This window comes from Meles meles, chromosome 18, assembly GCF_922984935.1.
Source record: "Meles meles chromosome 18, mMelMel3.1 paternal haplotype, whole genome shotgun sequence".
In the NCBI taxonomy this organism is placed as follows: Eukaryota; Metazoa; Chordata; class Mammalia; order Carnivora; family Mustelidae; genus Meles; species Meles meles.
In genome coordinates, this window is record NC_060083.1 from 5,524,054 (window position 1) to 5,668,232 (window position 144,179).

At 42.7% G+C, this 144,179-nt stretch overlaps 1 pseudogene; it reads left to right on the forward strand.

Annotated features, from left to right (window-relative positions):
- Nucleotides 1-259: 259 nt before the first annotated feature.
- Nucleotides 260-97,341, forward strand: LOC123929352 (annotated as a pseudogene).
- Nucleotides 97,342-144,179: the final 46,838 nt, after the last annotated feature.

Sequence of the window (144,179 nt, forward strand, 5' to 3'; positions counted from 1 at the left end):
CACCCGAAGCCCAGGGATTAAGTGATTTGCCAGGGTTCACACAGTTTATAAACCGTGGACCTGATTTGAACCCAGGAAGTCCAGGTCCAGAGTCTTTGCTGTTCCTAGGAACACCATCATGAGATTCTTGACAGCTCCTCTTCTAGGTGAGGGTTTGGGGCTTGGACACATGACCCTGAGATCAAGCCCTGAGCTGACATCAAGAGTCAGACGCCCAATGGACTGAGCCACCCAGGGACCACTCGGAGAAAATTCAAAAATGTTTCAAAATCTTGTAGAAGATCTTGATATCAGGGAGGTAAAAAAAAAAAAAAAAAAGGTGAAAGGCATTTTTGCAGATACTGGGCTTGACAGCTGCAAGGAGTTGCAAGGACCTTAAAGGCTTTGATGCAGGAGAGAAGTACTTTTTTTTTTTTTTTTTTAAACACATCATGGAGAGAGATTTCTCTTGGAGAACCTTCTGGAAAGAAAGATCTCGAACAAAGCCATACTGCTGTAGGCTCTATAAATACTCCACAAAATGCTTACTTCATTCAGAAATCATTTTCATCATTACCATGAAGATGACATCGATCAGGAGCTAGTGACCCCTTGCCTAAACTGTGTATTTTCTTCTCAATCCCAAATTATGGGAAGGCACTTCAGAATGTTCCATGCACCTGTTTGGAAAGTCCAGAACTACCCAGTGAATATTTTGGGTGCAACTAAGTCTTCGAGAAGGATCTGATAAGTTTTACATGCTTAAAATTTAACTTTTCAAACACGCTGCATGAAGAAACATGCGCTGGTAGCCCATTGTCACGACTTAATTCACTCCTCCTTTGGCCAGCACCGGAGGAAATGGGCAAGCAATGAAAAATCAAGGACAGCTTTTCTACTGAGAAGATGCTACCACATGACCAGTATTATTATAAAAAATGCAATGCCAATGCCACAGCCGGGATGCTTTTATGTATCCTATTTTGACATCAGATCTACACAGGGATTTGGAGAATAAACTTAGATCCATGGTTTCAGGACATATTAAGACGACTGGACTTGTGAGGCAAATGCATGTTGCTCCAAAGCCAGCGGTATGTTGGGCTGTACCAGCAAACGGCAGCGCTCTGGACGTTGCAGCCACATCCCTACATCTCACAGCTGAGCCAGACCATGGTCCAGCCAGTGACTGTGGCCTGGGGCACTGATAGAAGCCTCACTACTTCTCTGCCTGCCGTGGCGCAGTCCCATGTGACTCTAGTCTCCAGTCCTCTGCCTCCCTCCGCTCCCCAGCCTGTCTTTCCTTCTCACAGAGTCCCACTTGCTCAGTCAGCGACTCCTCCCATGTTGCCCTTGAGTCAGCCAGTCGGACCTCTAAATGTCTGTTAGAACCGGCGTCCTCCCCATAAACCAGATTGTAGGGGCGGCCAGGCCAGCTAGATGGAGATGGCCAATCAGCGGGGCATGCATATATTTACTGAGGTGAATTGCAATCCCATTGGCCATCTGTGCGTGGGCCAGGCTCAACCACCTCTATAAAGGCTGGTCTGTGAGGTTTTGGCGGGGGGGGGGGGGGGGGGGGTAGCAGGAGGAGTTAAAGTAGCCAGTAGAAGGAGCCATTAGAGGAGCCATTGGGAGCTGTTAGGGTAGTAGTAGGAGTGGTAGTGTCAGGGTTGTGGAGAGTAACAGCGCCTTTTTCGTCACTGGGAGCATCGGGAGCAGCATTGCTGGAAGCCTCGCTGCCCCGAGCAGCGGCGCTGCCGTGAGCAGCCTCCCCACCCCAAGCAGCGGTGCCGCTGGGAGCAGCCTCGTCAGGAGCCGGTGGCGCGGCCTCGTCAGGAGTGGCCTCGTTGGCAGCGGCGCCACCGCTCGCGCTGTCACGAGTCCGGGGAGCGCCCTCGCCACCCTGAGCAGCGGTGCCGCCGGGAGCAGCCTCATTGACAGCGACCTTGTCATGAGCGGCCTCGTCAGGAGAGGCCTCGTCCCGGGGAGCGGCCTGTGGTACAGTGAGGGTGAGGCAGGGAGCCTCCAGGAGGGACCCCAGGGCAAGGAGGTGGTGGCCCCCAGCAAGGCTCAGGCACCTACCGGTCAGTTTGATTTCTAATACATGGGGCTCAGGCACCTACCGGTCAGTTGGTTTCTAATGCATGGCGCGAAATGAAGCTTTGCTTGATTTTCGCTTTGTGTCAGTCTCATTCCTTTGATCACGGACCCTAACATTGGGGGCTCGTCTGGGATCAAATGACGAGAACTGAGCCAGCATCGGAATTTCGGAAAAAAGCCTCTATTGAGATCTTGTCTGTCTGTCTGGTTGCGGAGCTCCAGGGTATAGCCCGCCGGGGAGAAGCTGGGTGTGGCCATGCTCCCCAGGGCTGGAGTGGATGCGGGGACACCCCATCCCTCTGCTGGTAGATCGACCCTGGGCGGTTGGGGGGTTTGAGTCCCCCTAGACGTACGGGGGGTTCGAGTCCCCCTAGACAGTTGTGAGGATTGAGTCCCCCTAGGCGGTCGGGGGGTTCAAGTCCCCCTAGACGGTCGGGGGTTTCGAGTCCCCCTAGACATATGGGGGGTTTGAGTCCCCCTAGACATATGGGAGGTTCGAGTCCCCCTAGACAGTCTGGGGGTAAAGAAATCCCCACCAGTGGCAGGTTCTGGGTAAGAATTGTTGGGCCTGCAGTTGTCTTTGCCTGGTTCTTTTGTTTGTTGTGTGGTTTGTTGTGTTTGCAGGGGACCAAGAAAGTCCCCACCAGCAGCAGGCTCTGGATTGGGATCGCTGGGCCTGTGGTTGTCTCTGCCTTGTTTTTTTATTGTCTGTTGTGTTATTTGTTGTATTTGGAGAAATGGGACAAGCAGGGAGTAAGGGACCTGTGACGCCTCTAGGACTTGTTCTTGAACATTTCAAGGATTTCCAAGGTAAAGCCACTCAGTCAGGTGACAAGGTTTACCTGGGAAAACTAAAAACACCCTGTCCATTAGAGTGGCCCACTTTCTCCACAGGGTGGCTGCCAGAAGGAACATTTGCCTTAGCTCAGATCTATTCTACCCTGAGTGAGGTCTTCGATCTATATCGAGACCAAATACCATACATTGTGGCCTGGTGATATCTGATAGAAGATCCACCGTCATGGCTCAAGTCCCACCTTCCCCCTGCTAATGAAACCATCTCTCTCCCTCTAAGGCAGGTCAGAGCACCAAAACCAGAACAGACAGATGAGGGGGAGCCAGGGAAGAAGACCGTCCTACCTCCATCGGATGTGGAGGATGTGGAATTTCCCCCCCCCCCATTATCTGTCCCCTAAATCTGACTCTTGGTCCCGAGATGCCTTTACCAGTCCATCTCATACGCGGTCAGGGTCTACCTATGGCACCAACAAGCAGAGAGAGTGCCCTGATCCTTTCCCTTTCCTCTATCCCCCTCATCCTCCCTTTACCTCACCAGTACTGTCTGCGCCAATGCTGCCTCTCCGTGAGGTTGCTCTACCGGATAGGAGAGGGCGCCCCCACCTAGGCTATATCCCTTTCTCCTCTTCCGACATCTACAACTGGAAGATCCAACACAAATCCTTTTCTGTCTACCCTCAGAATTTAATTAGTCTCTTGGAGACTGTTTTTCTTACCCACCAACCTACCTGGGTGGATATTCAACAGCTCCTTATGGCTCTCTTTAACGCGGAAGAGAGGGATCACATCATGCGAGAAACCCATAAGGTAATAAGCGAGAGACTTGGTAAGGACCTTGATCCCCGCCGAATGGAAGACTACTGCCCAAGGGAACCCCCTTACTGGGATCCAAATTCCGATGAAGGTAAGGAGAGCTTAGATTTCTACCGCCAGGCTCTACTGGGAGGCCTCTGTGCAGCTGCAAGAAGACCCATAAATTTATCTAAAATTAGTATGGTGACTCAAGGTAAGAATGAGTCTCCAGGAGCTTTCCTAGAAAGGCTAATTGAAGCCTATAAAATGTATAGCCCAATCGACCCTGAGGCACCCAAAAATCAGAGGGCAATGAATCTTGGGTTTGTTAGTCAGTCAGCCCCAGATATAAGGAGGAAACTTCAGAAAATCAAAGGATTTGAAGGGAAGAATCTGACTGAGTTAGTGGGAATAGCAGAAAAGGTGTTTAACAACAGGGATGCACAAGAGGATGAAAAACAGACAAAAAAACTGGTTAAGGTTTTAGCATTACATGAGGTGGGGAGGAAACAGGTTGGGGATAGTAAATGGAAGGAAAAGCCTAAGTGCAGAGAAGGTAGGTGGGAAGACTTAGATTCAGATCAGTGAGCTTACTGTAAGGGAAAAGGACATTGGGCCAGGGAGTGCCGCAGAAAGAAGACAGCAATGCTCGCCACCAGAGACGGAAGGGGCCATGGTTCGGAGCCCCTCCCCGAACCTCGGGTAAAAATTGAAGTGGAGGGGACATCAGTTGATTTTTTGGTGGACACGGGAGCCCAATTTTCATCATTACTTAAACCTATGGGAAAACTATCTGGAGAAGAAGTCTGGGTACAAGGAGCAAATGGCACAGAGAGACATAAATGGACAACAGAAAGGACTTTAAATTTGGCCTCGGGAGTAATTAAACATTGATTTTTCGTCCTCCCTAATTCCCCATATTACTTGATGGGAAGAGATCTCCTCCATAAGTTAAGAGCTGGCATTCAGTTCTCGGAAGGAGACATGACTGTAACCTTGAGACAACCCACTGTACAGGTGCTTATGTCAGTAGATGAATACCTCCTTTATGAGCCAGTCTCAAATCCAGAGGAGACAAAGGCGGGGAGCCTTCTCCAAATCCTACAAGTTGAGTTTCCCGAGGTCTGGGCAGAAGGGAAGCCCCCTGGCTTGGCCAAGGAACAACCTCCAGTGGTGGTACAATTAAAGGCGAGGGCTACGGCTATTCACGTTTGGCAGTACCCCCTTCCCCGGGAAGCAAAGGAAGGGATCAGAAAACATATTAACCGCCTCCGAGGAGATGGGATCCTAGTTCCTTGCAAATCTCCATGGAACACACCTTTGCTGCCCATCAAAAGGGCCGAGACTGGGGAGTACCGAACTGTCCAGGACTTGTGGGAAGTTAACAAACGGGTTGAAGATATCCACCCGACAGTGCCTAACCCCTATACCCTACTTTCCCTCCTGGGCCCCAAAAGAACTGTGTATACCGCCTTAGATCTCAAGAATGCATTTTTCTGCATATCTTTAGCAAGGGAATCTCAGACCCTTTTTGCTTTTGAGTGGTCCGACCCACAGAAAGGGTTTCAAGGCCAACTCACCTGGACAAGACTTCCCCAAGGATTCAAGAATTCACCCACCATTTTTGATGAGGCCCTACACGAGGATTTGTGTGAGTATAGAACCTCCAACCCAGGAGTCACTCTGTTACAGTATGTTGATGACTTGCTGATAGCCGCTGAGGACTATGAGTCATGCTTGCGGGGGACAAGAGCTCTCTTACAGACTCTGCAGGAAAAAGGGTATCGGGTGTCAGCAAAGAAAGCATAGCTCTGTCAGAACCATGCCACATATCTAGGCTTTGATCTTCACGAGGGAGTGCGTTCACTGTCTGAGTCCAGGAAACAGTGAAACAGGAAACAGGAAACGACCCAACAAGTGAGGGAGTTTCTTAGGACAGTGGGTTACTGTAGGCTGTGGATACCGCGGTTTGCAAAGATTGAACAACCTCTCTACGAACTGGCAAAAGGGGGCTCACTACGATAGAGTGGACAGCTGAGGCCGAAGGAGCATTTCGGGAATTACAAACAGCCCTACTGTGTGCCCCAGCATTGGCCAGCCCAGATGTTACCAAGCCCTTCCACTTGTATGTGGATGAAAAAGCAGGGGTGGCCAAAGGAGTTTTAACTCACACCCTGGGGCCTTGGCAAAGGCCAGTAGCCTATCTTAGCAAGAAACTAGATCCAATAGCAGCTGGGTTCCCCCCTTGTCTCCACATAATTGCTGCCACAGCCCTCCTGGTCAAGGATGCAAGTAAACTGACTTTGGGTCAAAATCTCATCATAACCACCACACACGCTATCGAGGGCCTTCTCCGGACTGCACCAGGCCAATGGATGACAAATGCCCGAGTGACGGGGTATCAGGCCCTCCTCCTCAATGAACCAAGAGTGACCTTCCGGCCCCCAGTGGTGCTAAATCCAGCCACGCTGCTGCCAGAGGAGCTGACTGACCACCCACATGACTGCGGGTGGTCATGTGGTCCTAACCCAAGTTGCAGGAATAAGGCCGGATCTCAGAGACATTTCCCTCCCGGATGCCGAGATGACTCTGTTCACAGATGGGAGTAGCTACATGGTCAATGGAAAGAGGTATGCAGGGGCTGCGGTAGTTTCTCCTGAGCAGAAACTCTGGACAGCAGCCCTGCCACATGGAACTTCGGCACAAAAAGCGGAACTGATTGCACTCACTAAGGCACTGCAGATGGCCAAAGATAAAACCGCCGACATCTATATGGACAGCAGGTACAGCTTTGTTACTCTCCATATACACAGGGCTATTTATAAAGAAAGGGGCCTATTAACAGCAGAAGGAAAAGGAATTAAAAACAGAGGAGAAATATTGGCTCTCCTCCAAGCCATTTGGGACCCAAAAGAGGTGGCCGTTATGCATTGCCCGGGACACCAAAAGGGGACTGATCTGATTTCAAAAGGAAACCAATTAGCAGATCAAGCCGTGAAGCAAGCAGTCCGAGAAACAGTGCAAGAACTGGTTACACTCCTGGCTCCAGCCCTACCAGAAAAACTGAACTATTTGAAGAAGATTTAAAGTATTTACAGAAATGGGTTAAATTGGACTATGAAGGGGATTGGGCTAAGACTGAAGCAGGAAAAATAATTCTTCCTCAAAAACTGGGCAAAGAGTTAGTAGACCAGATACATCAGGATACTCATTTGGGGATACGCAACTCAAGGAACTTATAGGCAAGCAGTTCCAGGTTTCTAAATTAGGGCATATGGTTCAGGATGTAGTTGATAGATGTGCTCAATGCTAGGCAGTTAATGTGGGAAGAACTAAAATGGGAAGAGGGAAAAGAGAAAGAGGTAAGGAACCAGGAATTTATTGGGAAATAGATTTTACAGAAATGAAACCTGGAAAATATGGGCACAAGTACATGTTAGTTTTTGTAGATCCCTTTTCGGGTTGGGTAGAGGATTTTCCCGCCAAACATGAGACGGCAGGAGTGGTAGCCAAAAAGCTACTAGAAGAAATAATTTCTAGGTTTGGGATGCCTCTAGCAATTGGGTCAGACAATGGCCCTGCATCTGTGAGTTCAGTCTCACAGGCATTGGCCAACACCGTGGGCACTAACTGGAAACTGCATTGTGCCTACCGGCCCCAGAGTTCCAGGCAAGTAGAGAGAATGAACTGGACTCTTACAGAGACCTTGACAAAACTAATTCTTGAGACTGGCGGTGGATGGGCAGATCTCCTTCCTTTCGCCCTCCTCAGGGCATGATGTACACCCTATTTAAGCAAGGTGACCCCATTTGAAATAATGTTTGGGAGACCCCCACCCCCCCCCCCCCGTCCTTGACTACAAGAGTTGCCCTAGCAGATACGACTGATCAATCTGTACTCCAGTCACTGCAGGCATTACAGTCTGTCTTAAAAAAAGCCCACTCAGGGATCCAGACTGCCCACACTGGGACGGAGACGGAGGTGAAACCACATCCTTACCAACCCGGGGACTTGGTTTGGATACGTCGCTATCAAGTGGGAAACTTGGAGCCTCAATGGAAGGGACCATTTACTGTTATCTTGACCACCCCCACAGCAGTAAAAGTAGAAGGCATTAGGGTCTGGATTCATGTGGGTCTTGTCAAACGAGCCGAGGATGAGGACGCCCCCCAGAGAAGGAAGCTGCAGCCACAGACCCCGCTGACCATGGACTGAAGCTAAGACTAAAAATACTGTGAGTTTATTGTTGCTCCTATTTTTACCTGTTTATGAAAAGTATAGATGGGAAATTAGATGAACAGAATTAGGAAAAAAAATGGAAAAGGTTATACAAAGTGCTGAATGGCGAACTCCTCAGCGGACTGTGCACTACTGTTACTTTTTGGCCCCAGTATTACATGCTCAATGTAGCCCCCTTACAAGAGGAGTGCATAGAACTGGCTGAAAGGTCAAGGATTTGACTAATATCCAAAGAAAAGGGGGGAATGTAGGGGCGGGCCAGGCCAGCTAGATGGAGACGGCCAATCAGTGGGGCGTGCATATATTTACTGAGGGGAGTTGCAATCCCACTGGCCACCTGTGTGTGGGCCGGGCTCAACCACCTCTATAAAGGCTGGTCTGTGAGGTTTGGGGGAGGGGGGGGTAGCAGGAGGAGTTAGAGTAGCCATTAGGGGAGCCATTGGGAGCCGTTAGGGTAGTGGTAGGAGTGCTAGTGTCAGGGTTGTGGAGAGTGACAGCGCCCTTTTCATCATTGGGAGTGTCAGGAGTGGCAGCGCTGGGAGCGGCCTCATCAGGAGCGGCCTCCTTGACAGCTGCGCCGCCGCCACTCGCACTGTCACGAGTCCGGGGAGCGCCTTCGCCGCCCCGAGAAGCAGCGCCACCGGGAGCAGCGTCAGGAGCCGGCGGCGCGGCCTCGTCAGGAGCAGCCTCGTCCCAGGGAGCGGCCTGTGGTACAGCGAGGGTGAGGCAGGGAGCCTCCAGGAGGGACCCCAGGGCAAGGAGGCGTGGCCCCCAGCAAGGCTCTGGCACCTACCGGTCAGTGTGGTTTCTGATGCATGGCGCGAAATAAAGCTTTGCTTGATTTTCGCTTTGTGTCAGTCTCATTCCTTTGATTACGGACCCCAACACAGACCATCCGCCCAGCACCCTTTATCCCTTAGCCAGCCTGTTGGGCCTGGAGATCTTGCCGTGGACAGACCTGCCCAGGCCTGGCGTCCTTATCTGTCCACCTGTCACTCCTGGGGGTTCTTCAGGGGGTCTCAGCAGGGGTGATTTCCAAGAGTCGGACAGTCATATCAGGAGTCCTTCTTGCTGGGGTTGTCCCTTTGGGATAGACAGCGACTTCTGGGGTCCCTCCTGCAGGCCAGGCGGTCCCACCTGGGCTCCCTTCTCCCAACCAGCCAGTCTCAGCAGGTGCTGCTCTCCCTACGAATCAGGGTATTAATTCCGGTGTTCTTCAGCTTCGTCAGCCTGTCATGTCAGGAGTGCTCCCCGCAGGCCGGCCAGTGACACCTGGCAGCCCTTCAAACCCCACATTCCTCCCGTCAGGCTCTATTCTCAGACAACTCACGCTGATGGGGAAACAGGTGAATGGGACTCCCCCATCCACGCTTGCCCCAGTGTCTCTGACATTGCCTGTGCCTCCAGGAGGCCTTGCCACTGGCCCTCCTGCCCCAGATGCCCATCCAGCTCCTGCCTGCCATCTCCTCCAGCGGCGGTAAATGCCACTAGGAATGGGTTTGCTCAGGCCTCTCCATCAGCAGCAGAAGTGAACCAGGTGCTCAAACAGGCAGAGCAGTGGAAAACCTGTCTGGTTTGCAACGAGCTCTTCCCTTCCAGCATCTCCCAGGTTGCTATGGAGGTAGCTTATAAGCACAGCGAATCCAAATCTGCTGGAAACTTGGAGCCCAAAAACCTGGCAGCATGTGCCGCATGTGTAAAGTGGACAAGTGAAAAAACAGTTCTGTGTCTTTCTTGTAAATGCTTAATGTTCCAGGAAGAAGAGCTTATCTATCACTTGCAAATGGCCTGGGGTGCGTGTTCTGTTCATGCACTTTCGTGACATTAAAGGCCTTTCAGAGCACAACAGGGCTATGCCCCGAGGGAAGAGGAAACTACCTGTGGATTACAGGAACAAAGGTTTTCAGTTGGATCTCCATGCTAACGGCAACCTGATGTTTCCCCCATCCTGATTTCATTGCCACATTGCCAGAGAACAAGCTTGGGGAGCAGGAAGTCTACTTGGCAATACTGGCTGGCAGACATTCCAAGGGCAGAGGGAGCCCCAGCAAACAAGCACTGACTTGCCCCTTTTGCTTTGGCACTTGGTGAGGACCGAGGCGTGTGAGTTGCATTTGAAGGCGAGGCACCACAGCATGCCAACAGCCCATACAATTCTGAAATTTCTGGTGTTCAAGTGTATCCCCAGCTGTGGAGTCTACACTGGCCATGGGACCGTGCCATCAGCCTGCTGCGCTACAGAAGGGCTCCAAAGGACAGCGGCTCAGACCTCTGGATACAACCTGATTTTACTAAGAACAGCGACGTGTCCTTAGTGAAGGGTGAGGTGATCGATGACTCCAAATCTTCTGTGAAGAGAAAAGCTGCCTGATGGCCACTGCGAGGCAGAAGACCAGAGGGCTGGAGGAGTGACCTCTCGTCATGAACAGCAATGCAATGCAGCCCCGGCTCCCAAAAAGGCGGCAAGTGTGGTGACTTTGAAAAGACCAGGGAATGAAATCAAGCCAGAGGGGCCGCTTGTTAATGATGTTTTTCAGATTTTCAGATCCAGATTAAACCCTAAAATAATATGAAGACCACTATTATGAGGGAAAAAAAGCAATGTCTTAGAGATGACTTCCACAAGAGGCCATATCCTAGTGAAAAGGAAATAGAGAACTTCTTCCTTCACTCTTGAGGGTGTGGAAAATTGAGTCTTCATTTGTTCTTTTTTTTAAAACAGAAGCTCTATTTGCATGAAAGCAATAAAAAAAAAAAATCCCAAGCCTTCCTTACTTTTTGAGGCTTTGATATGTCTGAACTTAGACATGTTAAACAGGTTGAACTCTTGAGTATGAGCCGCAAAACTTGTAAAAGAAACAGATCAGGAATTTTAAGGTACTAAATAATTAGTGTTTTCCTTTTCAATTGAGATTGAAAAAAAATGTCATTTTCTTCACTGTATGTTGAACTCATCGATTTCAGTGGTCTTTATGCTGCATTTTGGATTTCGTTCAGGTGCTCAGGAAAGCTTCTATATAAAAGAAGCAAATAGTTCTTTCAGATTTATTGTGTCCTGAAGTTTTATTTTGTAACAAGTATTTTCAGTTCTTCCCTGTCCCTTGGATCCTTCATGCAAAGTAAATAAATAAATAAAGTTTTAAAAAAGCACTTTTGAATCAGCTTATGTGGATTCACAGCAAATCTTAACACTATAGTTATTTGTTTTATATTAATTTATTAAGGAATAACTGACATTTTTTCATATTGAAGTTTTTTTTAAGATTTGTTTATTTATTTATTTTAGATAAAAAGAGGAGGAGGGAGAGGGACAAGCAGACTCTACACTGAGCACGGAGCCCAACACGGGGCTCGATCTCATGACCCTGAGATCTCGACCTGAGTGGAAACCAAAAGTCAGACGCTTAACTGACTGCACCCACCAGAGTCCCCATACTGAGGTTTACTAAGAATAGGATGCATTTTTGTTTACTGAGGTGACTTTCAGGGTTTTCCATTGAGTTTGAAAGTAAACTTTATATCAATCATTTATGCTCTTTCTAAAGAGATATTTTTCCATTCCATTTCCCACATGGTTATTTATGGGGATGCTATCAATTTTTTACTGTTAACTTAAAAATTGGTCAGAATTTTCTGAATATTTTGATATTTTCATGTAATTCTCTTGGGCTTTCCAAGGGTAAAATTCTCATCTATTAAAAAATACGTAATTTTGCCTGTTCTTTTTCGTTTTACTCTTCATGTCCATGCACTAGTTAATGCAGCCAGAATGGTGGTGACTAACAAGGAGACTGAGGTCGTTGTTTCATTCCTGGCCTCATTCTCACTTCTAATTTGTTACCTGTCAGCATGAAGCTGATTAGGTTCTCAGGGGTTTTTTGTTTTTTGTTTTTGGGGTTTTTTTTGCATTTAAGGAAATATGCATCCATTCTTGACTTAACATGAGTGAATGTCAAAAGTTATTAAAGACATTGAGGGTACCTTCTTCTTTGTCCTAATAATATCAGTGGATGTCCTACTATTTACATCTTTCACTGAGTTTCTAATACTGAGCCCTCTCATCCTGAGAATGAGCATCATTGATTAGAGGGCTAGAATCTAATTTCTACTCGGAACAGCCCAGATGTCTATCCACAGATGAACGGATAAAGATGTGGTATGCACGTGCAAACACACACATGCATGTGCACACGCACACCACGCACACACATACATACACACACAATGGAATATTACTCAGCCATAAAAAAGAATGAAATCTTGCCATCTGCAATGACATGGATGGGAGTACAGGCTACTCTATTTAATTTTAGATTTTTATGCTAATATTCATTTGTGATTGTTTATCTCTTTTTTGAGTTGTACTTTTCAGGTTTTAGAATTATACTTACGGATTTCTTTTTTTAATTTTTATTTATTTTTTTGTACTTACGAATTCTTATGAAGTCTTTATCTAATAAATACTCCCTCCTACATAGGTGCTCTGAAAGAAACAATTTTATCTGGTCCTTAAAGATTTTTTTTTTTTTTGTCCTTAAAGATTTAATAGTACATATCTATAATACTGTCTGGGTAGTTTTTTAATACTAGCAATTGGTCTATTAAACTCCCTTTGTCTTCTCAGTTATATATTTTTTTATATTGCTAGAAAAGTATCTGTTAGGCGCAGGTATTCACATTAATGTTCAGAAGACAAAATATTACCTTATACATATTTTAGGAGTTTTCCTTATATGTCATTTTTACCATATTTTATTTTTAAAAAAAAAAGACATTTATTTGATTTACTTTTTGAATTTACCAACTTCCCATATCCTAACTTATTAACTATATTTTCTCCTTACCAATTCATTTTTCTATGTGGATATGTAGTTGCACCATTTGTTGAAAATCTTTTTCTTTCCTCTTTAATAGCTTTGGTTCCTTTGTCCAAATTAATTGAGTACAGCTCAATGTAGTACCACGTTTATTTTTGCTTTAGTTGCCTTGCTTTTTGGTATGAAATACAAAAAATTATTACCAAGACCGATGTCCAGGAGATTACTCCTTATGTTTTCTTTAGGACTTTTACTCATGCAGATCTTAAATCCAAGTCTTTAAACCATTTTGAGTTGATTTTTGTGTATGGTGTCAGACAGGCATCTGGCTTTTCATTCTTTCGTATGGAGCTGTCCAGTTTTCCCAACACCACTTATTGAAGAGACTATCTTTCCTCCATTGTATATTCCTGGCTGCTCTGTCATTATTCAAACTTAAAAAGCTTTTGCACAGCAAATGAAACCGTCACAAGATCAACAACAACCTATGGAATGGGAGAAGATTATCTGCAAACCTCATATCCTATAAGAGGTCATTATCCAAAATATTTATCCAAAATATACAAAAGCTCATATAGTTTGGTAACAGAAAAAACAAAAACCAAACACACCCCCCAAAAAAACCCAATTTTAAAAATGAGCAAAAGACTTACATAGACATTGTTTCAAAGAATACATACATATGACCAACAGGTACACGAAAAAGTGCTCAATATCACTACTCATTTGGGAAATGTGACCAAAACCACAATGAGATATCACCTCACGCGTGTTCGGTTGGCCACTATCAAAAATGTAAGAGACAACAAATGCTGGTCAGGATGTGGAGAAAAGAGAACTCTTGTACTCTGTTGGTGGGAAAGTAAACTGGTATATCCACTATGGAAAAAAAGTATGGAATTTCCCTTAAAATTTAAAAAAAAAATGTACCATATGATCCAGGAATCCTACTTCTATATTAAAAGGAAACAAAATCAGTATCTCAAGGATACATCTCTAGTCTCCTTACATAATTATTCACAAGAATCAAGGTCTAGAAACAACCTATGGGTGTACTGATGGCTATAAGATGAGTAAGTTCTGAGGACCCAAAGTATAACATGGTGATTAGAGTTGTTAACACTGAATTGTAATCATTGAAATTGGCTGAGATAGAACCTAGGTGTTCTCACCAAAAGAAGGAAGTATGTGAGCTTACAAACACATTAACTAGATGGGAGAAACTCCTCCACAATGCAAAACATGTATCAAACCATCACACTGTACAGTTTAAAGATCTTAAAATTCTGTTTGTTGATTATACTTCAGTGATGTTGAAAACGATCAGGTGACTGTGTAAGTGTTTCCATTGCTGCATTCTATCTTGTTCCACCCATTGATTGTTCTATGCCCATGTTAATACCACTGTATCTTGATTCCTGTAGCTTTATAGTAAGTTTTCACATTATACAGAATAAGTATTCCAACACTTTTCTTCTTCAAAATTGCTTTTGGCTATACAAAGTCCTTTGCATTTTAAAATCAGCTTATCAATTTCTATTTTTAAAAAAAGCCTAGGGCAACCCATCTGGGACCCCTCTCACTCTGGAGGGCTCCTTTTCTTTCTTTTCTGTTCTTACCTTCATTTAATAAACTTTCACCTCCAAAAAAAAAAAGTCTAACTGTGAGACCTGTAACCATAAAAATCCCAGAAGAGAGCACAGGCAGTAATTTCTCTGATGTTTGGCCACAGCAGTATTTTTCCAGATTTGTCTGTTGAGGTGAGGGGGAAAAAAAGCAAAAATAAACTACTGGGACTACATCAAAATAAAAAGCTTCTGCACAGCAAAGGAAACAATCAAAAAAAAAAAAAAAGCAAATGACATATGTGATAAAGAGCTAGTATCCAAAATATATAAGGAGTTTAAACAGCTTGAAACCAAAACCCCCCAAACTATCCAATTAACAAATGGGCAGAAGACATGAACAGACATTTCTCCAAAGAAGACATACAGATGGCCAGCAGACACAAGAAAAGATGCTCAGTATCACTCATCATCAGGGAAATGCAAATCAGAACTATAATGAGAAAGAACACACTGATGGTCACCAGATGGGAGGTGGGTGGGGCATGGATGAATAGGTGATGGGAATTAAGGAGGGCACTTGCGATGAGCACTGGAGGATGTATGGAAGTGTCAAATCACTATATTTTACACCAGAATCTAATATTACACTTCATGTTAACTAAAATTAAAATAAAAACGTAAGACAAAAAACTACAATGAGATATCATCTCACACCTGTCAGAATGGCTGAAATCAAAAACACAAGAAACATCTAGTGTTGGTGAGGATATGAATAGAAAGGAATCCTTGTGTACTGTTGGGGAATGCAAACTAGTGCAGCTACTCTGGAAAAACAGTATGGAGGTTCCTCAAAAAAATTAAAAATGGAATTATTATATGATCTGGTAATTCCACTACGGGGTATTTACCTAAAGACCATGAAAACACTAAAGTGAAAAGATATATGCACCCCTATGTTTCCTGCAACATTATTTACAGTAGCCAAATTATGGGAGCAGTCCAAGTGTCCATCAACAGATGAATGGATAAAGAAGATGTGGTCTATATACACAATGGAATATTACACAGTCATAAAAAAGAATGAATTCTTGCCATTTGCAACCACATGGATGGACCTAGAGGGTATACTGCTATGTGAAGTAAGTCAGCCAAAGAAAGATGAATACCACATGATTTCACTCGTATGTGGAATTTAAGAAATAGAACACATGAACAAAGGAAGAAAAGAGAGACAAACCAAAAAAATAGACTTTTAACTATAGAGAACAAACAGACGCTGACCAGAGGGGAGGCAGAGAGGGAAGGGGAAATGAAGATGAAGGGGATAAAAAGTACACTTAACATGAGCACTGAGTCATATACAGAAATGCTGAATGACTCTAATGTTCACCTGAAATTAACATTAACACTGTATGTTAACTGTACCAGAATTAAGAAAAAGAAGACACTGCTAAGACGTTTCCTGGGATATTAAATGGATTCCCATATCAAGTTGGGAAGAACTGACATTTTAACAATAATAAGTTTTCCAAACTATGAACATGGCAACTATCTGCATTTTATGAGCTCATATTTTCAAAGATGTTTTGTAGATTTCAGTATATATATTTTGTATGCTTTTCATTAAATTTATCACCACACGTTTTTGATGCTATCATGAATGGCTTTTTAAAATTTCATTTGCCATCTGTTCATTATTGGTTAACAGACAGACAATTGATTTTTTAAAAATATTTTTTATGTTTTTTGACAGAGAGAGAGACAGCTAGAGAGGGAACACAAGCAGGGGGAGTAGAAGAGGGAGAAGCAGGCTTCTTGCTGAGCAGGGAGCCAAATGCAGGGCTCGATCCCAGGACCCTGGGATCATGACCTGAGCTGAAAGCAGATGCTTAACGAATGAGTCACCCAGGCACATCCAGACAACTGATTTTTATATACTGACCATGTATGTATCTTGCCAACTTGTTATTTAACTGCTCTTGTGGTTTTTTGTAGATTCCTTTGGGTTTTCTATATATATAATTATATTATCTGAAAATCAAAATAGTCTCATATCTTCTTTTCCAAATACTTAGGTCTTTCAGTTCTTGTCATATGTAATTGCACTAATGTTGAACAGAAGTGGATATCCTCCTTGTGTTGCCAGTCCCAACGGAAAAGCAGTCAGTATTTCACCCTTAAATATAACTTGAGCTCAGGACCGCTGGGTGGCTCATTCGGTAAAATGTCTGCCTTTGGCTCAGGTCATGATCTCAGGGTCCTGGGATCGAGTCCCATTTGGTCTCCCTGCTCAGTGGGGAGTCTGCTTCTCCCTCTCCTGCTGTTCCCCCTGCTTGTGTTCTCTCTCAAATAAATAAAATCTTAAAAAAAAAAACAAACCACACAACTGTTTTGTGTTTAAGCTTGAAGAGAAACCATGAACGGTATCAGTCCACTCTAAAACTTGATGATAGCAGATAATGAGGAAAGACATCATTTAGACTTATCAAAATCTTCAGGTTGATTGTGCTTTGCTTGTGTTTCCAAGACTTCTGCTCAAAAGAATGTGCCTGATAAAAGCCATACTCAACATGGATTTTGTTTCTAGGTATCTGTATTTAAAATTTACCTAAACACAAGAACATATGAGGATGTGGACATATGAAGTGTACCATAAACCAAGCTGGGAGTGAGATACACAATGGCCAGAAAACCTCAACAATCAGGTGGGGGTAATGTAGGAGTATGAAGAATTTTAATACAAAGCTTTTTAAGAACCAGCAGAAACTTTAACAGTGCTGCAGCTGGGAAAGGTCTGTCATGGTAATTATGAAAAGCACCTGAAGTATGTTAGGAAACAAGTCTCATTTATAAAACATACCAGGGTCCCTGCTTTTCTGCTTCCTGTGCTTGAGAACATGTTTGCAAACTGTTTGTTAACCTATGCCACATTTGTAGTTCTGATCAAGAAGGGTAATATCAGAAAAGAAATAAAGAGGGTGTTAAAGATATTTAACCATTGCTTAGCCCAGATGAAGAAGCAGAGAAGGGTAATAGTTGGACAGATTTGAGGAGAAGATGCAGAAAATGATCTCCATGGCAAGCACCAGAGAAAGAATGCTATTGGCATTATTAGGAAATATGGCCAAGTGAGAAAGAAGGAGAGGGAAAGAACTAGAAACAATTCTAAAGGTGGATTAAGAACATTCCCAAACCTACTTCTCCGCCAAACCCAAGTCCCCAGAAATGGCAGACATCATATTCGCAAACAGTTCATTAAAGGAAAAGACAAAAGACTGATGGTCAAAAACTTTGAGAAATCCTTGAAAGATGAATTGAGGACTGAAGAGGGAAATCAGAGGCAAATATAAACAGGAGAGGGCAGCTGCCAAGAGACAGAGCGGCTCCTCACTTAGGGATGGTAAGCACTTGGAGCATGAGCAGCTCTGGGGCAATAGGGTATGGTGGGTTGGATTATGGTTTTCAGGGCAATGAGTAGGTTGGCTGTCCACCCATCATCACCAACTGCTCACCATATTGGAGCAGAAAATACAGACATGTGGGTTAAAAAGCAGGAAATCATAAACACACAGATGAACACAGAGCCAGGAATCACCAGCTCCAGTGAAAAGGTAGCACCAAATCCAAAAATGGATGAGGAAAGATCTAGCAGAGCAAACACAACAGGACTTTAAAATGAATCTCTCTCATATCATCAGTGAGATGCAAAGAGACATTTCATCTGTTCACGGTAGCAAGTAAAAAAATATCTCCAAAATTTGAATGTTCGGTATTCAGAGTTAAAAACTAAAAAGAGAGTCTGAATGGACATAGCTGAAAGTGGGCTGGAAGAATAAGCCAAGAAATTCTTCTGAATACAGTACAAGAGAAAAAGATGGAAGAATGCGGGGAAAGGGGAGGCGGATGCAGAGGATGAGGTCATGTGGATTGGTGGGCTAAAGCGTAAGCATGGAGTCTGTCTGTCCGGGTGGAATTCCAGTTACGTGTGGTCTTGGGCAGCCTGTCGAACCTCTTACACCTCAGTTTGCTCATCCAGGAAGTAGCGATAATAATGCCCACCCAATAGGGTTGCTGTGAAAGTTAAATGAGTTAAAACACATAAATCACATAGAACAAGACCTGGCACATAGTAAGTGCTGTTCGTTAGAAGGAGAAAATGGAGGGAGGAGGCACAGAGTGTGAAATAAAATGCAAAGGAGAGGGGAAAAAAATTCCAATAACTAAAGGAAAATGCAAGGCCCTGGCTTGAAGCTCCTACCAAGTCCCAAGAAAGTAAATAAAAGCAGACTTAACAACTGGAATATAACAGTAAAATTTCAGTACAGTAAAGTGAAAGAAAAAATCTTAAGGTTTTTGAGAAAAATAATTTTTTCTTTTTTGATTTTTTTTTAAGAGAGTGAGTACATGCACATGACGGATGGAGGGGCAAAGGGAGAGAATATCTTTAAGCAAACCTCACACCCAGCACAGAGCCTGACATAGGGCTCGATCTCCCAACCCTGAGATCATGACCTGAGTGGAAATCAAGAGTTGATGCTTAACCAACTAAGCCACCCAGGTGCCCCAAGACAAATAAGTTATTTATAAAAGTATGAAGGGGTGCCTGGGTGGCTCAGTCAGCAGAGTCCATTGACTCTTGAACTCATATCAGGTCTTGATCTCAGTATCATGAGTTTGGGCCCCATGTTGAGCTCCACACTGGGCATGAAGCCTACTTAAAAAAAAAAAAGTATGAAAATCAGATCAAGATTAGAGTTCTCTTTAAAATCCATGAATGCAAAAAAATATATATATTAACATTCTGGGGGAAAATAGTTTTGAAGTTAGAGTTCTACACCAAAATGAACTATTATAGGAAATACGAAGACAAAATAAAGATATTTTTAGGTGTTTATACCTTGGTTTTAGGTGTATATATATTTGTTTTATAACCTCATATCACATGAAAGTCTATTCTGAAGGTATTGCCAGCTGATTCTAGTAAGAAGAAAACCAAATATAGGAGGACGATAGTTATTCAGAAACAAAACAAAACAAAAAATCCAAAATAGACAGTCAAGAAACCAATACAACCTATTGGTAGGTTTATTTGTGTTAATTGTTTAAAAAAAATTAATAGCTTGGTAGAAGAAAACCAAAGTACAAGGTAGGGAAAAATGAAAAACAGAATTGATTTTGCCCTATGTTAGGGGGAAAATAACTACAGCTCAAACTTACTGAATGTTTTCTATGCACCAGACATTGTTCTTATCCCTTTACATGTCTAAGAGAAGTTTTATATTTTTCTTCACCTTGTATATGTGGAAACTGCAGAAGGGAAATATTGAGTAACATACTCAAGGTCACACAGTCAATGGCAAAGCCAAAGTTTGAACCCAGCATGTCTGGGTCTGGAGTTTATGCTCTGAAGTGCTGCGCTCTACTGATCGCAAGGACCCAGGCACCGATCAACTCTAAAAAGTGTTGGAAGATGTTAATTCTTATAACATGTCATGCTTATCAAGCTCACATGAGAAAGTAAAGTGACTAACTAAAGGGCAACTAAAATGGAGAAAATCCATTCAATCCTTCAAAAGCAGAAAAAGGAGTAAAGAAATGTAGGGCAGAACAGTAAATAAAACAATAAAATTTGGAAAGAAACTCAAGCATATCAATAATTGTAATACATGTGATTGAGAAGTTCCATATTTAAAGATTTAAAAATTGAGCTATGTATATAAATAAAATACATAAGATATAACTTACATATTTGCATTTAAAAAAACCAGCATACTGGGGTGCCTGGGTGTCCTAGTTGGCTCAGTGTCAGACTCTTGGTTTCAGCTCAGGTTGTGGTTTCAGTGTCATAGGATTGAGCCCTGCATTAAGCTCCATGCCCGGCACAGAGTCTACTTGAGGTTTTTTCCCTCTCCCTCTCTGCTGCCCCTCCCTCTGCTCACACACTCACTCTCTCTCTCTAAAATGGATAAATGAATCTTTTTTTTTTAATAAACATATAATGTATTTTTATCCCCAGGGGTACAGGTATGTGAATTCCAGGTTTACACACTTCACAGCACTCACCATAGCACATACCCTCCCCAATGTCCATAACCCCCTCCCCCTCTCCCAAACCCACCTCCCCCCAGCAACCCCCAGTTTGTTTTGTGAGATTAGGAGTCATATATGGTTTGTCTCCCTCCCAATCCCATCTGGTTTCATTTATTCTTCTCCTATCCCCCTAACCCCCCATGTTGCATCTCCACGTCCTCATATCAGGGAGATCATATGGTAGCTGTCTTTCTCCAATTGACTTATTTCACTAAGCATGATACCCTCTAGTTGCATCCACATCGTCGCAAATGACAAGATTTCATTTCTTTTGATGGCTGCATAGTATTCCATTGTATATATATACCACATCTTCTTTATAAAATGGATAAATGAATCTTAAACACACACACACACCCCCCAATGAGAAAGAGAAAATATATTGAAAAATAAAGATTAATAAAACAGTTCATCTGTTTCCATCACAGGTATACAAGAAATATGATTTGATAATTCACAGAAGAAAATATCCAAGTGGCCACTAAACAAGTGAAAACAAAAACTTCAACTCTACAACTTGTACAGTACTAGTTAGAACACAAAGGAGAGACTGCTGGACATCCTTCAGATTTATAAAAACTCAGAAGTCAGATAGTATCAAATATATAGCTAGGATGTGAAGAAATTGGCTCCATCACACATTGCTGGTATGAATATAAATGGATAGAACCACTTCGAGAACAGGAAGTACTATCCCACAAAATGAAGCTATGCATATACTGAAACCCAGAAATTCCACTTCAAAAATTATTCCCTACAGTAATTCTTAGGGCACGTGGGTGGCTCAGTGGGTTAAAAATTTTTCCCCACAGTATTTCTTATACATGTGTATAAAGATGTCTATCAGAGAATAATTCACAACACTAAAGAAAAACCTGAAAGAAACTGTACATCCATAAGAAAATAGGCAAGAGGCACCTGGGTGGCTCAGTGGGTTAAAGCCTCTGCCTTTGACTCGGGTCATGATCCCAGAGTCCTGGGATCGAGCCCCGTGTCAGGCTCTCTGCTTGGCAGGGAGCCTGCTTCCCTCCCACCCCCCCACCCCCGCCGTCTGCCTTTCTGCTTATCTCTGTCTGTCAAATAAATAAATAAAATATTTTTTAAAAAGAGATGACAGGCAAATAAATTCTGTGAAATTCATACAACAGACTAACACAGAGCACTTAAACCTAATGAACTATAGTTACAGATAATGGTGAACTTAAATGACAAACTCATGCTTCAAAATGACTGGTATGGTTCCATTTATTTAAAAACACATGAAAAAGAATGATGGCAGCTCCTTGGTAGTGTAGGCAGCCCCAAATGCTCGTCCCCCTGCAGAAAAACTGAAAAATTAGCAGTTGTCAGAAACAACTTCATAAAATGCTAGAAAATGGTCAGAGTTGTGCAGTAACCAAGTGAATACAGAATCAAGACAAGACAGGAGGGTTTGGTGGAAATTTTGATTTTACTTCCACTTGCCCTATGCTCCACCCAGGTCAGCAGCCATCCTGAAGACAGCAGCCAATGTTCCCAGGGTGGGAAGATGGTCCCTGGTTATGGGGGCGGCAAAACAAACCTTTTCCAAAAATCATTGTGTAGGTATGTTTTAATCTGTCTGGAGGCTGCCCAATTGACATGAGGTGCTCATTTCTGTTTTGCCTAATTTGGAGCTCATGCAGGCTGGAAAAGTGGTGGGCATTGCTTATAAATATTTCAAGGTAGACAACCTGCAGATGCCTGATGCAAATTATTATAATTGAGACATAAAATAGACCACCTAAGGCCTAGGAGGAAAAGCCAGGGAGAGAGAATTTCCTTGGGTCATTAGGGCAATCAAAAGCACTCATGTTAGGGGGAATGTGGAAAGCCATGCACCTGTAAAAAGCATGCTCAGAAAAGACCTGAGAAGATCTTAAACTTTACCTTGGGCCTCAACACCCGTTCATGTCAGAAACACTCAGAACTAGAAATAAGAGAAAATTTCCTTAACATGATAAATGCATTTATGAAAAATCCATAGCTAATCTCACAGTCAGTGTGAAATAACCAAAGCTTTTCCTCTAAAGTCAGAAACAAAACGAGTGTGTCAAGTATCATCACTGCTGTTTAACACTGTACTAGAAGAGCAATTAAGCAAGAAAAAGAAATAAAAGGCATCCAAAATGCAAAGGAATTAAACTACTTCTATCCAGAGAAGATGCAATCCTATATATAAGAAAGTCCCCCAAAATTCACACATTAAAAAAAAAACCTACTAGAGGTACTAATTACTAAACAAATTCAGAAAAGTTAAAGGGTGCATGATCAACACAAAAATCAGCTGGATTTCTACATAGTAGCAATGAACAATCCAAAAAGGAAATTATAAAATCAACTTCATTTACTATATAACATCCAAAAGAATAAAATACCTGGGAATAAATTTAACCAAGGTAGTGAAAAATTTGTAGACTGAAAACTATAGAACATTGCTGAAAGGAATTAAAGGAGACCTAAATAAATGGAAAGACATCCCACATTCATGGACTTGAAGACATTGCTAAAAGTGCGATGCTACACAAAGAGATCTCAGATGCGAGGTAGGTACTATGAAAATGTAAATGGATTTTTTTTTTTTGTTTAGAATGGAAAAGCTAATCCTCAAATTCCCATGGAATTGCAAGGGGCCCTGAAGAACCAAAACAATCTTGAAAAAGAATAACAAAGTAGGAGGACTTACACCTTCCAATGTCAAAACTCATTACAAATCTCAAGTAATGAAAACAGTGTGGTGCTGGCATAACGATAGACATATGGACCAACACAACAGAACTGAAGTCCAGAAATAAACCCATACATCTACTGCCAATGATATCCCACACGGATGCCAAGACCATTCGATGAAGAAAAAAGGGTCTCTTCAACAATTGGTGCTGACGGTTGGTATGAAGTTGGACCTATACCTCATACCATCCCTCACACCACACATAAAAATTAACTCAAAATGGGTCATGAGCTAATGTAAGAACTAAAACCATAGAATCCTTGGAAGAAAACATAAGATAAATCTTCATGACCTTATCTTTGGCAAAGGATTCTAACATATGATACCAAAACCAGGAGCTACAGTAAGAAACAGACTGGACTTCACCAAAATTACAAACTTTTGTTTATTAAAGGACATTATAAGAAAGTGAAAAGATAACCCACAAAATGGGAAGAAGTATTTGCAAATCACACATCAGATAAGGATCCAGAATCTAGAATACATAAAGAGCTCTCACACTCTTATACTTCAACAACAAAAATATGAATGACCCAATGGGCAAAGGACTTGAATTGACATTTCTCCAAAAATATACAAATGGCCAAGAAGCACATGAAAAGACGCTCAACCTAATAAGTCATTAGGGAAACTCAAATCAAAACCTCAATGAGGTACTGAGTGACAGATATTAGGACGGCAGTAATAGTAATTGGTGAGATGTGGGGAAACTGGGGGGTGGGCTATAGAAAATACTGCAGCCATTCGGCCCAAGAACTTGGTAGTTCCTCAAAAAGTTAAACAGTGAATCACCATATGACCCAGTAATTCCACTTCAGGTATATATCCAATAGAATCGCAAACAGGTACATTAAACTGTTTTTTTTTTTTTTAAAGATGTTTTAATTTATTTATTTGACAGACAGAGATCACAAGCAGGCAGAGAGGCAGGCAGAGAGAGGAAGGGAAGCAGAATCCCTGCTTTGCAGAGAGCCCGATGCGGGGCTCCATCCCAGAACTCTGGGATCATGACGAGCCGAAGGCAGAGGCCTCAACCCACTGAGCCACATTCAAACTAGATGTGTCATTGTCACATTTTCACTTCAGGGCAGTTAAAGTTAAGCAGATACTATATTTAAATAAAATTATATCTTCCTTAATGATAACAGAGCAACAAGAAACATTTTTTTTTTTGAGTTTTCATTTATTTATTGAAGTAATCTTCACACCCTCACAGGGGGCGCAAACTCGTGACCCTGAGATCAAGGGTGGCACTTTCTCCTGACTAAGCCAGTAAGGCACCCCAGCAAGAAGAAACATTCTATGCAATTATGGTGATAGGACGGAAGGGAGCTCGTCACTGGGATTCACATAGTCTGAGATTTAGTTCAACATTTCCCCTGCACTACACGATTTCGAAAACAGCCACAACAGAAGAGTCTAACCTTCACTGAAGTTCCCAGTTGCATGACCTGGTCTTTTTCAGATATTTAAAGCACAGAAGTGAAAGGCTCCCTCGCTATTTGTTATCTGCTCAGTTTTAACCAATATACATTGCATCTACTTTAAAAAGACGGGTGGGGTTCGCTGAGGAAGCCTTGATAGTTTGTGATAGAGAGCCAAAAGAGTAAATATTTATCTTCCAAAAGGTTCCGACTTCAGGTATTGGTTAAACAATGAGATTCTTGAACTGGAATGTCTTATATTATGGAAAAACCATTCACTCCCACCTGGTAAATTCTGCCAGGCCAGTGGTGGCATCCAAGTGAGTAGGTCCAGAGACCAGTTTCCAATAAACAGGGACTCTGTACAACAGAACACGGGGCAAACAGCAATCAGAACAGGGCTATAGGAGAGGGCCCGGAGCCAGACCTCCCCACCAGTGCTGTAAGGAAATTCCCCCATAAATTCTGTGTATTAAGTATTAGGGGGATATTCATTAGAAGGAAGTTGCACGTTGTTGCCCACATGGGAAATGCAGAAAACGTGATTAATATTTCATAATTTCTCAAGCTTCATGGTGAAGTGTGAATAAACTGTGCGTTAATCAGCCTTGTTCCTCAAATCTGAAAATGTGAAACTGAATTAGTGAGTTTACTGCAGGGCTACATCTCTAATCATGGGACTATAAAAAGGGCAAGGTAATTTCAGGTTCTCTGACACAGAGACGGTGATCTACTTAGAACGGAAGCAATTACAGAAACAATTCCCGAGCTGCAGACGTATGTGCCATGTCAGTAAGAAGAAACACCCAGGTGAGTCTGAATCCAGAGACAGAGGTGTAGAAGTGCTTTGCTTAGAAATAAAATTATTTTCCTAAGCATTTATTCCTTGCTATACCTCAAGGTACTCTCAATAGGGACAATTTAACTGCCTAAACCTATCTGATGTGATTGTGGACAGCTTTGTTTTATTCTCATTTTCCTTCCATGTAATCTTTTCTCTATTATTTTTCACAGAATCACCCAAGGGTACTATGGCTGGATTGTTGAGTAAGTGTGTGTTAGATTTCTGGAAATGCCAAACTCTTTCATTCTTTTCCAGAGTGGTTGAACCACATTATATTCCTACTGGCAATGTTTTAATGATTTCCCTATAATCGTAACTGTCTAATGTGATATATCCTTATTCCATTACCATTTCCAAATAGCACAGCTGAACGTAGCCTGCTTATCAGTCTGGGTTTTTGTTTTTCCTTTACATTATAATATTTTTTGTGTGAGGTAAGCATTTTCTAAAGGTTGAATCCCAGACAGGTCAAAGAACTGTTTTTACTTCCTTCTTTCTCTGCTCATTAGGATGTACAGTGGCTTTAAGATGGCCCCAGGGAAGAGTCATGCCCTAGAGAACAGGGCCACTGAATGCCAGCTAGAGAGACTGCATCTCCGCTGGCCCCACTCTGGTCTTGTCTCGGCCGCACTGCTTACCTTTGGATACTGAATATATTTTCCAACACTTAGATCTGGTGTCAGGTCAGAAATTACTTATCCTGTGTCTGGTTCTGCACTGAATTTTTGCAAATTCCCACACTGCCCCTTTTTACAAAGGAAGCTGTTATGAACATTCATGCACGAGTTCCTGAGTGAACCTAAGTTTTCATTTGCCTGGGGGTGAATGTCCAGGACTGTGATTGCTGGGCTGTATGGGAAATGCATGTGAACTCTGATAAGAAACTGCCAAACTCTTTCCCATAGCGGCTGTGTCATCCTAACATTCCCACCAGCAGAGTGTGGGAGATCCCGCCTCTGCACGTTCTTGCCTGCCTTTTCTGTTATCACTCCTTTCTCTTGTAGCTGTTGAAATAGGTGTGCCGGGATGGTCTGTCGTGGTTTGAAGCTGTGTTTCCCTAATGCCCGGGGATGTCGTGTGCTTGTGTGTTATCTGTACGTGACCTTCGCTGGAGGGTCTGTTCATATCTGTATCCGTCTATCCGGGGCATTGTAAGATACCACAAACTGAGTAGCTTCGACAATGGGAATTTATTTTTATTTTTTTCACAATTCTGGAGGCTAGAGGTCCAAGATCAAGGTATTAGCAGGTTTGGCCTCTCCTGAGGCCTCCCTGCATATCTTGCAGAAGGCTCTCTCCTTGTGGCATCCTCACGCCATCTTCCTCTGTGGGCACACACGTCTGAGGTCTGTGTGTCCAAATTTCCTCTTCGCATAAGGACACCAGACTGAAGCAGACCCACAGTGATAGCCTCATTGTATCTCAGCCACCACTTTAAAGGATCTTTCTCCAAATACAATCTGAGGTATGGGAAGGGGGTCAGGATTTCAACATTTGAATTTTGAGGGGACAGGGTTCAGCCCACGAACAATGTCTTCATCCCCTCCTTTTAAATTCAATTGTTTATTTGTTTTACTGTTGCGTTTAAGAGTTCTTTATACATTTGGGATAAAAGGCCTTTCTTAGATATATCATTCGCTGATATTTTGCCTGTAGCTTGTTTAGCCTCTTGGCCGGGTCTTTCTCTGACCCGAAGCTTTAAATTTGGATGAAATTTACCAAGTTTTTCTTTTATGATTGGTACAGGGCCATGTCCAAGAACTCTTCGCCTTAAGTTTGGCTTTATTATTTTATCCTTTATTATTTCAAAATTTGCTATAAGAAACACATACATTTAGTGATTTACTGCATTTGTTGAAAAAAAAATCCTGTAAATATATTTCCTATATGAAATCCCAGGTGAAGGATGCCTTTTAGAACAGCGCTTCTCCAATTTTAGTGTGCATATAAAACACCTGAGATCTTTTCAAAATGCAGATTCCATTCCAGCAGGTCTGGGATCAGCTAGATTTTTTTTTATTTCTAACATGCTTCCCATTCATGCTGAGGCTGCTGATCTAAGGACCACATTTTGAGCAACAAACTTTTAGAATTCAAAGTTCTTTTTACATCTGATGATAGCAAGTAGGTAATTAATTGTGTCTTCTTTTTCAGAAGGGAAATTCCAAGTGTAACTATAACCCACAGTTGGTTTGGCATTTGTGTGTCCTTATTTCCACCATTCTAATTTGCTATTTTGTTTTCTAGTTTTCATTTCAGTAACTGTGTTCTTATAAGTTTTTTGAAATCTCTCTAGAACAAGATGAACTATAAACAAAAATAAATGATTAAACGTGAGAGATTTTCTTTGCCTGTGTAGTCAGGAATGAATCCCATTTTCCCCCTCAGTGTTTGAAATCAAGGCTCCCTAAAATACATTAAAAATGAAGAAATACCATTTTGTGCAGTATTAGGAATTTGGGGCACAAATAGCCCCTGTTTTCTTAAGCATCTAGGACTTTCATATTGATAATTACTTTTTCCTTGTTAAAAAACATTGGGTTCTTATCTGGTGATTCACAGACCTGTACCCCTGGGGCTAATAATACATTATATGCTTATAAAAAAAAATTATTTTAAAAAATTGGGTTCTGGTAGGCTAAGCTATGCTTCAGAAAGAACCTTAAACATAGTATTGATTAGTAAATATTTATAAACTGAACTACTTTTCACAAATCTCATATCCTTATTGTCAACAACAGAATTAAAAAATGTGTTAGGTTGGAACCATTAGGGACTGATTATGGAAATGTAAAATGGCACAGCTGCTATGAAAAGCACGATGGGGATTCATCAAAAAAATAACAGATTTATCATATAATCCAAGAATTCTACTTCTAGGTATATACTCAGAAGAACTGAAAGCAGGATCTACTGGTACACCCCTGTTATTTTTTTTAAAGGTTTATGTATTTTTAGAGCTCACGTGCACATGCACATGTATGAGAGAGAGGGGTGGAGAGGTAGGGGAGGGAGAAGGAAAGGGAGAGAGGGAATCTCAAGCAGACTCCCTGCCAAGAGTGGAGTCTGACACAGGGCTCCATCTCATGACCCTAGAATCATGACCTGAGCCAAAAATCGAAAGTCAGATGCTTAAAAGACTAAGCCACCCAGGCGCTTCACACCCATGTTCTAAGCAGCAGTCTTCACAATAGGCAAAAGGTCCAAACGATCCAAGTGTCCACTGATGGGTGATAAATGCGGTATATCAGTGCAATGGAATATTCTTCAGCCTTCAAAAATAAAGAAACTCTGACACAAGTTACAACACGCATGAACCTTGAGGACGTTACACTGAGCGAAAGAAGCCAGTCACAAAAGGCAAACACTGTATGATTCCACTTCTGTAGGTACTCAGGCTAGCCAGATTCATGGAAGGTAGAACGGTGGTTGCCGGGTGCTCAGGGCAGGAGGGGCCTGGAAGTTACTGTCTAATGGAGACAAAAGCGCCATTTTGCAGGATGAAGAGCGAGATGGATGGTGAAGGTTGCACAATGACACACCTGTAATTAATACACTCAACCGTACACTTAAAAGGGTAAATTTTATGTAATGTATACTTCACCATTTAAAAATGGGGGAAATGTAGTAGGTTTTCAGCTTTTTGACTAAATGGGATGGTCATCAGTCTCACAGAGACACCATGTCTCTTCCATGATGATTCTGCACCACTGTCCGCATTGCCTTGGCCACAGATTTCACAAGTGTATGTCAACAAGGATTTTACCTATTTCTTTATTCTTCAGTCATATGACTTTCCAATATAATGCTCTACCTGTCCTGGTCTCTTCCATTTGGTTTTGAATTGTTTAGAGATAAGAGCCACTGCTTGTTTTTCTTTTCTTTTCATATGTCAATCCCCAGCCTTTGGCCTAGTGAGTGCAGCTTGGTTGTTCTTTGTTATTTTTTTTTTTTTAAAACAATGATGGAATGAGTGTGCCTTTAAAAAACATAGAGGGCAACCATTTTGCCCTTCTGTTTGATCTGATTCTCATAAAAAGCATTATACTGTTAAATGAAATCAGTCTCGAGTATTTAAGATTGGCTTTAAAAACCACAAACATGTGGGGCGCCTGGGTGGCTCAGTGGGTTGGGCCTCTCCCTTCGGCTCGGGTCATGGTCCCGGGGTCCTGGGATCGAGCCCCACATCCGGCTCTCTGCTCCGCAGGGAGCCTGCTTCCTCCTCTCTCTCTGTCTGCTTCTCTGCCTACTTGTGATCTCTGTCTGTCAAAAGAATGAAATAAAAATCTTAAAAAAAAAACAAAAACCACAAGCATGTACCTTGATGTATTTCTCAATCTTCTGGAACAGACTGCCTCTTCCCACACAGTTTGCATGGGAATATCTAGGTATCTGGGATCAGTGATACCATGACCCCAACTGATTCCCATATTATATTCACACGCAATATACTGAACACAACCTCCACATTACTCTCACCCGAGAGACTGACTCTGCATTTTTATCTGAATGTTTCTTTTTTGTATAGAAAGCCCGTTCTTGAGTGATTTTGTCCATCTTAGAAAACGCTCTGTGAACGGGCCTTTACAGAACACTGTAAATGCTGGCAGAGATCCCCTATTCTGTTAGTAAGACCACCTCGCATCTTTTGGAAATGTTAAAGTCATTCAGTGGCAGTTCACTTCTGTGTAGTGGAACTGTGACACAGCACAGAGTTGTGTCCATTGTTCTACCTGGAAGCTCATCGTGGCAGGAAATGCCCTCCATATTCCTTCGCGACGTGACATTTATTAGCTCACACCTGATTCAGACGCTGCAGCTGAGGGACTGGGGAGTCTTGGCAGGTGATGTTCTTCCATGGCTTCTCGCTGACCCCTTCTTGTCCTGCCCAGATGGTTCATACACAACTCTCTCTGGGTAGGAGGCCCTGACCCACCCTTACTCCTCCCCCGACAAGTTTCCTTCCTTCTGCAGGGGATCCGTAGAGCAGGCGATGGAGGACCCTCATAGGTCCTGGAACTGCAGAGCATGGGGAAAGCCCCTGATGGCCTGTGCAGCTTCAAAGATATGGAATTCCACTTCAGGATGGCTCAAGGCAACTTTTAACATCAGTGTCCTTCTATGAATGGAAGGACGTTCCCTTTATTCCAAGCACTATCACTTTTATACCAAGTGAGTGGGATCCGACAAATGCCAAGCTTCAGTGATATGGTGAATATGCATACCTCCCTTAGTAGCTGCCACATTTCCCCGGGAAGTGTGAGTCTCTCCATAGGCAACAGAGTTTGTAGTTCCCCCTTCTCACAGCCCAAAGTTGAGCTAACTGAGGTCCCTTGGCAGTAAAGGACACCAAGAGTCTCATCAATGACCAAGAATGTCTGATTTTGCTCTGGCATGAAGCTTCTTTGGAACTAGCCGCCACTGAGAACAAAAAACTGGATTATACACAGTAAGTTAAAAGAGACCGTAAGTTTGGGAACTCACACTGGGAAAAACCATCTCAACCAGTATAGGGATATAAGCCAGCAAACCACCATTCAAAAGGGGACAATGACCCATCAAATTATGCAGAATCAGTTTCCAATGTAATTGTGGGATAGAAAGAAACAAACAGACCAAACAACAGTGAGAATGTTCCAGTATTCTGTCTGCTTCTCATTTGGAAGCAGAAGTTGCTCCTTTGGACTGAGGTTCTCAGACAAAGCAAATATGCAGCTAGGATCTTCAAAGGGGATACTCACAAATGGATGGACGTGAGCTTTTAAAATAAAGATGCAATGGCAATCTAAGGAACTTAGCAAACTCAACACCCAAAGAACAAACAATCCAATCAAGAAATGGGCAGAGGACATGAGCAGACATTTCTGCAAAGAAGACATCCAGATGGCCAACAGACATATGAAAAAGTGCTCCACGTCACTCGGCATCAGGGAAATACAAATCAAAACCACAATGAGATATCACCTCACACCAGTCAGAATGGCTAAAATTAACAAGTCAGGAAATGACAGATGCTGGCGAGGATGCGGAGAAAGGGGAACCCTCCTCACTGTTGGTGGGAATGAAAGCTGGTGCAACCACTCTGGAAAACAGCATGGAGGTTCCTCAAAATGTTGAAAATAGAACTACCCTATGACCCAGCAATTGCACTACTGGGTATTTACCCTAAAGATACAAACGTAGTGATCCGAAGGGGCACGTGTACCCGAATGTTTATAGCAGCAATGTCTACAATAGCCAAACTATGGAAAGAACCTAGATGTCCATCAACAGATGAATGGATAAAGAAGATGTGATATATATACACAATGGAATACTATGCAGCCATCAAAAGAAATGAAATCTTGCCATTTGCGACGACGTGGATGGAACTAGAGAGTATCATGCTTAGTGAAATAAGTCAATCGGAGAAAGACAACTATCATATGATCTCCCTGATATGAGGACGTGGAGATGCAACATGGGGGGTTAGGGGGATAGGAGAAGAATAAATGAAACAAGATGGGATGGGGAGGGAGACAAACCATAAATGACTCTTAATCTCACAAAACAAACTGGGGGTTGCTGGGGGGGAGGTGGGGTTGGGAGAGGGGGAGGGGGTTATGGACATTGGGGAGGGTATGTGCTATGGTGAGTGCTGTGAAGTGTGTAAACCTGGTGATTCACAGACCTGTACCCCTGGGGATAAAAATACATTATATGTTTATAAAAAAAAAAAAGAAAGAAAGGATGAATACCCAACTTTTGTAGCAACATGGACGGGACTGGAAGTGATTATGCTGAGCGAAATAAGTCAAGCAGAGAGAGTCAAGTATCATATGATTTCACTTATTTGTGGAGCATAACAAATGACATGGAGGACATTGGGAGATGGAGAGGAGAAGGAAGTTGAGGGAAATTGGAAGGGGAGATGAACCATAAGAGACTATAGACTCTGAAAAACAACCTGAGGGTTTTGAAGGGGCGGGGGTGAGAGGTTGGGGGAACCAGGTGGTGGGTAATAGGGAGGGCACGTATTGCATGGAGCACTGGGTGTTGTGCAAAAACAATGAATACTGTTACGCTGAAAAAATAAATAAATTTAAAGATAAAGATGCAATGGCAAGTTTGGCTCAAGCTGATGAATTAATCATGCAGGTAACAATTCGTACAGAAAATGTTAATTTTGATACAGTTTTAACCAATGTTCTGTAAATAACATTAATGATAAGTAACCACCAATATAATAAAACCTCTTCAGTGGTCTTCCGTTCCAGGGTAGCTTCTAGGTGAGGAACTCAAACAGAATAGGCCAAGGTCATGACACCATGAGGGTCAAAGTCAGAGTGAACTGAGAAGATAATCCTAGATGAATTTCAATTACCCACACTTACCCCTAAGCATTGAGTCTGTGAGGAAAAGGCAGCTTATAGAAATAAAATTATTTTAAGGTGGCAATTATCTAATTAGTAGAGCAGTGTCATGGGAGGGCATAGTAGAATGAGGCCTAGGGGTTTCTTTCAAATGATACACACATTTTAGAATGTTTGGACACAACTGAAAGAGTTGTAGGTAACAGAAGCCCAACTCAAACCAACTTCAGGAATTAAAAGTAAAGATAACAAGAGATAGGGATGAAGACATGGATGAAGCAAATATAATACAGATAATCCCGTGTACCTGGGAAGGATTTTGTTGTTGCTTACAGAATCGGAGGAAGGGGGCAAGGAACCAGGAATGAGATATTGCAACCCCAGACTCTACACCCAGAGAAGAGAGAGATGCTGGTTAAAGGGACAGATTTTGGAGCCAGAGTACCTGTCCCAGTTCCTGGTCCTGTACTTATTAACTGTGTGATCTTGGGCACTTCCTTAACCTGTCTGTGCCCCATTTCTTCATCTCTAAAATGGGGATACCAATAGCCACTACTCTAAGGATTATTAATCCTTAAGAATTAAGAATTCAATGTAGACTAACAGGGAATTATACTATTAATTCCCAAAGAGTTTCTCTTGCTCATAGTTTATGAAGAGTTCTCTCCTACAGAATAGATCGATCCACAAGAGGAGGGATTTGGTTTGCGAACCTCGGTATCCACAGTGGTTAGGACAGAGACTCACAAAACGGCCATGCTCAAAAATTCTTGGTGGGGTGAAATGATAAAGAAATGAAGCTGCCCAGGATTCTATAGCTGGTTAAGTGGTGGAGAGGTCCACCAAATTTGTAAGACCAGGACCCTGGGCCAGGCTTCTCACAACTATTTAACTAGAGGTCAGCATGTGGTCCTGCTTGGGGGAACTGCAATAGAAAAAGAGTTCAATGTGCTTTCTAGAGAAAGCCACTGCTCATGTCTAACTGCTGTGCCCGGGAGGGTAACACATGAAATACATGAACTATTGTCCCATCAGCACAGAACTTGTGTCTTTTAAGGGAGATCACTGACACGAAGGGATGGGACACCAGACAGAAAAGTTGAAATGGGGAGATGGGGAGGTGTGGCAGGGTAGGAAGAGCTCTGTGGAAAGACTGGCAAGGTCTCCCACATAGAGAGGTGGGGAAGGGCACAGGAAGAGAAGGAACCCTGAAGGTCTGCAGGAGAGGGAAAGGGGAGGCTGAGGAACAGGGCAGAAGGGAGAAGCCAGCGACTCTGGACTCTGCACCAGCCTCCTCCAGGGTTCCCTAACCCAGGACAACTCCCTGGGACTCAGAGCTCAATCCCCACAAGGGCTGAGCTCTGCACTTCGCTTTGGGTTTGAAACAGTGATGAGAGGACGTGATGATCTTGTTTGGCAGCACGTCTTGAGCACGGCTGAGCTGGAAGGAGCATCTGTTTTATGCCAAGTAGCACATTCTCTTGGCTTAGAGGGAGTCATTAGTGCAATGGCACTTGAGGCGAGGGGCGAGTGGGGAAGAAGGGCACGTGTTCCCAGTAAACTTTGTGCTGTGGATTAAGGCACTACAAGGAACGTGGGGGAACAGCAGGCCGTTTATAAATTGTAAAAATAAGCAGGTCAACCACATATGAGATAACAATCCCAACTTCTCTTTACACCACTTGCTCAAAGAATAAGAGCCCTGGGTTCACAACCAAAATTGTGATTAAGTCAAACTGGTATTAAAACCTCACTCAGAGGCACCTGGCTGGCGCAGTTGGAAGAGCCTGTGACTCTTGATCTTGGGGTTGTGAGTTCGAGCCCCATGATGGGTGTAGAAATTACTTAAAAATAAATTTTTAAGGGGCGCATGGGTGGCTCAGTGGGTTAAAGCCTCTGCCTTCAGCTCAGGTCATGATCCCAGGGTCATGGGATCGAGCCCCGCACTGGGCTCTCTGCTTAGTGGGGAACCTGCTTCCTCCTCTCTCTCTGCCTGCCTCTCTGCCTACCTGTGATCTCTGTCAAATAAATAAATAAAAATTTTTTTAAAATTTTAACAAAAAAAAAACCCTCACTCAGAGGAAAAATGTACACACATTTTCATTATACACCATGAGAATGTATATCTTCTCATTATATGTGTGTATATATCTATATTGTCTATGTTCTCCCTCTATATATGTTCTCTATTTACACATGTATATGTAGGATATATATGAGCACATAAGGATGTACATACGTATTTTCATTATGTATAATGAGAATATACACTTCATGTATATATATATTTTAATGAGATTTTAATAATACATTTATAATTTATAAATATTTATATTACATAACTATATAATGTATATGAATATTTAATATTATTCCTTATTAAATAGCAAATGTATACCTGCATTTGTTCTTACATATTGTACATATAATTTGAGTATTATATGTATAATGAAAAGAATGTGTGTCTGTCTGTCCCAAATATAATGCTTATATTATATATAAGATTTTATTTATTTATTTGAGAGAGAGAAAGAGAGAGCACACACAATGAAGGGGGAAGGGCCGAGGGAGAGAGAGAAGCAGACTCCCTGCCTGGCAAGTAGCCTCATACGGGGCTCAAGCCCAGGACCCCAGGATCATGACCTGAGCCGAAGGCAGATGCTTAACCAACTGAGCCACACGGATGCTCCCTCCTACAGTCAATTTTTCATGGCAGCCAAACCCATCTTTGAAAACATGTATCTAATAATGTGTACTCTTTTGCTCAAAATTCTCAACTGGCCTCCCACAACACTCATAATAAAACCCAGAATCTCCATCATGGCCTTTGGGACTGCATGTGATCTGCTCCTTGTCCAACAGCATCTCTGAATTATCTCCAGGTCATTCCCAGAACTTTCTGCTGTTCCTCGAACACTTCAAACGCATTTTTACTTCAGTCTTACAAGGTAGCACCTTCTACCTGGAATCCTTTCTTCTGAGGCCGACCCATGATTTCTCCCCTAAATCGATGCCAATCTCTGTTCTCACCTCAAAGAGGACTCCTTTACTACTCTATCCAACATAAGATGTTTACTTTCATTTTCTTTAGAATAGCTGTTACTACCTGATGTCCTATTACTGAATTTCCCCAGATTGAAAATATCATCACACATAAGGCACCATTAATTTACAAACCACTAATGAAGAACATTTCAAAAACCCAGTCCCATTGAAATGGAAGGTATGTCTCCATGGGAATCATGAAGGATGTAAGATTCCATTACAGCCTCATAATACTTGGAAATTTCTCATCAATATTAGAGGACTGGGTGCCTTTTTTGGCTTCTTACTGTTGTTTGGCATCTTGCTGTGTCTGTGTGTGGATATGTTCTTTCCTTAAGCCCCACAGAACCTGATGGTTGTTTGGCAAGAAAAGACGGAATCACATCCATTCCTCCAAGACAGAATATCTTTCTCTACTGACCAAATTTACACCCCACTCCTGGGACTTTGGATCCTGCACAGTAATATTTTGTTTCAAAGCCAAATCGTAATGTAATCTCTTCGAAGATGCTTAGAAGGTGACTAAATTCAACCCATGCAGCACCTGCAAACCAAACTATAACTGAACTGACAAGAGTGTAACAGTTTCAGCCAAGTTTGCACCCATGTAGGCAGCAATGATCGTGAGCACTGTCCCGACAACAGGGATATGTAAGGTTCATCTCGAGTTCAGAGAAGTTCGCAGGTGAAACAATCCTGGAATGAGCCAAATGCAGCCTGTCTCTTTCCGCCACTGGTAGTTACACTCTATGAGGACAAGGGCTTGTTTTCTCCCTCCAGTGCACCTCTGCATCCTGAGCAACTGAAACAGAGGCTGACACACAGTAGGTGCTCAATAAAAGCTTGTCGAGCAAATGAATGAATGACGACTTGGTGAACAAGTGCTGGAAACAGAGGAAATTTCCAGAGGCACTGGGAACTTTGAGGAGCGGCTATAAGAAGGTTGATGAATATGTATTGAAACAAAAGCCGATTTGACATGTATACTCCCACCACATTTATGAAGTACAAGGCCAGGCCATAGCAGAACTACTGGAAGTTACGTAACGCAGAGGGAGTGTGCTGAAGGCAAAGGGTAACCCGCGGGACAGCCAAGGGGCACATCTGGGATATATCGCCGATTCCTTGGCAGTGGAGGTGACCCTGAATGGGAAGCTCATAATGCTGTTTATCTCTCCTTATTCTTAACTCTGGCTGACATGCCAGACACACACACACACACACACACACACACACACAGCCCCCCCCAAAAGGATCAGTGTACTGTCAGGCTCTCGGCGAGAGAGACCATGGCTTGCAAAGATCAGGGTCTCCGTTCCAGGTAACTGCTAACCTACACAGCAAACACAACGAAGAAATTTGGGGGTAAGAGATGAAGTTTCCTGAGATGTGTCCTTCAACTTTGGAAACCTTCTCCCCCCCCCACCCCCCACCCGGGCTCTGGATCTCTGCATTTATTTGTAAGGTCAAAGCTGTCAGACACCTAGGGTGCCTGAGTGGTTCAGCTGGTTAAGCTTAGGTCATGATCCTGGAGTCCTGGGACTGAGCCCCACCATCGGGCCCCTACTTGGCAAGGATCTGCTTCCTGCTTCTCCCTCTGCCTGCTATTCTCTGTGCTTGTGCTCGTGCACGCTCTCGCTCTCTCTCTCATTCTATCTCAAATAAGTAAATAAAATCTTTGGGGAAAAAAAAACCATCAGGGGGCGCCTGGGTGGCTCAGTGGGTTAAAGCCTCTGCTTTCCGCTCAGGTCATGATCCCAGGGTCCTGGGATCGAGCCCTGCATCGGGCTCTCTGCTCAGCAGGGACCCTGCTTCCCTTCCTCTCTCTGTCTCTGCCTGTCTCTCTGTCTACCTGTGATCTCTGTCTGTCATACAAATAAATAAAATCTTAAAAAAAAAACAAACTATCAGACACCTAAACCCCCAAATGTCATAAACCTAAACCTTTCCTTTCTTCTTCTGTCCAGACCAGAACTATTTAACCAGAATTCCCATCAGCCTCTGAAAGATTCCATTTTAAAGTCCAATGTGGGATAAGCTCATGTTCCCTCCCGGCTCCCATCCTTTTAACAGTTTGACAAGAAAGGAAGCCACCAGATACATGAAAAGGGTACCAGAATCCAAGGAAGACGACTAATCTGGGTAATCAGAATAAATGCCTTCTCGTGAAACAACTAGCACCAGACACAGGACACAGTTTTAGAGGACATCTAGGCATGTTCCAACTAAGACTTAAAAGTTCACGAAGGTTCTGTTTTCAAAGGATATCTACATAACACCCCCTCCTGCATGGCATTTCTCAACGTCTTGCTAAAGTTGCAACAAGACTCAAGGAAAAAACTGCACAATAATGTTGATGAATTAAATGTATAGAGAATGTAATGCCATGATATGGGAGAACAGGGTTTATTATAAGACGGAGCGAGGCTGAGAAAAAAGCTATGCAGGTCTCACTTTATTATGACACAGCTTAGCTTTGCTTTATGAAACTGAGCCTGCCTCAGAAAAGGGTAACAGGTTTTTGGAGATCCCACCAACCGTGGCCCCTGACTCAGAGATGGAACAGCTCAACCAGCTAGATGGGGGGCCAGCTGGCCAGGGGCAGATCTGGATTGTCTTAGGGTTGGAAGTCATATACTTTTAGGATTCTCTTTAGATAAAAGAATGCAATACAAAAGAGATTTTATTTAGAATGAGAAAATAAATCACAACCACCTCTAAATTTAAAAAAAAAAAAAACACTGAGAAAAACTGAGAAATACAGCAAACATCATAAAATCCAAAATTGTGCATAAGTGTGTTTAATGGTCCACTTCCTAACATGATTATGTAGTATTTTCCCTCACTTCTTGCCTGTCTACCCTTTGATCACCTTTTTAAATAATGACAACTGAACGTTTTAGATTTCCAGGAACATTGATAATACCACAGAAATTGTTGGGACGACTGTATATTTGGGCTATCTATCTATCTATGGACAGTTGTCTATCGATAGATAGATAGATGTATTTTTTTAATGTATGTATTTTTTTTCACATTGTAAGATTTAGAAGAACTTTCCACAGACAAATTTTGGTTCCCTACATTTAAGTCTTCAGGGTGTAGGTGACGGGACGCATTCATGTCATGATAGAAGATAACCTCTGACCTTGAACCCCGCTGTCTCCATCGAGGGTGGCTTGGGACAGAGGGCAGGAGTTTCCTTAGAAGCTCGTCCTACACCCGAAGAGCTAGCAACAACTCAACTCATAGAAGGAATTCCAAAACACAGATAAATATAAGCCATCAAATTCAAACCAAATGAACTCCCCCTGGCCAGATCTTGAAATCTCTGAGGCCATACTATCACCATCCTACAGCAGAGGAAGTAGGAGAGATGAAAGGGCTGGTGCAAGCAAGGGCCTTAGGGCTTAAGACTGTAGGTTGAAATGAAAATATAACAAATAAAAAAGAGATGAAAAATGATATGCATAAGGTAAAGAGGGACTGATATAAAGCGGAGAGAAAAACTGGACAAAATCAAGGAGAATTAAAACCTATTCCTTCGACTAGTGTCCTCCTCTTTTTAGCTGAGGAACTATGCTGGCTGATCAGCATCTAAGATGACTAATTATGATCCAATGCCTATGGGTCCCAAGGAAGCCAGCACTTCCCAAGGAAGTCAAGGTGGTAGGTCTTTTTTATTTAAATAAGCTCCAAACATCACCAGGAGTAAAAAAATCTACATGTCCCATTGCAATGATTCTCTCTTGATACCTTCAAGTCTTCCTATATTCTCTATTACTGTGGCAGGATACAAAACCAATGCACAAAAATCAGTTGCATTTCTATATACCAACATAGTGACTGAAGAAAAAGAAATTAAGGAATCGATACATAGCACCAAAAACCGTAAGATAGCGAGGAATAAACCAGAAACCATACGATAGCACCAAAAACCGTAAGATAGGTAGGAATAAACCTAACCAGAGAAGTAAAAGATCTATACTCTAGAAACTACAGAACACTCATGAAGGAAATTGAGGAAGACACAAAGTGATGGAAAAACATTCCGTGCTCATGGACTAGAAGAATAAACATTGTGAAAATGTCTATGCTGCCCACCGCCATCTACGCTTCCAAGGCAACCCCTATCAAAATACCACTGACATTTTTCACAGAGCTGGAACAAACAATTCTCAAATTTGTATGGAACCAGAAAAGATTCCGAATCGCCAGGGGACAGTTGAAAAAGAAAACCAAAGCTGGGGGCTTCACAATGCCTGACTTCAAGCTAGATGACAAAGCTGTGGTCATCAAGACAGCATGGTATTGTCACTCTGATTTGAAATCTCAGGATGTCCTAGAGTAGGTGTCCTAGAGTAGTAGAAAGATGCACGAGCTTCTTTCTGGGTCACCTCTGGATATCCCCATCTGGCCCCCAGCTACCTTCCCACTTTGTAGCAATGACTTCTGTCTTCCTTCTTCCCTAGGTGGGAAAATGCTCTCTCCTTTTTCCCCAGGGCACAACTCATACAAAACTGTTTTGTGAATTACTTTCATGGAATGTTTGAGGCTACTGGAAGGTGATTCAAGCATAGAACAGGAAATAACCTAATACTGACATCAGACACTGTTGTTCTTGCTGGCTCTCCAAAGTCCACTGTCCCAGGGCACTTCTTACTGGGTAGTTTGGTTTCATGGCTTAGAGCACAGACCTCTGACCTGCATGCTCCTCCTGAGTAAGTAGGAGAAGAGAGATTGTGGTACCTTCACTTACCACTCAGTTAAATCTTAGACAAGTTACTTTAGCTGTCTATGCTTACTGACTCATTTGAGGAGGAAGGTAAGTGTACTCCCCCAAAAAAATAACAGAGTGGGCTGTGTAGAGAATTAAATGGGTTAATAAATATATAAAGTAGTGCCTAGCACCTAACATTAGCTCCCAGGACCTGATATCTTTTTCTTTGACCACCTAAGTATTCAGAGAGCTTTGTTGTTGATAATATTGAAAAAAATCAAAGGCTGATTATACGTTGATTCATGGAGGGTTTGTTAAAATGTTGAGGTACATTCATAAGCTAGAATACAATACTACTGTCAGAGTAACGATCAAGATATATTTACACAAAAACTAATCTGGTGTCAAGTGTTAAAAACAGATCACTAAGAAGTATATATAATGTGATCCCTTTTTACATAAATATATACATACATCATTTTGTGGGGAAAAGTCTACTGAGAGATACCAAAACATGTAATAGTGGTTTCCTCTAGGATTATGGTGTGGGATTTCCAGCAATATTTTTATGAAAGTGTGTGTATATATAATGTGTATATATATTTAGGTGTGTGTGCACATACAGAAAGATCAAAAATATATGATCAAGTAACATAAGTAAATAAAAAGCAAATAACTGCCAGAAAAAAATTACTGGCACTATACAGTACCAGCAATGGGTCATTATCTTCAATATATAAATAGTTCTTACAAATCAATATGAAAATACAACACCTCAAAACAAAAAGATATAAACAGGCAGTTCCTTTTCTTTTTTTTTTACATTTATTTGACAGACAGAGATCACAAGTAGACAGAGAGGCAGAGAGAGAGGGAAGCAGGCTCCTTCCTGAGCAGAGAGCCTGATGTGGGACTTGATCCCAGGACCCTGGGACCATGACCTGAGCCGAAAGCAGAGGCTTTAACCCACTGAGCCACCCAGGCGCCCCAAAAAGGCAGTTCTTAAAATAAGAAAAACATATAGCAAATTATTATTTCTAGAAAAAAGGTCAACTTCATCCGTCATCAAAAAAATACAGATCAGGGGCATCTGGATGGTTCAGTCAGTTAAGCATCTGTTCCACTCTTAATCTCAGCTCAGGTCTTGATCTCAGGGTCAAGAGTTCAAGCCTAACATTGGGCTCCACACTGGGCATGGAGCCTAAGTTAAAAAAAATACATAAGAGAGGAGTCAAGATGGCGGAGAAGTAGCAGGCTGAGACTACATCAGGTAGCAGGAGATCAGCTCGATAGCTTATCGAAACATTGCAAACACCTACAAATCCAACGGGAGATCGAAGAGAAGAAGAACAGCAATTCTAGAAACAGAAAATCAACCACTTTCTGAAAGGTAGGACTGGCGGAGAAGTGAATCTAAAACGACGGGAAGATAGACCACGGGGGGAGGGGCCGGCTCCCGGCAAGCGGCGGAGGAACGGAGCACAAAATCAGGACTTTTAAAAGTCTGTTCCACTGAGGGACATTGCTCCAGAGGCTAAACCAGGGTGAAGCCCACGCGGGGTCAGCGTGGCCCCAGGTCCCGCAGGGTCACAGAAGGATCGGGGGTGTCAGAGTGTCGCAGAGCTCTCAGGTATTAGAACAGAGAAGCCGGCTACAGAGACAGCCGAGGACTGAACTCTCAGCTCGGGGTTACCTTGAACTGGTCGCGGGCTGGGTGAGCTCAGAGCGTGGCTAGAGACTGGGGATACGGGAGTGACTGGGTGCTGTCCTCTGGGGGCGCACTGAGGAGTGGGGCCCTAGGCTCTCGGCTCCTCCGGGCAGGAGATTAGGAGGCCGCCATTTTCATTCCCGTCCTCCGGAACTCTATGGAAAGCGTTCAGGGAACAGAAGCTCCCAAAAGCGAACCCGAGCCGATTACTTAGTCCGGCCCCGGTAAGGGCGGTGCAATCCCGCCTCCGGCAAAGACACTTGAGAGTCACTACAACAGGCCCCTCCCCCAGAAGATCAACAAAATATCCAGCCAGGACGAAGTTCATCTATCAAGGAAAGCAGGTTCAATTCCTAAGACAGCAGCGCAATTCCAGAGGAGGAGAAAGCAAAGCACGGAACTCCTGGCTTTCTCCCCATGATTCTTTAGTCTTGCGGCTAATTCAATTTCTTTTTTCTTTTTTCAATTTTTTTTCTTTTTTTCTTTTTTCTTCTTCTGCTAAATTTTTTAAAACTTTTACCCTTTTCTTTTTTAACGTTTTTTGACTAGTTTATCTAAATATATATATTTTTTCTTTCTTTTTTGTATTTTTTTCTTTATTTGTTTTTTTTTTTTAATTTTTTTTCTTTTTTTTTTCCTGAACCTCTTTTTATCCCCTTCCCCCCCACACACAATTTGGGGTCTCTTCTCATTTGGTTACAGTGCATTTTTCTGGGGCCTTTGCCACCCTTTTAGTATTTTATTTGATCCTTCATATCCTCTTATCTGGACAAAATGACAAGGCAGAAAAAATCACCACAAACAAAAGAACAAGAGACAGTACCGAAGGCTAGGGACCCAATCAACACTGACATTGGTAATATGTCAGATCAAGAGTTCAGAATGATGATTCTGAACGTTCTAGCCGGGCTCGAAAAAGGCATGGAAGATATTAGAGAAAACCTCTCTGGAGATATTAAAGCCCTTTCTGGAGAAATTAAGAACTAAAATCTAACCAAGTAGAAATCAAAAAAGCTATTAATGAGGTGCAATCAAAAATGGAGGCTCTCACTGCTAGTATCAATGAGGCAGAAGAAAGAATTAGTGATATAGAAGACCAAATGACAGAGAATAAAGAAGCTGAGCAAAAGAGGGACAAACAGCTACTGGACCACGAGGGGAGAATTCGAGAGATAAGTGACACCATAAGACGAAACAACATTAGAATAATTGGGATTCCAGAAGAAGAAGAAACAGAGAGGGGAGCAGAAGGTATATTGGAGAGAATTATTGGAGAGAATTTCCCTAATATGGCAAAGGGAACAAGCATCAAAATCCAGGAGATGCAGAGAACCCCCCTCAAAGTCAACAAGAATAGGTCCACACCCCGTCACCTAATAGTAAAATTTACAAGTCTTAGTGACAAAGAGAAAATCCTGAAAGCAGCCCGGGAAAAGAAGTCTATAACATACAATGGTAAAAATATTAGATTGGTGGCAGACTTATCCACAGAGACCCGGCAGGCCAGGAAGAGCTGGCATGATATATTCAGAGCACTAAACGAGAAAAACATGCAGCCAAGAATACTCTGTCCAGCGAGGCTATCATTGAAAATAGAAGGAGAGATAAAAAGCTTCCAGGACAAACGAAAACTGAAAGAATTTGCAAACACCAAACCAGCTCTACAGGAAATATTGAAAGGGGTCCTCTAAGCAGAGAGAGCCTAAAAGTAGTAGATCAGAAAGATACAGAGACAATATACAGTAACAGTCATCTTACAGGCTAATAATGGCACTAAATTCATATCTCTCAATAGTTACCCTGAATGTTAATGGGCTAAATGCCCCAATCAAAAGACACAGGGTATCAGAATGGATAAAAAAACAAAACCCATCAGTATGTTGCCTACAAGAAACTCATTTTAGACGCGAAGACACCTCCAGATTTAACGAGAAGGGGTGGAAAACAATTTACCATGCTAATGGGCATCAGAAGAAAGCTGGGGTGGCAATCCTTACATCAGATCAATTAGATTTTAAACCGAAGACTATAATAAGAGATGAGGAAGGACACTATATCCTACTCAAAGGGTCTGTCCAACAAGAAGATCTAACAATTTTAAATATCTATGCCCCTAACGTAGGAGCAGCCAACTATATAAACCAATTAATAACAAAATCAAAGAAACACATCAATAATAATACAATAATAGTAGGGGACTTTAACACTCCCCTCACTGAAATGGACAGATCATCCAAGCAAAAGATCAACAAGGAAATAAAGGCCTTAAATGACACACTGGACCAGATGGACATCACAGATATATTCAGAACATTGCATCCCAAAGCAACAGAATACACATTCTTCTCTAGTGCACATAGAACCTTCTCCAGAATAGATCACATCCTGGGTCACAAATCAGGTCTCAACCGGTATCAAAAGATTAGGATCATTCCCTGCATATTTTCAGACCATAATGCTCTGAAGCTAGAACTCAATCACAAGAGGAAAGCTGGAAAGAACCCAAATGCATGGAGACTAAACAGCATCCTTCTAAAGAATGAATGGGTCAACCAGGAAATTAAAGAAGAATTGAAAAAATTCATGGAAACAAATGATAATGAAAAAACAACGGTTCAAAATCTATGGGACACAGCAAAGGCAGTCCTGAGAGGAAAATATATAGCGGTACAAGCCTTTCTCAAGAAACAAGAAAGGTCTCAAGTACACAACCTAACCCTACACGTAAAGGAGCTGGAGAAAGAACAAGAAAGAAACCCTAAACCCAGCAGGAGAAGAGAAATCATAAAGATCAGAGCAGAAATCAATGAAATAGAAACCAAAAAAACAATAGAAAAAAATCAATGAAACTAGGAGCTGGTTCTTTGAAAGAATCAGTAAGATTGATAAACCCCTGGCCAGATTCATCAAAAAGAAAAGAGAAAGGACCCAAATAAATAAAATCATGAATGAAAGAGGAGAGATCACAACTAACACCAAAGAAATACAGACAATTATAAGAACATACTATGAGCAACTCTACGCCAACAAATTGGACAATCTGGAAGAAATGGATGCATTCCTAGAGACATATAAACTACCACAACTGAACCAGGAAGAAATAGAAAACCTGAACAGGCCCATAACCAGTAAGGAGATTGAAACAGTCATCAAAAATCTCCAAACAAACAAAAGCCCTGGGCCAGACGGCTTCCCAGGGGAATTCTACCAAACATTTAAAGAAGAACTAATTCCTATTCTCCTGAAACTGTTCCAAAAAATAGAAACGGAAGGAAAACTTCCAAACTCATTTTATGAGGCCAGCATCACCTTGATTCCCAAACCAGACAAGGATCCCACCAAAAAAGAGAACTACAGACCAATATCCTTGATGAACACAGACGCAAAAATTCTCGCCAAAATACTAGCCAATAGGATTCAACAGTACATTAAAAGGATTATTCACCACGATCAAGTGGGATTTATTCCAGGGCTGCAGGGTTGGTTCAACATCCGCAAATCAATCAACGTGATAGAACACATTAATAAAAGAAAGAACAAGAACCATATGATACTCTCAATAGATGCTGAAAAAGCATTTGACAAAGTACAGCATCCCTTCCTGATCAAAACTCTTCAAAGTGTAGGGATAGAGGGCACATACCTCAATATTATCAAAGCCATCTATGAAAAACCCACCGCAAATATCATTCTCAATGGAGAGAAACTGAAAGCTTTTCCGCTAAGGTCAGGAACAGGGCAGGGATGTCCATTATCACCACTGCTATTCAACATAGTACTAGAAGTCCTAGCCTCAGCAATCAGACAACAAAAAGAAATTAAAGGCATCCAAATCGGCAAAGAAGAAGTCAAACTATCACTCTTCGCAGATGATATGATACTATATGTGGAAAACCCAAAAGACTGCACTCCAAAACTGCTAGAACTTGTACAGGAATTCAGTAAAGTGTCAGGATATAAAATCAATGCACAGAAATCAGTTGCCTTTCTGTACACCAACAACAAGACAGAAGAAAGAGAAATTAAGGAGTCAATCCCATTTACAATTGCACCCAAAACTGTAAGATACCTAGGAATAAACCTAACCAAAGAGGCTAAGAATCTATACACAGAAAATTATAAAGTACTCATGAAAGAAATTGAGGAAGACACAAAGAAATGGAAAAATGTTCCGTGCTCCTGGATTGGAAGAATAAATATTGTGAAAATGTCCATGCTACCTAAAGCAATCTACACATTTAATGCAATCCCTATCAAAATACCATCCATTTTTTTCAAAGAAATGGAACAAATAATCCTCAAATTTATATGGAACCAGAAAAGACCTCGAATAGCCAAAGGAATATTGAAAAAGAAAGCCAAAGTTGGTGGCATCACAATTCCGGACTTCAAGCTCTATTACAAAGCTGTCATCATCAAGACAGCATGGTACTGGCACAAAAACAGACACATAGATCAGTGGAACAGAATAGAGAGCCCAGAAATCGACCCTCAACTCTATGGTCAACTCATCTTCGACAAAGCAGGAAAGAATGTCCAATGGAAAAAAGACAGCCTCTTCAATAAATGGTGCTGGGAAAATTGGACAGCCACATGCAGAAAAATGAAATTGGACCACTTCCTTACACCACACACGAAAATAGACTCCAAATGGATGAAGGACCTCAATGTGAGAAAGGAATCCATCAAAATCCTTGAGGAGAATGCAGGCAGCAACCTCTTCGACCTCAGCCGTAGCAACATCTTCCTAGGAACAACGGCAAAGGCAAGGGAAGCAAGGGCAAAAATGAACTATTGGGATTTCATCAAGATCAAAAGCTTTTGCACAGCAAAGGAAACAGTTAACAAAACCAAAAGACAACTGACAGAATGGGAGAAGATATTTGCAAACGACATATCAGATAAAGGGCTAGTATCCAAAATCTATAAGGAACTTAGCAAACTCAACACCCAAAGAACAAACAATCCAATCAAGAAATGGGCAGAGGACATGAGCAGACATTTCTGCAAAGAAGACATCCAGATGGCCAACAGACATATGAAAAAGTGCTCCACGTCACTCGGCATCAGGGAAATACAAATCAAAACCACAATGAGATATCACCTCACACCAGTCAGAATGGCTAAAATTAACAAGTCAGGAAATGACAGATGCTGGCGAGGATGCAGAGAAAGGGGAACCCTCCTACACTGTTGGTGGGAATGCAAGCTGGTGCAACCACTCTGGAAAACAGCATGGAGGTTCCTCAAAATGTTGAAAATAGAGCAACCCAGCAATTGCACTACTGGGTATTTACCCTAAAGATACAAACGTAGTGATCCGAAGGGGCACATGTACCCGAATGTTTATAGCAGCAATGTCTACAATAGCCAAACTGTGGAAAGAACCTAGATGTCCATCAACAGATGAATGGATAAAGAAGATGTGGTATATATACACAATGGAATACTATGCAGCCATCAAAAGAAATGAAATCTTGCCATTTGCGACGACGTGGATGGAACTAGAGAGTATCATGCTTAGTGAAATAAGTCAATCGGAGAAAGACAACTATCATATGATCTCCCTGATATGAGGACGTGGAGATGCAACATGGGGGGTTAGGGGGATAGGAGAAGAATAAATGAAACAAGATGGGATGGGGAGGGAGACAAACCATAAATGACTCTTAATCTCACAAAACAAACTGGGGGTTGCTGGGGGGGAGGTGGGGTTGGGAGAGGGGGAGGGGGTTATGGACATTGGGGAGGGTATGTGCTAAGGTGAGTGCTGTGAAGTGTGTAAACCTGGTGATTCACAGACCTGTACCCCTGGGGATAAAAATACATTAATGTTTATAAAAAAAAAAAATTGGAAGGGGAGGCGAACCATAAGAGGCTATGGACTCTAAAAGACAACCTGAGGGTTTTGAAGGGTCGGGGGTGGGAGTTTGGGGGAACAGGTGGTGGGTAATAGAGAGGGCACGTTTTGCATGGAGCACTGGGTGTTGTGCAAAAACAATGAATACTGTTACGCTGAAAAAATAAATAAATTTAAAAAAAAATACATAAATTCAAGTCAATTACTCTTTTACACTTTTCAATATGGCAATTTTAAAAACTGATAGTCTACCGTTTGTCAATGATGAAGAAAAACAGATATAAGTCTACATTGCCTGTGAGACATAAACTAATGCAATCTTTCTGGATAACAATATGCTAACATGTATTTTTCTAAGTAAAAATATTTATACGTTTTTTGACTCAGTAATTTTAATTCTACAGATTTTTACTAAGAAAATCATCAGAGACATACAGATGTATTTGACACAAGAACAAAATTTGGACATGGATTAGATAGACTGTGGGGCATCTATAAAATGAATTACATGTTTTCTGTAACCTCTAAAGGTGTGGGGAAATGGTCACAAGATAATGCTGGGTGATAAAAGCAGATGGGGTAAAAATGTGATTCTATAATCTTCAAAATAATGTGTGCAAAGTAATAAAGAACTGGAGGTACATTACTAGGTCTCTTTGTGCCTGGCCAAACATGGCAATTTTTATTTTATTTTGCAAACATTTTTCTACTTTCTAAAATTTTTCCTTGCATGTCTATCCCTCTCATAAGTGACATTTAATTTTATTACTGTTGTAACAAATTACTACAAATTTAGCAACTTAACCCAAAGTTACTATCTTACAGATCTCTGGGATAGAGATAGGTAAAATCAAGATGTTGGCAAGGGTGCAATCCTTTCTGGAAGCTCCAGGGGAGAATCTCTCTTAACTTTTCCAGCTTCTAAAAGTCACCCACATTCCTTGGTTCGTAGCCCCCTCCTCTACCTTCAAAGCCAACAACACTCCGACTGAATCCTCCTAACATCACATCACCCTGACCTCTAACTTGTCTCTCTCTTCTACTTTAAAGGATTTTCACGATTTCACTGGGCTCACCCAGAAAATGTAAGTTAATCTCCTTATCTGAAGGTCAGCTGACTGGCAACCTTAATTCCCCTTGGTCCTGCAATATAACATGTTTACAGATTCTAGATATTAGGACCTGGACATCTTGGGGGGAGGAGCATTATTCTGACTACCACAAATGGTAAAAAGTAATAAATATTATTTCTACGTAAACAGAACTTCCACGGAATGTATTTTAAGCACTCACGGAGAGGTTTACCAAATCAAAAGTGGCATCTTGTGCTGGAAAAAAAAATCAACAATCCAGTGGAAATTACTACAGCATGTAGCTAATCTCCTTTTAGCCCAGAACAGCTTCATGGGAACTTTTGTAAATACTGCTTGGGACAGACTCTGTCTCAAGGAAATGACTGACCACACACTATGGAGTCATTCTTAAAGGATTCTATTCCTTTAAACCTTGCTATGAATTGTATCTGTTTGTTATCTGATTCATAATGTCATTTCATTAAACACTGGCTTTTAATATAAAAATTATAATCAACTTTAGATCACGCACTGATTACCCATCACACACCTTCTTAGTTAACCAAGAACGTTAAGAAGTAAGCGTCCCAGGCACCTGAAAGCAGGTATCAACATTTCAATTCCCATGCCTGTAAGAGATGTCCCAGTCTTCAGGGTGAAGCTTAGAAATTGAATGCTGCTAAGAACTGGTAAATATCACGAGATTTTCCTACAATTAATAGGATCACGGAAGGCAGAGAATTAGACTCTGATTTTGAAAGTCTTTCCAAGTCTCAGGCTGTCCAAGTGGACTTTATTACTCCAATGCAGAGGACTGGCTTGATTTAGGAACCACTGTGGTTCACTTGGTGTTTCTCAATCCCATTCACTGGTTGGTGGCTAGCGGTCAAGATCCCCGGGGCATGACAGTGCCACCCCCCTCCCAGCCTCCCCGGGCAGCGGGCACTGGGAGATGGCCTAAGCAAAGAGATCCCACCTCCCACATTCACACCTCACCTTCCTGACTTGGAAGACACCTCCCGTTAATGAGCAAATCTGGCATCTGTCAGCTTTTTGTAAGCAAGCATTTCACAAGGTTTACAGAAAAGTAAAGTAAACAGAGTTCTGAGTAACAAAAGAGTGGCGTTTATGCATTCTTTGATTCACTTTAAAGGATGGTATAAACTGACTTTTTAACCAAGCATTAGGCAAGATCTGGGCCCAAGCCATTCTATAATAAACAGTGACATGGCTATATTAAAATATTTACTTTGTGTGCTAGAGTGACTTATAGGAAGAGTGGCTACTACATAGAAGTCCTAAGTATTAAGGCGTCAGGTGCCACGGGCGGCATAAATATTCCGTGTGCACTTGTTTATAGGAAAACCCCATCTGGATTTGGCTAAAACAGCAGGCACCCTGGTGACCCCAGCTTTGCTATTGGAAAATATAACACAAGTGTTCACTCATCTAGAATAACTACAGTGCTAAGTGCCAAATGACAGATGGGAGGGGATTGGCTTTTCTCAATAAAATCCAGGCACTCCATTGTGAAGGGTTTCATTGTAAGGGCGCCTCGGCATTTACAGACTCTCGGAGGAGATGTGCAGATAGATGAGGCAAGGTGCCTGGTCAGGCTGACCACAGCGGGCCTGTTCGGAAGAGCTTTGCCTAGACACGCCCATGCAAACTGGCTGAGCTGCGGGACACACCTGGGATGGGGACCGAGCCTGGTGTGATCGAAAGAGCAAAGTGCTCTGAGACAGAAAATCTGAATTTGGAGCACTGCTCCTCCACTTGAGTATAAGCTTTGGGTCAGGGAGAAGGCAATGCATACCGACAGGCATCCTCCCGGAAGCTTCTAAGTTATCTCCTTGATCCTCACACAGACACTGTGGTGCAGGTAGTACTTGCCCATTTCACAGATTCAAATCGAGCTGAGAACGATTCCAGGGAACATATGAAAGTTCTTCCCAGGCCAGGCTATCCCTTTGATGGACACATTAACATTCTCTAAAGGCTGACATAAGCAGTAAAAATAAAAGTAGGGAAAAAATCACAACATCAGCCCCCACCCCCACCAAAAAACCCCAATAAAAGTAGAGCTGTCCTCTGGGACTGATCACTTAACGGGGAGAAAATGCCTCTGTAGGACAGCATGACTACCTGACAGTATGTGTCTCAAAAAGATCGAATCTCAAATCGAAACTAAGCTGTTACCTGAAAACTAAAACCTGTGTGGTCAGATAAAGCAGTTCCATTTGCCTCCCACTCCATCTGCCTGCAAGCTTCCCCCAAATGAACTTGACTAACAGATTTCTTTTTGCTCCGCCACTCACTCAAAGACCTCATGAGTAACCACCATGCATCACATCCTTTCTGGACGACAAGAATATGGCAAGAAGCAAAACCCCTGCCTTCATACGCTGACCACCTCATGGCAGGGGGACAGATAAATGTACGATGACATCAGTATTTAACAGGATTTCAGACAGTGATAAGGAAAGAAAACTGAAGCAGGATATGGGAATAAGGAACGTCTAGGAATGCCATCTTAGGTAGGCTGGTAAGATAAACCAAAGGTATTAGCTTACGAGGCATGGGAATCAGGGGTATCACAGCCCCACATAAAGGAAACAACACTGAGCTGGTCTAAGCTTTAACATTAAATTAGCAGGTAGTCCCGAGAAAGTTCTATCACTTCACAGACAGGGAAACAGAACCCGACATGCAGTATGGCCTACTGAGGGCGGCAATGCTGATGTAAGCCTCTCAGGTTTCATTTTATATTTCTGGAGTTGTGCTGTCCAAGAGAGAAGGCACGAGCCACATGTATTTACATTTAAATTGATTAAGGTTTTTAGAAAATTCAGTTTCTCAGTCACACTAGCTACATTTTTTTTTAAAGATTTTATTTATTCATTTAACAGAGAGAGAGATCACAAGTAGAGAGGTAGGCAGAGAGAGAGAGAGAGAGAGAAGCAGGCTCCCTGCGGAGCAGAGAGCCCGATGCGGGGCTCGATCCCAGGACCCTGAGATCATGACCTGAGCCGAAGGCAGCGGCTTAATCCACTGAGCCACCCAGACACCCCCACACTAGCTACATTTTAAATGTTCAGTAGCTCTAAGTTGCTGGTGACCACCCACCACACAGACATAGAGCATTTCCACCACAGCAGAAAGTCCTACTGAAGAGCCCCGTTCTACTGTCTGATGGATTCTGGTAGCTCTTGGGAAGAAAAACCAACTGTTCATTTATATGTTTGCTACTTCTACCAGATGACTCGCCATCTTAGAGACAGATTGTTTTTGGTGGTTTTAACCCCCGAGTTTTATGATCAGTCAAGTTTTCTTTTATGTGTGAAAACAACAAAAGGCCGAAGAAATCATATCATCCATAAAAATTTCTTTAAAAAAAAAATTGATCCAGTCCAAGTTTAAAGGGGCATCAAAGGGGGGGAATGACAGGGAAAAACTGTATTCTAAGATGGCTGACCAAACCAGCAAAGGAATTCCAGTCCCTGTCTCAAAGCCCTTCTGGGTTCTTCTTTCCTACCCCATTTCCCATGGCGCCAGAAGTACCAAGTATGTGGAAGTAGAAGGGTATAAATCCCCCTCCCTGCTTGTGCTCAGAGCTCAGACCTTTGGAGAATAATCCCGTCTGAGCTCACCGGTGTTAAATAAACCTCCGATCCTCCAAAAAAAGGAAAAAATTTGAAGACATACTCTAACTGATTGAGTGACAGAGAAAATTAAACAGCCCAAACTGTATAATCAGAGAACCAAAGACTGGGTTATGTGCACCAAAACAGTTATGCAGAAAGATCCATCCAAATGAACGTGACTGCATTTTAAATAAAACCTCCTCCAGAACTCTCAAAACATATAAAATATAAAGATGATTTAAAATACAGGCTGGATCTCAAAAGAAGAAAAATCAGTAAAGTTGCAAAATAAGACTCAAGGTTGAATTTGGCGGTGAGGAGGTCTCAAACACAGTCACACTGAGACTACAAACAGGTACAACTCCCGGATGTGTAGTAAGACACATGAAATGGTTAAATGCCTCCCACACTGTCGCCCCACTTACAGGAAAGGCTGCTAAGAACATAATACATAGCACCCCAGCTTTGCTACTGGAAAATATAACAGCCTATCAAGATTCCCATTACAGCATACTGTACAAAACTCCAAAAAAATTGAATATATATTCAATAAGAAAGTAATCATTCCATTCTAGTCTATCTATATAAATCTGTGTAGCTACTAAAAATTGTGATTGTAGAAAAGAATTTAATAATATGGGAGAGTGTTTATAATATGACATTAAGGGCAAAAAGTGAGAGGATGATAATAGGTATATCTATTCAGTATTTAGAAACTGCTAGTCACTTATCCAAAGGCTTTCCGTCTATTGTATCAGTTACCCATCAGCAACCCTATAAGTGTCCATACCAACAGAGCCCCCCATATGCTATTGAGGAAACAGATCCTAATAGCTGATTTGTCCTGTGCCCCACATATCATTAAATAATAGCCAGTTCTTGAACGAGGGCCCATCTGACATAAAGCTGTGCTCCAGACTGCTTCCCACTCACCCCAGGGGGCTCTCTGAGCCACATGCTCTCAGCGACGTTACAAAAAAAAAAAAAAGAAAAAAAGAAAGAATGTGCACATTAAGAAAAAGTCCTGGCTAGAAATACACCCAACCCTTAAGAGTGATTGTCTCTGAAAGCTGGGGCTACACATCACTTCCATTTCCTTCTTCAAATGGGTCTGTCATTTTAAATCATTCTGCCAAAAGACATTATTCAATAATGAAGAAAAAAAATTTTTAATGATAAAGGGAGGCCGTCTCCATAGCAGACTTGTATGCCACTGGAGGAAAAAAATAATAATTCAAAAGGCAGCGCTAAAAATGGAATTCCAAAGTGTTGCCTGGAAATTAGTGGGAGTTCAAAGGAGTTAAATAAAAGATGGAAAATGGGAGACGTGCCATGGCTAACTCTTTAGGCTCTTCCAAAAGGTTTCTGTTTGTGGTTGTTGGTGTGTCTCTCTCTCAGCCCTCAACTGAAGGGGGGAGCATTTACATAATTAACAAAAAGCCAGAAGCCACTCAGAGGCTCCAGGCATAAGAGCCCGCCACGTTGTTGCTGTTCCCATGTTTCAAGGACCTCATCAGCCTCACAGGCGAGCTTAGTATCAGCAGGCCCATCCCCTCCCCGTCAATTTTATTATTATTTTTAAATCAGGCAACACTTGGTGGAGCAAACCTGACCCTGAAGAATGCTCCCTGGCTTTCGGTCCGAGACGTCTAGCAGAAGTGTGTGTGATTATCTTTATGAGCAAGTACAGTTTAGTCTGGTCCCTTCTGTGTTGAATAACGCTGCCCCACAGAGTCCCCCAGAGAAAAGGAGTGCAGGTCTTACCTTTGACTAGGTGCTCGTCAGCCCTCGGGGTCCACAGGAGTCCCAGGAAACAGCTTCGCGGGTGGCAGCAGAACCCCCATGACATGGTGGGAAGATCGTTATCCTCTTTACAACATGTCCATTTGCCGGTAGTTCCTCTGCAACAACTGGAGACCCCATCCAGCGCCGTCCTCCACGTTCAGCATTCAGTTCCACAGAGGCAAATTCTAACCCCGAGGGTCCAAATGAAAACAATGCCCAGGAGTGTGGTACGTTAATGAATTAATTTCTCCAGTGGCCTCCCTAATGACCTAAATCTCCATTTTGGGCTCCTCACTTTTTAGCCCCAACAAAACAAGTCCTGTGGGGGTCGGTGGGGGGCTGGGGAGAGGAGGAATGGGATCATGGAAAAAGCTCAGACATGGTTCTGGGTCCCGCTGGATCGTTTCCTGGCTGAGTCCTTCGACAAGGGTTCAACTGCTTTGAGACTCATCTTCCTAGGGATCCAAATGCTGGGGTTAAGGTTCAAAGCTAATGTGTCGACAGAAAGTCTGGTTCGATGCCTGGCACATAACACAAGCTTAATAAATGCATTCTCTCTTCCCATCCTCTTTACTCGGAAGCGCATTCACCATACAGTGAGCTCCTCGGGGCCGGAAGCACAGTAAGACAATTTCAGGCCATGGCTCTTCATTTCTATAAATCAGGCCTGAGAGGGCCTCTTTGGGATGAAAAGCATCGCATCTCTCAAGATGGAAGAAAGCCGAACTTCCATTAACCTTTCCTCTTGCCCCCAGTAGAATTCCATGCTACGTCATGCCCTAAAGAATTAGGTTGTAAAGCACCAGTGGTGAAAAGCATCATCTGTTCAATGCCATGACCACACCACTGGCACCACTGTCCAGAGGCAGTGCCTCAGATGATCCCAGGCCCATCCTATTCCCTCTGCTCCTCGGCCAGTGGCAAGAGTGGGACATGCTGTGGATCATCTGTCCTTGTTGACTATGGCCAGTATGAGCCCAGCATCACTTCCTCATCTCACAGTCTGCAACATTCTTTAACGACCTTATCACAACTCTCTGATCCTTTGTGGCAGACTGGATATATTGGGTGATGTCAAGGTAATACATAATCCTGAAATTTTCAGTGGCCGAAAGTCACAATATCCACTGCAGATTTCAGGGCTCTGTTCCAAGCTCTTTCTTGCTCTGGGCCCCATGCTGATGTAGCATCCACTCTAGGGAACACTGCCTGTACCTGTGAAAGAAAAAAAAAATGAGAAATTCATGTTGTTCCAACATCTTACACCCAGAAAACTACACACCATAGTTCCATGACTAAAATAAGACATGTAAGCATACTAGAATCTGGGAGGACACAAACACGCATCACCATCACTTGTCTCAAAGAAGAAAAAAAAAACCCACACTTTCATACCACACACAAATTTTAAGATATGCAAATCAGGTAATACTAGCCTCATTGTAAAAATGAATATATGTCCATGAAAGAAAGAACTGGTAAGCTGGGTTTCATTAAAATTAAAGATTTCTGCTCTGCAAAGATGCTGTCAAGAGAATGAGAAGACAAGCCACAGGCTAGGAAAAAGTATTTGCAAAAGACATAACTGGAAAAGAACTGCTATCCAAAATATGCAAAGAAATGTTAAAACACGACAAGAAGAAAATAAATAACATGATTTTTAAAATGGGCCAAGGGTGCCTAGGTGGCGCAGCAAGTTAGGCACCTGACTCTTGGTTTCAGCTCAGGTCACGATCTCAGGGTTTTAAGATCGAGCTCCGCCATGGGCTCCGCGCTCAGTGAAGAGTCTGGTAGAGATTCTCTCTCCTTCTCCATCTGCCCCTCCTACTCATGCTCTCTCTCTAATAAACAAATAAATCTTTTAAAAAATGGGCCAAAGACCTTAATAGATACCTCACCAAAGAAGATCTGTACAGATGGAAAAGAAGCATATGAAAAGGTGCTGAACACCATACGTCATTAGGAAATGGCAAGTTAAAACAACAGTGAGATACCCCTGCATCTATTAGGAGGGTCAAAATTCAAAATAAGTAAAGAAATAAAAAAATAAAAAAAACAAAAAACAAAACACTGACAACACCAAATGCTGGCCATGATGTGGAGGAACTCTCACTCACTGCTGGTGGGAACACAAAATGGAATACAGTTTTGAATTTCTTATAAAATTAAATGTACTCTTATCAGACAATTCCACAATCACTTTCCTTGGTGCTTACCCAAAGAGCTGAAAACATGTCAACACCAAAATTTGCACGTGGATGTTTACAAAAGATTTATGCATAATTTCCAAACTTTGGATGCAACCAAGATGCCCTTCAGTAGGTGAATAGATAAATAAACCATGGACCTTCCACACAATGGAATTATTATTCAGCATTCAGTGTTAAAAGGACATGAGTTCTCAAGCCATAAAAAGACACAGAGGAAGCTTCAAGGCGTACTACTAAGTGAAAGAATCCAGTATGAAAAGGTTCACATTGTAGGATTTCCAACTATATGATGTTCTCAGAAAGGCAAAATTATGGAGACAATAACACAACCAGCTCTTGCCAGGGAGAGAGAAGGATGAGTAGGGGGGAACACAGAGGATGTTTACAGCAGTGAATCTACTCTGTATGATATTATAATCACTGATACATGCCATGATACATTTTTTCCAAACCCATAGATATACACCACTAAGAGTAAACCTTAAAGTAAACTATGGGCTTTGGATGATAACGATGTACCAATGTGGGTTCATCAATTGTAACAGATCCCTCTGGTGGACAAGTCAGTAATGTGGGAGGCCGTGCATGTGGGGGGGCAAGAGTCCATGGAAAATCTCTGTACCTTCCACTCCATTCTTCTGTGAAACTAATTCTGTTCTTAAAAAGAAAAATCTATTTTTAAAAATAAATACATGTCTTGCTTAGAAGGTTAAGTGGCTTGGTTAAGATCAGGCGAAAGAGGACCTTGCACAGAGTACAGAGTAGATTATAAATATTCACTGAACAAATGAGTGAAGGCAAGTGTGAATTAGTAAAGAAACAAAACCAAGAATGGGTTGGAGATAACCGGAGGCTTGATACGAGGTTCTCTCTGTTTACATCACAGTCTTACCCCGCGCTCCCACCTAGGCAACTAGCAAGTATCTTCTACCCCCCCAGGAGGGTTTCTGAGCTCTACTTCTCTGCAATTTGTCAAATAACTTGGATTCCTGGACTCCAGAATGACAAAGAGTAAGCAATCGCCCTTGTAATAAAACATAAGCAGGTGTACGTGCACCCACAGACACACACACACAAAAAACGATCAGCTTCTCATTAGAGCAGCAACAGCACAGGGCACTTATAATCCACACAACGTAGACTAAAATCCTGTTACCAAGGAAGAAGTCGCAGCAGTGACAACTAAATCCACAGAGAGCATTTCACTGAAAATGCCTCCAGTACCGGGCAGAACGGAGAAGAGCATGAAAAATTCCCCGTCCGTGAGAAGCAAAAACCACACATGAGCCAAATACATCTGCTGAATGTTGAAAGTGACAATATGCAGCTCGGAGAGAGAATGCATTGAATCATTAAAAAAAATTCCTAAGAAACTTAACAAGTACATCTAGACACTGCTCAAGTATGCACTCTCATGGCTCATGGAAACATCCTGGGGAAGTGATTCAAATGGCTCAGAAAACGTGGCTTCTGCGCTTGAGTGACTCACCAGCTAGGAAAGTAGGAAGTCAAGGTACCCCTAACTGGGTGTTTCTTGGGATCAGATGGAATCCTATGGGCTATGCCTACACATGAGGGCATTGTGTAGAAGCAAAAATGGACAATTTCCTTTCAAATTTTTTATTTCTTTTCAATGGGTGATACAGTTACAAGTGAAAAGTTTGGAAAGACCAATGAGATAACTTTATCCCAATCTGCTATCATGTAAATACAGAGAAAGGAAAAAAAGAAGGAATTTCAGTAACTTTTGAACCCAGTGTATTTAGAACTCCGTACCTTTAAGAGGGGCATGTTTTAAGGATAAAAATGATAAAGGAAACTGAATGTTACCTAGTCTGCAATCTGGCTATGGTACTGGGGTAGTTATTCTGAAGCTATTTCAAGTGTACCATAGAATAGAAAAAAATAAGTCTATGTAGCTCAGAATCCAGCGTTCTCGGGTGAGGGAAGGGAAGTAAAAATGGGAGAAAAGAAAGAATTCTGTGCTGTTGGATTAAAATGATGTTAAGGAAAGAAGGTTTGTGTCCCCATCCCAACCCCACATTCGTAAGTTAAAAGCTGAATCCCCAGTGTGATGGTATTTGAAGGTTAGACTCTCAGGAGCTAAGTACATTTGGAATGTGGTAAGGATGGGGCCCCTGTGACAGGATCATTGTTTTTATAAGAAGAGGAAGAAATAACAGAGTTTGTTTTTTTTCCACCATGTAAAGACACGGTGAGAAGATGGCTATTGAAGACCACAAGGAGGGTCCTCACGAGGGCACAGAATTGGCTCACACCTTGATCTTGGACTTCCAGCTTCCAGAACTCTGAGAAATACAAGTCTGTTGTTTCAGCCAGCCGTCTGTGTATTTTATTATGGCAGCCTGAGCAGACGAGAACAAATGAGGAGTATTAATATAAACTAGCTTTATCCACTAAAAAGGTCTAGAACTGGGACCACTCCACAAGCAATGAGCAAACCCTGGAACTGCTTCGATCTTGGTTCCTAAATTCTATTCCCCACTGAAGGGATTCAGGGAATCCCGGGAAGCGGCTCTTTCTAGGTCAAAGACAAAGTACAAAATGGTCCTGGAACATTTTATCATTGTGTTGGAAAGCAAGGAAGCGTTCACAGACGGATACAGACATGCTGAAATACACAGGAGCTAGCTTGAAGGGGCTTCCCATGGTCACATTTGGGAGTCATGAGAGCATCAAAAAGTAATAATGGCTGCTAATATACTGAATTTTAAAAATTGATTCATGTACAATAGAGTCAAGAAAAAAAAAAGAAAAGGTGAGACTTCTCTGAGAAGAACATTAGGCAATAAGATTAGGACTGGTGGATTTAGAAAATCACTGTTTTGCCACCTCCAATGTACTAATCAGTTAGGGCCAGAATCAAGGCAGACTACAGTCAGTCAAGTCTAAGCACTAGAGCAAATCTGAGACTTTATCATTCAGAGAGCTGAGCTTTGACAGGACCCCATGAAGAAGTAATCAGACTCCACAGAGTGAAATGTTGTGAGCATATTCATGTGGTCTCGAAGTACCCCACGCCCATGCTGGACAAGCTTGCAAGGGCCGTCATAACACCGTATCACAGGCTGGGGGGCCTAAATAACAGACAGTTATTTTCTCACAGTTCTGGAGGCTGGAAGTCCAAGATCAAGGTGCTGGCAGAGTTGGTTTCTCCTGAGGCTTCTTTCCTGGACTTGTAGGTGGGTATCTTCTTGCTTTCTTCTCACACGGTCTTCTGTCTGGGCAGGCATGTCCCTGGTGTCTCTCTCTGTGTCCTATTCTCCTCTTCTTGTAAGGATACTTCGTACAAGTCAGACTGGAGTACTGCCCGTCCACAAGACCTTATTAAACTTTAATTACCTTTTTTACAACCCTATCCGCAAATGTGCTTACATCTTGATGTCCTGGTGGTTAGGGCTTCAACATATGAATTTGGGGGGAACCCAAATTCATCCTGAAACAGATGTGTTCTTAAATACAAAGGGAATTACAATGGAGAAGTGTGGCAGCCACAGTCTTCTCTAAATGTAGATGCATCACTGAGAGCATCTCTGTAGTATTCTTGACAAAATGTTTCACCTGAGTCTAATTATGAGGAACCAGACAAATCCAGATTATGAAAATTTCTACAAGACAATACAATTTCTGGTATTCTTCAAAAAGAGCTTTATCATAAAACAGCAGGGAGACTGAACTACATACACGGAAGCTGAAGATACATGATAACCAGATTTTAAACCCTAGATCTCCCCCCAAAAGAGCCATAAAGAAGTTTTATCCTAGAATAACCAAGAAAATGTGAACAGTATATTAGATGATACTGCTGCTTCAATGCTGAATTTCATAGTTGGGTGATGGTGTGGCTCTGTATTTAGGGATTAACATCATGATGTCTACAATTTATTTTCAAACAGTTTCACAGGAGAAATAGGTCTATAATTAACAATTAATGAGTCTATGTGAAAATTATATGATCTATTTACCTTGAAATTCTTATACTTTTTTTGTGTATTTGAAATTTTTCAAAATGTAAACTTAGAGGTGATGGACAGATAGATATATAATACCTACATCTTTTGGGGAGAATTCTCTATCATATGTAAATATACTGGTTCTGTTTCACACATGCATATTTTTCCCACTGTGTATCCATTATTTAGTCTGTTCTCCATTACTGAATATTTAGTTGACTTAAACTTTTTTTTTCCACTAAGAGAAAAAAGCAATGATGCAAAAATCATCCTTTAATGATGCAAATATATCTTTAGGATAATACCCAGAAGAGGAACTGCTATATCAGACGTTCTCTCTTGACGATTCTACATGGACACTGAATTCCTTTTTATTCTTTCATTAAAAAAAATATTTTATTTACTTATTTGACAGCAAGAGAGAGAGCACAAGTGGGGGTGGTGGCAGGGAGAGGGAGAAGCAGACTTCCCACCCATCAAGGACCCTGACACGGGGCTTGATCCCAAGACCCTGAGACCATGACCTGAGCCAAAGGCAGACACCTAACTGACTGAGACACCCAGGCACCTGTGGGCACTGAATTTCTAAGGAAAACGGTTATTTTTTTCAGTTTACTAGTCATCTGAATCAACACAAAACAAGCTAGTTAAAAAAGCAAGCCTCCAGTGAAGAACTGATTTCTTTACCTTAATGGTTTAATTCAGGACTTGAATTATTCAACTTTAAATGCATAACATCTAAAGCAGTGTGTCATACAAAACAGATATAGGCATTTATCAAATGTGTTTGAGTGAATGAGTGAATGAACGAGTGGAAGCTTCTAGACACCAGAAGCATTAACTGTGGAATTATAAAATAAACACATCCTCCCTCCCCACATTCCGAAGACGCTGTGAGAATCTTAATGGCATCTCACTATAACACACAAATTAGATGTCAAGGCACATCTTCCATGGACCTCATCCAACTCACCAAAATGATTTCCTTATAATGGACTCCCAGAACAGAATTATAGTGTAGCAGTTGGGAATTTAAAGTTTATAAAACTCTGAATTCTCCTGCTCCTTGCCTGTTTAATGCGGCTTCCCCACACCGCCCCCTCCACCCACTGGATTCCTCCATCTCTCTCCTCCATTATCAGAGCTAGTTAGAGGGAATGGTAAATTTGGATCTTACTACAGCCTGAGACCAATGAAGACAGAAAATTAAGAAACGCAGAGCCAAGTCACTTTACCCCTCAAAGGTTCTATTTTATCATCCGTAAAAAAAATAATAATAAAATAAAATAAAAATGAATAAAGAGGTTGAAGCACTAATATTTCTTCTCACGTCCAGCAGCTCTTTGGAGAAATTACGTTATCAAATCACGCTATGAGTAGTAATAATAACACCCATATTAGCAAAAGGGAACAAAACAAAACAAAAAGCATTAAAATAGCCACAAACACTGTGTAGCAGGATTGTTGCACGCATCAGAGGAAGAAGGTTTTCATAAGTCGGGTTCCCAAAGGAACATCTCCTTTGCCAAGTTTTAGTCCTTCTGATTCTTGCAAGGAAGCAGGCAGCGTAAGTCTTGAGTGCAAACCTACTCCTCTTCTCAGAGGTTCTGTGTTCCATTGCAATATGCCACCAAGAGCATGACAAACCATTGCTGAGGATCTGCTATCTGAAAAATGGCTGATGCAGACTGGGAAATTTTCTGAATTCCACCTCCAACCCTTCGCATATGATCGTCTCCAATAAGCTGTCTATAAGAGATGATGATGCCTCATCTACCTGTTCCTCAAAGTTCATTCCCTTCGTGGGAACCATTTATTCTCCATCAACTCTTAACTAGGCATTTCTAACACAAAGGTAACCCAATCAGAACATGATAGGTTGTCTCAAGGAATCACACACTATGGTTTTCATATTTTTAAGTTAAAAAATAGTTTCTAGAGTAGGACCAAAACGATAGAGATAATTGGAAACCATCTCTTCCAAGGAATATTTCAAGGTACAGGCATGTTTAACTTGGAAAAGAGAGACTGAAGAAAAACCATGATGGATACAAAAAAAGCTAATGGGCAGAAGATACATGGCGTTGGTTCTTTATGGATTTGGATAGTAAAATTTTGAGAGGTGAAATTTTCAGAATGACAGATTGGTTCAGTTAGATAAAGGATTTTCTAGTAAGTAGAGATCTCCAACAATGGGATATATTTTCTGTGCCTACTGAGTTCTGAAAACTGTGAGCAATCCAAGAAGATATTTGATAGTAATTCTCAGGGGACAGTGTGGGATGAGAGACTAAAGCCAGTAAATTCTAAGGGCTGGTTTATACCTAAGATCCTATAACACAAGTAATATTTGCCAAATCTCCATGAAGTAACAGAACTTTGATAATACTTCCATCTTCATAGAAGAGTAAATAGAAAAAGAATCTATTGTAAAATTATTCAGATTAAGAAGAAGAAAGGCTATAACGATCCATGAAAAAAAATCAAAAGTTAAAAAAACACACAGACACACAAAACAAAAAATAAAACTACAGGAATTCATGGTCACCCAGACACATCTTACTGAAAGCTAAGTGTGAGGGTATATAAAAAATTACAAAGACCCAGTGCTTGCAAAAATATATACATAAGTTTTGAATAAGAAAATGCAAAAGTATGCCTCATTGAAATCTAAAGGATAGAACATTTCCCTGAGTTAAAAACACAAATTTTACCAAAAAAGAGATGTACACAGATTAGGAAGGAAGAAATAAAACTGTCTTTGTTTACCAATGACATAATTATCTGTGTAGAAAATCCAAAAGAACTGACAAAAAATACTTCTGAAGTAATAACAGCAAGGTTGTGGGATCAAGGTTAAACACAAAAGTTGATCACTTTCTTATATACCACCAATGAATACATAGTATTTGAAATTAAAAACACAATACCATTTACATTAGCATCTCTCAAAATGAAATACTTACATATAAATCTAACACTATGAGATACAGGAGGAGAACTACAAAACTAATGAAAAAAATCAAAGAACTAAATAAATGGACAAATATTCCATGTTCATGGATAGGAAGTTTCAATATTGTTCATATGTCCATTCTTCACAACTTAAACTGCATATTCAACACAACCCCAATCAAAATCCCAGCAAGTTATTTTATAGATAGCAATAAACTGGATAACCTGGTTCTAAAGTTAATATGAAGAGAGAGAAGGTCCAGAACAACCAACACAATATGGAAGGAGAACAAAAAGGTCTGACACTATCTGACTGCAAGACTTACCAGAGCTATGAGAACCAATGTGGTATTGGCAACAGCAGAGACAAATAAGACAACAGAAGAGACTAGAAAGCCCAGACTTAGACCCACACACATACAGTCAACAGATCTTTGACAGGGAACAAAGGTAGTCTTTGACAAATGGTACTAGAACAGTCAGATATCCACATGCAAATAAAATGAGGCTAGATAAGGATCTTACACTTTTCACAAAAAGAAATTAAAAAAGAATCATAGACCTGACTATAAAACACAAAACTATAAAACTCCTAGAAGATAACATGCGACAAATATCTATAAGATCTTGGGATTGGCAATGACTTTTTAGATTTTAGATCAAAGGAAGAATCTATAATCTGCAAAAGAAAGAATTAGGTAGCTGGATTTCCTTTAAAATTAAAATTTCTGCTCTGAGAAAGACATTGGCAAGAGAACGAGAAGGCAGGCCATAGACTGGAAGAAAATATTTGGAAAAGACGTATCTGAAAAAGGACTGTTATCCAAAATATACAAAGAACTGTTAAAACTCAACAATAAGAAAATAAACAGTGTGATTAAAATATGAGTCAAAGAACTTGACACCTTACCAAAAAAAGATACGGATGGAAAATAAGCACATGAAAAGGTGCTCAACATCATACGTCATTAGGAAATAGCATATTAAAACAACCAGGTATCACTTCACATCTATTTAAATGGTCCAAATCTGGACCACTTACAACACCTAATGCTGGTGAAGATGTGAAGAAACAGGAACTCTCATTCATTGCTGGTGAGAATGCAAAATGATACAGCCACTTTGGAAGACACGTTGGCAGTTTCTCAGAAAACTAAACATACCCTTACTATTCGATCCAGCAATCACACTCTTTGATATTTACCCAAATGAGCTGAAAACTTATGTCAACACAAAAACTTGCACATAGATGTTTTTAGCAGCTTTATTCATGATTTCCCAAACTTGGAAGTAACCAAGATTTCCTTCAGTAGGTGAATGGATAAATGACCTATGGTACACCCAGACAATGGAATATTATTCAAAATGAAAAAGGAAATGAGTTCTCAAGCCATGAAAAAACATGTTAGAGACTTAAATGCATATCAGTAGGTGAAAAAGCCAGTCAGAAAAATACTGTATGATACCATATGATTCACTGGAAAAGGAACACTATAGAGGCAGTAGAAAGATCAGGAGTTAGGGAGACGGGAAGGATAAATCAGCAGAATACAGAGCGTTTTTAGGGCAGTGAAACTATTCTGTATGATACTGTAATGATGGATACATGGCAATAAACATTTATCAAGACCCACAAACTGTCTAACACCAAGAGTGAACCCTAATATGAACTGGTGGTAATAACGTATCCGTGTAGGTTAATCAATAGTAATAAAGATACCACTCTGGTAGAGGATGTTGATGGTGGGGAAGACTGTATATATGTGCGGCCAGGGGGTATATGGGAAGTCTATACTTTCCACTCAATTTTGCTTTGAACTAAAAAATTCCTTAAAAATAGCCTTTTTTAAAGAAAGAAACCTCTTAAGGCAAATGTCAATGGAAATAATGGCAAGTTGAGCATTTAGCTTCCTTTCCCAATTTTATGAAGGGAAAGTGTTAGCACTGTAGTGTAGCTCTTCTTGAGTTTGGATCTGGGAGTGTAGTCCTAAACTACTTCAACATTTTGATTCATTCAGATTATTTGAAGTTTGTCCTGGTGAGCCATCACTTTATCAGAAGACTACCACTACACCGACACTGATGACAGAGAAGAGGCAAGTCATCAAGAGAATGTAGCCAAGGGCTTACTAACAGTTTAAGCAAAAACTAATGTCTTAATGTTCTGATATGAAATGTATATATTCAATAGATGTTAAATAACATTATTTCAAAATGGCATAATTCCATTGGGTTTTAGAATTAAATATTGAATGTGATGAATTAAATCTAAGTAATCAAACTTCATAATATTGAAATGTGGTGGGGGGTGGTGAGTAGGGCATTCTGAAATAATTTTTAAGCCAAAAAAAAAAAAAAAGTCTATACTTATACTTAAAAGAAAATACCATGCTGCAATGGACTTGGAACAATCTTGACAAAGTTCAGAAATTCAAGGTTGTAATACCAAATTTTATACATTGCAAAGTAGTCTATTGGACTGTAAGCCAACAACGAAATCTCATAGAAGCAAAAAATAGAAATGGCTGTCTTAAAAGTCTACTGAACACAGGAAAAACTGGTCCCAAAAGTTTGGTTTCTTCTCTATTTAACTGTCAACTGGTAATAAGCAATCAGACACTCAAGGAAGCTTGGTTCTTCGACTTAATTACATTTCCTTGGTCATGAAACTGTGCAGTCATATAAGCCCTTGACTCATTATGTGACGCGTCCTCATTTCCTCCCTGCCAGGGCTCTGAGTCATGGCAAATCACTTGAGCGAGTGTTTTGGGTGATTCGCTATTAACGTTCACTAAATGCTCAGATAATGTCACAAAAATCTGTGGACATTAAATTGTATTAAATAAAAGAAGAAGAGCTTTTATGTTTTCTGATAAGAATTTTAAAGTTTTCTTCATCTTGGCCCTACACATTTTTTGCTAGTTTAAGTTTTGTGTGGGTTTTTTGAATAATTTTTTTAAAGATTTTGAGAGAGGAGGGAGAGTAGAAAGAGAGCATGACTGCGGAGAGGGACAAAGAGAGAGGGAAAAGCAGACTCCCCACTGAGCAGGGAGCTGGACTTGGGGCTCCAATCCAGGGCCCTGGGATCATGACCTGAGGCAAAGGTAGATGCTTAACTAACTGATCCAGTCAGGCGCCCCACAAAGTTTAGTTTTAATAACAATGGTAGCTAACACTTACATACTGTTTCCAGTCCTTTACATGATTAACTCATTTAATTCTCACAGTTGTTGCACACAGGAAGCACTTCATAAACATTGGTGCTATTATCATTTCTTACTAACATGTGTGCCTTCTAAAAATCTATCATATCCATTAAGAAAAGACTTTGATTTAGATATATCCAAATTACCTACTTTTAAGAGGCTTGATGTTGATTTTCTTGTGTTTTCTAGGTGTCCAATGTTCAAAGAGCAGTTTGTTCTCTTACGTTTCTTCTCACCATTTTGTTTTCCTAACTGCTTTGCCTCCAGTTTCTGGAGCAGTTTAAAGGAGCAAAATGGAGGATTCATTTCTGTTCCTGACTTTAATCCCCATGAAAATGGACATTCTTTTTTTTTTTTTCTTTAATTGATTTATTTGACAGACAGAGATCACAAGTAGGCAGAGAGGCAGGCAGAGAGAGAGGAGGAAGCAGGCTCCCCATGGAGCAGAGAGACCGACATGGGGCTCGATCCCAGAACCCCGGGATCATGACCTGAGCCGAAGGCAGAGGCTTTAACCCACTGAGCCACCCAGACTCCTGAAAATGGACATTCTTTTACTATTTAACCTTTAAGCATTTGGCTGACTTGAACAGGGGAGGGGAGAAGATATAAAATAGTAAGAAAGTATCCCTCTAATACTATCTTACAGAAGAGCTTTCATTAAAAATGTATGCTCCTCTTGTCAAATATACTTTAGGCATCAATCATTTTGATAATATGCTTTCCCCTTCTGACCAGTTAAAATGCTAATTCTATGGCAATGAATTCTCTAGTACAGACCTATCTGCATTTTCCTAGAATGAAATGGAGTTGATTGTGAGGGGGCATTCTAGGACATTACTGGTAAACTATATTTGTTAATAACATGCTGTTAGAGGTTCTGCCTGAATGTAATTGATTATTCTCCAAAGTTGTCACTGTATGTCTGTGTATTTACCATGTTACAATGGCTTTGCTGAAAAATTTGAAAAATAATTTTTCCCCCTGTTTCTACATTCTAAAACAACAATAGTATCGGATCTTTCTACTCATTGAAAATTACAGAGAATTTCCTTGTGACACTATCTGGATTTGACACTTCTTATGAAGGTAGATCTTTAAAAACTTTCTCAATTTTGTCTATGATTATTGTTTCTATTCAGATTTTCTCTCTCTTCTGAGGTCAATTTTGGTTGTTTCTGTATTTCCTGGGGGAGGGGAATTATTATTTATATCAGGTTTTCACATTCTGCCTGGAGTTTAAAAATGCATCCTTTTATGTTTGTTTCAGGAACATTCTTGTATTTGTTTTACTTGTCTCATTTCTAAATTTTCCTGTTTGTGCTTTCTCCCTTTTTCCCTAATTAATATAGATTTATCTGTTTAATTTTTTTTTTAAACTGCCTGCCACTTACTGGTTCTCTTTACTAGACCCAGTGTTTTTGTTTTTGTTTTTTTTCCCCACTCCATGATTTGAATGCCCAATTCTCATTTTACTTTTCATGATGTATTTACGACTATGAATGTCTCCTTTGTCCACAAAAGTACTCTTCCCTGTTTTTTATTGTTACTTAAGAAAATGTGCAGGGCACCTGGGTGGCTCAGTGGGTTAAAACCTCTGCCTTCCACTCAGGTCATGATCTCAGGGTTCTGGGATAGAGCCCCACATCGGACTCTCTGCTCAGCAGAGAGCCTGCTTCCCCCCCTGCCCCCCACCTGCCTCTGCCTACTTGTGATTTCTGTCAAATAAATAAAGTATTTTTTAAAAATTTTTTTAAAATGTGCAATTCTGCTTTGAACTTTCTCATTGATCCAAAAGTAGCTTAAGACTTTTCCTTTTTTTTTTTCTCTTTTACTACCAAGTATTTGGGATTTTTGTTTGCTTGACTCGATTTTGTGATTTTATGCTTTATTACAATGTAGTTAAGAGAATGAGGTCTGTATTATTTCTACTTCTTTGAATTTATGGTTTTTTTTTAATGTCTTACTATATCATCGTGGCACTTGGAAAAAATGCCTATTTTCTGTTTCATCAGGATCTGGAGTTTGTTCTACATTTATTAGATTATCCTTGCTACGTTAGTCAGATTCACTATATGCTGACTCCTTTTCTGTTTAAAGCTATGTCTTGTTGAAAGGCATGAGGGAAAGTTGCATGTCACTGTGTGTTTCTGCCTAGTGTTCCATCTCTTTCTTCAGGGGTTGCTTTATGTGTTTTAATACTATTGCATTTGATTTTGTGACAATTACCACTATAAAATGCCACTCCTTCTGGGTTTTTTGGGGTTTTTTGTTTTGTTTTGTTTTTTTAACCTTTCTTACTTTACTTTCTACTTTGCTTTTAATGAGACTTTTTTTTTTTTTTAGCACCTTTTGCTTTCTGGTCTGTTTCTTCTTTAAAACAACAACAACAAACTCCTTCTTTCTGGTAACTAGTAAGGTTTATACCCTTCTTTTCCCTAGTTCCTACAGGGGTTATAACTTTAGATAGTAAACATAGTTTCAGTGTATTTCCCTTAAATTAGGCTATTAGACATGCTTCTCAAAGAGAGAAAGATCAAGACTCATTTAAATAGCAAAGATCATTCTACTCACTCTTCCATTCAATAATCATATGCCCGAGGAGCATGTCTTGGGAGGGGACAATCTGCTGTTCCCATCATGCGAAATCTGGGGCTAGTATTTTTGGAGATTAATTATTTCTATAGCATGGCCCCTAAAATCAGGCAAACAAACCCTATCTGGGGCTTATGAAAGATAAAGCCACATTTTTCATTGTGAACCCACTCCTCACCAGCACAGCCCAGGTATGGGGAGAACGGTCTTCACCCCCTAGTTCCAGAAGAAGGACATGTGACTCACACCTAAATTAACCAGCTTTGTTCATCATGGGAAATGGCCCATGTGACCCAATTTATGCCAATAAGATACAGGGGGGGGGGGGTAGGTTCTGAGAGATTCCGGAGGAAAACAAACAACAAAACAGTTCCTTACTCCTTTTGAAAGACCTCAATGCAGTAACGTTCTCTCCAGGTCCTTAGATTTGGCCAAGGGAGCTAGCCCAGATGCTGCTGGCGGGCAGCCTTCAGCCATGCCTGGCGGGCCCACACCCAGCACAAAGCTGATGTCAAGGAATGAAAGGCAAAGGAGGCAAAGACCTCAATTCCTGAGAACACAGCTGAGTCCCCGAGTCAAACTTGGTGTGCTCACCAAGTGTGACCCTGAGGTTATGTGAGTCAACATGTCTCACTTAGTGGCGACGTCAGATGGAACTTGTCTTAGGTTCTGCAGCCAAATGCACCTTCAGGCCATGGTTTAGACCTTTCCTGACCTGGGAGCCCACGCCAGTCCTTAGCTGTCACTCCCTACCAATGCTCACTCTTCGTGAACCAACTTTAACACAGAGCAGCGTCTCATTGCTACTTGCTGTGCGAGGTAAGAAAATCAGCTCGCGTATTATCTCCACAGCTTCATCCCTCCTCCTCCAAATCTGTGTTGGAATAGCTGAGCACTTTAACATATTAAATATACACACACATTCACATATGTATATTGACAGCATGTTTCCTCTCAAGGTTAGTGATATTTATACTTTCCTCTGAAATCGTAATTCTGTTTTTTCCCCTTGGATCTGTACTTAAATAGAATGGACACTCATACGTATGCTTTTAGAGTCTAGCTTCTTGATTTTCTTCTTTTCCCCATCGACTCAGCATTTACATGGCTAAATTTCCTCATAAAATAGATGGTTCGAAATGATTTGTATTGACGTTGCCAGATTCAGCCAACAAAATCACAAAGCTCCCACATTGGAATATGAATTTTAGATAAATAATGAATAATTTTTTGTGTATGTGTATAGCATGCAATAATGTGGGACACATTTATCTTAAGACACATTTATCTTAAAATACTACTCATTGTTTATATGATATTCACATTTAACTAGGAAGCTTCTATTTTATCTAAAAACCTCCCCTAGCGTGAACTGCATTCTCTGAGTCCTTGATTATGTGAACATGCCAGACTGTGGCTTTTATATCTGAATGACAACCCAGCAGGGCTTAGAAAGAGGAATGGACTTTTTATCAACCTTGTTCATGCTGCCTTTCATCTGTGGGTATAAGGGGTGGGGCAGCTCACAGTGTTTGTACATGGCTGCCGCTGTGGCTTATGTTCACGTTATAGTGATCTTTAGGGTAGGAAGCCCTGTGCGGACCCTTCCATAATATGGAAGCGTACTTTATTGATCCTTGTCTGGAGAGTCGAGGAGAGGAGCAGGGGAAGATTATACAGTGCCATCCACATTTATAATAGGTGAATTTTGCCTCCATTACTTTGCATCATAAAGTTGTAAAAAAAAAAAAAATCCTATGCTGGGGCACCTGGGTGGCTCAGTCGGCTAAGCGTTTGCCTTCAGCTCAAGTCATGATCTCAGTCTCCTGAGATCAAGTCCTGCATCGGGCTCCTTGCTCAGCTGGGGTCTGCTTCTCCCTCTGCGTGACCCTCCCCTTGCTTGTGGCTTCTCTCTCTGACAAATAAATAAAATCTTTTTTTAAAATCCTATGCTAAAACTTCCCCTACCTAGTTATGGAAATATTCCATGTCTGTGGCCTTATGTCTGGGAATTTGGTCCCAGTTTAGAAATTGCCATCCTGTCCTCACTTCTGATGGAGACAGTTGTAAACATGTCCTCTCCCAGGTCACTGGCTCTCCTCTAAAACAAAGCCACTTCCATTTCCCTACCAGCCAGGTGACAGGTCCAGCAGCAGAGACATGTACCATGAACCAACACTTGAACACAGAGGAGACTGTGTGCGACTCATCCGTATGTACCCGCTCTTTCCCTGATTCTGGGATTCTTTCTTTCTTTCTTCTTCTTCTTTTTTTTAAGGTTTTATTTATTTATTTGACAGAGAGAGAGAGAGCACACAAGCAGGGGGAGTAGCAGGTAGAGGGAGAGGGAGAAGCAGACTCCCTGCTGAGCAGGAAGCCCAATGCAGGGCTCAATGCTGGGATCATGACCAAAGGCAGACGCTTAACTGACTGAGTCACCCAGGCGCCCCTCTTTCCTTCTCTTGTCTCCCCATTCTGACAATCTCAGTTTACTGTTAGAGATAGAGATAATTAGCTCTGGCACATGTGTCTGGTCTTCTCCCATCCAGCTGAAAACAGCTCAGTAAATTCTAGCAGGTTTGTTTGTTTTCTTTTCCCCCAGACTCTCTTGACTAAAAGTTAAGCCATGCTAGTTGGGAAGATCATCCATTCCTCCATGTTTGTTGTTTCATGTTAGTTGACTGATTTACTTTTCTCACCTAGATTGCCTCTTCCTTCTCCTTAAGCTACTTCCCTTGATTTTGGACAGAAGAGTGAGATTTTTTTCTGTTATCTTTCTTGTGTCATCTTCATCCTCCATATAGTTTCTGGTGGGGTCAAGGTGTTGATACTATGCGTTGATTTCCACAGCGGTCCATTCCTCTGGTTTCTAATGATATTCCAAGATCATGGGGTGAGACTGTTCTTTGATTTAATACAACTAGCATACTCTTTTCTTCCTTTCTTCTTCCCTCCTTCCCTTCCTTCCTCTCTCTCTCCTTCTTGCTTTCCTTCCTTCCTCCCTTTTTTTTGTTGGCTATTTTTAAAAGCTTTTATTTTGCTCTTTTAGTTGGACTGGTGGAGGAAATTTGAAAATGTCATTCTTCCTCAGGGACCTCTTTCTAGTGGTTGTCAGAATTCATTTAAATGAAGTCACTCAAGGAACTCTGACTATTTAGATCACTTCCCATCAGGAGAGCAATTCTTAGGGACTAATTCAGTCAGACTAAATAATGTAATGAATATATATTAAATCACCGAAGGGTGAAGAAATCATTCCATGGGGAAGGGAAGTATGGGACGAATCAAGGACACTGAGAAAGCTACAGAAGAAGCTGTCCACGGTCGTCACCATCAGTGAATTGCTGATGGAGAAGAATAGTAGTAAATGAGGCAAACTTTGCTGGCCTCCAAGATGATATTCAAATTAATGCTGCAAGGACTCCAATGGTGCACGACCTTGGGAAAGTCCCTTAGCATCTCTAAGTGGGGATGCTAACAAATGTCCCCATGATAGCATTTTTTAGGGTTAAATGAGACAATACAAGCCAAGAGCTTCAAGTTCCTGACCCAGAGAGCCCAAAAGACACCAGATACCTATGATTCTCATCATTATGTCTCTGAAAAGTCAAAACGAAGAGACAAACGTTGTAAAAATGTGGTATCTCAGTTCTTCCATCCTGAAGTATCTGTTCACGTTCTCCAGGTCTGTCCAGTATAAACCGTGTCAAGCCAGATTTTGAGTTTGCATCCTAACCCTCCAACCTTCCCACCATAGGGCCCTGTGCTTACAGGTAAAGGATACTCTTTGATTTCCCCTGCGCACTCAATCAACTAATGGCTTGAGGATCATAAGGAATAAAAGAGGGGGCAATTATCCAGGCCTCCATAGACAAAACTGATCCTATGTCCCCATATCTGCATTAATTCTGCAACCCGGGAAAAATGACCATTGCCCCGGATTCTAAGTGAAGAGGGACTCGGGGCACTTGAAACAGCTGGATGGTCTGGTGGGAACTGCAGCCACAATGTCAGACCTCCCTCAGGGCATTCAGACCGGGAATGATCAACATGCAGAAGTTTACAAACAACTCCCAGACTCCCACAAAAGGAATCCTGATAGCATATCCACAGTGGGGGGCTGGGGGAGTACAAGGAACAAAAGTGACCATACTTCTTGGAAAACGGAGCAAGGGAGGGGAGGGTGTGTTAAGGCAACCAGCACCACCAGGGCCGAAACAACAATAACCACAAAAGTAACAGGAGCAAGCACATACATAGCACTTACTGTATACCAGGTCTTATTCCAAGATATAGGTAGATGATAGATATACAGACTCATTCAATCCTTCTAAGAATCCCACAGAGAAGGTAAAATTTGACAGAGATAAGAAAAAGTAAGGCACAGAGAAGAGCTACGTGTCCAAGTCACACATCCAATGGGCAAATAAACTTGGGATCCTGTTAGTCCTCTCTAGGAGCCTGACTATTAGTAAAGTTTTGCACCGTCACACAGGGAAAGGTGACTGGCAGCTGGTGGTCCAAGATGACTCTGCGAGAAAGAAAAAGAAAATTTTTTAAAAGATTTTATTTATTCATTTGAGACAGAGCAAGAAAGAGAGACCACAAGCAGGGGGAGAAACAAAGAGGCTCTCAGCTGAGCAGGGAGCCGGACTTGGGCTCAGTCCCAGGACCCTGGGATTGTGACCTGAGCCGAAGGCAGATGCTTAACCCACTGAGCCACCCAGGTGCCCCGAAAAGAAAATTTTCTAATGAAGTTTTTAACTATGCTCTTGGCCTTGGAGGATGCTCTGTCTCCTGCCTCTTCCCACAGCGTATTTAGGAAAAGATGCATCATCTTGCACTGGGAAAAGCCACTAACAAGAAAGGCACAGGTCCAAAATGGAGTCCCTTATGTTAAGGGCCCCATGTCAGCAAACCAAAACTTAATCCCTAACCTAACCGCAGTTCCAGCCTCCCCCAGGAATGCAACCTTGAACCAGTCAACAGAGAATTTCTTGGTCACCACGAGGAAATTCACCGCTTCCATTCCCCTTAGGTAAGCAAGCTTGCCTCTTTGCAAGTAACTTCCTTTATTTTCCACTCCCCATCTACCTTGAAAACCCTTCCTTTTCTGCTGCTCCATGGTGTCCCTTCCCCTTTGCCAGAGGGGCTGCTGCTCAATGCATGACAGGCTCCATAAAGCCAAGTGGCTCCATAAAGCTCCATAAAGCCATTTTACATTACTCAGTAGAGTTTTGTTGCTGCAGAGATCCTAGCCTCCGCAGCTAGAATGCCTATTTGGATTCTGCTTCTTTCTCTTACTAGCCATGTGGCCAGCACCTCCTCAGTTACTCAATTTTAAGGAGGGCTTCTTCCATCCGTCCTCCAGCATGAGCCAGGAAGCTGGAGATCTCCACTGGTAACGCCTGGCCCCCCAACTCCATGTCCATCTATCATCTCCTCCCTTAGCTCTGCCCCCTTCGCTCCGTCTCTACTGACACTGCGCTAGTCCAGACACTGCACCTGCAGGTTGACCTTGGGAAAGCCAGTCTCTTTGTTTCTTCACCTGCAAAATGGGTATAATGACTACCTCATAGGGCTATGTGAGGATTTAATATGTTCGTGCTGCAAAGAATGTAGAACAGTACCTGGCACATGGTAAGAGTCCAAAACATATTAGCCTCGAGAACCTTCTAGAGGTTTCCCTGCATTCACTCTGCCTTCCACTCTAATCTGCTTTCTGCACCGAAGCCAGCATGATCCCTCCCAACAGCAGCGTCCACGGCATGCCTGCCTTCCTTAAAACCTTGGCTGGACTTCTCTGCGTGCTCAGGGGATAAGAGTCCTGGCCCAGGGAAGCCCTGCTCTGTCTCCAGGTCATCCTCCCCCCGGTTCCACCTTGCTCCTGACCCACTGCCCACTCGGACCTCCTGTCAGCTCTTGGAATGGCCATGTTTCTTCCCAGCCTGTGCTCTGCATACCGTGGTCCCTCCTCAGTAATACTTCCTCACTTCCTTCCCCACTCCCCTGCCCAGGGGCTAACCCACCCAATATCCAGGATCCTCCTTTACTTCCTGGGAGACTTTCTCTGAGGCCTGCTCTCTCCACTCCAGGCCAGGTCAGTCTCTTCTGTCCATGAACAATCTTAGGGCCTCATTCTGCACTTACCTCATTAATTAGGGGATTGATTTTTTTAAACACCCATCTCTTCCATTAGACCAAAACCCTCACATGGGGGGAAACTGACACGTGAATGTTTAGTATGAGTTTTCTTAAAACCCAAGGGAGGAGTTCCGTGAGGCCCCACTTCCTCCCTTGTTACCCACTCCTCAGGCGAATCTTTCTCTGCAAAAAGAACTCCTTATTCTAATCCCTGCTATGAAACTTTCTAGAAATACCACCCCACGTCCACCCAGGTTGGTGGTTTCCCAGAAATCATGGCCTGTACTTCAATGGTACACTTCTCTAAGCCTGAGTTACGTTAGCTAGAAAGTGATCCAAGGGGGTGGGAGTAGGAAATTCCACAGCCTTGAGCTCCATGTCCCACAGAATACTCTGTCCTTCACGGGCCTATATGTGGGGGAGGGGAAAGGGCAGGGATGAAGGGAACTTGGGAAGGAGCATTTTGAGATGGAGGGAGTACTTCCAGGCCTTTCATCTTCAAGGTGACTTAAGAGATTTTCACCCTCCTAATTTTCCAGAAGGCCACTGTTTAATCTCTCTCTCTCTCTCTCTCTCACACACACACACACACACGCACACATGCACACACCCCATCATCAGCACTGTCACATCTCAGATATAGTAGTCTAAGCCAGAAATCACACACTGGGAGTCCCAGACAGGACCAAATCCAAGCCCAGAGTTTGGCAGGCAAAAATTATAACATTCTACATAAAACCTTGTATTTCCAGCTTACTTGGAAAAAAGAAATAGAAGACTTCCATTGGCCGGAACTGAATAACGGTGGTCCCTTTGGATGAGTGAGGCTTTCGCTGGTCTGCAGTGCACAGGATCGCCTACCAAGCACCCCCAGCACTCCCTCACTCCACCTGCCTGGCTCCTGGAAGGGGCTGAGATTTCTAGCCCTAGTCAGCTCTGAAAGAGGGAGAGATGGAACTTCTTCACTGCTTCTCAGTTTTCAAGGCTGTATCCAAACTCTCCACTTTGCAAAGTTCTGTGCCCATCCTCTTTCCTCCCTCGCTCTTGCACCACAGCCCTGAGGACTTGCAGGGAACAAGCAACGGCCCATTCCTGAGTCACCCATCTCTTAATAGCAGCCCCCTTAGCTTCAAAAAATGTGGCTGGAATTTTAAAATTTACTGCTTCTGAGGACCAAACTAAATTCTAAAATTAGGTCCACCCTCTTTCCCAGATGATTCTGGTTGCACAACAGAACACAGATTGGTGGGGAATTACGGGCAGCTAGGAGTGTGAGAAGGAAGGACGCTGACGTTATTAGGCAAGTAAGGGGGCTGAGGGTCTGAACTCCAGCAGTGACCACAGAAGTGGAAGAGACCACAGATGCTCTGGATTCCCCCTCAACACACCCAGCGGTGTCGTCATTTCTAGGAAGATGACACACGGATCTACTACCATCACATTCTATAATTGTACCGTTCACCCCTCCCTGCCGAGAAGATTCCGATGATTGTCTCTCCTCTCATCTCTTGACCTAAACACATGTTTATAAAATTTGCGCATCTATAATGTCATGAAAAGTTACAGGCTCTGATTAAAGTTACACACAGGATCTAGCTCTTACGAGGAAAAAACCAATCCTACCAAAATGTCTGACAGTAATTTTGATTTGGGTCCCATTCTCCTTGATGAAACACACTTGGTATGTGCATCAGACCACTTTCCAAAAACACTACAGTGGACACTATTTTGTACTGCAAAGGAAATGGGCATGGCATGGATGTTGCAAGCATTCGATCAATATTTGTTGACAGAAAGAAAGAGGGAGGGTGGGAGGGAGGATGGAGAGGAGGAAAAAAGAAAGGGAGGGAGAGAGGAAGGATGGAAGGGAAGAAGAAAGAAAGGGAAAAGGAGAGAGGAAAGATGGAAGGGAGGAAGGAGAGGGGAGGGGAGAATGTACACACACAGAGGAGCCCTGAATCTCTGTCTTCCTAAGAAATGATGATCTCAAAAGCCAGTCTTTGTTGAGAAATGAAAAAGATTACCAACTGCCAAAGCTCCTCTGACCTCTCAAAAGCAGAGTTCAGAGATTCAACTATCAAGTTTTACCATAATTCCCAAGCAGATAAAACCCGATACCCCAAGCAAGGGGCCCCAATGCCTTAGGAGGAAGTGGAGAATGAGTCTGTGTGCATGAGCAAGAGCTATGGAGGGAAGAAGAGGAGGAGGAGGAGGAGGAACAGGAAGTCAGGAGCACAAGTCCAGACCATTCCCTTGAGTTCAAAATCCTTGTCAGAACTTAATAGGCTAAAAACAAAAGCTCAGGGTTACCCCACTGCAAGGCAGCTCATTCCTCATCTCTCTGGCCACAGACTGGGGCCATTTTAAGCCCTTTTAAATGTTTCAGGTTCAACTGGGTGCTAGACCAATATGGAGCCCATGAGCTAAGGTAAGCATCTACACAGATGGGTCGCAGGTGGACTCAGGATTGTTCCTACTTGGTATATTGTGTGGAGAGTATCAGAGGTCCTGTAAGTTCTGGTGGCGGGTATGGAGGGGCTGAGAGTTTCAAGATAGCAGCAGAGGGGTCAGAACAGAATGCAGAAACTTTATGACCCAAGGACAGGGCCAGGATATCACCAGTGCTCCCAAAGGCCAGATGGGATTGGACCTATGTGAGTGGCCACTGATACTGGGTGCCCAGGGAACAGATCACATCATCAACAGGGCAGAGACCAGCATGGACTCAGAGACAGCTACAGACCAAGGCCCCTTAAACCACTGACAAGGGGATGCATAAACTTCCCGTTATCCTTCCAGACAAACCTGGTCAGAGGAGAGGAATGAGGATGGTTGTATCGAATCTGGGAAAGAAGTCCCAAAACACCGACATTTCCCCCAGAGAGCCTTTGCTTAAAGCTGAAGGAGGCTTCTTAAACATACCAGTGGCAACAGAAACTCAAGAAGCAGCCACAGATACTCCCAGACAACATGAATCTGACCATATGCAACATAGATTATAAACATCTGACCCTGCTATGAGAAACAAGTGGGACTGATGAGGATGAGCTCAGTCCAGAAACAGAAAAAAAAGGACAAATTAATAAACCACTGTTGGTGGTTTTTTTTACCACCAACAAATGATCAGAAGGGATATGCAAAACAAATGCTTAAAAGATAGGAAGAAATGACCCTTTTCTGTTGTTGTTCTTACCAACATGAGCTTAGCTCATTTATCCTCTGCACAATTCATATAGTATTATGATACACAAATTAAGTTGGGGGCACAGACACTCCTGCCCAGGGCTTAAAGCTAAGGGGCAAGTGTGCCTAGCACCCAGGGTCCCTACAGAAAACAGACAGGTCTGTAGTGAGTCACCCAGTGGAAAACTGTTAACTCTTACCTTGGCAAAAAGGGATAATGGGAGGGAACCATGTGCGAGAGCCTCTACAGAGCCGGAGACACAGAACAGGAGCCCCTGTGGGGAACGGTACCTGCCCTCTCTCTCTCTTCCTGCCCTCCCATTTCCTGCTGGTGGCTCCTACTTGCCAAATCCAGCTGAAGTCAGAGGCGAGGGAGCTCCCACTGGGATCACTTTCCTGGACACCAAGCAAAGCAGAGACGCTTGGACAATGAATCGGGGCAGGTGGGCAAAGTAGAAGGTCACCAGCACAGGCTGATACATGGAACTCAAAGACGTGGCTGACATCTTAAGCAGCGTCTCTGTACCTCTGTGTGATATTCCAAACCTAGAAGAGAACGGCAGCCCAAGGGCAGCACTTGGGTGGCCAGCGGAAACACCTGAAAAGATTTTTTTTTTTCAATTTTCCATAGAAATGAAGAAATTTCCATCACCTTCCCCAAGGCTGTGATGTCAGACTGTTTTAGTCTCAACTAACTACTTCAAACATTGTCACGGATTTCTATAAACTTGAGCTATGGGAGTTCTGCTTTCGTGGTTTCGATATACAATCTAGAGGCGAAGGCTGCCTCTATACGTCAGGGATGTCCTGCTCACAAGACACACCACCACTCGGCACAGAAGGCCCTGCCAGACCAGGCTGACCTCATTTTGCAATGCTGGCTTTGGGGGATTTTATTTTAAAACCTGAGTATTTATACAGTTTGCATTCTTGAGGAGGTGATAGATTCTATTAACCTTCAAGAGCTCGCCCTTGCTTTCTCTGTTCACTAAGAGAAGTCAGACCGCCTGGCCGAAAGGACCCTGGCTGACTTGGCTTAGCTGAGCCCTACCTGTTGTTATTAAACACAGAGCAGAATTATTTTAAGTTCAATTTTTACATTAAACATAATAATTTTACTATGTTTGGATTCCTGAGGGCTCTCTGGACACTGTAATTTATTTCACTCTTCTGATTCTGCTCTTCCCCTCACCTCCTTGAATTCCACGCTCCACGCTAAGGGACTGGAGGGAAGGGGTGAGTGAGGGGCACTGTGACGGGGAAGAGGTTGGCAAGAAGATGGGAGAACAGCCACCAAGACTCGTGGTCCTCCCTGGAAGGGTTGGGAGTAACACACCTGATTAGTTTGAGTCAAATCAGGAGAGCAGAGTTTCGGAAAGTGAGAGGTTCTCCTTCCTTCCATTTTGTTTCCACGAGAATTCACAAGAAATCTAGTAACTCCTTGCATAACTAGGGCTGACCCTTGAACACAGTGGGGTGAGAGGTGCCGACCCCTGCCCCAAGGAAGTCAGAAATCCATGTGTAACTTCTGACTCCCCCAAAACTCAACTACAATATAGCCTGCTGTGGACCAGGAGACTTGCCAACAACACAGTCAATGAACACCTATTCTGTATGTTGTGTGTATATTCCATACTGTAGCCCCTAAAAATAGGAGCTGGAGAAAGTGTTATTAAGAACACAGTAAGGAAAGGAAAATATATTTACAGTACCATCCTGTACTCACCGGAAACAATCCACATACAAATGGATACATGTGGTTCAAACCCATGCTGCTCAAGGGTCAGCTGTAATTTTCACGGCACTCTTCATGGTTTCTAGACACAGAGCAGAAGTGCTGGAGTCATTCTGACCTGGACTGGACCTGCAGACCAGTGGCACGAGATGAGACAGGCTGCTTCCTCTCTCTGATGGTCAGTGCTGGTGCGTAGCTGCGCACATTTTATAGCAACTTGTCTTTTGCTGGAACATTCACACTCAATCCTTGGGCTCATCTCAGTGTGCGTGGGGCATGGACCAAAAATACAGGTCTGTGAAAATATGGAGAAAGAAGAAGAAAACATTGTTAAAGCCTCCCCAAACCCAACCAGCCCTGTCTTTCCCAAAGAAAGTTTGAGAAGCACGGTGGGTAAGGACGACCGTACCTATGCCTCTCAGATAACGTATGGGAAGCATCTCAGTGCTGACTGGTGCCCTTCTTCTGTCCCAGAGAAGACTCACAGGGCCTCACAGCCAACAGTTGAGACCCATGAACCCTGACCTTCCTCCAACAGAACTGGCAAGGAGGCACCTTGCCAGAAGGCTGCATCAGAAGCCTTTGGGAAGAAAGAAGTGCATGGGAATCCTCGTGCCCAAACTTCTTGTGAACACAGCAGGGTGCAAATAAGAAACTCCACCAACTCCCCATCCAGGAGGATGCCCCCAACTTGGGATCCACAGACATTATTACTGTCAAATCAAGCTTCAATTTGACTTGATGTTAATGATAATAATATTATTATTAACCAACTGAGCCAACTGAGTGGCTCAGTTAGTTAAGCATCCAACTCTTGACTCTGGTCATGATCTCAGGGTCATGAAACTGAGCCCCGCTGCAGGCTCCATGCTCAGTGGGGAGTCTGCTTAAGAGTCTCTCCCTCTCCTTCTGCCCCTTCCCCACTCATGCTCATTCTCTCTCTTTCTCTCCAATATAAATAACCTAAAAATAATAATAATAATAATAATAATAATAATAATAATAATAATAATGTGGCCATTTTCGAGGAGCTGAGGATTTTTCCCAAACAATTCCTGGATTTTCAGCAGAGGCCATTCATTCACTGGCACTGAACAATCTCCTTTGCCTCTTTAAAACAAAAAAATGAAACTGAGTAACAAAGAGGAAACAAGGGCTCAGAGTGGGCCCACAACACAACAATGGCCCCGGCATACTCTTTTATCACAGCAGTGACCCTGGTATATTCTTTAAAAAAAAAAAAAAAAAAAAGACTTTATTTTTTTAGAGGAATTTCAGGTCCACAGCAAAGTTAAATAAAAGGTCCAGAGGGGCGCCTAGGTGGCTCAGTGGATTAAGCCACTGCCTTCGGCTCAGGTCATGATCTCAGGGTCCTGGGATCGAGTCCCACATCGGGCTCTCTGCTCTGCGGGGAGCCTGCTTCCTTCTCTCTCTCTGCCTGCCTCTCTGCCTGCTTGTGATCTCTCTCTCTGTCAAATAAATAAATAAAATCTTTAAAAAAAAAAAAAAGGTCCAGAGAGTTCCTGAGGGCCCACCCACCCTAACACATGCATAGTACCCCTGAGCTTTGGTGTGTTCTCCGTTCAGACTCGGACACAACTCAGTTTGAGGTGTCAAAGCCGCAGGAGAATTGCCTACCCAACACTGTATAAAGTATCCCCCAGACCATGTCTAATCTCGTGCAGAAATACAATGTTCGGATCCTGTGACGAGGCTGCTGGCAGAGGAGAAGCCGCTCTCGAACTGGGCTGGTTCACCAGCGAGATGAGCACTGCCTTGGACAGTCATGCACAGTGGCCAGGGAGGCTGAAAGAATGTGGAAAATTGTAGAAAGGTGTAAAGTTCAGCAGGGCCCTGGCCAGTGTATTTGTGAAACCTGCTTTCCAATGACTGCTTGTGTACACCACTTCAGAGGGAAATAATGAGCATGAAATTCAATTATGCAGGCATCGCTTAGCCATCTCAACCAGAATTGTGTCCCTAATCTTTTATTTTGAAGATAAAGTGAAAAATCTAAAGCTACCCTCCTTATGATGGCATTTTATTTCCTTTGTGACTCAGCCAAGAGAATTCCCTTCAACCTAAGGCTCTAAGCTTCAAAGTCAGCTCTCTTCTTAGCTGCTGTCCTGCTTTTGAACCTTAATTTATGTTTTCTGCGTCCTAGAGAAATAGACCAAAGCTGACCCACCGAGAAGACCTCAGGAGCAATGCCAGGCTGCCTCGTGGAGAGAGGGCATCTCCTGCCTCACCTGTGCGGCCACCAAGTCCCTGAGGAGCTCTGGAAAGCCCTGGCCCAGTCCTTGATACAGGCAAGGTTAAACCAAGGCCTGTGGTCTGGGGCATGCTGGAAAGGCACTGCTCAGAGGACTCTATTTGCCCTTCCAAGTCTTGTTCAGCCTTTGCCATGCACCACCCTATACACCTAAGTCCCACCTACAGGACTCATGACTCACTCTACCTGCCCCACTGTGGGACCACATCTTCGCCTTCACAGATGAGTCAGCACCAAGCACCATGATGGGCCCCGGGGCGATGCCATCAAATTGCTGAATGAATGCCTGTTCAGCAAAGCTTTCCGAACAGGGCCTATGCCCTGAGGATTCAGGTTATAAAACAAAACAAGCATCTAGAGCCACGGTGTTTCCTAAAGCTCCCTTGCTCTGCTTTTCCTACTATTCCTCACTCAAATGAGAATCTAAGAAACTTCCCCTAACATGAGGCCAAACCAAGAGCCATCCAGGGACGTAAAGCACAATTCTACTCACTGCCCCTGACCCAGTATTATTTAGCCTTTTTTTTTATTTTAAAGAATTTATTTATTTATTTGACAGACAAAGATCACAGGTAGGCAGAGAGGCAGGCAGAGAGAGAGGAGGAAGCAGGCTCCCTGCTGAGCAGAGAGGCCGATGCGGGGCTCGACCCCAGGACCCTGGGATCATGACCTGAGCTGAAGGCAGAGGCTTTAACCCACTGAGCCACCCAGGTGCCCCTAGCCTTTTTTTTTTTTTTTTTTTTAAGAGAAAGAGAGAGCACACGCAAGTGGCGGGGAACAGCCAGGGGGAGGAGAGAATCTGAAGCAGGCTCCGTGCCCAGCACAGAGCCCAATGTGGGGTTCGATCTCACGATCCTGAGATCTTGACCTGAACCAAAATCAAGAGTTGGATGCTTAACAGACTGAGCCACTCAGGGGCCCCATTATTTCGCATTTTTTAAATTAAAAGAGGACACTTCAAATAGGAGTATCACTGTTTCTCAGTTGCATGGTCTTTTCCCCAATGTTAAAGATGATGAACAGAGGGCACCTGGGTGGCTCAGTAGGTTAAAGCCTCTGCCTTCGGCTCAGGTCATGATCTCAGGGTCCTGGGATCGAGTCCCACATCGGGCTCTCTGCTCTGCGGGGAGCCTGCTTCCTTCTCTCTCTCTGCCTGCCTCTCTGCCTAGTTGTGATTTCTCTCTGTCAAATAAATAAAATATTAAAAAAAAAAAAGATGATGAACAGAGTTTACGGTGTTGCCACTGAATGGATGATGAGTAGAGTTTATAGTGTTTCTAATAAAAGGCAGATAAGGGAGCCTAAATTTGATGAAGGAAGAAGTTCAGGTTTGAAGTCAGACATGGAGAAAAACTTTCTGAGGGCCAGAGATCAGTTATTGTAGCATAAGACTATCTTCTCTCCAGAGAAGCCTATGAGTTTGTGTTGGAAAAGAGGGAGGGAGGGAGGAAGAAAGAGAGAGAAAGGAAGGATGGGAGGGAGGGAGGGAGACTGATTGATTTAATCTGAAAACCCAAACGTGGTCTTTCCAGAGCCATAGAGATGGATTACCTTCCTTCCTCACCCCATGTGTCCATCTGTCAGAATCCTTCCTCTCCTACAAGGTCTAGCTCAGATGCCAGAGGTTAGTCTCCTCCACCCCTCTGCCCCATTTGTGTACTCCCTGTGTCTCTGGGATACTTGGGATTCATCAACACTTCATTGCTGCCACCTGCCCTGCCTGGGTGCTGTCCTAGTTTTCTGGGGACACAGAAGTAGTTCTGAAGACTAGGTCCCTGCTGTTACGGAGCCCACACTGCTGGGAGTATGCAGATGGTCAACAAGGAGACACACACACAAAATACTTCTCACTAGTTCTCAGTGTTGGGAAAAAACCCACCAGGTTAAATATGAGAGTAGGTGAGGGTCCCACAGGAAGGTGGGCGAGGCCTCTGTGAAGAGGTGACCATGAGCTGAGGGCTGAGACAGCCGGTGTGTTTGGAGGTGGGCAAGTTGACTCCAGAAGAGGGAAGAGCAGGTGAACTTGGAATGTTCAAGAGACAGAGAGCAGAGGTGAGAAAGGAGAGGAGGCTGCTACTGCCAACTCTCCTCCCCAGGGACTGTGCGGTCCTCTCTTTTTGGTAAAGGTCTTGGGGGACCATGACCTCCACGGAGTCATGTGATGGATGGAACACTTGTGCTCTGAAAACGACAAAGGAAGCCCCAACCCCTAATATGACAGAATCTGGAGATGGATCTATTGGAGGGAAATCAGGTTAGATGAGGTCACAGGGGTGGGGCCCCAGTCGGATGGTATCAGTGCGCTTGTAAGAGACCCCAGAGAGCTCGCACACTCTCCCTCCCCCTGCACGCCCAAAAGAAGTCATGGGAGCGCAGTGAGATGGCAGCTGCCCACTCGCCGGGAAAAGAGGTCTCGGAATGAACTCTGCCTTGCTGCCTCCTGGAGCTTGGACTTCACGGCCTCTAAAGGCATGAGAGAGAACCTCCTGTTGTTTAAGCCACCCAACCATGGACATGTGTAATGTGGTGGCCCAAGCTGACCAATACAGGTCTACTGGTAGGTGTGGAACTCAACAGAGGGTCTATAAATCTCTCTTCAGCCAATGAGTAATGGAGTCAGAGGACCGTCACCCACACCCACTCAGTCCCCCATGACTCATGCTCCACCCTGTGTACGAGGGGCCTAGAACCCCTAGTCAAAGCTTAACCAGGTATTTTCAAGAGATCCCGAGGGAGAATCAGAGCCATCCAAAAGAATGTCATCACGTATTCTTCCACTCCAGGCTCCCTTCCTTGCCAAAGAGCTTTCAAAGCTGTGCCACACCACAGTCCCTATAGCTAAGACACTTAGGTTTGTGCAGAGGGTGACAGGCACCCTCTGTTCCCAAAGCTAAAAACACCCAGTGCTGATACAAGGCTGTGCTTCCCAGAGCCCCCACTGATTCACGGCATAAAACTGGGGGGAGGGGGAGAGACACACGCTCTGTCCCATGCCTCCTCACCTGGGGCCTTAAGAGGCTCTACTTACACCAGAGCACTCACGGAGTCTTCCAGAGAAACCAGGTCCTTCAGCTTCTGCCTGCAGACCTATTAGTCTCCACTGAGCTCAGACCACATCTGCTATACCCACTGGCCCATCAGCGGTGTCTCAGGTGAGCTGACATCTGTGGGAAGCCGCGTGCCCCACACCACCTTGTCATTCATAGCCCAGGTCCCCAGGTCAAGCCGCATGTTGAATAAAAGATTGAACATCCCTGGATTCTTGGGCGTCTAGCCTCGAACTTCGGAAGGCTTTCTGGTATATGGAAAGGAGTGGGCTGAAAGTGAAGAGCAAGCTGACCCTACCCCCTGTGAGGAAGGCACGTGTGTGTCTGTGTGTGTGCTGCCGTCTCTGGGGATAGAGCCAGGGTATATGCGTATACGTCCTCATTGTGCTGCTGCCAGTAGATGCTGGACCAGCGCCCCTAGGCATGACATTTGTTTGTCCAAATGTCACACAGTTCATGGTCTGCGTGGGAGCACAGCAGTGCTGTGACACTGAGCAGCTCAGGTCTCCAGAACCCGGCAGCCTCCTGGGCGTGCTGCACCAGGGCAGGCAGCCAGAGTGCCACAGAGCAGAGGGTGTGGATCTCCGCACACCCACGAAAGCACAACTTGCTCGCACACGCACGCACACGTGCACACGCACAACAGCAGGTGAGAGGCACTTGGTCTTCAGCAGAGATGACCATTTCTTTTATGTAATTTAGACCCGCAAACCGTGCTATGCACAATCTTGTCCTGGGGACTTGATTTTCTTTCATGTGGTTCTTTGTGCTAACGAGATTAAATCAGTTCCAATAGGTACTGGTTTAATGGAGATGATAAACTTTTACTGAACTTGAGCACATTAAAATGAAATGTAAGCAATAGGTGATTCTGGCGTTCTCCTGGGGTCTCTTCCAATTTGAATAAAGCCAGCATGCCTTCTCTGGAAAATAACAGCTCCTAGCCCGGCTCACTTTATGTGCTTAATTAAAATCTATTTTCGTAGTATAAAAAGGAGCTAAAACAATGTAATGTTTCTTCTCTTCCAGAGAAGTCCAAAGAAACCTGTTTTCGAACTTGGAGGAGAGAGAGGGACGATTCCTTTCTTAAAAACAGATCTTTACATTTCACACAAAGAGCAGGTAACATGCTGTTTCACAGCGGCCTGTCTGCTAATCTGTGATCTGTTTTGTCTGTGAATGGGATTATCATGGTGGTTTATTGAAAACGAGCCAAAAACGATGTAAAGTAAACTGTTTACACAAAGCCACCAGGCTGAAAAATCCAAACTCAGACTCATTTCACGTTTTAACAAAAATAAACTTTATTATAGCTTTAACCAGACAGTTAAACCTTCCAGGGTCAGCTCAGCTTGCTGACTGTGGGGGACCCGAGGCCACGGCTCTCAGTAGAAATTATGAAACCGTAAATGTCGTGGTTAACCTCCGACGGTTGCCTTTCTCTGCAGCACTCCGTTCGGATTTTACTCCTGGCCAGCATTCTGGCCAGGCTCCTTGGCCAGGCTCCTGTCACTGTGTCTGCCAGTCCCGTAAGTCAAGAGAGGGAGGTTTGGCTCTCCAGCATGGCAGGGGGTAGACAGGGAGCTGTCAGTAATCCTTAGCCTGACCCCTTGGGGAAGACATCTTTATGTTTCTGTGGGGCTGGCAGGGACACACCTGGCCTCTTCTGACTCCTGGGGTGGGCGCCTGGTCCAAAAGGGTCAGTGATTTTTTTTTTTTTTTTTTAATTAATGTCCACTCTGAACCTTTGAGTATCTTAAATTCCAAGCCTCGGCCAAAACATTTCATAAGACGTGCTTTGATCTCCTTGAAAACAGACAAAAGACCGAAAGAATAGAAACATCCACCAAGGAAGCCCGACTCCGACACATTGTTTTGTCTCCTTGTGAGTTCTGTAGCAGGAAGCCAGAGAGTTCCCATCCAAGTTCACCATATCCACGGAAGTCACTTCAGAGATCACTTCCCTGGCGTGCCCATTAGGAGCTCACGGGAATGGCTCTGGACCATTTGTTCTTTGTTGGTTTTCTTTTTCCCTGAGCCTGCCTAACTTTTCCTCTTCTGGAGCCCTTTGGACTACAAAGAGTCTGTGTCCTTTTGACCTCACACCAATCATCTCTTAACCTCATTCATTCATTGACTCCATTCATTCATTCATTCACTGAAAGGATCCAGTGTGTGTGTGTCAGGTACCATGTGACACATGAGTGATACAAAGTAAGGCAGTGCCCCTGACTGCAGGGGCTCCCCACCTGAGTGACAGGTAGAAAAACAGGTAATTATACTATGGAATGATACATGGTTTTTAAAGGAACTAAGTATTATATGCTTCTTGGTCTCCGTCTAAGCTCTTTCTTTTCCCTGACTCTGGTGCTGAAGACCTTTGGATTATGTACTGAGTCCTTTTTTCTCCTCTAAGCTCTTCCCTGAGACTCCTTGCCCCTACACTCCTCTATGTCTCTGTCCCAGAGCTTTGAACAAGTACACATTGACAAATATTTTTGTCTTTAGTCCTGACCTCTCCCTGGAGCTCTGCAGTCTTACAGCCCTCTGCCTATCTGACCAGCTCCACCTGAATGATTAAAGAAGCATCTCAAGTCCACGCACAGTCACTCCTGACCTCTGCCTTCCCACAATGCCCTCCCCCCCGTGTCACCTGCCCACTTTCACCATCTGCTCAACTGGTCTAGAAAAAGACTAGGAAGCAACCTTGACTTGTCCTTTTCTTCCCCACTCTACACCCAAGCCCTGCAGATTCCATCTCGAGAGGCGTCCGGATCTGTCGTCTGTGTCCATGTTTGCTGCAAAAATCTACCTTCAATACCTATCGCGCTTTGCCTGCATTCATTCCTACAATAGCCTACCCATTCCCCCACTTCCGATCTGTTTTCCACACTGCGGTCTGTATGATCTTCGTAAACCTCAACTGGTATAATCTTGCTCCTCTACTTAAAACCCTTCAAAGGGATAGGCCTTCTGTTTCTATGACAGAGATGGAGTAACAGGGACTAGATTTATGCTCCCATATGAAATAACTAAAGAATGATACAAAATACATACAACAATTATTTTCAAAACATTAGGCCTGAGGCGATGAAGGAAAGTGACAGCTGAAAGACAAGAAACAAGCCAAAACTGTATGACTGCCCCAGCTTAATGCTGGAAAAGAATGTTCAGGCTGTGGAACAGGGACAGGGAAGCAGACAGCTCAGGGGTCTTGCTGAGTGGCGGAGACAGTACTAAGTGTCCAAGAGGCGAAGGAAGCCAGAGCTTGGCAGGGATGGGGACTACTGAGAACAGTGCTGCGGAGAAACAGAGAAAGTTCCAGATTTTAGCAGAGCATCCTCCCTGTGTTTTGAGCTGAGTGCTGCTTAGTGCATACCTGTGAGAAAACTAACTGAGGCAGTGGGGAGAAACACATGAAAGGATTAGAGAGAACAATCCCTCTAGAGGTCACAAAAGACAAAATAACTTCTCTTTCACCCACCAGAGGGAAGGAAAAAAAAAAAAAGCCTAAAGATGGGTCTCATACCCTGTCAGTTGCTTCTTTCTTGAAAACAAACCCTCCTGCAAAAAAAAACAAAAAACAAAAAACAAACACGAAACAAAACAAAACCCTAATCAAAGTTACACTCAAAATAATAACAAAGATATGAACAGAAATCAAATATAAAAGAGAAAACACAACAGAGAATACAAATGAGATCAAAAGCTGGTTATTTGAGAAGATCAATCAATCTGATAACCTCCAGCCTGACTCCTGGGGTGTGGGGAAGGGTAGGTGAGAAAACCACATCAGCAATAGCAGGAATGAGAGATGCGACATCACTACAGATTCTACAGATCTCAAAACCATTATTTTTTATGAACAACATTATGTCAATAAATGTGAAACTCAGAAGAGATGGACAAATTCCTTAAAAGAGGTAAAACCAACATTTGCTCAAGAAGAAATAGGTAACCTGACCAAATGACTCTGTATTTTTAAAAACTGAATTTATAGTTTAAAACCTTCTCATGAAGGAAACTTCAGGTATAGGCAACTTCACTAGTGAGTTCTAACAAACAGCTGAAGAAAGAATGCCCATTTGAAGAATCTCTTGAAGAAAACTGAAGAGAGGAAATGTTTCTCAAGCCATTCTATTAGGTCAGCATTACTCTAAGTCCTGAAAAAGATGTCACAAGAAAACTATGTAGATACAAATTTTCTAAAGAAAATCTTAGCAAATTTAATCCAACAATATATATAAAAAGGCTAGTAAGTCATGATCAAGTACGATTATTCCAGGAATGTACTTTTGGCTTAACTTTCAAAGCAATCAATTAGCAGACTAAAAAAAAAAAATCAAAAAAAAAATGATCATTTTAAAAGACTGATAGGAAACATTTGACAAAATACAGCATCCATTCCTGATAAAAACTCTCAGTGAAATACGAAGGCAACTTTCTTAACCTGATAAAAGATATCTATGAAAAACCTACAAGCCACACACACACACACACACACACAGTACATACTTCGTGGAGATGCAAGTAATTAATCATATTTACGTAAAATGCAAACTAATCTATAGTAACAGAGAGGAAATCAGTAGTTGCAATGAAGGAAGGTTCTGAGTGGGGGATTATAAAAGATCATACAAAACTTTGGGGGATAAGTATGCTCATTATTTTGAGCATGGTGATAATTTCCTGGGTCGATGTATATGTCAAAAATTAGACTGTACACTTCACACACATTTAGCTTACTGCATATTCTTTATACCTCCTCAAAGCCATTTTAAGAATTCTTCAAGGGTTTTCCATTGCTTTTAGAATAAAATCCAAAGTGGTTCTCATGGACCATTTATGGTACATTTATCAGACTGCCTGGAACACAGTAGCAGCTCAACTAATGAGTTCCCTTTCCCCTCCCCAATTCCAGTTGCGGGGAAGGGAACTGCATGGGGAAAAGTATATTCCCATGAAAGGGCAGGGAGTTTTTGGAGAATCATGACAAAATGGAAAATTTTAGGAGCATAGTAGGGAGAAATGGAAGTCAAACCTGGAAATGCACTTTGGCACCAGGTTGTAGAGGAACTGACTGCTTTGCTTCTGAATCTATCTGCAAATAACAGGAAGCTATAAAGTTGCTGGGGTGGGCTGGGAGAGAATTAGGGTGGGGAGATTTACAATTGACAAGAGTACTCTAGTAACTACACGGATAGAGAAGTAAAAACTGGTAAAGGCTGGTGAAGATCGGAAACAGAGAAGCCTTAGATTTTTTTTAATTATTTAGATTCCAGAAATGAGGAAGAAGAGAGGCATGAATTCTTCCAATCACCCAAGACCCTCACTTACAGCTATGTGTCCTGTCTATGTGTCCACCACCTACCTCTTAGGAGGCCCCCAAATAACCCTCGGTATCAAAGCTGAGACTGTGAACAGAACAGAGCTCTTCACCATCGGCTGAAGACAAAAATCAAAATAGCAGATCAGGAAAACATTGGAATGGTCATGAACTTTTGGTATCATTTTTCATATCCAGAGGTTACAGATGAGAACCATGGAGAACTTCAATTCTCTGATTAAGGAGAAAGAGAAAGGGGTGAAATGTTTAAAATCCCCAAGGCTACCAAGACACAAAACAAGAGAATTGGCAGCCAAGATCCAAGTAGTCAAGCCTAGTAAAGAACAAGTGGATAAACTGGTTAATAAGAGACTTAGCACCAGAACATAAAAACTGTGGGGTTGAAGGTTATGACTCAGGCTTTCCTAGCAACTCCATTAAACAGCGACATTCCATAACAACGGATTCAAATCCAACAAGGAGGTACTGATAAACCTAAAGGTGGCTCACTCATCCAGAGCAGAGAAGGCGAATGAAAGAGAAGCCCTTGTGACACGTGAATAAAAATACGACTTTGCTGGAATGTACTCCCAAGAGAACTACAAGGGAGTTCCTTGGGAGTAGTAAACTAAAGTTTTGTAAGACTTGCCAATCAGAAACTGGCTCCTTCCTGCAAGGTGGCACTGGTATTTCTGACCACGAGACCTGCGAACTTAGCGATGCAAGAGAATCATCACAGGTGAAGCCTGATAAAAACACTGATAGCCTGGAGACTCTGATTTAGGAGGTATGGACTAGAGCCTGACGTGTGAATTCTAAATAAGTCCCTCAGGTCACACTGATGTGCTGCCAGGCTTGACGATCCGTCACCTAGATCAAGGCCTTGTCCAAACAGAGAGATTTTGCAAAGGCGTGGTGACTAAATGTTACAGAGGAGAGTCTGACTTCTCTTTTTGCAATGTATTTGTCAGAAGAGACAGAATACCTACTGACCTACTGTATGTAATTTTAAATCTACATAGTGGCACACATTTAAGGAAGATCATTAAAAACAAAACTATATTTAGATATCAGTTAAGAGCCCCTCTCCCCTTTCTTCCACTCCTTAAAATGGGTTACGTAAGATGGGAAAGTTTAGACTTGGGAGCAATAGGGGATGCAAAGGCAAGTTCAAGGGAGAGCATTTCCAAGCTCTGTGACAAAGAGAAGGAAAGGGATTTTGGGGGAGGAAAGAGCCCCCCACCACTGGGTTGAGTCCCATTGGCCACCCCCAAGGCAGGGCAAGGCGGGGCCTCCCTCTAGACCCAGGCCCCATGAAGGGCTGAAGTAGGCCACTCTGAGCATCAAGATGTATCTCCCACATTTGGGAAGAACAACATGGGGAAGGTAAAGCAGCCTGAGGTCTGAGAAGCACCTGTGGAAGGGAATCAGATGTAGGTCCTAAATGGGAATGTGTCCTCGAGCCATTTCAAGTCCTGTCCAGGGGGACTGCTTGAAAGCGCAGTGGAATCCAACAGAGAAAATCCTGTGGAGAGTGGACAACCAGAAATCTAGGGGCTAAGTGTGGAGTACCAGCTGCAAGAGAGGGCCAGGATTTGAAGTCTGGGGGCCAAGTAGCCGCAGAGTCTCTGGAGGGATCAGAAAAGCACCCTCTGGAGGAAGAGCCAGGTTTCATCCCCGTCAGGTACAAGAACAAAGCCATCTTGGGACAGCCTTGGTCAAATCAGATGTCAGTGGTCCTTTCTCTTCCCCGCTTCTTATGGACATAAGCTGACATTAGTAAGATGATGCCTTGAGGCAAACCAGAAATAAAGAAAGAGCTGACTATACACTTCTCTCCTCGACAGCAGTTAGCTAGTCCTGGTAGGAGAATGAAAAGATTCAATGTCAAGTCAAGGCTGGAGTCTTGGTTACTGCGTGGGCATCTGCATAACTGAACTCAGACTGGCATGGAGCTTAAGCGCCCTGCCTTGGGTCCTGCCAGGTTCTTCCAAAGGCAAGGGCAACTTTAAAGGGAGATAAGTAAAGATACTCTTTGACTTCATTTCACAGATGATCATGTTCAATGTACAGTTAAAAGTTTATTCTAACCCTCGTCCTCCCTAAACCCTTCTTCCCTCCTCCCTTTAAGAAAAACAAAGGCAAAGGGTGCCAGGGTGGCTCAGTCAGTGAAGTGCCCGACTCTTGATCTGGGCTCAGGTCATGATCTGAGGGTTGTGAGATCGAGCCCTGGGCTGGACTCCAAGCTGAGCATGGAGAGTCTCTCTCCCTCTAAAAAAAAAAAAAAAAGAAGAAGAAGAAGAAGAAAGAAAGAAAAAAGGGGAAACAAAACTATTTTTAGTTTACCATCTACCTCATTGCACAGTTAGAAATCCCTTAGCCTGTAGGTATGATCCTGATTCCTGATTCCGGAGCTTCTATAAGCAGATGAGAGTAGAACAATGCAAAAAGACAAAGGAGAAGGAGTCAAAAGACCAGAGAGCTTTCCAAAGGCAAAGGAGGGGCTACTTTCCAAGAAAAGAATGTATGTTTTAAGGGTGCATGGGGTTTGTTTTAATTGGCTAGGGTGAGACACAGACATGGAAATGACTCTCACGAAGGAGGCAGTTTTTACAGTCACAGATCCCCAGGAACAGAAGGCATGGCACGCAGGGCCATACTCAGCTGGGAGGCCAAGGGAAGGAGGGAAATCCTGAGTAAGAGCTTATATTGTGGTTTCTGTGGGAAAGAACGTGCGAAGCAGGGTGATCTGGCTGAGGGTGGCTAGTCTGAATCATTTCAGCCGGCTCTGGGACACAAGGGAGGGCCCTCATTGTCGGGTACCTGGTCCTGGGTGATTAGCACAAGGGAATAGTGGCCGTGAACAGAGCCCTGCTCCCAATATAAAGGGTGGCTGGGGGGGGGGGGGGGGCGGTCCGCATATGAAAGGTACACTTGAGGCAAGTTATTTGCTGTCTCTAGGAACAGGCTAGTCCTGAAAGGGGATTCTCTCCAGGGTCAGCAAAGCCCCAAAACGTCGAAGCGTCAAGAGAAAAGGACATAGTTCATCCGACATAAAACAGGGTTAAATGCTGCAAAGAGGACAAGGATGCGGAATCCTACAACACAGGTCTAGGATTTGCCAACTGAGTGGCCACTGTGAGCACTTTTAGGAAGCAATGCGGGCACAGAGGTCAGGGCCAAAGGGATGAAGCAGAAGTTTTTGGTTAAGAAACAGTATCAGATGGTTAGGGTACTCTGTGTGTACACAGAACACTCAAAGAAAGTAAGAAAAGCAGTGAGATCGTAGGATAAGATAGATACAACACTAAAAGAAAGTAAGAAAAGCAGTGAGATCGTAGGATAAGAGGAAAGTTATTTCATTTTGTTAGACTTGTTTTTGTTTCAGCAGACAAGAGATATAAATTTGCCTGTAGGCAGCAGAGAAGAAACCAGGGACAGGAAGAGAGAGCTGCGAGAGGTTGGCCTGGACACTTGGGGGACTTGAACCAGCTCTGATTTCTAGCAGTGGGCAAGTGGACACAAGGGCTCATGGCGAGAAGGTGAACGTCTCCAAACTTGGACTGCAGTCACTTGGGTGAGTGGAGACTGGAACTGCCCGCCCGTCCGCAGGGGCCTGTCCTTCTTGCCAGGGTCTGGTTTCCTACAACCCTGGGCACAGAAGCTTCAACAGATGAGACAGAAGAGTTTGACTTAGGGAGGATACATCGGTGTCTTTATCCATTTTTTTTTTCTGTTCCAAGAATATGTTTATAGAGGACAAGCTCGTAGTAACCACGTCCAGCAAAAAAAAAAAAGAAAAAAAAATCAATTTGTTTACAGCAATAAAACCATACTGGTTCACTGAAGGGATCCCCCTTCCAGAACACCAACTCCAGCAGATCGGTCTCTCAGATGACAGATCCTTATCTTTGACCTCAAAGCCAACTTTTGATTGATAAATAACACCCTCCCTCCCCACCAGAGTACTTCTACTCCATTAGACCCCAATGCAAAAATATAAAATCACTTCTCAAGGGACACATTAAGTCCTCAATTGTAAGCAAGAAACACATCTTGTTTGTTCAATCAACCATCTATAAAGAATATTTAAGATTCACTGTCTTCATTTCATCAGAACACCACACCAAGCCTGAGGGGAAAGACAGTAAAGAATTTCCTTTTGAATGTGCTCCCACAGTTTCTACTAAGCACTTGCCAGACGTCACTTCACTTAAATCTCTGTGAGTGTGGCCGCTAATGCCATGATCTCTATTTTACAGAGGAGAACGTGTAATTTGAAGAGTTTAGCTGACTGGCAAGAAGGCCTGGGGCTGGAGCACAGTAGCTGGGATCCGTATGAACTGAGGGAGCTGGATCAGGGCAGGGGGTCAGGCCAGAGACAGCCTTCCTCAGCTGTCTCACCCTGAGAAGAGTCACCATGGGGAGACATGGTGAATGGGGCTTGTGAGCTTAATTTCTAACGCTGAGTGCTCTGCCACGACAGGCTTCGGCATGATTCTGGAGATAGTGGACGTGAAGTGGAAGAGGAGGAAGGAGCCAGAAAGACCCCAGGCAGTCGGGCACAACTAGTAGTAGCATGGTCTAGTTTCCAACTGGCCTCCAGTCTGTCTGGTACGTGTGTGATGAGGCTGCAGGGAGAGAGGGACTGTCACACTCTGCTTACTGTTCCAGCTGCCTAGGAGAAGAAAGTAATGGACACACACACACATACACACATGCATGCACTCATGTTTGCATACACACATGCACACCCACAAGCAAAGACAAAGGCACATATATGCACACACAAGCACATGTATGCACGTGCTCTCACCTGCAAACTAGACCTTTTAACACATGGCCCACTGGTCGAAATGGCCGCATATACCTGCAACCTGACAGCGCTAGATTAAATTGTCATCTTCTGGGAGGAGCTCGAACGAGTATGGAAGGAGCATTTCCCTCCTTCACTCGTTAAAAGTAGGACACTAGCCAGGTGCTCTGACTCAGATACTGGGCCTGTCCAACACGGAAGACCAAAAGCAGTGTCATGCAGGGCCTCCACTGTCAAGAAATTAGCAAACAGGACAGGAAACGATCCCAGAAAGGCAAGCCCAACAAAGGGGGTCCAAATCAGCAACACCAACCCGTGATTTAGAGGAAGGGGAGCTCGCTTTGGCCGTGGCGAGTCAAGAAGGCCCTCTGGAAGGTGTGGGGAGGGTTGACACGGGTGTCTGCCTCAAACCAACAGACACTTCTCATTCACCCAGTCGGGACCTCACCTTCACCAAGAAAGGCAGTGGTCACCACGGCTGGTTTCTCACTCTGCATCGGGGCTCGCTGGAGCTCTAGGAGACATCACTCCCTTCTCAGGGAGCTGGGGTATTAACAGCAGGACAATTTTAAGTTGGAAGGAACTTTCTTCCCAGAGAAAACTAACCATGACAGAGTTTGGCACGAAGCTGGGCTGAAGCTCTACACATCCAGGGCCCTAATCATCTGCAGACGTTTTAAGAACCAGTCCTGTGCATTGGATGGTTCTCAGGAAATAAATAGGGAGAGACGCTTTCTCCTCCCCAGGGCTCCTTTGCCCTGTTCAAATTTGCCCTGACTAATCGTCTTAGTAGGTGTTGGGTCAGAGTCAGCTAGGGGTCTGACTAAGGTCACTTAACTTGCTTTGTTTACACTGCTAATTTTATCATTGCTTGGAAGGCTAATGGTATTATTTATATTTTAACTATGATAAACGTCTAGTTAAGGCAGGGTTGGGGCAAGTTAAAGACCGATACAACAAATCCAGCGCTTTTTTACACAGGAAATATTAATAATTTTTTAGTTCCCCAGTCTTTCCAGAATCTTGTACTTGACAAGGATAAGCGGTCCTTCTAGCCTGCTGCTTCTCCCGTTCCAGTCTTGGGACAGACAACCAGCATCAGGACGCCTGGAGAGGGCAGGAGGACAGGGCCCAGGAGGCTGCCCATGAATGCCCGGGTCGGGCTGATGGTGCCTTCCGAAGTGTGAGAACTTCTGATGCACTGGCTCCGGGGACAACACAGGGAGCTAGCTGCTGGAGAAATGGAGGTCCGGGGCCATGGCTGGAAACCCAGTCGCCAGCTACATGAGAGCCATCTGTTCCTGGTTAAGGCTTTGGGGGGGGGGGGGGGGGGGCTTTTACGAATCTGTGCAAAAGAACAGTGCTTGTCAGGATTTAACGTGCAAATGAGTCACCTGGGATCCTGCAAAAATACAGATTCGGTTTCAAAATGTCTAGGATGGGGCCTGAGAGTCTGCCTTTTCACAAAGTCCTAGGCAATGCTGGGCTACTGCTCCACAGGCCACCCTTTGAGAAGCAAGTCAGAGAGGGCACCGGAAGGTCAGCAGATGATTCACCATGATTCAGTGCTGGCTTAGTGAGTCTCCCCAGCTGGACACTCGAGGTGTGCCTTTCCACAGCTCCCCTACTCACAGCGACATGGGCTTCTCTATGCTTTCTTTTTAAAAAAAAAAAAAAAAAAAAGATTTTATTTGTTTGAGAGTGAGAGAGAACATACAAGCAGGGGGAGAGGCAGGCAGAAGCAAGAGCAGGCTCCATCCCAGAACTCTGGGATCATGACCTGAACCAAAGACAGATGCCCAACTGACGGAGCCACCCAGGTGCCCCTTCTCGATGCCTTCTGCCAGAGTGCTCACATTATCCTCCCTTTGTAGACCAGTTTCCTCCTGGCCAATGTGAATCCTAGAACTGGAGCTCCACCTTCCAGATCTGTCCCAAACTGGCCTTTCCACGGAATGAACCAGCTCCCACCTCGGGGGAGGGTTTTTCCCCCTTTTTAAAAAATCCTGACAATTAAGAAATTTACTCCTTTTGACCACCTTCATCCAACCCTGCCCCCCACACCCCCCTTCAGTAACCATAAATCAGATTGCTCTACACATTTACTTTTTCTTTTATATTCCACATACAAGTGAGATCACAGAGCATTTGTCTTTCTCAATCTGTCTTATTTCCCTTATTATATCAGTGTCATGCCCTCAAGGTCCATCCGTATTGCCATGACAAAACTTCCTCATTTTTAACGGCTGAATAATATTCCACTATATATAGACCATGACTTCCTTCTCCCTTCATCCATCATTAAGTTGTTTGAATGTCTTAGCTATGGCATCAAGCCAACAGGTATGAGGTGAGGGCTCACTATGGTTTTGATTTGCACCTGCCTAATGCCTAATGATGTTAAGTTGGCAAGATTGGATAACCATCCCCCCACCACCTCGCTGTCTAGGATAAAAGGTAAGGAAGCCAGATGTAAAGTGGCAGAGCCAGAAGTCCTACCCCCGCCTATTCATTTGATAATTATGACTTAAGAACAATTTCAAGGGAACACAAGCTGAGCTGCTGGCCAAGTGAACTGTGCAGACCATGGATGCTAAAGGTGTTGTGGGTGGTGAGAAGGGTCACCAGGGGCTAGTGAGAGAGAGCTGAGGAGGGGCTAACAGAGGTGCTGAGGTTTGGCATCAGGTGTGGGCACCTGCAGTCTAAGCCTGATGGGAAATGGAGGCTGCAAATACTCCAGACCCCATCCCCACCTCCCACCCCACCTGCCATGAAGCTATACCAAAGCACAGCTCTCTGCTGGGGAATGCAGCTGCTGAGTTTACCCTGGCCAGGTGCCTAGGGTAGGACCATTTTATGGAACCTTAAGCCCGTATTATATGACCCCGGTTTTGGAGAGAGAAGAGACACTCTCAGGGAGTTTTCTCCTCTGTCTGCAGCCCTCACTGATGAAGGAGGTGGAAATGAAGCAGAGCTTCGAGGTGGGGGCCCTGGGGTGAGGGTGCGGAGGTTTGCTGAGATTTGAAGGCCTTAGCCTGCAGCATTGCTCCCCCTTCTCTTGGGACCACCTGGTTCAGCACACCCCCCCGTCCCTCTGGCCAGGATGCCCTCCTTCACTTTAGGCCCCCAATCTCCCTCCAAGTCTCTCTGCCCAGGATCTGGCATGGGAGTCTGGCCATCTTAAATTTGTGGGGAGAAAGCCACCATCCCGCAGAGTTCTGCTCTGGGATGTGTCTGCAGCAGATGAGAGTGTGGGATGGGGTAGAGGTTTGGGGTATCTTCCTCGCCTCTAATAAAGCAGCACTCCAGCGTACCCTAGGATGCAGGTGTCCAAGCCTGCCACTAAACCACGCCATCTACCCCTTCCCCATCTCGCTCCCATCGGTCCTCAGTGACCATTCCCTCTGCCCCCTGAACTTACCCTTTACCATCACACAGCCCTTGGTGGATCCTGCTTTACCTGGATGTTGTTTTCAAGTCAGTCACAACAAAAACTGTAAGTCTCTCAGGAACAGAAAGATCTTAGACTTCCCCGTACCTTTAGCTCCCAGGCCCACTTCCTAAACACAGATGGTGCTAAGTCAATGTCTTTTGATAGTAATGAAGCAAGCCCTGTCAGAGGTCCCAGAAAACAACCCACAGTGCCCTACTCACCAATGCGGGTGTCACATGACCTCAGAAAAGACAATGGGGAGAAATGGTCTCTGCAAGTTGAGAGAGAGACGGATCAAGATGGGAATACTAGGAGACATACAAGTGGTGCATTTGTGTGTGAAATCCATTCTAGCCTGTTCTGAAGAATCTGCCTGTACTCCCAGGGACTGGCATGGTACCACTCTGGCCTGAGGGGAGTTGTAGTTAAAACCCCATGATCTCTGCTGTACTACCTCACTTGGGAACCCCGTTACCACCCCCAATTCTGCAGTAGAGGGGTGTTTCCCCATTCCTGCCTGAAGATGAAGTGGGAGCTCTGGGGGATTCCGAGGAAGAAGCTATAGTCCAGCAATCGCTTACGTCATGGGTCTTTCTTGAAAACACAGATCCCTGGGAATTGACATTCACCCTGGGCTTGCACAGAGATATGTTATGTCTAATCGCATATCCTCCTCTCGCTGCCCCAAATGCCAGACCAGTGGTGGAGATGGTTGTTTGCTCTGGCCTCTTGGGAGGTCCCTCATGCCTCCTTGGTGACCTAATCATGAGAACCCTTGTGTATTTCATTTATATGAGTCACCATTTGGGCAAAAGAAGAGATCTCTTCAGAATATAGAAGCAAACCCACTAATAATACAAATTAAACACAGAAAATGTATTTGTTCGTTAGTGTTTTCTTTAGTAGAAAACTAATTAAGTGTAAGTTACAGAACTGTGCGGCAGTAGATACTCTTGCTCTGTTGAAAGTCATGGAAAATAGTCTGGCCAGGACTTTCCTAAAAATCACTCAAAATACAAAAGTAAATTCCACAGCGAAATTATAAATTCAGCGTCGGACTGCCCACATACGTCCTATTTTCCACAATCAAATTGTGTCAACCCTACCGTGACCCTAAATCTGTGTCTCTTTAGTCATCTTTTTGACTCTCAGCAGACTGGTGCATCCTGTACCATTCTTGTTGTGGGATTTTTTGGGGTTTTTTTTTTTTTTGGTTACTCATGTAAATGGAACCTTTTCCCTGTGACATTTTCCAAAATGTGACTGTTACATTATCATAGTGTTGAGATTTTATAATTGACCACATTCCTGTAGTTTCTTATCAAGTCAAAAAAATTTTTTTAGTTTTATCTATATGATTCCTTACATTTTCGTAGTCAGGTATATCCATTTTTATTTATTAGTTAAAACACTGAGGTTGGAAAGACTGTGTTTTTCCAATATACAATTAGAAAGTGAGAGAATGTAGAGCAGTTTTTATATTACAGGGGTTATCTGTCCCTTGAAAGTTGGAAGGAATTTGCCTACAAAAGTGTCTGGAATTGACACATTTATTCCCAGTAATATCTTGACTTTTTTCAACTGCTCTCTTGATGAAATATTTGTGATTTTCTACTTTAGTAAACTTTTCTAATTTACATATTTCTGAAGTTTGCAAACTTATTAGCGGTCTTTCTAAATGTTTTCACAATATTTTATCTATTTGATATTTAGGATTGTATTGTATCTAGGATTTGAGTGATCTCTATTTATTAGACAAGCTGAACTTTTACTATTATTTATAAATCCCAATTCATGAATTTCTGCTTTTATGTTATTTATACACATTTAATTTTTACTGTTTCCTTGTTCCTATAGTCCCTGCTCCATTTTTAAAATTTTCTTATTTTGCTTTTTCCAATTTCTTCAGTCAACATTTTTTCCGCTTTTCACTTTGTCTAGGAATGAAGGTATTTACGACCATGAATTTTTTTTGAACAATGCTCTGTTAGCCACTTACCATAAGTTTTAATTTGTACTGTTCACATGATCATTGCTTTCTAAATGTAGTCTAATTGAAGAATTAATGTTTCCTTTCTTCCAAGAACTACTGAGGACAGTGCACTAAGATCTCCAGATGACTGGGATTATTTTACTATTACATTTGGTTATTTATTTCTAGTTTTATAGATTCATAATAAGAATGCATAACTCATACAATTTCTGTTTAACAGACAGCATGTTATCATATTATAGCACAGGGTAGCATATTAAAACCACTTTATTAGTAGTATTTAAATTCTTTCTATTTCCTTCCCCCCCTTGTTGCTCCTGCTTGACTTAACAATGACTAACAGAGATACGCTAATACCTCAAAAGTAGCTGTTTGTGGCAACTGTTCCTGCAACTTAAACAGTTTTTGATTTATCTGTTTTAATGATGTCTGGGAGGCCCAAATAGCCGTAATTTTATGTTTGCCTGGTGGGCTATTAGTCTGATATGTTTTTTGCCTTGAATTCTACTTTTGTATTAACATCACTTTTACATGGCTCGTATCTGCATAATTTATTTTATCACAGCCTTTATTAGAGGTTTTTTTTTTAAGATTTTATTTATTTATTTGACAGAGAGAGATCACAAGTAGACAGAGAGGCAGGCAGAGAGAGGAAGGGAAGCAAGCTCCCTGCTGAGCAGAGAGCCCCCGAGGGGCTCGATCCCAGGACCCTGGGATCATGACCTGAGCCAAAGGCAGAGGCTTTAACCCACTGAGCCACCCAGGTGCCCCTAGAGTTTTATTTTAAACAAAATATTTTATTCCAACAATTTTAAAAGTCAAATAGTGTTAAAAGGCTTTTTTTTTTTTTCTTTTTACTTAAGCTTTCTTACTCCTTCACATCCCAGGAAGCAACTCCTTCAAAGGGTTCCAACCGTAACTGTCACTGTTATTTAATCATAAATTTCCAAATACTAGAAATTCTTCTATCAATTTCAGACATTAACTGCTGGTTCTCTATTATCTAGCTTGTTTATACCCTATTTTCCCTTTCCTGCATTCTTCCAATATAATTATACTTCAATTTTTTGTTAAATCCATACCTAGAGTTTTCATTATTACAATTATACAAATACTTTCACCACTAAACAGTTCTTTACAACTATTCGTTCTTCCTAAAGTTAATAATTGCTTTCATTTTTTAAAAAATTTGTTTCTGCCAAGCACTCAGGGTATCTGCCAGTCTACAAACATGGTAAACAAAATTCACAGCTTGACTTTTCTGAACCACCAAGTGATCTGAATTTGAATGGTAAATCCAAGGGAGCACTACCTTGTGGTTCTTGTGCCTACCAAAAGAGAGGTGATTTCCCTTGCAGTCCCTGGGCATGGAGCTGGTCACAGGTTCACTTCTGTCACCCTCCCTGTAAGGATGTGACTCTACAGTGAAAGGATTCCTATTAGCTTTTCTACCTCAGTAAGTCCTAGGTCTGAATTCCGTCCTGCCCTACCCCTTCCTTTCTACCCCACAGATACAGATGTACCCTACCATCCTCCTTGCTGTTAAAGTCACGTGTCCTTTGCTCTGCTTTCCACCTTCATATTGCAGCTATAAATGTATTATACATGCCACATAGCTTTACCCAAATTCTACTAAATTTATAGTTTTGTTTCCTTTCTTAATCTTATTTTTTTGAAGACTTCTTAAGAGGAAAAGAATGCAAAAATGTCTTTAGGTTACAATCTTAAAATAGGAATTCCCAGTCTCGTTATTAAAAAAATGTAGTATTTTTAAAAATTATAAAAAGTCATAAATATTCATTCAAGATAAAAATAAAAAATTAAATGCATGCTTCAGAGTATCACATACTGTTTAAAAGCACACAAAACTAAAAATATATATACATATATACATGTTTATATACACTTATATAGACATATACACATATTATATACAGAGAGTGTGTGTGGTGTGTGTAAGTGTAGGATTCTGAACTGGATATGCACCAAATTTCTGGTCATATTTGCCTCTGGGGAAGAAGGAAGAATGAGAAAAGCTATTTTAGTAATTCAGGCCATGACAAGGACCACTAATTAGTATCAGCAGGAATAAAGATGATGTGAATATAAGGACTATTTCAAAGAACTAACTTCCAGGACGTGATGGTACTTCACACAAGAAATGAAGAAAGCAGCATTTCCAAGCTTAGACATGAGAAAGACAATCATGATACCTTTTGTAGATACTAAAAACTTGGGAATGGGACCTGATTTTAGGAAAATAATCAAGAACGTAGATACAGGGTTGCCTGGGTGGCTTAGTCAGTTAAGCGGCTGCTTTCGGCTCAGGTCATGATGTCAGGGTCCTAGGACTGAGCCCCACATCAGGCTCCCTGCTCAGCAGAGAGCCTGCTTCTCCCTTTCCCTCTGCCTGCTGCTCTGCCCACTTGTGCTCTGTCAAATAAATAAAATCTTAAAAAAAAAAAAAAGAACTTAGATACAATTACATCTGAATTACACCAGTAAACAAATTTTTTTTAAAAATTATAGTTTCATATGTAAAACATAGTAATTTAACATTTACATACATTATGAAATGATCACCGTAAGTCTAATTACCATGTCACCATACAAAATTATTACAATATTATTGACTATATTCCCTATGCTGTATTTTACATCCCTGTGACTTACTTCTTTTATAATTGGAAGGTCATACCTCTTAATCCCCTTCCCCTATTTCACCACTCTGCTCTGGCAACCTCAAGTTTGTTCTCTGTATTTACGAATCTGTTTCTGTTTTGGTTTGTTTGTTCATTTGTTTTGTTTTTTTAGATTCCACATATAAGTGAAATCATATGGTATTTGTCATTCTCTGTCTGACTTACTTCACTTAGCAAAGCACCCCTTAAGTCCATACATGTTGTCACAAACAAGATTTCCTTGTTTTTCAATGGCTGACTTATTAGTGTGTGTGTATATATATATATATATATATATATATATAGTATACATATATACACCACATCTTTTTGACCCATCTATGGGTCAATAGGCATCTGGATTGCTTCCATATCTTGACTATTGTAGATAATGCTGCAATAAACACAGAGGTGTAGGTATCTTTTAAAATTAGCATTTTTCGTGGTTTTTTTTTTTTTCAAATAAATATCTAGAAATGAAACTGCTGGACTGTATGGCAGTTCTACTTTAACTCTTCGAGGAACCTCAAGTTTTTACAAAGAGATAAAGAGCTTCCCAAACAAAACTTAAAGTTCCTCACCACTAAGTTGGCCGTATAGAAATGTGAAAGAGACTGCTTTCAGTAGAAATGACCATAAGTAGAGCTAAGAAAATTGTGAAAATTATGAAACACATAACACTGGCAGTAAATTCTTGCATACTGAAGTTAGCAATATTTTGGGGGAGGAATTTGCCTCTTCTGACAAGGGCAAAAAAAAAAAGCAAAACAAATTATACTACATCAAACTTAAAAGCTTTTGCACAGTGAATATGGTTTCAAAACTTCTGTTGTTAATGATAACGTTGTGGGACAGAGTAATCTTGGTTGTTGTTTGTTTTTTTCCATTCGGTACTATGCATATATTAAGCTACTCTCTTCCAGCCTGCAAAGTTTCTACTGAAAAATCAGCCCGTGGTCTTACAGGAGCCTGTTTGTAGGTAACTAGTTGCTCTTCTCTTGCTTCTTTTAAGAGTCTTTAATTTTTGACATTTTCATTATAATGTATCTTGGTACGGATCTCTTTGGGTTCATTTTGTTTGGGGTCTATGATTCCTGGATCTGGATGCCTGTTTCCTTCCCTGGTTAGGAAAGTTTTCAGCTATTATTCCTTAAATAGGTATTCTGCCCCTTTCTTTCTCTTTTTCTTCTGGGATCTCTAGAATGCAAATGTTAGTATGGCTAATGTTGTCCCAGAGGCCCCTTAAAACATCCTCATTTTTTTTTTTAACGTTCTTCTTTCTGTTTGCTATTTAGCTTGGGTGATTTCTACTATGCTATCCTCTAATCTACTGTTAATTCTCACGACTGTTATTTTTCATTTCAGTTATTGTACTCTTCAATTCTGATTCGTACTTTTTTATATTTTCCATCTCTTTTTTGCAGTTCTACTGTGTACATCCATTTTTCTCCTGAGTTCAGTGAGGCTCTTTGTGACCATTACTTTGAACTCCTTATCAGACAGACTGCTTATCTCTATTTCATTTAGTTCTTTTCCTGAGGTTTTGTCTTATTCTTTCATTTGGAACATATCCTTCTGACTCTCCATTTTGCCTGACTCTCTGTGTTTCTTTTTATGTATTACATCGATCAGCTACATCTCCCAATCTTGAAGAAGCGGCCTTTTGCAGAAAGTATCCTGTCATACCCAGAAGTGTAACGCCCCCCTCCACACACACACAATCACTAGAACCAGGGGTTTCAGGGTTGTCCCATGTGTGGGCTGTGTGTGCCCTCCTGTTGTGGCTGGGCTGCAACTGCTGCAGGTGCACTGGTGGGTGGGGCTGTCCCCCAGCCCAGCTGGCTCTGTCGCCTAGACATGACTGCTGCAGACAAACAGTAGGTGCCCTGGTGTGGCTGGCTGTGAGGCTTGGCCGCAGCTGCTACAGGCACACTGGTGAACAGGGCTGGCCCCACCTGGGGCACAAGCCACCTTGTGGGGGAGTGCCAGTCCAGGCCAAGGCTGCCCACCAGGTATAGTGGGATAGGAGTTTTTTTGGTAAGGTGCCTGCTAGGGCAGGTGAATTGGACAGTGCATGTCTACATGCTCTGGGTAGGGTGAGCAGTGCTAGCAGATGGTAACACCAGAGTAGAGTGAGCAGTGCTAGAAGAGAGAGAGTATCAGAAATGGCACTCAGCAGTGTCAGGCCAAGTAGGAAGATATCGAGAAAAAAAAATGGTACCCACCAGTGTATCCATTCCCGGAAAAAGTTCCTATAGATCCCTGCCCCTATGGCACATGACCTAAATTAGTCAATTAATGTCCTTCACATATGGCCCAGACACTTTTCAAACTGCTGCTTATTTCTTTCTTTTTTTTTTTTTTTTAATTATCTTTTCTTTGAGAGAGAGCAGATTGGGAAAACAGCATGAGTGGGAAAGAGGGGGAGAGGTAATCCACCACTGAGCAGGGAGCCCGATGTGAGGATCCCGGAATTGTGACCTAAGTCAAAGGCAGAAGCTTAACTGACTGAGCCACCCAGACACCCCAAGTCTCAGTTTCTTATAGTCCTCCAACTCTCCCAGAGTTAATCCTTGATAGTATTACTGGGGGCTTGTCTTCCTGGTAGAGGTCCCCAAGGTAGGGGTGCCCAGTGTGGGGCATGAACCCTTTGCTCTGCCAGGAGGGCCTCTGTGTTTGTGATATCCTTCCTGTGCGTGGGTTACCACGCAAGGGGTATGAGTCCTGACTCTTGCTTCTGCCTTTCTTACTCCTCTTGGTGTCACTTTTACTTTATATATTTAGTCAGGGAAGGCTTGTTCTGCTAGTCTTCAGGTCATTTTCAGGGAGAGTTGTGCCATATGTAGGTGTAGTTTTGGTGTGTCCATGGGAGGTGAGACCAGGGTCTGCCTACTCTGCCATCTTGTTCCCAGCCCACTGGATCTTTACTGAGCACCAATGTGCAGTCAGGGTCTAGCACACTGCCAAGCACACAGCAATTTTCTAGGAACTACTAACGGAATGGTAAGGGTATAAGGCACTATGTGGGTGGCTGGGCATACAGACGTGAACCAGGTGAGCTTGGGCTATACTCATGGAGCTTTGGAGCCAAGAGGACAAAAACAGATAAGGATACATACAGATGTGCTGGATATCAAGATTCCTACAGAGTCCAGTAAAAGGGGTAAGTGGCCTAGTTTGGAGAGGCTCAAGGAAGGCTTCAGTATAGAAGAAGCCCTTAAACAGTAGTTGAGGGACACACAAGCTGCCCCACCTGGTCAAGAGCTCTATGGAAAAGACTGAAGCCTTGAGCTAAGTGAAGCAGGTGGGACAAATGGCCACCAGACAAAGGGAACACCTGCGTGAACACCCCTGCGACAAAAGACAGCTGGCAGGTTCCTGGACCTGCAAAGTGACAGGTAGGGCTGCCACAGGGAAGAGACAGGACAAGGACAGAACAAGCTCCTCTGGAACCTTGACTCAGCTGTTCCTGGTGCACACCAGACTGGGGTTGGGTACAGGGTCCCTGCCAGAGCACGGCACTTGAATGTCTGTCTACATTATGATTTATAGAATAAAACTCGGCCCTCCTGAGGTCAGAGTCCCTGTGAATAACAACATGTTTCGTCCCACTGTGCGAACACTACACTGGACGTGTTCTAAAGCTGTCAGCGCCTTGTCAAAACGATGGGAGAGGAAAAGAGCAAAGGAGGAGAAACAGCTGGAGTCAGTTACACTTAAGATACATATAGTTTGGAAATAAATTATCTGTCAAAGCGTGTTTTGTTTCTTGCTTATTCCAACATGTTTGAAAATGTTTGAATTGTTTGGTTGAGGCCAGAATTCTCTAAGGATCAGGCTTTCACTTTACTGCATGTGTCTGTTAATACTTAACGGCCCTTTTCTGCCTGGCCTCCTGTGATCTGCATCAAATAAAGTAAGTGGTTAACCTAAGCTACAATTGGATGAAGCCCTAGATCACCAAAATAAACTGCAGCGAAACTGTTACATGTCCAACAGCAAATACTGGTGGTTTTACCTTCAGAGATAATGCAGAATCCTACAATTTCACCTCACCTTCCTGCTACTACTGGGGTCCAGGACACCATGAACTCTCGCTCAGATTATTACAGTGCCTTCCTAAACTGTCTACCTGCTTCTGCCTTTGGGTCCTCTATGGTCTAAGTTCAGTACAGCAACCAGAGATCTATTTAAGAGGTCCAACAGATCCTATACCTTCTCTGCTTATAACCCTCCTTTGGGTTCTTCAGAGAAACAGAACCAATAGGGTGTGTACATATAGAGAGACTTATTTTAAGGGGATGGGTCATACGATCGTAGAGGGTGACAAGATCAAAATCGGCAGGGTGGGCCATCACCTTAGAGACTCAGGGTGAGCCAGTGTTTGTTGCAAGTCCAAAAGCTGTCTGCTGGCAAAACAGTCTTTCGTTCTATTCAAGCCTTCATCGTTCTATTCAAGCCTTCAACTAATTGGGTAAGACCTATCCACATTATGAAAGGCATTCCACTTTACACAATGTCCAATAATTCAAATGTAAACCTCATCCAAGAACACCCTCATGAAAACATCCAGAATAATGGCTGGCAACCTATCTGGGCTCTGTGGCCAGACACCACTGAGACAGACACCACTATCACGTCTTGTAACAATGGCCTACAGGCTTCTCGTGGCTGGTTCTCAGCCCAGCTACACATCAAAGTCCCCTGGAGGGCTTTAAAACTTACTGACCACTAGGTCGCAACCTCAGAAAATCTAGAGAATGGTCTAAGCATTGGGATTTTTAAAAGGTCTGCAGGTAGTTTTAATGTGCAGAAAAGTTTGAGAACAACTGTCCTACATAACTGGTGCCTTTCAATATTACGACCTCCCATTCTTCCCATCACTGGTTTACCCGCAGCCACACACTGGCCTGTCCTTTGAGCAATATAAGTACACGCGCACGCGTGCGCACACACACACACCCTCTTCAGAGCTCTTCTCAAATGTCATCTTAACTGTAAGACCTTTGCTTTCCCGACGCCCCCATTCAACACAGGAACCCCACTTCCTATCCTAGCTTGTTTTTCTTCATTAGACTATCATGTTTATGTTTACTTATTTATTGTTCCTATGTCTGTCTCTTCTGTTAGAATACAAGTTCCAGGAGGATAGAGATTATGCTTGTTCTACTCATCGCTGGATCCCAATGGCTTAGAATGATGCTTGGTGTAGAAAGGGCTCAATAAATATTTGTTGAGTGAACAAATGAGTAATGGATGATATGCAGATGTTTTTCCCTAACAATTTAATTTTCATATATTCTGGAACATCTTGCTATTATGCATTTGAGCCTATTTTTGCTATCTCCAGCTGAGAGTTTCTCACACACAGGTAGGTCCAAGAATACAGGTGTTTTGGACAAGTAAATTACCTGATTCCAGTCAAGCAGTAAGATGCCATAACTTCACAAGGAGTGGAATGGTAGTTACCAGCCACAGGATGGTGGAGAAAATGGGGAAATGTTGTCCAAAAGATCTAAAGCTATACTGGTGCAAGAAGATTATCTTCTAGAGATCTTATGCACAGCATCATAACTACAGTTAACAATACCCAATACCGTACTGCATACTTGAAATTTGCTAAGAAGGTAAATCTTAAGTGTTCTCACTAGGAAAAAAAAAAAGAAAGTAATGGTAACTCTGTGGGGTGATAGTTGTGTAATTAGCTTCGTTTTGGGAATCATTTCACAGTATATACCAAAATATCATGTTGGGGCACCTGGGTGGCTCAGTCAGTTAAAAGCATCTGCCTTTGGCTCAGGTCACAATCCCAGGGTCCTAGGATCAAGCCCCACAGAGATCTCTCTGCTCAGCAGAGAGCCTGCTTATCCCTCTCCCTCTGCTACTCTCCCTGCTTGTGCTCTATCGCTCTCTCTCCGTGAAATAAATAAATAAAATAAAATAAAATAATCATGTTGTACACCTTAAATGAATACAATTCCTACTTGTCAATTTCACCTCAGTAATGCTGAGGTGGGGCAAAAAGACGCCATGCCTTCAAACTGGAATCCTGAGTTACTTCTGCTAAAGCAGAGGTGGGAGCTGGATCACAGAGAAGGGCCTTCTTTCTGTTCTAGAATGCTCTTTGTTAGTCCCAAAGGCATACATTTCCATTATGTAAAATCACTGTGGAGACCGAAATTAACCAGCAACCCTATTTTCATTTTACTCCCCAATTCGTTTCCACCCCCTACTGCATGGGTGTGGCTGCTGCGCTGGCTCAGAATCCAGCTTGCGACCATAGCTGAGATTCTCCCAAAGGCGGGACCCTCCAGCTCTGCAACTTAATCTCCCTGGAGAAGGCTCTCGCTGGGCAATTGTTACATTTATAAATTACACTATTTAATTGCTTCAAACCCTTTCAGAAAAGGAGAGGCAAGTTTTTGAAGGAACAAATCTAAGGCCACCTCCAGCTGGGGCCAGAACTAGAGCTTTGACAGAAGGCTCTTGACTCTGTCAGTTTCTCTCCCTGCCACTTTACAACCCAGAGGAAACTCCTAGGCCCAAGGAATACCAGAGTCTCCCTCTCCCGCCACCTCCCTTTTCGGTTTATCCTGGGAGCATGTTCTTAATAAAAGACTTGCACAGAGTCCTCGACTCAGGGAGCCAAACTTAAGACATGTAGCACCAAATACAAAACAGTTGCTCAGACTCTTTTTCCTCTACTAATGAATACACAAATGATTTGTTTTCCTTAAAATGTAATCTCAGCATCACTTGGTATTAAATTATTGTATTGGAATAACTGGCACAGGTGATAATATACACATAATTGAGGAAGAAGATACTTTTTTCACAGGCTGCCCATGATTACATGCACCTTTCTGAGATTCTTGAACTTCAGCTTCCCTTTCTATCTCTGTTCTTTGGTGCTTTGGTCAGGTGCTGCAAGGTCTACTGATTATCTATCTGCATGAAAGAATTATCCCTTCTGAACTCATAAGACATAATACCTTCCAGAAAGCCAATTCATAGGAAGCTGTAGAACGATGTGCCTCAGAGATGCCTGCCTTCAAGCTCTTGCTCCATACCCCCTGCTTCTCTGACCTTCTTTGGTTTAAGACTTAAGGGAACCATACTGTACCTGTTTCTTACTCTCAGTTCTTAATGTCTTCAGGGGCACTACAGCTCTCAAGTCAGATAAACCTGCAGAGGATCCAGAGTCGATCTCTGTGTGACTACTGTATATGATGTGAAGATATTAATACATGGAAAGAATGGCTGCAATTCCAGAGATTAAATGTGATAAAACAGTAAGGGGGGGGGAATGAGTTCTGGGTTGGAGCCTTGAAGGAGATGACATGGATAAATATAAAAGTAAGAGGAAGATAATATCTAAAACTAACAACCAGATAAGCAAGTTTAGGATGCATTAAGAATGACAGGGAAGTTGGGCTAGAATAGAAGATGAAATAGTGGGGCACCCGGGTGGTTCAGTTGGTTGGGCGTCTGCCTTCAACTAGGGTCACAATCCCAGGGTCCTAGGATCAAGCCTCGCATCAGGTTCCTTGCTCAGTGGGGAGCCTGCTTCTCCCTCTCCCTCTGCCATTCACCCTGCTTGTTGCTCTCTTGCTCTCTGTCTCAAATAAATAAATAAAATCTTTCAAAAAGAAGATAAAATAGCTAGAATTATCTCTTAGGTTCATTTCTGCTCTAGCATGTCACTCCTCCTCACCGTCCATCCTTGTCAACTACTCAGTTCCACTCTCAAGTCCTATCTCCCCATTCCAATGAAGGTAGTATGGATCAAGGACGATCCTGGACATGCATTTAAAAAAAAAAAAAAAAACCCATCCTAAACATTTAACCTTCCAAAATGGAATCAGAAAGAAATAGAAAATTTGAACAGATTGATTATCAGCAAAAAAATGGAATCAGGAAGAAAAAAAAAAACTGCCAAAAAACCGAAGTCTATGACCAGATGGCATCACAGATGAATTCTACAAAACACTTAGAGTTAATAACTATTCTTCTCAAACTATTCCAAAAAACAGAAGATGAAGGAAGACTTCCAAATTCATTCAATAAGCCCAGGTAAAGACACTACAGAAAAAGAAAAAAACAGATAAAGACGCTACAGAAAAAGAAAACAACAGGCCAGTCTCTCTGACGAACATAGATGCAAAAATCCTCATCAAAATATTAGCAAATCAAATCCAACAATACATTTAAAAAGTCATTCACCATGATCAAGTGGGATTTATTCCAGGGATCCCATGTGATTTGACAGTCACAAGTCAACCAATGTGATATATCAACTCCACAAGAGAAAAAATAAAAACCATATGATAATCTGAACAGAGGCAGAAAAAGCATTTGACAAAGTGCCATATCCATTCATGATAAAAACTCTTAGCAAAGTAAGTTTAAAGAGAAGATACTTCAACATAATAAAGATCATTTTTAGAAACCAACAACATCATACTCAATGGTTAAAAACTTGAGAGCTTTTTCTCTAAGATCACAAACAAGACAAGGATGTTCGTTCTCAATGCTTATTCAACATAATACTGGACATGCTAGCCACAGCAATCAGACAAGAGAAAGAAATAAAAGGCACACAAATTGGTAAAGAAGAAGTAAAATTTTGAATATTTGCATGTGACATGATACTACATATAGAAAAATCTAAAGACTCCACCAAAAAAACTACCAGAACTGATAAATTCAGTGAAGTCATGGGATAAAAAAATTGACATACAGAAATCTGTGGCATTTCTATACACTAATTATGATGTAGCAGAAAGAGAAATTAAGAAAACAACTCTTTTTTACAACTGCAAACAGATGTCACAAACAAATGGGAAGATATTCCATGCTTATAGACTGGAAGAACAAATATTGTTACAATGTCCATTCTACTCAAAGCAATCTACAGATTTAATGCAATCCCTATCAAACCACCAACAACTTTTTTCAGAGAAATAGAACAAATCATCCTAATTTGTATGTAATCACAAAACACTCCAAAAGGCCAAAGCAGTCTTGAAAAAGAAAAACAAGGCTGGCAGTATGACAATCCCACATTTCAAGATATGTTCAAAGCTGTAGTAATCAAAACAGTGTAGTACTGGCACAAAAACAGACACATAGATCAACAGAACAGAATACAGAGCCCAGAAATAAAACCATAATTATATGTTCAATTAATATTTGACAAAAGAAGAATATACAATAGGAAAAAGACAGTCTTTTCAACAAATGGTATCAGGAAAACTAGACAGATACGTACAAAAGAATGAAACTGGACCATTTTCTTACTCCACACACAAAAACAAACTCAAAATGGATTAAAGACCTAAATGTGAGACCTGAAACCAGAAAATTCTTACAAGAAAATACAGGCAGCAATTTCTTTGACAGTGGCTGTAAAAATATTTTTTTTTGGTATGTCTCCTCTGGCAAGGGAAACAAAAGCAAAATTAAACTATTGGGAATACACCAAAATGAAAAGCTTCTTCAAGTAAACGAAGCCATCAACAAAATAAAAAGGCAACCTACTAAATGGCAGAAGGCATTTGCAAATGATACATTCAATAAGAGGTAATATCCAAAATAAAGAAGATAACACACACAAAAACAAAAAATCCAGTTAAAAATGGGCAGAGGATCTGGTAGACATTTTTCTAAAGAAGACATACAGATGGACAACAAACACATGAAAAGATACTCAACATCATTTTTTCTGTAAATGAAAATAATGATGCCTACTTAGATGCACGGCAAATGACTTAAAAATCTCTCAAAATAGCCAGTGGTAATCCCATCATTTACTCATGGTCTAGAGATAGTAACATTTGTCCTGTCTTTCCCCAAGCATGGTAAGAAAAGTAACAAGGCCAGACAGGTGTAACATTATTTGCACATGTACACAAACGTGAATATCATGATTACTATACTGAAGGATGGTGTATTGGAGCAGGACAAAGTCTGTAGGAATGACAGTAAGTTAGCTTCTTTCTTCTGTATTTTCCAAGTTCCAGTAACAAAGAAGGCCAACTAGAGCTGGTTTTGACAATGAAATGAAATGAAGTCTTTCCACAATGGGCATTTTGGACCAGATCAAATGACAAAGCTTGGACCAGGGGATGAGAATCCTAAGTCAATTAAATTCAAGAAGAACCACCCACTTGGTTGTGAGGCACTGGTCAATTATCCTTGTCTGATATAAATACCTCAGTGGTGTTGGTGGTGGTACCCAACAGCCTCAGAGAGAAATCTCTGTAAAAATCTAGACTTTTCCATGTGGTGACTACCTTCTCCCACTAGCTCAGAAAGGCCCAGTTACCATATAATATGAGTGTTCCACACGACTGCCTGACAAATACATTTCTGGCAGAAGTCAATACTGAAAAGAGGTCAGGCCAAAAGCTTCAGAGTGCCTTCCTTCTCTCCTTCCAGCTCAGCAGGACAGCCTTGGGCCCCAGAAATGTCTGTTCTTTCAGATTCTGACAACTTAGTGCAGTGTGTTCCCAAAGCATGGTACAAATGCAGGAGATGATTTTTTTCAGAGGCACAGGGACAAACATTCTCTATTTCAATAGCTATGTACCTATTTTAATGTGTATCTAAAAATTCTTACCAGTAAATTAAGTCAATTTTATCTTCAATATCACTACTTAGAATCAAGTTAAAGTTTTTACATTTCTATGGAGTCTACTTAAGGAAAAAGAGTAAGTAAGTAATCCTACAGATGGCACAGATCTGGGTGGCTCAGTCAGATAAGCATCAACTCAGGTCACATGATCTCAGGGTTGTGAGACTGGGCCCCACATCAGGCCCTGTGCTCAGCAGGGAGTCTGCTTGTGATTCTCTCTCCCTCTGCCCCTCCCCCACTTGTGCTCTGCCTCACTTGCTCGCTCTCAAATAAATAAAATCTTTTTAAATATCATGAAGGTGGCACATGAATGACTGCAGTTTGAGAACCACTTGATCTGGTCAAAAGTTGCAGTATCACGTTGGCATTTTTCAGATAGTCTCTTTGGCCGACATAAGAGTGGAAATACCTATATTTATGATGACTGTATATATAAGCCACTTTCCAAAAATGTCTTGATTTCAAATATTCTGGGGCTAACCCCAAAATTACTGAAGTGTCCTGAAAATTTACACATTTCAGCATCTATACTACACTTTTGAGACAGACAGCCCAAACAAGACATACATCCTTAAAAGACTGTGTGCCTTGGGTTTGGAAAATGTGGGCACATGAAGTCTTGAAATGTGTGCTGATGAGGTCAGGAACATAGGTTCCTTCCAACTGTGCCTGTGGCAAAGCCTCACATACTTGCTCTGAGAGATGAAAGGTGTCTTGATACATTCTCTTTCAAATTAAAGTAACTGTCTGCTTTATCTTACAGAAACAGATTATGGTCAGTAACTCAGGAAAATACTGCAACAATCTTTCCATATCCTTAAATGTGCATCTGTGACAGACAGATGCCTCTATCATACGGCTATACCATATACAATTTAAGCAATCTGTCCTCCTGATGCCATTTCAGGTTTACACTATTATGAACAATGTACCATCAAAATCATTGTGCTCTTATTTATTTCTACTTGTTAAGCTCCTAACTGTAGAATTTTTGCATCAGAGGGTTCTTGGGTTGGGTTCCCGGGAAACAGGCTGAGTACCATCTGCACGCAGTCAGGTTGTTAGGATGCCCTCAAAATCCACACCCAGTAGGTGCTGAGAAGAGAAGGAAATAGAGCCGGAGAGAGCGAGTTCAGCTCCAAGGCAGCCACGACAAAGGCCTCAGCATATCTCATGGGGAGCTCTGGACCTCCAACAGTCCTTCAGAATTACCTCACCTTGAGGCAAGGATGGTGGGCCCACATTAACCAGTCAGTGGATGAAGCCTTCTCCCCAGTTATGGTGGCTCTCCTTGGCTGAGGGCAATTCCCAAAGAACAACACAGCTGAAAGCCAGCAGCAGCATCCTGCTCCCAACGGCTGGGGACAGTACTACTTCAGTCCTGCCGAGGCACAGGGTTCTGGGAAGGGGGATCTGAGCTGTGCACCACATTATGGGATGAAGAGATGCAGCTATTTTTAAATGTTGTTGTTACCTAACTGTTCACCCAGAAGGTTCCATCAATTCTCACTGCCATGAGTTCCAGTAGGAGCAAGCCCTTTTCCCTGCTCCCTTATAAAGCCTGATGAGTAATAGGATAGAAATATGCCCTGGGAGCACATGGCAGGGAATACCAACCTATGAGCAACATTGAATCCACTCTTCTCTGTCATTCCTTAATGGTCCATTTATGCTCTTACCTTGCTAAAACAAGTTTATAACCATGAACCTCAAATGGACCCCTATTTCAGTTTCCTGGCAATCAAAGGATATATCACTAGTTCATGCTCTTCCTCACACTCACAGATAAATATAAATACTTTACTCCTGTCTTCTCAACATCCAACACCATGACTTTGGGTCCTTGTGCACTGAGAAATTTGACACAATCAGAAAAAGCTTTCGTAAAGTCCCACTCAAACATCTCCACATCTACCAGAATCATTTTTGTTAAAATGATGAACTGCTGTTCTTACTCAAGGCTGAAGTGCCCCTAGGGATGTAGACCCGTTACTTCTTGACGACAGTAGGTAGGCTACTGATGCAGCATTTCTCCCTCCTCCAAATCCTCCTTTTTCCTTCCCAAGTGGATTATTTCCAGCAGCAAATTGCCATGATTTCTCACAATGAAAGAGAAAAGGCCCTCTCTTGACTCCACATTCTATCACTCTTGCTGTCATTCTTCCTTGAAGAAAAATGACTCAAAGAAGTTGTTTCTACTCCTTGTCTCCAATTACTCTTGGCCTCCAATTCCCTCTCAAACTTGATCTCATCTGACTTCACATACATAGCTTTGTCTTGGCTTTCCTCCTTTTTCTCCGGCTACATTTTCTCTGTCCCCCTGTTGGCTTCCTCTTCTCCCCCGACTTATAAATGCTGGAAGGCCTCTGAGCTCAGCCCCTGAGTGCCTCTCTTCTCCCTCCACATCCCTCCACTGGTGACCTCATTTAATCCCATAACTTTGAAGGAAAGCAGTATGCCGAAGATTCCCACAATTACATCTCCAAACCAGTCCTCACCCCTAAACTCCAGGCGTAGGTCCAACATCCTACTTGGTATCTCTTATTTTATGTCTAATATTCACTTCGAACTATAAATGTCCAAAACGAGATGCCTGATCTTCCTCGTCAAATCTCTTCTACTGCCTTCCCCACCTCACCTGACAGTAACTCTTGTTATCTAGTTGCTGACATCTCCCACTCTCATGTTCACATCCATTCTACCAGAAGGTCCTCTGGGCTCCAGCTTCAAAGCATATCTCTATCCGTCTACTTCTCACCACCTCCACTGTTCCCACCTTGGTCCCGGCCATCCTCATCATGTCTTATAGTTGATTCTCAACTCAACAGCCAGCATGATGTGTCTAAATAGAAGTTGTTACGTCAGGGCGCCTTGGTGGCTCAGTGGGTTAAGCGGCTGCCTTCAGCTCAGGTCATGATCTCAGGGTCCTGGGATCGAGTCCCACATCGGGCTCTCTGCTCTCTTCTTGACAGGAGCCTGCTTCCCTCTCTCTTTCTCTCTGCCTGCCTCTCTGCCTACTTGTGATCTCTCTCTCTCTCTCTCTCTCTCTCTCTCTCGCTGTCAAATAAATAAATAAATAAAATCTTTAAAAAAAAAAAAAAAGAAGTTGTTACATCATTCCTCTGCTCAAACCCTCTGATGACTCCCCTTCTCTCTCATGGCAAAGCCCAAACTCCTTCCCCTAATCCACAAGGCCTATGTGATCTGGTCCCTTGCTCCCCTCAACTTCATCTCTTACTGCTCATTCCCATTCTCACTCCATTTCAGCCACCCAGGTAAGCCTCCTAAATGTTCTCTGAGAAGCCAGACAACCTCGCCAGAGCCTCAGAACTGGCTCCACTGCAGCCTAGAATGTTCTTTTATCTAGAGAGCCACTAGTCCTACCCTCAACCTCTTTAAAGTCCTCATCTGCATCTCCCTTACCTAATGAGGACTACAGTATCCTCTCCCTTTAAAGTTCAGCCCTGCAGTGGGCACTTAGGGCCACCGGGCCGATTCCTGTAGTCCACCTGGATTCAGCGTATTTGGAAACACTTCCAGTGCCCCACACCAAGTACACACACGTGTTCCTCTCTGTGTTGCTACTTGGGAGCCACAGAAGACTTTCCTCCTATGCAAGCACAGCCTGGAAGTTTAGAGAAATTAAAACTCCCCCAAAGCACCCCTTCACCAATGAAGGATAATAGCCCAAGGCTCCCCCAGTTCACCAGAGGAAGTTCTGGGGGTGTTCTACATGGTTCCTCGGAGGATTTCAAGAGGCAGGTGAGCCCCACTGGGGGTAATGAGTTCTTTAAAGTGTCCTGTATTGGCCTGTCTTCCCATACTGGGCCACTTTCCCCACTGCCTAATTCTGCTTGCTGGGATCACCTCCCAAATAAACTAGCCACTTTCAAGTTCTTGTTTCAGGCTCTGCTTGGGAGAACCCAAACCAAAATCCTTCCACAACATTCCTGAACCCCATAGTTAGCACTATTTCTTCCCCATTGCCCTCAACAATTTGCTACCTACCATGTAACTTAAGCATTTGTTGTTCATTGTCGCTCCACTGCAACAGAATAAAGGCTCTATGAGGATAGTGGATTTTGTCTGTTTGGTTCATTGGTCCATCCTCAGCACCTAAAGCACTTCCTAGCATAGAGTAGGCTCTCCATAAATGTTTGCTTGTATGGCGAACTACCTTGCCTATTCTTTAAGAACAAGGACAACATCTTCTAACACAATGCTGGACAAACATTAATTTAAACCTCAGGTCTACCACTTGCTGCTGGATGATCCTGAGCAAATTAACTTCTCTGAAACTCAGTTTCCTCATTGGCAAATGGGGACAACTGATGTTTCTACTTTGCCATAAATGCCTTCATCTGAAGAAAGCATCTAAGAAAGTTAGGACTCAACAATGCAGGTTCCCTTTCCTCCTTCCAACCTGCTCCCTTTGATCACTGAATCGTGGTTTAAGGGAGTTAAACCCCATGAGCAGGCATCTTCCCCCCTGAATCTTGACTATGTGAAGATTCCTCTGAAGTACCTCCTTACGCCCAGTGGAGGTCAGAAGCCAGGCTTCTTTCAATCCCCCAGTGAAATGCCAATTAGAAGGACATTACCAGCAGGAAGAGCTACTGGAGGAAACCACACACTTATTCCAAAACAAAGATCACTCCGCATGTCATAAAAGCTCTGAAATTTCTTCCAGATGTTGCATACTGGGCCTGCACAGATGTTTCCGATGTCAAACCATAAATGTTGGAAACATAAAACATTTGTGCCCCACAGATGTAGAGATGTAATTATACAGTGAATGTGATAAATCTTTGGGTAATAAAAGACCACAAACTGGCCACATTACATTTTTTTTTTAATTTGATTTTCCCCCACATTGGAGTTCCACTGGTATACTTCGAGGTTTTGTTTTGTTTTTCAATCTGACTGGGAAAATCACAGGGAAAAAGCTGGATTTACATGAAAAAAAAATGTATTAACAACAGTTCCGAATCCTTCTGGTTTGCTGTGTGTGCCGTACTCGCCAGCTAGGAAGCAACGTCATGACTGATGATGGATTGCTCCAGGGCTTCCCGGTCTGAGTCAATGTCACTCCATGGGAGTGCTGAGTTACGCACAGTGACTGCCTAACTGAACTCTCTGGGTGCACGGGGAATAGGCTCTACCATGAGCTCACACTGCCATTCATGATTCCATGGCAAAGCAACTCTGTTTCTGACATCTGGAAAATCAGGCCTTTCATCACCCCCAAGTATATAAATACATGTGGTGTGTATCTCTGAGAAAGAAAGAGACGAAATGTAACCATGGGCTTGTGTGTACTCTGACATGCACACTCACGCACAGACACACACTCATGCTCCCATGTGCACACAAGCCCCAAACACCTCACGAGCATGGAGGCAGAAGAGCTGAAGAACTGTACCCAACATATACATGGGAGAAAAAGGCAGGGAGCACAGATGTTACCCCAAGACCCAGCATACTGTGTCTCACCGTTCCAACACAGTCTCGTCTCCCTTATGGCTAAAGCACAGTGTTCACGCTTACATGCTTTTGTTTAAAAATTTTTCACCACATTGGTGGCAGAAAAAGACACCAAAACTTCTAAGACCCATTTCTGCCCTCAAAAGAAAGGGTCAGACCGGAAGAGGAAGCACATACTGAAGAAAGGATTACAAAAATAATTGTGTATCAGGAAATGTGTGAAAGCTTGACTGCCACCATGACATTTTTTAAACTTTTATTAGATCAAAAATGACAATTTATGCTTTTTTTTTTTTTAGTTTTATTGTGGTATCGCTGACAAGTGTACACTGTGATGGTCTGATATATACCTGCAATGTGGAAGGATTCCTCCCCCACCGAGTTAACAAGACATCCATCACCTCACATACTTACCTGCTTTGGGGTTTGTCTTTGTTTTCAGTGAGCACACTTCAGTTCTCCTCTCTTAGCAATTTCACTGATACATACAATGTTATCCACCACAGTCCCCGTGTTACACATCAGATGAAGAAGGTGTGGTGTACTGATACAACGAAGTATTATTCAGCCATGAGAAAGAAGGAAATCCTGCCATTTGCAATGACACGTATGGACCTCACTGAGCTGAGTGAGATAAACCAGACAGAGAAAGACAAATACTGCATGGTACTACTTACACATGGGATCTTAAAAAACAGAGAAAGAGATAGGGGTGTGGGTGGGAGAAGAGAGTGAGAGAGAGTGAGAGAGAAAGAAAGAAGAAAGAAAGAAAAGGGAGGAAAGAAAGGGAGGAAGGAAAGGGAAAAGAAGAAAGAAAAGGAAAAAGAAAAGAAAAGGAAGGAAGGAAGGAAGATCAAACATATACTTTTAGAAACAAAAACAAGAAAACACAGGTCTTCAATAAATATTCTTAAAGCCCTGATAATAATTCTTTTCTTCTTCATTACAGACAGTTATATGGAAGGAAATGAGAAAGGAAGAGATGTAAGGTATATGCTAAGACATAATAGTATTACTGAACATGGGTTGTACTGGGCATGATGGTAAGCACATTAGAGAGATCTTCTCATTGTAATAATCAGAATATCCAAAACCAGAATAACCTCAAATGTCTATCAAGGAGTCAGTAAGTGAATTACAGAATGTTTACACAACAGAATATTTTACTGCCATGAAAATGAATGAATGAACAGGATGGAAACTGCTGCATGTTAACTATGCGTGAACTTCACAAGCAAACCCTGAGCAAGAGAAGCTGAACAGGAAAGAAGCCACACAGCACAATGTTTGTGTAAGGTTCAAAAACAGACAAAACTAATCTGAGATGTTGTGAGTCAGGTTGGGGCCATCTTTTAGAAGAAGGTTCGGGATGGCAACTGGAAGGGCTAGTAAGTCGGGCTCCTCAGGTAGGGTCAATTCTTGATTTGGGTGGCATGGAGATGGATTTTTATTTTGTGATAATTCATCAGGCTGTGCACTGAGGGTCTGTAGGCTTTTCCAAATGTATGGACACTATAATAAAATGTTTATCAAAAAAGAACCAAAACATCCATCAGTTCTCTCTCTCTTGATAGTCCTCTCTATGATGCAAGTGGGCACTTTTTTGATATCAGGTTTTCTGTGTGTTTCTATCTCCTGGTGAATCGGTGATGGCTGGCTGTCAACCAAACTGGTACTCCCCATTCTGTGGTACAGACAGAGTCAAGAAGTGCCTGCTGGGGCAGAGTATGTCTTTGTAGCTTCCCTGGCAGCTTTTACAGACCACAGCTGGTTCTTCCCAATAACCAAAGGGATATATGCCTCTTCTGGGCCAAGGCTTTGAAGAAACAAAACAGGTAGGTCTCCACCACACTGATCTGCCTTTTCAGCAGCTGGATATAGACAACTGTGATATCCCAGAGGACACCAAGCCATAAGAGAGAGGCCTGGATTACCACATGGAGGAGAGTGATCCACTAATGAGGAATAGCTAGCTGGAGTGGTTATCTGAGCAGAACACCATTAACTTATGCTGTGCTTAAGCCACTGATTTGGGGGCATCTCAGTGCATTTCAGACATTGACTGTCACTTATCCTACCCAAACTAACTTTTCTGGTTTCTCTGGGGGTTTCTCTGGGGGTGGAACTTAGAATTGTTTTCCCTTTTCCTCCTTCTCTTTTCCTCTTCTCCACCCCTCACCAGCCCCTTCATTCTCTCTTGTGGGTTTGCTAGAGTCAATGCACTGCACAGTTCTGAGATCTGACCTATGACTCAATTCTCAGACTGTGCAGTCACGTCTAATCTGCTAGTACACTCACTGATTGAATTTCTAATCTCAGTTTACTTTTTTAATTGCTGGGAGTTCTATTGGGTTCTTTCTTCAAACTGCTCAGTTGGGATGTTAGGCTTTCTTAAACCCAGAGAATGGTTCTCATCTTGCCTTTTTTTCTTAGAACACAGTAGAGGAGATTTGTTTTATTATTTGTGCCTGCTAATTCCAATACCTAAACAATAACAAGTCTATGCTGACAGCTGTTTCTGCTGCCTCCTGCTCATGGTGTGTTATTTTCTTGTGTGCTTCACATTAGAAAATGTTCATTTTCCTTGGGAAATAATTCATGGAACTTCTCTGAGGCAAGGAGGAAGAGAGAATTTACTTTTGTCTCTCTTGGGCACCTGAGGACACTGGCGGTTCTGGGCCATTTGAAACTAAATGAGCAGATCACATTGTTTTTGACCATCAGGTATACATTTGTGGGTGACATAATTGAAGAAAAACCCTTTTTCTCCTGCTCTCCTCCTGAGTTCTCCAGCTCTGGCCCTATAAACCGGGCTGACCAAACACAGATTAACAAAAGGAAAATCAACAGAAGTTGACTAGCATATGCCTTGCAACTCCTCTGGAGACAAACTTCCTTTGTGGCCAGGAGCCTGTGAAACCAAAAACATTATGCGCTCCCAAAATACAATGGTGGGACAGGCACAGGATAGACATTCTTATTCAGCAAGGGAGAAATACGAGAAAAGAAAGAGGTGACAGGTCCCAAGCAAGTCCCAAACCAGCTCCATGACATCTTAAAGCTGGAGGATAAACCACTTTGGCTTGATATTGACCAGCTGGGGTGGAAGGGTCACCCAGACAGCTCAGGCTGGGCTTCCCCAGCTCTCCCAGCAGCCTCACCCAGGTCCAGGCTCTCACTGGGGGCCCTAGCCCCGCTGCGGTCTCCGTCAGGGTGAGCGTTCTCCTGCCCCTGGGGCTCATCAGGGTGAGAAGGTGGTCACACCCTGGTCCAGGTGGTGGATGCAGCTCTGTTCCGGGGGTCCATGCACTCTGGGCCTGTGGTGGTAACAGGGGGCCTGCTCATCTCTGAATTTCCTTTGCAGTCCTTCTTCCCTTGCCATGCAGCACAGCACACCTTCACACTTAACAGTTCTATGACTTGGTCCTGCAGGATCTAAGAATTCCATAGCCTTCCTTGGTTTTCCCTGTAGTCCCAGCGGCTCCTGTTTCTCTTGGTATAATCCCATGTCTATTGTTGGGTTTTTGTTGTTGTTGTTTTGGTTTGGTTTGGTTTTGGTTTTTTGTTTTGTTTTGTTTTGTTTTTGGAGATGGTTGATTAAGTCAAGGGGTCACATCCACACAAATCTCTTTTATCAAATGGTCAGTCTGCCACATCCTGTGTTCTCTTCCAAACACACTTTCTCATTTTCTGTAATAAGGACAGGCTGAGAATTTCCCAAATCTTTAAGTTTTCCTTCCTTTTTGCTTAACAATTCTGTCTTCGAGGCATTTATCTTCTCCCGCATTTTACTATACACCGTCAGGAGTCAAGCTGCACCTTCAACATTTAAGTCAGAAACCTCTTCATCTGGTACCTTTAATAAATAGTGTTGGGAGAACTGGACAGCAACATGCAAAAGAATGGAATCAGACCACTTTCAGGGCACCTGGGTGGCTCAGTCAGTTAAGTGTCTGCCTTGGGCTCAGGTCATGATCTCAGGGTCCTGGGATCAAGCGCTGTGTAGGCTTCCCTACTCAGCGAGGTCTCTGCTTCTCCCTCTTACTCTGCACCACCCCCTAAACTTTTGCACACTATTTTTCTCTCACTCTCTCTCAAATAAATAAAATCTTAAAAACAAAAAAAAGAAATTGAACCACTTTCTTACACCACACACAAAAATAAATTTAAAATAGATTAAAGACCTAAATGTGAGATCTGAAACCATAAAAATCCTACAAGAAGAGCACAGGCAGTAGTTTCTCTGACATCAGGTGTAGAAACATTTTTCTAGCTGTCTCTCCTGAGGCAAGGGAAATAAAATCAAAAATAAACTATGGGAACCACATCAAAATGAAAAGATCTGCACAGCGAAGGAAACAATCAACAAAACTAAAAGACAACCTACAGAATGGGAGAAGATATTTGCAAATGACATCCAATAAAGTGTTAGTATCCAAAATATATAAAGAACTTATAAAACTCAATACTCAAAAAGCAAATAATCCAATTTAAAAATAGGCAGAAGACATGAACAGACTTTTTTCCAAGGAAGACATTCAGATGGCGAGTGGACACAAGAAAAGTTGCTCAACATGACTCATCATCAAGGAAATGCAAATCAAAACCACAGTGAGATTTTACCTCACACTTGTCAGAATGGCTAAAATCAACAACACAAGAAACAACAGGTGTTGGTGAGGATGTAGAGAAAAAGGAATCCTTTCACACTACTGGTGGGAATGCAAACTGGTGTAGCCACTGGGTAAACAGTATAGAGGTTCCTGAAGAAGTTAAAAATAGAACTATCCTATGATCCAGCAATCATGCTACTGGGTATCTACCCAAAGAATACAAAAATATTATACCAAAGGCATACATACACCCCTACGTTTATAGCAGCATTATTTACAATAGCCAAATTATGGAAGCAGCCCAAGTGTCCATCAACAGATAAATGGATAAAGAAGATGTGGTATATAAACATGATGGAATATTAGCCAGCCATAAGAAAGCATGAAATCTTGTCATTTACAATGGTGTAGATGGATCTAGAAGATATAATGCTAAGTGAAATGAGTCACAGAAAGACAAATACTGTATGACTTCACTCATATGTGGAATTTAAGGGGAAAAAAAAATAAGCCAAGGGGAAGAAGAGAGAAAGAAAAACAAACCAGGAAACTGACCCTTAACTATAGAGAATACAGCATACAGCTACCAGAGGGGAGGTGGGTGGGGGGAATGGGGGAACACAGGGGCTGCAGATCAAGAGTACACATCCTGAGAAGCACTGGATGTTGTAGAGAATTGTTGAATCACTATATTGTACACCTGAAACTAATACAAAAATGTATGTTAGCTAATTAGAATTAAAATAAAAACTTTAAAAAAACTTATAAAGGTTTTCAGGAATGAAAACAAGAAATCTCTTCAGCTAAATATCCAATGTCATGCTTATAAATTCTACCTTACACAAACACAGGAACACGAACCTGAGTCAGCCAAGTTCTCTGCCACTCTACCAGCAAGGATCACCTTTTCTCCATTGTCTTCAAACACGTTCCTCATTTCCATCTGAGACCTCTTCGGAAGTAGCCTTTATCATCCGTATTTCTAGCAACATCCTGTTCATGATTATCTGCATTCTCTAGGAAGAAGTATGCTTTCCCTCTTCTCTTTCTGAGCTGGTACCTGAACTGCCATCAGTGGTCCATTCAGTGCACTGTAGGTTCTTCCTAGCATGACCTTCAAACTCTGCCAGCCCACACCAACCACCCAGTTCCAAAGCTACTGCCACACCTGTAGGTACTTGTTATAGCAGCACCACAGCCCTCTGGCCCAATTTTCTGTCTCAGTTCTGCTGCTGTAACAAAGGACCACAGACTGCGTGGCTTGGACAACATTTATTTCTGAGAGCTCCCGAAGCCGGTCAGTCCAACATCAAGGCACCAGCACCAGGCAGCAGCATATTTGATATCTGTTGAAAACCTGCTTCCTGCTTCATCCATGACCAGCTTCTCATTTTATCCCCACACATGGTAAAAGGAAGGCAACACAGCTCTCTCCGGGGTCTTTTTATAAGGGCACTCATCCCATACATGATGGCTCCAGCCTCATGACTTCATCGCCTCCCAAAGGCCCTGCCTCCAATTACCATCACATTGGGGTCAGGATTTCAACACACGAAATTTGGAGGATCCCATTCAGTCCACTGCACCTTTTTTTTTTTTTTAAGATTTTATTTATTTATTTATTTGACAGGCAGAGATCACAGTAGACAGAGAGGCAGGCAGAGAGAGAGAGGTGGAAGCAGACTCCCTGCTGAGCAGACAGCCTGATGCAGGGCTCTATCCCAATACACTGGGATCATGACCTGAGGTGAAGGCAGAAGCTTTAACCCACTGAACCACCCAGGTGCCCTATCATCTTTTTTTTTTTTTAAGACTTTATTTATTTATTTATTTATCTGAAAGAGAGAGCGAGCGAGAGAGAGCACAGAGAGTGAGAGGGAGAAGCAGACTCCTCACCGAGCAGGGAGCGCAACTTGGGACTCAATCCCAGGACCCTGAGATCATGACCTGAGCTGAAGGTAGACACTTAACCGACAGAACCACCCAGGCACCCGCATTGTATATCTTTATAGAAAAAAATAGGAATTTCTAATCTCCATATACAGTGAAAAACAGTACGTTTGATTATGACAGTCAAAAATGAAACTTAATCACTAGCAAGATGGAAAAAATATAGAACTTTTATTAAACTGATTTTTAAAAAGTGAATGGTAAATAAAATCAGCTGAAAAATCAAAATAAACAAAGGAGAATCATAAACAGTGAACATAAAGATGATCATAAGAAAATTAAGTATATGTTAAACTGAATATGAACAGGAAGGATTATCCCAGTGAATGAGACTGTCACACTGAGCTAAAACACAGAACCCAGATATATAGTGTTTATAAGGAACACGCTTAAAAATGGAAAGGAAATGTTGAAAAAAAGGAGATGAACAAAGAGATGTCAAGCAAACATAAATTTTAAAAAAAAGCAGGAAAAAAAAAGCAGGAATGACAATATTACTATCAGATAGGGTGGGACTTGTGGTTAAAAGTGCTGAACAGAGTAAGTTGGAACACTGTGTAATAATAAAAGGGCAATGCACAGAGAAGAAACAATGACCGTAAACCTGAACATTCCCTAAAAATATAGCACCTAAGTATGTAATATTAATTATTAGAGATTAAAGAATCTTTGATTTTAAAAAAATCCTGGAAATTTTAAATGTTTTTCTTCCAAAATCAGACAGTTGTGGAATACAAGTTATAATGATAATGTTTTTTGGACACAAAATAATAAACTAATACTTAAAGGTCTGCATTATTTTCCCCATATCCATGAACCCATCATAGAAACGAATCACACATCCAAAGAAAGCTTCACAAATTCAAAGTAGAGGGTTTTCAGGTGATCTTTTCTGAGCATAATCCAGTACAAGTATAAATTAAAAATATGACTGAAAAACACCTTCATGACTTGCAAATGAGAAAACACTTTTCTAAATAACTCTGGGATCAAAGAAGTAGGAAATCAAAATTGAAATTACTGACTAGTTAGATAAGAAAAGGAAAGAACCCACCACACCAAAATAAGGAGAACAGTGGGAGCTATCTTCAAAGGAAAACAGACAGCCCCAAATGCTTTTATTACTGCAGAAAAAAATTAGAATTTCTTTGAAAACAGAAAAGAGAATAAATAAATAAATAAACAGGTTTAATCTTGGGGGAATGTCAACAATAAAGAGGCAAACTTCTGACAACACTAATCAGGAAAAAGGAAGCAAGACTGACAAAAGTTAAATTAGAATCAAGAAATGAAACACAGCAATAAAGACAAGGTATAAACAACTATCACATTCCAATCAATCATGAGATGTCTAAAACTGATAAAATTTACAACAACATAGAAGTAGTAAAATTACTAAGGGAATCTCCTCCACCCCCCCCAAAAACACCTGAAAACCTGATTAAGCTGAAAGGAACTGAAAATGTTTTCAAAGAATGTATCATCTAACAAGGCCCAGGTTAAAAATGTATCAAGGTAAGAGGAATCAATGTATTAGGACCAAAAACTTCAACTCTTCAGGGTCCTAGTCCATTGTCTGAATTAAAAAAAAAATACTGTAGCAGTCAAGAGAAATTAAATGCCAACATAATGAACATGGCAAAACAAAACCAAGGGGGAAAAAATCCAACAAGGTACTCAGAAAAAGAATTTCTCCGAATATTAAAAGAATACCCTTCTTTACGTAAGATTTAGCTGAAGGATGCAAAATGATTTAATAAGAAGAACTCTAACTAGGTAATGTAATTAAATGCATCACACACTTCTTTTCAGCAGTGCTAAGACTGTTGTTAAATTTAACGTCCATCACTACTAAGAACGGGGGTAAAATCAAGAAATAAAAGATCCCTCCCTAATACGACAAATTGCAAAATGCTATATAAGGATTACTACCCTCACACTACATAGTAAAATTCTCTGCCTTTGTGATGGGTACCCAATAACACGTTTGCCCAGGTGAACTGAATGCTTAATGGCAGGTGAATGAAAGGTCCAGACAGTGGATAGTGTAGGGTTTCAGAGGTTGGGGCTCAGCAAAGGCAGCACTGGCCAGGGATGGGAGAGTAGACACTGGTCAGATTTCAGATTATTTACAAAGAGAAAGGCCAGGAGTCCCGAACTCAGAGCATCAGGACGAAGGGAAAGACCTGAAACCTGCTTGCTCCAGGGAACACAGTGAGCCCCTGGAATTTGGGGGGGGGGGCTTGAGATGTAGGGTGCTCTATCTTAAGGGTATTTACTTGAAAGGAGTATGGAATCAAAACACAAAACCTGCAGTATGATGAGCAATTCCAGTCTGTACTTAATGGATTAGGCTCCGTCTGCCACTGGAAGGGGTGGAAGAACAGAGGAAGGAGGGGCAGGGTTAGTAAGGGGAGGAAGAATGCTCAGGGGTCTGCTCTGGGGAAAGGCTCCAGTACTCTTCCCACCCCCACTCTCTGACTCGGGTCCCCGCAGCCAGTCCAGTGCCAAGGCCTCCTGATTTTACACTCTACAGGTGTCCTAAAATAAATCCTCATCCCCTTTTCCCTGCTGCCCTCACTTGCCCCCTCTCCTGCCTAGACTTTCTCAATCGCACTGTCTGGAGAACTTCTCAAGTGGTTTCCACATCTACTCCAGCCCCTAAAATCTGTTCTTCAAAACAAACCTTGGGCAATGTTCAACTGAAAATAGAACATTCTCGCTGTCTCTAGGCTTGTGTGTGTCTCACTCTTTCTCTCTGCCTGTCTCTCACACTTTGTCTCTTTCTGCTTCTATGTCTCTCTCTCTCTCTCTCTCTCTCTCTCACACACACACACACACACACACACACACACACACACACACACGCTCCATGATTATTTGCTGAGTTCTAGCCACTGGAAATAGCAATTTTGATTTCCCTTCCCTCACAGTTTCTATCATGTACAACAGGCAGCAAATAAACACATAAAGGGTAGGATAGGTCAGCTCTGCACAGCTAGAATGAGCAGCGACCCGGCAGGATAGGAAGCGAGGGCAGCCAGAGAGCCAGGGCAGTGGCATGAGGAGGTGAGCTTGAACAGGTGCAGAAGGCATACTGACTAAGGCTGGGGGCACAGGTGGGCAGGCAGGGGCAGCTGAGCGCTAGTCTTAAGAACGTCCACCTTCACATCCAACTTGTGGGTTCACAAAGGCTTTCCCTGGTTTGGAAGATTTCTAAACCTGCAGCTTGACTTCAACCCCCTAGCGCCCTTTCTGCTCGAGCACTGAGAAGATAATAAAATTCTTCTTGGGATCAAGTGATCAGGTTTGCCATGCTAATTTTAGAATGTTAAAAAATGCTGGACCACAAGAATAGAAACTATATTGGAAACCGCATTCTCAAATAGACCCTTTTTTAGGTAAATAAAAGTCACTTGGCTCTTAGTGACTGTATGACACATAGTTTCCTCAGATTTTTCTAGTACTGAACCCTTTGGAAATATATATATAACTAGCTTAGAAAAATAAAATGTGGCTTTCTTTCTGTCTATCCCTTTGTTGTTGTTGGTTTTTCCACTTCTAGGAGCTTTTATAAACAATTCTCAGGGCAATTTAAATTAGGTAGAAAGAGCCTTCAGACTCTAGACTGATCTCAGCTCTAATTCTAGAAAATGTGCCTCAGTCCAGAGGAGAGCGTTAACCTGCGGGGATTCCTTATCCACCACTAAAACCAACTTTTGCCTTCAGGTAAGTAAATGAACTATGAATTTGAACAGTTACTGTGTGAATGTCTCAGGAGTTTTAAAAAATTACCTACTGTACAAAGTGGGGGTGGGGGGGCTTTTCTAGAGAGTTGGCATTCTGAAATGTAGATAACTTTGCAATAAAACTCAGTATCCTTTTATAGGCTATTCCCCCAAAAAAGATCCTTTGTGAAGGCTTTTCAAGTTCCAAGAGAGGAACCATAATAAAATGTAGGGTTTGAGGTTAAAAAAAAAAAAAAAGTAATGGTTGTGTGAAAACTCAGTACCATCATTAAATATAAGGAAATTTGGAGGTTGCTGTAATCCCTTTAGAGATGGGATATAAACACTGAAAATGCTAGGAGTTGGAATAAACCACCGCAGACAGCAAAAAAGACTTGTTACAAAATAGAAATCCAAATATCAGCAACAGGAAAGCCTCCGGAGGCAATTTTTTATGGATACGTAACATTTCATAGAACAAACGTTACTAAAGAACATGTGTGTTTCTCCATGATGTGTGGAGAGGAGTGGTCATTTTTTCCATTTTAGAAGCAGGTCATTTTCTTGATTTAAATTTAGGTTTTTCTATTAATATTTTATCAGTAAAGAAGTTATTCCAAAAATAATTTGAATGGCCATCGTAGAAGACTCCAGAGCCAGTACGAAAGCGCTGCTTTGGGGTGGATTTTTTTTTTTTTTAACACATCAAACAAGCCTGCTTTTTGAGGTGATGAACGTGTTCTAAAGTTGATTGTGGTGATGACCTCATAGTTCTGGAAACATCCTAAAAGCCATTACATTATATACTTTATATGAATGAATTGTAGGGAACGGGATTTGTGTATCATTTATATGTTCCACCTCCTGTGGTCAGAAGCAAAGGCTGGGCTGTAAGAGTTTCAGGGAACTGGGAAGCTTGGAAGGATAAATTTTTAGAAAGCCTTTGAGCAGAGCAAACATTAGGTTGGGTCAAGTGGGATGCAGGGACTGAATGGGGCTTTCATCTCACTAACTTTCAATGTATCTTGTCCACTTCTCTTCCCTGAATGCCTGCTCATTGTCTCAAACCCCCTTCCACAACTTCTCTCCCTAGTTGTCCTGATTGATCTTGTCTCTCTTGTTCATAATACTGAATCAGATTATGGGTGGACTACTGCCTATCATATTTCTTCTTTAGAAGTTCTTTAGAACTTCTTTAGAAGTTCTTGATTCTGGGGCGCCTGGGTGGCTCAGTGGGTTAAGCCGCTGCCTTCGGCTCAGGTCATGATCTCAGGTCCTGGGATCGAGTCCCGCATCTGGCTCTCTGCTCGGCGGGGAGCCTGCTTCCCTCTCTCTCTCTCTCTCTGCCTGCCTCTCTATCTACCTGTGATCTCTGTCAAATAAATAAATAAAATTTAAAAAAAAAAGAAGTTCTTGATTTCTCCCCAAAATAAAAAAAGTTCTTGATTCCCTAGCTGAACTTAGAAGTCCTTTATCCCTTTTTTAAATTTTTTCAGTGTTCCAAGACTCATTGTTTATGCACCACACCCAGTGCTCCATGCAATATGTGCCCTCCTTAATACGCACCACCAGGCTCACCCAACCCCCCACCTCCCATCCCTCCCAAACCCTCAGTTTGTTTCTCAGAGTCCACAGTCTCTCATGGTTCATCTCTCCCTCCAATTTCCCCCAATTCACTTTTCCTTTCCTTTTCCTTATGTCCTCTGTCTTATTCCTTATGCTCCATAAGTTAAGTGAAACCATATGATAATTTATCCCTTCTTTAAAATTTTGTTTTGTTTTAATGAAAAACTACATTGCCTTTTTTTTTCTTTCAGGGCAATGGTGAAGAGAGGTGGAGAGAGAGAGTGTGTGTGTGTTTCAGGAAACTTCAGTTCAAGAACCAGGTTATAATAAACATCTCAGAGCTTGTTTTTTTGCCTTTTTTTTTTTTAATCTACAAGCAGGTTATGTCAGTTGCAGAGTTCGGTCAGGAAAACAGGCTTGATTCCCAGCTCCACAGAGCGTCTGCTTCTCCCTTTGACCTTCTCCCCTCTCTTGGTCTCTCTCTCTCTCTCTCAAAAAATAAATAAAATATTTAAAAAAACAACAACAACAACAAAAAAAAACCCATGTCAGAGGACACCTAGGTGACTCAGTTGGTGAACTGTCTTGCCTTCAGCTCAGGTCATGATCACAGGGTCCTGGGACTGAGCCCCACCCATCAGGCTCCCTGCTGAGCAGGGAGCCTGCTTCCCCCTCTCCTTGCTATCTCTGTCTCTCTCTCTCCCAAATAAATATAAGTAAGAAATCTTAAAAAAAAAAAAAAAAAAGACATGTCAGAATTATTTGTGGGTCTCAGATACTTGTAAGGGACCATGAATATTTGAGTGTGGGCCACATGAAACTCACTGCACATCAAACTCTTAGACACAGTTCCTCCTTAAATAGGACCATTCTTTCAAAATCCAGAGTTCAAACTTAAAAAACAGTCTCAACCAAAGGGAGAATACTTGCAAGGTCAAAGAGACTCAATGTCATAGACATCTATGGTAGAGAACTTGCTTCATAAATCTTTGCCATGTAAATGAAGTCACTGAGCTTACTGGAAAATGTGGCTAAAATCCCCCTATTTTGTAAGATTATGGTAGATTTGTTGGAGGGGGAATGCAAGGCTCTCCTCCTCTCCTCCCTCCCTCCCTCATCCAGAACAAACTGGCTCCAGGAGAAGCCCTCCCCAAAGGTCCATCATTTCATGAAGTCCCCCCCGTTTTTTTTTCAGGCATGAGCTCACTGCTTTCAGTTAACTAGTAATAAATGATTTGTAAGGAGCAACTTACATCAGTCCTTAAAAATAACCACCAACTGCTACATCTGACTTCCTCGAAAAGTTGACTCAGACGCTGGATGCGCACAAGAGTACCAGCCCTGCAACCTCTCAATCCCTTGATGCCAGACAAGGGAGAGGAAGCCCACAGCATCCACCAAAGGGACGGGCGGCGCAGCATTTCATATATACAGAACCACTCTGCATGGGGTCACTCGGCCCTAAGAAGGGAAGACAAGGGCAGAAGGGCCCATGCAGTCCCCCCAGATTTTCCCCACTGATTCTGCAGTGAGTGAACAGGAACCTCCTCTCCCACCATCATCATCAGAGCCCTTTATATGTTCAATCCCACACCAGCCACTCTCAAGAGCCCCAAATGGGAGGGGCAGAGCTTACCACTGTCCATTACTCAGGGACCATGCCCAGTTCCCCCCTCTCTGCTGCCTGCACATGAGGAGGAGTAACTGGACCTACCTGCAAAGCAGGGCTAGGACTGGAGGGTTTGGAAAGGCACAATCTGGCTTTTCGGCTTAATTCTCTGATGCCCCCTCGCCCCCACCTTGTATCAGAAAGAATTATTTTTTGGTTAGAATGTAAAGAATGGAGGCTGCAAGTCCAAAGACCTGAGTTTCAGGTCTCTCTGTTCTTTACTAACAAAGGCTCTGGGCGGGCTTAGTTCAACACAGTGTCCTCAACTGTCAACTCAGGCTGCCGGGAATGCCTCTCCTTACCTTAAGCAGCTCATGGGCTTGCTGCAGGGAGCAAACAAGCATGCAAATGTGCTCAAATACAATGAAGTGCTGTGCCAACATGAGCTTTGGAGCCCACACTCCCACCTAGAGCCTGAAGCCATTCCCAACACATGGTATAGACTTCCTAGCCCCGCAATCCTATCTGCTACCCTGAAGTAGATTCAGTTACTGACCCCAATCCCTCACCCCTTCCTGTGTCCATTCCCTTCACAATATAACTTTGTAAAGTCAGAATATATTTTCCTTCGCGTGACCAACCCTCCTGATTTTTCCCAGGACTCGGGCATTTCCTAAGATGAGGCTTTCAATGAGAAGACCCGGGAAGTCCCTGGCAAACTGGGATGGGCTAGTTAGGAAAAAAAAGGCTTTCCCACCTTTTACTGCCTTCGAGATTGGCCACAGTAACTCGGCTTTGATGAGGACATCACAGCAGAAAGGAAAAGCAGAGTATGAGATATGCATGGGTAGTGTTATTTTGAGCTCTTGCACCTCTGTCATTGCTAGGAGAAGAGCATCCCTCCCCCGAGGAGCTGCTGCCCCTCCCAGAATGAACATAGGCAAAACGGACCTAAGCATAACGAGCAGGAAGAAACCAAGCTCAGGGAGACCTGTCTGGACATGGCTTAGATCAACCAACTCCCAGTGGACCTACCGATACATGTATCAGAATCAGAGTGGCTGTTGAAGCCACTGAACATTGTGGTCATTTGTTACAAAGCAACAGCTAACTGATACATAACCCATGGCTGCTTCTGTCCCAGATCATCTCTTGCTTTCTCTACTCTCAGCTATGGGTCCCACATTCTACTTCTCTGGGAGAGGGCAGTTAACTCCTGCTTTGGTGGCACACACTTCTCAGCAATTCCTTCCTGTATAGAAGGAAAATGGCAATTTGGCAATTACTTGCTTTATCAAATGGAAGTGAAAACACCAAAAGCACTACCAGGTGTTGTAATATAGTCCCCTCACAGGATCATCTGGGTATCTGAAATTGCTAAAAGAATAAGCTTTTGATTAAAAAAAAGGTGGGGGCACCTGGGTCTCTCAGGCGGTTGAGCATCTGATTCTTGATTTTGGCTCAGGTCATTGATATCACGGTCCTGGGACCGAGCCCTGTGTCAGGCTCCATGAGATTCTCTCTCTTCTCCCTCTGCCCTTCCCCACACTTGTGCACTAATAAACAAATGAACTTTGTTTTTTTTTTTTTAAATAACAATACAAAAGGTGAGGGACACATGACTGGCACCCCCACTCCATATCCCTCTATAAAGACCTAAGAAACAGAAAATATGGAAAAGTCTTCATGACTGCCAGAAGCTCTAAAAAGGAGTTGTCTGTCCCTAAAATGCTCATTCTCTTAGATTTTCAAAAAAGATCCCTTTGTCCTCCTGCAACATATGGAAATTTCTAAAACTTCTGCTTCCCCTCTCTTACATAATATTTTGTGGTACCAATTTCAGCTTTCCTAAAAAGCAAATTCTTATGAGTCCTCTGAGACACAGCAAGCCCACAATACAATTAATGATTATGTAATTACTAAAATCATGCCTTGAACGTATTTGAAATATGAGATGTTCATGATATTCTCAGAGAAAAAGTAGACCATAAAACAATCTGATCGCATTTGGGTGGACAAGCTGTGTATGCACCTAGAGGCACGGACAAATGACAGTTACATGGGCTTTTCTCCTGGAGCTACCAGCGCAGGTCACCCTTCTTTTCTTCTCTTCACATAACCTGGTGTTTTGTTTTGTTTTTCATTTTTTCCAAAAATTATGTATTTATTGTATTGGCGGGGGGGGGGGGAGTGAAGAAAAACCAAGCATCTTAAAGAGTTAAATCTTAATCTTTTGCTCTACTCTTCCCCAAGACTCCAAGAGGCAGGGAAGCTTCCTGCTCAGGCACGCACTGAGCCAGCCCAGGTCTCTTTCTTGAGCCCCATTCTCGTCAGCCTCCCCGTGGTGGTTCCTGTGCCGACACTCCGTAGCCAGACTGCGCTCAGAGCTTAGGCTCCCTCGTACTCCTGGATGACAATGAAAACCTCTAGCAATTGCTAGAAGGCCTCTGTTACGGGAGAGGAAGTACTGCGGTGGAGAGGCAGGTGGGGATTTCCCAGAACAGGAGGAGCATCTGTTCAGGGATCGGAGAATCCACTGTCAAGAAATTAAACTAGGACTTCTGTCTTTCATGGTGTGTGTGTGTGTGTGTGTGTGTGTCTAGGATTAATTCAGTGTCACAGAAAATTGTTAACATTGGCTTTGTTTCTGGGTTATTGGAGACTTAACAAAGGAAAAAATCTGTAAAGGCTCAGCTTAATTGTGTAAAGAAACACAAATAACAAGCGCTTATGCGATCTGGTCACCATTCATTCGTAAAAGCTTTCAAACACAATAACAATTATCCATACTGTTAAATATGTGGATGTTGCCAGATTAACTCTGCTGTAAATTTTAATTAATTACAACACAAAACTGCTGGCGTGGGCTCAGTCATCACAGTCGGCTGTCCCTGAAGCATTATCATTTGTTCCCAACTTTGAGAAACTTGAGAGAACGCTAGCCATGACAGCAAGACAGGTCCAAACGCATTTCACCGCTTTCTGTGTGATCATCACTACAGTACCGGCCTGGCAAGTTTCCCCAGATCCTACATAACAAAGTCGTATTAGTTCTTAAAAAGCTAAAATGCATTTCTTATTGTTTCTGACAAGCCTCCCAATTCCGTATTGTTCATTTTGCACCAATATACCAACCAGATGGCTTATATTCATCTTATTTACACTATTTTTTCCAGCCAAACAGTACTAATCCAATAGTATAAACTGATCCATGTAAACTTCTTGCTGCCCAAGACCTACAGCAGCCTGTTCTCTTTCTTGCCCCTGGTTGGGTCACCTTGTGGTCCTCCGTCCATCTGTCCAGACTCTTCATCCTCAGTACTGTTTCATCCTTCTCCAGGGTCTTCCCTCTCCACTGAAACCTCAGTGGGTGGTCCTTGGAGTCCAGGCTTGGCACCCTCTCTTTTTCAGAACATTTCCTTGTCTTGATGTGGCTGTGAAAGAGACTATCTGCTGAAACAGAATCACCCACACGTAGCAATGTCCTGACCCAGCAGATGGAGGACCCTGGAACTTAAAAGGTCTACTGGTCTTTCTCCTACGCACCTACTGCCCCCACTACTATGTAGCTCCATCAGTCGATCAGTGTATATCTACTAAAGGCTGAGAGGTGCCCAGTACTCTGCTCAGATTCTAGAGAATAGTAAAAAGCACAGGCCCTGCACTTGAGGAGCATATATCCTATGTTTGGTTGGAAAGGGGGGAGCTGACATGGGGAGACTAACCTATAAGAAATGAGTAGAAAATCACACACACACCCTCGTCTGGGTCTATGGTGCATACAGTAAGGTACAGGGCAGTCGGATGGAATGTGATGAAAGGGAAGCAAGTCGAAAGAAGGTGGATCTGACCAGACTCTGAGAGATGGAGGGATAAAACTCACGTACGAAGCCTCACAGGAGGTCTGATGGCACAGATGGTGATGAAACCACAGCAGAGTTGTCTGGGCGAGGGGTATTATAGGACATGCTAAGTGTTCCACCCTAGAAACATTTCCCCAAAGCTCTTTACACCTATTTAAACTCTGCCTCTGTCTAAGCCTGAAGGAAACGAGGCTCCTCTTGATGGTGGAGATCGAAGCAACCTAACTAGAGTTTTTACAAAACCTCATGGAACGGAGCTTTGGCATAAAAAAAGGACAAAATGACCGGAGTGCCTGGCTGATTCACTGGGTGGAGCATATGACACCTAATCTCAGGGTTCTGAGTTCGAGCCCCACACTATACATGGAACCTACTTAAAATTTAAAAAAAAAAAAAAAAGAAAGAAAGAAAGACAAAACCGCCAACTAACTTAATCTTCCCATTTCTTCCCATTTTACAGGTGAAAATGGAGATGTGCAAAGAACTTACGAAGCATGCCCAAAGTCTTGAGGCCTGGGGGCGGGGTGGGGGAGCAGTACTCTGCATCCTTAATATTCCCAAAGCTAATATGTGAATGAACCTCAGGTGCAGAAGGGGATTCCATTTGCAGGGAGATTCCTTACACGAACTGTCCTTATATGAATACTTATATGAATTTTCTTCATTGAAAAACCATCTCAAGAGTTCCCCCAGCAAAAGCTAACAGGGATACAACAGAACAGGATTTTCAATGTAATCACTATTGCTTTCGGTGAATATCAATAAATACACAAAGAACTAAATCCAAGTGTGACTTCCTGACACAAAGCGTGGAGGATAGGAGAAACGATTTCAAAAATATATACAACCAAAGAAAATGTAAGCAAAAATACAGAGAGACACACACACACAATATAGTAACACCCTGGAGAACTAGATAAAACACTGATTAAAACAATGGTGCCCTATGGACACCCCAATGAGAAAAAGTACCAGGAAGTGGAATTTTTCTCCTCATAACCATTCCTCCCAAAGCCAGGGTACATCTTAAAATTGTTAAGAATCCCAGACACCTAAACAAGCAGCTCTTCTTGCTAACAAGGAGCCTCCTTCATCCAGCTCTCCTACCTGTCTATCTGTATCTCCCCCAAACCCCTAGCCCCACCTGACTCTATCCCCCATCCATCCAGGTTTCTCACAGGGCCCTCCCTGTGCTCTGCTTTTATCTCTAAGACTTGGCCCCCCTCTTCCAAAACACCTACTCCCTCTACTCTGCCCATTGGCAAAAGTCCAGCGGAAGCCCAGCCTTCTCAGGACGTCATCCCCTCCTGCCCGCCAAGCATCCTGCCTCATGTACTGCTCCTTAGGCCAGGCCTCCCCATCTTTCCTGCTCAGCACAGAGCGGACAACACATTTTTCAGACATCCCATGACGATGGAGCTCAGTGGGAGTCTTCATTTCAGTACCGGTGCCGTGCATAAATCTCCCCAAGGCATCGTTTATTAGGTACTCTGTAAACACACAGAAATTAAACTTGAGTGGTCTTCCATTTGCTGGTGCTTGCAAACCCGGGACACACACTACGGTTGGAAAGAAACTGAACTAGGGCCTTTGTTAAACCTGCTTCAAATCTACTCCTACATTTATCTCCTTGTGGATTTACAGAGAAGTAAGCAAATTCTGTCCTTTCTTTCCCCTGCAAGATAAGCAACAGTTGGGTGGCTGAAGACTGTATCTGTTGAAGACTGTGGTGACACCCTTTTCCCAAATATATATTTTGGATGGCAAGGGGCAAGCAGGAAGAATTAAAGAGAACATTACAAATCGAAGACAGCGGGGCTACCTGCTCATTCAGTGAGGTACAGTGAGCCCTGCATGGTGCTCAGACACGGAGCACGACTGACCACTCAGAGGTCAACCAGCCAACGCCGGGAAATGGAGCAGACGCAAAGGAGAATTTGCCCAGCCTATGAGCAAGGGCCTGGAAAGAGAGAGGCCTGATAAAAAAGGGCCTAGTCAAGAGGGAGAGAAGCATTATGTCAATATTTAGACTACCCAGAGAGATGGATGAGACCTGGAAGAGAGGGTAGATCTGTGGTCCAGAAAGAAAGAGCTAAGCTACTCTGGGTCCAGTCTGAAAGGAAGGGAGTGGGCTGGTCCGTGCTAGTGCCTCAAGCCCCCCTAAAGGAGGGCAAGTAAGAATTCCATGGGCTTAGTGTGCACCTCCTAGCCTTCCCCCAACTGTAATACAGTTTCTTGTGGCCTCCTGACCAGCAAACTCTCTGCAGAAGATCCTTGGCTGACAAGACTTAAGATACTGCAATCTGGGGTTTCCCTGGAGCTGTTTCTTCCTGCAAGTATCTGGGAAGAGCGTTGATGGCAGCCGCTGTCTCTCGACACTGGTATTCACTGTTCTGGCATCTTCGAAGGGGGCGTGAGTACCAAAGAGGACCCGGGGCGGCTTGGAGCAGCACGTGCCGGAGAGTACTCAGCCAGGCTGGCTGCTATCCGCAAGGGGCCAGGCCTGAGAGCAAGCCACACAGGCTTTGGCAGCTCAGGCTGGCCACCCGGGGCAGAGTTCTGTCGGAATGAGCCCGTGATGAAACCGCTATAAATCTCTGTTTAAAAATCCTTGTTAAGTTTTTTGTTTTGTTTTGTTTTGTTTAAATGTTGTTTAAACATCTTTGGTCCTGGAAGAGAAGCAAGCCCTGAGTCCCTCAGTTCTGAGGAACTTCTTGACTACAGCTGAGTGTGTCTGATGAAGTATGAGCATCTTGATAAAGAAAACATTAAACAGAAACTAAGTGTTTAATGTAAAAACCTGGCAGCTGCATGTTCATTTTACTTAGTATCTACCTGTCGAGAGACAGAGGTTTTCCCTTTGTTTTATTTGGAAAATTCCTCTCTTCTGATTGGAAAAACACTGTCAGTGAGGTTCATTTTTTTTCTTTCCAAGATAGCGATACATCTCCCTAAATGTGCGTCTGACCCATGCACCTCCGAGAAAATGCACAGCCATCTCAGGGAACACGAAAGCATAATTAAGGGACAATTAATATCCATTCTCACTTAGCCTTTATTAGTCTAATGGGAAAATGCACCCACAGTTAAGGCAGCTTTAAGACCATATACAGGCAGCTTTAAGAATAAAATCAAAACAGTGTGAAATCTTTTGATGCCAGCATGACCTTAGAGGTCCAAATCAGAGTCAGGGCCAAAAACACTGTCCAGGACACAGCAGCTGAATGAAGGAGAGGTTGGAGCTTGACATTATTCTCAGTAAGTGATACTATGTGTTATTGAGGACCAATGGTAGGAAAAATGCAGGCAAGAGTTACCTAATTGTGAGACTGGAAATGTGTGAGGTTGTCGGGGAACACGCACACTTTCATGTACAGAAATGCTTCCCAAATGTTTTCACGTCAAGGCAAACACCTATTAACACCACACGGGGTTGGAAGAAATGGAATTTCTGCAGAAAAAGGCAACAAGAAGCGCCAGCTACTCGGGGCCCCACCTGTCACTCCAAGAGCTAAGGAGATGTCCTGACCGGTCCCTGTCCCCCTTCTCTGGACCCCAGTATGCCACGTGACACTGTCTGGGGAGTTCTAAGTACATGGAATTTGCTTCTAACTTGTGTAGTGATTCCTAGTTACAGTATCTAGATGTCTGAGGCCACGTCACCATGCAATGGGGGATCCTCCTAACTGCAAGCAAAGATTTCTCAGGGGAAATAAATTATCATGCAACCAAATCTAAAAACGTACCTGCCCCAGAATTATTCTAGGAATATCCCCACCACCACCCCAACCATCCAATTCGTTAAATGTAACATTTTTACCAAGCCGAACCTAAGGCTGCTTCTACTGTGGCTCTCTAGCTCGGTCTGGGTTTTTGGGTTGGGGGCTCAGACCATCATTGGTTCATGCCCAAGTATCAGTTTTGACAGAGATGGTGACCAAGCACCAGCCTCCTCTTCCTCTGGCATCCAGCCCAGCTCCATTTCCCAGAAGCTCTCTTGCGGTTAATGTGGCCCCCTGGCTGGGTTCTCACTGATGCAAAGTGAGGGCTGATCATGTGACCACATCTGGGACCAAAAAAGAAAGAAATAAAAAAAAAAACAAAAAAAAAAACAAGAAAGCGGTGTGCCTCCTCTCTGCTCTCTTTCTTTGTGGCCTGGGCTACCCTGATGCTGAGAGGGAATGATCCTGGTGCCCCAAATCATCATGTGGAGGGAAGCCACCCACCAACTAGGAACCACCCTCTGGAATGGTCACATGAGTGACAGAAAAACATCCACTGTATCTGGACCACTGGACGACCTGGGGGTCTGTTGGTTACAGGGGCCAGCACGTCCCTAACTAAGGCAACACCCCTCAGTCAAGGGTCTGCAGAACTCCCCTCTTTGAGCCCCTTCCAGTAATTTGTTGCTCCCTGGGCCTCTCACATTACTGCATTTCGTTTGCTCCACAGCATGTCCTGGACCAAAATGTCTAGCGATCAGACCGACCGCGAAGGGTGACTGCCATATCACCCCTCGGTTACCTGGGTCAGAACAGAACTCCCCGTCTCCTGGCTCCATGGACTGACAGCTTTATCCCAGGCCCATTCAAATGAGTGGAATCTCCCATCTGCTTTATTGGCTGACACCATAAAACGTCCTGACCTCAAATGAATTTTATGTATTTCTACAAACATAACATTTCTTGCCATTGTTTAATTTGAGATGTCTTGGGGATTTATTAATAGTTTCATAAAGATATTTTCTGTTTTATCTGACTGAAGTATTTGCCGAGGATAAAAAATATTCTTTTTTCCATGCATTTTTTATTCTCTATTTGCTCTTGGCACGCATGAAGCATTAACCCCACACTTGACTCAAAGCCCAGGTAGAGCTCATTCCCAGGAACACAAAGCAAGCAGGTCAGACCCCAGAAGAAAGGGTATGAACACAAAAATATGATTGTTTTCCATAGGATCAAGGTAAAAATGAAAATCACTTAGAAGCAAGCTGAAAAGATACCAGAATTGTCTAACCCATCCCCACTCAAAGTGGACCGGCTTCATTTAGAAAAATGCACACTCTCAGGCCTCACCCTGACCTCCTGAATCAGAATCTGCCTTTTAACAAAATCCCCCTGTGATCAGTGTGTACATTCAAGTGTCAGAACTTGGTCCAAACATCACAAAGATCTGGTGGTATAATTCTGCCCTTCAAATCATTTCCTGTCAGGCATCTTTAATCTGAATAAGAAAAAAAAAAATCAAGGCCAACTCTCTACATAGCTTGTCTGAATCCACAGACGCTTAACACCTTTCTGGATGCACTCAACTAATGAACCTCCCCAGTAACTCAGATTCTGCATCTGCATGTGAAAATTACTTCCACTTAAAAATTCAAAATGACTGAATGCTGCAGGAATCACTGATTGCCCATCTCTCTGTTGTCCATATGAACTTGAGGGAAATGTGGATCAGAGCTGGATAGGATAGGAAGGGAGGATAGGAAGTAATCTTTGGGGGCAGAAGAAAGGAGGGAAGAGAACATTGTAAGCATGGCAATAGATGTCTTTCCAGTATTATTTTTTAAAGATTTTGTTTATTGGAGAGAGAGGGAGAGAGCATGTGCAAGCAGTGGGGAGGGAGAGGGCCAAGCAGACTCCATGCTAAGCATGGAGCCTGATGTAGAACTAGATCTCATGACCCTGAGGTCATGACCTGAGCCAAAACCAAGGCCAATGCTCAACTGACTGAGCCATGCAGTATTTTTTGTATTTCTTTAAATGGCATAAGGTGTACTTAATAAAACTTCCCCATATTAATAAACATATTACCCAAAGAATATGAAAACACTAATTTAAAAGGATACATGCATCCCTATGTTTATTGCAGCATTATCCACAACAGCCACATTATGGAAGCAGCTCAAGTGTCCACAGACAGATGAATGGATAAAGAAAATGTGGTATGTCTGCAATGGAATATTACTCTGCCATAAAAAAAGAATGAAATCTTGCCATTTGCAACAACATGGATGGAGCTAGACAGGATAATGCTAAGTGAAGTCAGTCAGAAAAAGACAAAGACCACATGATTTCATTCACATGTGGAATTTAAGAAACAAAACAAATTAACAAATTAAAAAAGGGACAAGCCAAAAACCAGACCATTAACTGTGGAGAACAAACAGATGGTTACCAGGGGGAAAGGGGTGGGTGGAGGATGAAGAGCACACTTACCACCATGAGCACTGAGTAAGGTACAGAATCCCTAAAGCACTGTATCATGCACCTGAAACTAATGTAACACTGTAGAGTAACTAACTGGAATTAAAATAAAATAGATACAGGGGCGCCTGGATGGCTCAACCAGTTAAGCATCTGCTTCAGCTCAGGTCATGATCCCAGGGATCATGATCAAGCCCTGCTCAGTAGGAGTCCACTTGTCCTTCTCCTTCTCCCTCTGTCCCTCCCCCCATTTGTGCATGCTCTCTCTCAAAAAGGAATAAAATCTTAAAAAAATAATAAAATAGATACATACATACAAACATGCATATATAAATATATATAACATAATGGCTATATACTATTC